General features: G+C 41.8%; 1 protein-coding gene and 1 non-coding gene across 3 annotated transcripts; both read right to left on the bottom strand.

Annotated features, from left to right (window-relative positions):
• Nucleotides 1-22,351: 22,351 nt before the first annotated feature.
• Nucleotides 22,352-125,049, bottom strand: TCF7L1 (transcription factor 7 like 1). 2 transcript variants are annotated; one of them, XM_061592414.1, is made up of 12 exons: nucleotides 124,299-125,049; nucleotides 124,029-124,092; nucleotides 121,671-121,801; nucleotides 43,906-43,989; nucleotides 35,960-36,092; nucleotides 35,595-35,697; nucleotides 31,733-31,816; nucleotides 30,148-30,291; nucleotides 28,884-29,043; nucleotides 27,687-27,794; nucleotides 26,267-26,327; nucleotides 22,352-23,467 (listed from the first exon to the last, which is right to left on the bottom strand). In XM_061592414.1, the coding sequence occupies exons 1-12, from the start codon at nucleotides 124,503-124,505 to the stop codon at nucleotides 23,034-23,036; spliced, it is 1,713 nt and encodes a 570-aa protein (XP_061448398.1). In that variant the 5' UTR covers nucleotides 124,506-125,049; the 3' UTR covers nucleotides 22,352-23,033. The 2 variants fall into 2 exon arrangements, with proteins under 2 accessions (XP_061448398.1, XP_061448399.1); XM_061592415.1 differs by lacking the exons at nucleotides 124,029-124,092; nucleotides 124,299-125,049 and adding an exon at nucleotides 122,952-123,598.
• Nucleotides 74,144-74,262, bottom strand: LOC133368874 (5S ribosomal RNA). The gene has a single exon (XR_009758788.1). It is a non-coding gene; the product is annotated as a 5S ribosomal RNA (ribosomal RNA).
• Nucleotides 125,050-126,067: the final 1,018 nt, after the last annotated feature.

The raw sequence follows: 126,067 nt of genomic DNA, 5'->3' as shown, positions 1-126,067 counted from the left end.
TCAGTGACCTCCAAGAGCATCTGTCATGAACCACCCTGTTCAGATCTTGTAAGTTCAGGTCTGTGGCTTCCTTTATGGAATCAATCCATCTCTTGTTTGGCCTTCCTCTTTTTCTACTCCCTTCTGTTTTTCCCAGCATTATTGTCTTTTCTAATGAATCATGTCTTCTTATATGTCCAAAGTATGATAGCCTCAGTTTCATCATTTTAGCATCTAGTGACAGTACAAATGAGTTAAAAGTGGAAGGTTATTGTTTTTTGCTTTTTGCTTTTTTTTAAATATACAAACTCGTTTTGGTTGGATATTTATCCCTCTTTGGTTATAGTGGAGACTCATAATTTTAAAGCAGAGAACAGAGGAGGGAGAACTAGAGGGAGAGCCATTAAATACTGGTATCATCATATTAAGATGAAACAAAATACTCTTCTCAGCCTTTGACTAATTTAATGCAGGGATGGGGAACATGTACCATCCAGGTGTTGCTGGACTCCTAACTTCCTCCGTCAGCTCCATCGAGTGTGGCCAATGATCAGGGATGACGGGACTTTGAGTCTAAGAACCTAAGTACAGCCTGCTGGATCAGGCCAGTGGCCCATCTAGTCCAGCATCCTGTTCTCACAGTGGCCAACCAGATGCTCATGGGAAGCCCACAAGCAGGACCTGAGTGCAAGGGCACTCTCCCCACTGGGGACTCTGAGCAACTGGCATTCAGAGGCATACTGCCTCCGACAGTGGAGGTAGAACACAGAGAGCTACAGATTCCCCATTTCTGATTTAATGGAATCCATTAATTTAAATCACACTTGGGTACAAGTTCAACCAGTGGTGTAGTGGCAAATTCAGAAGTGCAGGGTCCCTTAATGATAGACATGGCACACCCCTCACAGCCAAGCTCCCATTTCCATTTTTCCTCAGCACCATGCTCTGTGTTGTCTCCAAGCCCACTCCACTACAACAGCCATCCCTAGAAGCCAATCAGCATGGAAGGGGAGGGGGGGTGTTAGCTACTGAGAAGAGTCTTTTTAGTGGCTGACTTATCTCCTTTCACTATGATTGATTCCAATCAGCATGAAAGGAAAAGGACTCTTCTTACTGGCTAACGCATTCCCCTTTCATTCCCCCCAAACGTAAGGGGTCTACGATCCACCACCACCCCACCCTGGAGGACTACACCCCCTGGGCACAACCCTATTTGCTTAAGACTTTCCATTTTAAAAGCAAGTGATTTGTTCTCATTTTAAGACCCGATTGGTGCTGCCAGAAGAATATTGTTCTTGATCAAAAAGACGGGGGTGGGGGCACAGATAGATAGCAGCAGTAGCTCCACCACAGATTCTTCTCCCCACTTCCATAGGCTTTGCTTTGTATATAACATCTTAATTACAAATAACCAAGATCGATCTGGCCATAATATTACTTATATTTAAGACTATTTTATGATTCATTAACTTAGTCCAATGAATTCCAGCTCATGTAGTCTGTCAACATAATAAAAAATAGATATATACACATCTCTCCCCCTCACACACATTTATCTTTTCTTTCAATTTGCCAGATAATGCACTTTTAACACATGTAATTATGGCCCAGCCCTTGGGGTTAGGGTTGCCAGGTCAGAAGCATCCCAAACCCTGAGATTTCAGGGGCGGGCCCTAGTGATGCCATGGGGGGTGGGCCCTAGTGATGTCATTAAGTGTGATACATTAAGCACTTGAATGTCATGGAGGCATGCCCTAGTGATGTCATAGGAGCAGGCCGTAGTGATGTCATTAAGCACGATACATTAAGCAACCACAGTTGCTTGGCATGTACCATTCAAACAAAAAAATTCTCTGCTTGGAAACTAAAATAGAAATCTTAGGTAAATGAGGGTGCCACTGTTTCCAGATCCAGCTGAAGCGACAGGATCATTCCTTCTCACCAGTTTAGACAGCCTGGGTAACGAAATTTAATTTAGCCTACTTGCTTCTGGCAAGAAGGGTTAAATGCCCTCAGGCCAGGCCAGTTACCAGAAGGCCACTGCAGGAAGAAAGCCTAGTGTTGTGGAGATGTTAGATGGGAGCACTCGTGAGTAAAGATGGATGCCCTTGAAGACTGCAGTTTTAAACACACTTACTAAGGGACTAAGCTCCATCAACAGGATTTACTTCTGAGTAGATATTGTTAGGGTTATGCTGTTGGTAAGGCTTGACTACCTTACTTGCCATTTTTGCAAGTAATTAAAAAAACCTGCATGTACACTTTTATTATAACTAAAATTGTTTACTGTGTATGCCTACCATGATCCTGCTGTGATCTTCTGTTGTAGTGCAATCCTCTGCCTGTTTACTCAGAAGCAAGTCCCAATCCTGTACAGAAAAAGTACTCTTTATGCTGCTGAAAGCTATATATTTATTGAATTCTTGATGCGAGACAAACAGGAAAAGGAAACTGTTCTTAGAACTTTAAATGGGGCTTAGCTATTGTCTGGGGGTCAACAAATCGTGTCATTAACAACCCTGACTTCACTTATTGGCTAAAAACCTGAAGGACAGGGATTAGAGTACCCATTACTAACAGAAGCTGGCGGGGGGCAGCTGACATTTTAGTTTATATCTTTTGAACCAGGCCACCTAGAAACTTAAATTTTAAAAATAGTCCTGGGATTAAGGTGACTCGCCCAGAGATCCAGTGAGGACCCTCAAAAACCAGAGTATCTGGGCAAAAACCAGAGACCTGGCAACCCTACTTGGGGTACTTCCAGACATGGACAATTTAGCAGCATTAAATTTTTGCTATTCTGCTTTAAGCTGGAAGCAGAATGGCAACTCTGCTGCCAGACTTATTACAAAGTATAGCCAAGTGAGCCCCAAATGTTGGGAGGGGGCACTTTGCATTGGGGCCATAGTGTGTGAGGAAAGGGTTAAATACTCCCCCTCCCCTCAGTTTACTCTTGATCACGATTACCCCACACTCCAGCTGCAATTTAAATGACTGAGGCACAAAAATATATATAAAGGTAATGGCATTTGGGAAGAGGAACAGGGGGGAGTTGGTTCCCAAAGAGCAGAGTTAGGTCATCAAGAAGGAAACTGATCTAGATCAGGGGTTCCCAAGCTGTGGCATATCTGTAGATTTGTGGGTGAAGGTGGGAGATAGCACATCCATCATATTAAATATTCATACTGATTTTAATTTTATTGCTTCTTTTCTAATATTGTATTACAATCTGAATTCTATGGAGCACAATAAAATACAATATATAAGAAAAACGGTAAGAATACAATTAAAAATCATACAGCATCTAGCACAGTGCATTGCAAGTGCTACAACCGTAGTCCACCAAAACCCTCAGCAATTTTCAAGTGGACTGTGGGAGGAAAGGTTTGGGAACAACCGGGCTAAGCAGCTGATAAATTTATACAAGCCATAACCTGACCAGAATAGCAACAGAATGGGTCACCTTCACCTGGGGAAAGCGCACAGAGGTTTTATTCAGTTTAAAAAATTTCTGATCTATGGGGTGCCACACAGCCAGGATACCTAATGGCCTAATCTTTGGTTTGGCCACTTAAAAAAAAACATGTTTGCCAGGACTAGTTACCAAACCAAGTCATTTCCATGAGTGTGACTGGCATGCTCCTTTTGAAGCCAACTCTTGCTTGAGAATCAGCAGGTTTCTTTTGTGTATGCAGGGAATACTATTTTTCACCTGGAATTAAAATGTAGCAAAGTAGCATTATATTTTACTTTGCAGCTGAACCTAATGAATTCATCCAGAAAAGATGAGGAGCTTGGAATAGTCCCCTCTTTGTAAACACTGCTGAATAAACTCCCACATAGAGGAAAATTGAGCCAGAGCAGGTGAGTTTATATCATAGGAAAGAAATTGGCTAGCCAGAGGGAGCTAATTTGGTGCTGCTGAGTATCAGTTTGTTCGGCTGTTTTGCATGATGATAAAGCCCCAATCTAGGACACTGTAAATGACTCACCTACATGTTTATGCTGAACTACCAGAATAGGCTCTTCCCCCATACTCCTTTTCCTCCCCCAGCCAATTAAAACTACCCAGAGTAATCAACATGCATTTAAAACTGCCAGTGCTGGAATCCTATGCACACTTACCAGGAAGTAAGACCCACTAAGCTCAGTGGACTTACTTCTGCATAAACACTGGCTTACATTGCATGTTGCAATCCTATGCATACTTTGCTAGGAATAAGTCCCATCTGAACAAGGAGGAAGCAGTTTCTGAGTTTACATGCATAGCAGGGGTGGCCAGGCTTTTTGGATCAGTGCACACATTTCAAGTTTTGAGAGAGTGCTGTGGGCAGCCATCACAAAACGCCCGCCATAGGGTGTGTGGGATAACACAACATGCCTGCCATGAGGGGCATGGCATAACACAAAATTAATGACACTTTTCTGATGATTGTAGTTCCACCCTAAAAAGGCTTAACCTGTTAAATTTCTCCCTGCCATACAACTGTTAAAGGCACAAGAATCCTGTTTTCCCCCCACTGCCAACCCTAAACAAATGCCATTCTTTACCCACTTACTTAGGAGCAAGCTCCATTAAACACAAAGATTTACTTCTGAGTAGACATGTACACCATTGTACTATGCAGATACATTCACATTTATTTTTTTCCAATGTTGCACCAACTCTCTTAACTAGCTTCTGCATAAAACTGGAGTTAGGCTTGCATGCATTCCTTACAGAAGTGATTTATTTTCATTTCCTCTCGCTTTTCTCTATAACTACACTGAATGCAAGGAAGCTGTCCTATCTCCTCTTGCAGATTCCTCCCCCCTCCCCTAAAATTGGAAGTTCTTTAAGCTATAATTTCTGCCCAGGGAAGCTGAATTAATTGGTTCCTCCTGCAGATCCCATTCATACAGGCATTCTAGTACCAAAGTACTCTGGGAGACAATTTCGGCAGGAAGTTCATGCAATAGTTTAAATAACTTTGAATAGTCTGGAAGAGAGACAAGAAGCCCAATGTGAATGAGCCAGAGTTAAATATACCTGCATTATTCTCTAAAATAAGAGGAAGAAATCATTGTGCATGGTGTGTGTGCGTGTACATATGTATGTGTGTATAGACATTAGAAAAAGCCAGTGTACAACATCTGATTTTCACCTCTTTCTAAGGCAAAGATAAATAATACCGGGGACAATTAACAATTCCACCATAGCCATTTGAGCTGGAATTCTATTTTACATAGAATCAAAAAAATGCACAGGACTAAAAAAAACTCAACTGAAACTGTCTTCCTGTTATGAGCCTGAACTATCTGCCAGCCTTGTTCTCTCAGTCGCTCTCTCACACCCACACACCCTGGCCCTGATCAGTTTAATTTAATCCAGGCCCCAAAGAGTTATTAAGGCCATATTCACAAGTGAAGTGTTGTAAAGGGCTTGTAAAGCAAATTTAAAATGACCTGTGTAACCAACTTCTGTGCTTCCAGTGTCACTAGCTAATCTGGTTCAGCGGGGGGAAACTTCAAATCTACTTGATCAGCAAGTGGGTAACTAGAATGGAAAGGCTTTGAGGGCACCAGTCAGGAAGCTATATAGTGGTGGTTCTTAACCTTTTTGAGGCCACAGATAGATCCCTTTGAGAATATGATGAAAGCTATTGACCCCTGTAAACAAAAGTCTTTTATTGCATTGGAATTTGATCCCCTGAAGCCCATGGACCACAGATTAAGAATCCCTGCTATATAGGAATGACTAGGCTCTGACCACCCAGATACAGTTAAGTCCAGCGCCATCTAATGGCTAAACTAGTGATTAAACTGAAATGACACCATCTACACAGGGAGCAAACTCCTTTTGGGCTTTACAATGAACAATCAATATATTGGACTGGATTATCCATGGCACTGGTGCTGCTGTTACATTGCAGGCTTCCACAATTAGAGGCAAAAAGTCTTCCTTAGAGGCAAAAAGCCGTCCTTCAGAAAATTGAAGTCTTGTCCGAATGAAGAAAATAAAAAGGAACACAAACTCTGGCAAAAGAAATGCAAGAAGACAATAAGGGATGCTAAAAAAGAATTTGAGGAGCACATTGCTAAGAACATAAAAACCAACAACAAAAAATTCTATAAATACATTCAAAGCAGGAGACCATCTAGGGAGGCAATTGGACCCTTGGATGATAAGGGAGTCAAAGGTGTACTAAAGAACGATAAGGAGATTGCAGAGAAGCTAAATGAATTCTTTGCATCTGTCTTCACAGTGGAAGATATAGAGCAGATCCCTGAACCTGATCTAACATTTGCAGGAAGGGATTCTGAGGAACTGAGACAAATAGTGGTAACAAGAGAGGAAGTTCTAGGCTTAATAGACAATATAAAAACTGACAAATCACTAGGCCCGGATGGCATCCACCCGAGAGTTCTCAAAGAACTCAAATGTGAAATTGCTGATCTGCTAACTAAAATATGTAACTTGTCCCTCAGGTCCTCCTCCGTGCCTGAGGACTGGAAAGTGGCAAATGTAACGCCAATCTTCAAAAAGGGATCCGGGGGGATCCCAGAAATTACAGGCCTGTTAGCTTAACTCTGTCCCTGGAAAACTGGTAGAAAGTATTATTAAAGCTAGATTAACTAAGCACATAGAAGAACAAGCCTTGCTGAAGCAGAGCCAGCATGGCTTCTGCAAGGGAAAGTCCTGTCTCAGTAACCTATTAGAATTCTTTGAGTGTCAACAAGCATATAGATAGAGGTGATCCAGTGGACATAGTGTACTTAGACTTTCAAAAAGCTTTTGACAAGGTACCTCACCAAAGGCTTCTGAGGAAGCTTAGCAGTCATGGAATAAGAGGAGAGGTCCTCTTGTGGATAAGAAATTGGTTAAGAAGCAGAAAGCAGAGAGTAGGAATAAACGGACAGTTCTCCCAATGGAGGGCTGTAGAAAGTGGAGTCCCTCAAGGATCGGTATTGGGACCTGTACTTTTCAACTTGTTCATTAATGACCTAGAATTAGGAGTGAGCAGTCAAGCGGCCAAGTTTGCTGACGACACTAAATTGTTCAGGGTTGTTAAAACAAAAAGGGATTGCGAAGAGCTCCGAAAAGACCTCTCCAAACTGAGTGAATGGGCAGGAAAATGACAAATGCAATTCAATATAAACAAGTGTAAAATTATGCATATTGGAGCAAAAAATCTGAATTTCACATATATGCTCATGGAGTCTGAACTGGCGGTGACTGACCACGAGAGCGACCTCGGGGTTGTAGTGGACAGCACGATGAAAATGTCAACCCAGTGTGCGGCAGCTGTGAAAAAGGCAAATTCCATGCTAGCGATAATTAGGAAAGGTATTGAAAATAAAACAGCCGATATCACAATGCCGTTGTATAAATCTATGGTGCGGCCGCATTTGGAATACTGTGTACAGTTCTGGTCGCCTCATCTCAAAAAGGATATTATAGAGTTGGAAAAGGTTCAGAAGAGGGCAACCAGAATAATCAAGGGGATGGAGCGACTCCCTTACGAGGAAAGGTTGCAGCATTTGGGGCTTTTTAGTTTAGAGAAAAGGCGGGTCAGAGGAGACATGATAGAAGTGTATAAAATTATGCATGGCATTGAGAAAGTGGATAGAGAAAAGTTCTTCTCCCTCTCTCATAATACTAGAACTCGTGGACATTCAAAGAAGCTGAATGTTGGAAGATTCAGGACAGACAAAAGGAAGTACTTCTTTACTCAGCGCATAGTTAAACTATGGAATTTGCTCCCACAAGATGCAGTAATGGCCACCAGCTTGGATGGTTTTAAAAGAAGATTAGACAAATTCATGGAGGACAGGGCTATCAATGGCTACTAGCTGTGATGGCTGTGCTCTGCCACCCTAGTCAGAGGCAGCATGCTTCTGAAAACCAGTTGCCGGAAGCCTCAGGAGGGGAGAGTGTTCTTGCACTCGGGTCCTGCTTGCGGGCTTCCCCCAGGCACCTGGTTGGCCACTGTGAGAACAGGATGCTGGACTAGATGGGCCACTGGCCTGATCCAGCAGGCTCTTCTTATGTTCTTAATCAGAACTTGGGCCAAAATCCACCTAACAGGTCAATCACAAGGAAAATTTAAATGGACCCATCACACACCCCAATACCCATCCCTGGTTTGTGGGCAGTTCCAATGCCCCAAAGGGCCACACATCTTGACTTCTAAGTCCAACCAGAAGACAAGGAAGTGCTGAGGAACAAAGGAGACAGTTTTCATGGTGTAAACCATACATAACACACTAAGGGTTCCTTTATACTGGGAGGAAAGGCAGGATATAAATCTACATAAATAATAATAAATATATACTTCTGTTTAAGTCCCTCTTGTCTCCCACTAATTCTCCCTCTTCCATATGATGTTGCCCTCTAATTATTGCCTTTCCACACTTCCCCCTCCCTTAATCTGCAGTTTCTCATACCAGCTATACCATAAAAAGAAGAGAAAAAAGCAATATAAGGAGGGAATGGGAGTTGCTTTGCCTTGGACTGTCCTGTGTGGGTGGTTTTAACACCTCCTTCCATGCCTCCTGCTTCTGTTGGGTTCCCATTGGCTCTCTCACTATTCTGCCTTCCTGATCTGAGACAATCAGCAACACTCTCTTTGCTGAGGGAGATGGGAGTTTGTAAACATAAAAGGGCAAACCTACAAGTACGGATGAGGACATAGTTTGATTTGGAGTACAAAGCAGTCAGTCTGGACTACCAGCAGATAATTCCAATAAGGAAAACGTGGGTTGAAAAAGGCGGATAAGAGAAAAATCAACTCATTTGAAATGTGGTGTTGGAGGAGAGCTTTGCGCATAACCATGGACTGCAAAAAAGAGAAATAATTGGGTGTTAGAATAAATTAAACCAGAACTGTCACTAGAAGCTAAAATGATGAAACTGAGGTTATCATACTTTTGGACACATAATGAGAAGACGCGATTCACTAGAAAAGACAATAATGCTGGGAAAAACAGCAGGGAGTAGAAAAAGAGGAAAGCCAAACAAGAGATGGATTGATTCCATAAAGGAAGGCACAGACCTGAACTTACAAGATCTGAACAGGGTGGTTCATGACAGATGCTCTTGGAGGTTGCCAATTCATAGGGTCGTCATAAGTCATAATCGACTTGAAGGCACATAACAACAACAAAGGAGCGATCAGGGAACAAAGATCTATTGCACAGCACCCTCTAAGGAAAGCACATTCAAGACATTTTGCTGCCTGAAGTGGCTACCACATCCAATCTGAGAGATGGGCCACAGTCTCCTCTGCAACAGTGCAAGGGATCTGGTGGTCCACCATGGACATTCCCCTCCCCAACTCCCCCACGACTACTTGGCATTTCTCCATAGAGCCAGTCAGCTTAGCCCTCAAGTCTCATTCAGAACAGATAATGAAGTCTTCACCTGGCTGGAAGTATTCTAAAGCACACACATCTCAACCCTTTCCTTCCCCCGAGAGTTAATTTGGTCAGAACAGAAGATCAAAAGGAGAAACAATTAGCAAACTGAAAGAGTTTAATGATGCTAATTAAAATGTATTAAGCGCAACCTCTGCCTCTGCACCAGCTGCTCAGGCAAGCCAGCCGGAGGCTGGGGGAAGCTTCAGCCTCACCCCCGAGGTGTGAGCTGGGATGGAGGACATCTGGTGTTCCTCCCCCATGGTCTGTCACAAGAGGTAGGTTCAAGGAAGCCTCCGCTTCCTCTTGTAGAGCTCCATCGGTTTGTGTCCAAGTCCCTAATTAGGTCTTTCTCTGCAGGATCCCCCTGGGACCTCATTAGGCATCTCAGTTAGTGGAGTTTGGGAGAAGGGGGGGGGAAGACTCTGATCTGAAGAGAGACATAGGAGAGAATAGAGGTAAGTGGGTGCTTCCCCGGCACTGACCACAATTAGATATGCAAGCAAAAGTGGCAGAAGTAAACCTCCGCTCCGAAAAAAATAAATGCATAATGCTACAAGGAGCCGCAGATGCTACCATATTCAAGAAGGCTCATAACAAGTTCTTGAAAAAGCCCTTCACCTGCCTCAGCCTCTTAATGAGATGTCCAGTCGATCCCAAAAGAGAAACAATAATAGTTTTAAGACCTGACTGCATAAGCTCATTATTGCAGAGTTTGGGGTGGCGGAGGCAGGGGGAGATGGACAAAAAAACCTCAAAGGTTTGGTGAGAGTGAACAGAAAGAGAAGAGTAATAAACTGCCACACAGGCCTTTTGACAGCCCAGACTAAAACTACTGATCTCCCACGGGAAGCCCAATGGGTTTATAGGAGAGGCGGCACCGACGGCTGCGGTGGTGGGGGTGGTGGGGGTGTAACATGAGACCTACCTCTTACTTCTGTTATGTCTGCACAGCTGGAGGTAAGCTAGAGATTATGACTATTTCAGTTTCTTATTATCCCCCCACCCCATTGCTTAGCAGCTCATTCATCCACATTGCTGTCATGTTTCCTGCTCTTGTCAGCCCTGATGCTGCTTAGGAGTACCAAAGTAAGGTAAACTACAAAGAGACTGGCAAGAAACAAACCCAAGAACTAAACATCAGCATTGGTGCTACCAATGGCAGGGAAGCACACATTACCTGCCAGGACCTGCATATCTGACTAATGCTTTTACCAGTAGTGTAGTGACAAATTCAGAAGTTCAGGGTCCCTTCATCATGGTCCCAGCAACGCCCCTTCTCAGACAGCTTTCTAAAATTATAGAATGATCTGGCCAGGTGTGAATACTGCTTTCTGCTTCTCTATCCTTGTTAATGCCTTCTCCCACAACAGATATCCATAGGAGCTAATCAGCAAGAAAGGGGAGTGTTAGCTACTGAAAAGAATTTTCTCAGTGGCTGACTCACTTTTCATTCTCATTGACTCCAATCAGTAGGAAAGGTCAAGGAAGCATGTTAGAAGACTCTTTTTAAGTGGCCAACACACTTCCCTTTCATGCTGGTTGGTTCATAAGATGCTGGAGACATAGGAACCCTGCTGGAACTTGGCTCCCCCCCCCAAAAAAAATAAGGGGTCTAATCCCCTGAGACTCTGGACGACTACACCCCTGGCTTTCACAGGGTTATTTGAGGGTTGGGGGGGAGAGAGAAGGGCAGAGAGTTATATGCACATTTCAGATGAAAACAGGAACAGTCTTGTAATCACCCAATTGTCAAACTAAGGGTCACTGGTGACCCCTGCTATAGTTTTAAACACAGTGCTGAAGGCTTTTTCTACATCTGTTGTGTGCTGCATTCATTATCTCTGAAATAGTTTGGCCTGTAACAATCTAAAATGTCCCAAGGATGAGTAGCCAGAAGAACAGTTGTCCTACGATAAGCAATCAGCACTTCAAAACGAGTCTCAGGGCAACTACATGTATGGAATGGCAGGCTGTACACTGCATGATGCAGTAGTGTTCATATGTCTGTCTACATGTACAACTACACGTACAACTCTTATATGTAGTATGTACAACCATCTACAAGCAACAAAGGCAAAATCAGTGATTGGAATGAACTAATTCAGTTTAACAAAGTTCACTGAACACCTGAAAGTAATTCCCATAATTGCCAAGTGAACTGAACAGGAATTAAGTTCATTTTCAGGTAGAACTTGGAACAATTTCTAGTTCATCTTCAAACTCATTCTCTTACATATATACTGTATGCATATATACTTCAGTACAGCAGCTTGTAACATTCTGAATGCTGACTTTTAAAAAAATGATTTGCTGAGGATCATTTGCATGTGCTTGAATTGAACTGTTAACTGAATATGAACTGAACTAATTTGTTTTGTAAAGGAACAAACAAACTGGAATTAGTTTCTTTTTGGACATGTTGAACTAGAACAAGTTCCTTTTAAAAATGAGCTTTCCGAGCTCTGGGTAAAATGCATCCAGCACTGAGAAATTTAACTTCTACGGTCCCTAGGGAAGGAGCTGAACCTTAAAAAGTGACAATACTAGCAACTCACACAATTTGGTTTGGAGGGAGCCCTTAAACTACAATTTTTTGGTTCATAAGAAATGGCAGTTTAAGAAACTAAGCTAGCTTTGCTGACACTTAGCATGAGAGGGGGGAGTGTAGGAGTACAAGGGTTGATCTGAGGCTGATTGAACCATAGTTTTTCAGACCAGGATTGTTGTCTGACCAATCAATGGGATGGATCCAAAGAACAGTTATCAGAAGTTACATAGCTGATTACACTCTATCACAAATGGTAGCATAGTCACAAATTCAGAAGTGGAGGGTCCCTTCATGATAATCACAGCCACCCCTTTTTTGCTACTGGGTTGAGAACAAGATCCTTGTTAATGTCTTCTCGCACAACAGACATGCCTAGAAGCCAATAAACATGGAAGGGGACAGTGCTAGCTCCTGAGAAGAGTCTTCTTAGTGGCTGAGTAACCACCTTCCACTCTGATTGGCTCCAATCAGCAGGAAAGGATAAGGAAGCATATTAGAAAATTCTCCTCAGTGACACACTCCCCTTTCATACTGATTGGCTTGTAGGACACAAAGGGAACCTGCTGTGACCCTGCTCCCAAAATGTAAGGGGTCTAAGACTACACCCCAGGTCACAAACACCTGAGCAAGTTTTCCTAAGAGTCCACTCAATACTGCAATCAGTAAGTTCCATAGCAGTTTTTAATGCATCTACTTGCGCAAGAGTTTGGACAGGCAAAAATTTGTTCTATCAGAGGCACATCCTTGAATCTAGTTCTACTTTTTCTTCAAGGAATGCTTGTCTAGTGCAAAACAGCAGAAGTCACCTTCCACATGTGGAAAGGCCCACCTTTGGATCCATCCCATTCACTACATTTATTGCTTTGCAAAAAGATTTTAAATGACAGGTTCACAAACATTGAGCTAGTAGTTCACACTTCTCAAATGTTATAAAATAATCAGTGCTGATAGAGCCCATTGGGAAGACTCAGCCTACCAGACACATTACTAACCTGCTCTTGATGTTTAGCACGCGTAAGGGGAAGAAACTTCTGTGAGCATTAGGCATCAATCCTGACCACTTCAGTGGGACTTGCTTCTAAATTACCATGCATAAGATTGTGCTGTTAGAGAGTTAATGGACACAAGACTATGAGGCAAGCAGATCACATATTTGACAAATGTTCTAGAAGGGCCAGCCTACATTTTAGGGCCAGATTACAAATGTTGCAAGTCCAAAGCCATTGTGTGACATCTTCCCATCAATGCCATTAAGTAGATTACCAGGAACGTATCCTACACCATCAGTCATAATCAGGGGCATCTCTTCAATGTAATAGCACCTACTTGCTTATGTGGAGATATCACACACAATGGGAAGAACATGGATACTAATGTACACACACACACACACCACTAAGAGCTGAGCTTCTGCACCAACCTTTGCCAACCTGGTGCCTTTGTTAAGTATCAATCAGCTCCAGGCAGTCCTGGCTGGGGCTGATGGAAGTAGTAGTTCCATACTTCTGAAGGGGACCAGGTTGGTGAAGGCTGTTCTACACACAAGTAGAAAATATGTTTACTAAAAACATTTGCGAAAGCATCAAATACTAGTTAAGAAGCAAAGAACCATCAATTCCAAAAGCAAGAACATAGCATGACTGCTATAATCAAAATACAAATGGTATGGCTTTTGGAAGATTCGAGAAACCTTGATGGAGAAGGCCTTGCAAGAGAACATTTTATGTACGGCTGCTACAGCTGCTACTAGTTTTCTGGGGCCCGCAGGCTTCTCTCTCTTGCTGCTGTTGAGACAGGCTCCTTACTGTGTGCTGGGCTCTGACATCAGAGCTCTGGCTGGTTTTTTCCTTCTTCGTGAAAACAATGAAGTATTGTGTTTCTTTGAAACTCACCTGAGAAATAAATTCTATTTGGCTTGGTAACGGGCACAGTCACACAAATGGGGAAAGCGCCTAAAGGACTTCCTATGATAGGTGAAGTGCCCAAGTTAAAAACCAAGTCATTACTAAAATCTTGTTATTCAGCAACAATTGGGATATCAGAAACTGCAGAATAACAGTAATGGATCTAGGTAATCTTAATTTTTTACAATTATTTTTTGGAGCCAAGATTCTCCCTAAGTTTGAAGGTGTGTGGGGAGAGAAAATCTTCAGAACTTGTCAGCAGATGGTACCCAATAAGGGGTTGTGGTTAAACTTTGTTTTGGACAGAGTGTTATCAGGAAAAATCTTGGGACATGTTAACTTACAGGCAAGGCACAGTACTGCTTGGATTGCAATGTCGATTCTAAGCTTTTGAAAAACGACCAGCCTGTCATTTTAAACATTCATTTATATAGGTTTCCAACTAACTAAACCAGGAAAACTGTAGGGCTTGTCTGAGCTGCCTGTTGAAAAATTGGCAGTCATATACAGCACTACACTATGCCAGCATGGTGATCAGTTTACAAAGGACTGCTTAGAACACCCTTCCCCAACCTGTTTCCCTCCAGTTGTTTTGGACTACAACTCCCATCAGCCTCAGCTATCCCACATTTATAATCCAAAACATCTGGAGAGCAACAGGTTGGGGAAGGGTGGATTACAAAATATCAATATGGAATCCTTAGCATGGCCTTTTAAATTCTTACTAGCATGCTATGAAATTTGGCAAAGGGCAATTGGGACTATTTATAATTTTTTTATTTAGAAGTTTTAAGTGCAGATATCTTTTTTAAAAAAAGAAAAAAACAAGCTTCTATATAACTGTGTAAGAGCAAATGCTACAAGGAACAGTTGTAAAATTGCAATACCTTTTCTCCATGAAAGCTTTATAAAAATTAAGTAATGTAAAATGTTCATCTTTGTCATTCTATCAAAGACAATTTCTTAAACATGTAATGGGAGGTAACGAGAGCGGTACTGCAGGGCTCAATCCTGGGCCCAGTGCTCTTCAACATTGCTATTAATGACTTGGATAAGGAGGTGCAGGGAACGCTTATCAGATATGCAGATGATACAAAATTGGGAGGATTAGCTAATACCCCAGAAGACAGAAACAAAATTCAAAGGGATCTTGATAGGCTGCAGCATTGGGTGAAAACAACAGAACGAAATTTAAGAGGGATAAGTGTAACGGTCTACACCTAGGAAAAAGAAACCAAATACACAGTGATACGCTGGGGAATACTTGGCTCAGCAATACAACATGCAAGAAGAATCTTGGAATTGTTGTTGATCACAAGCTGAATATGAGCCAACAGTGTGATGTGGCTGCAAAACAGGCAAATGTTATTTTAGGCTGCATTAGCAGAAGTATAATTTCCAGATTGCATTAAGTATTAATTCCTCTCTATTCAGCAATGGTTAGGCCTCATCTTGAGTATTGCGTCCAGTTCTGGACACCACACTGTAACAAGGATGCAGACAAACTGGAACAGTTTCAGAAGGCAATAAAGATGATCAGGGGATTGGAAACAAAGCTTTATGAGCAGAAACTGAAAGAACTGGACATGCGTAGCTTGAGAACAAAAGACTGAGGGGAGATATAATAGTACTCTTCAAGTACTTCAAAGGTTGCCATAGGAGGAGGGCCAGGATCTCTATCATCCCAGAGTGCAGGACACAGAATAATGGGCTCAGGTTTCAGGAAGCCAGATTTTGCCTCAACATGAGGAAAAACTTCCTGTTAGAGCAGTACGACAATGGAACCAATGACCTAGGGCGGTGGTGGACTCTCCAACACTGGAGGCATTCAAGAGGCAGCTAGACAGCCATCTGTCGGGTATGCTTTAATTTGGATTCCCGCACTGAGCACGGGATTGGACTTGATGGCCTTATAGGCCCCTTCCAACTCTACGATTCTATGATTGTTTAGGAGAATGCTCAAAAACTGTTTGTTACAATGTAGTTGTGGGCATGATGATTGTCTACTGACCTAGTATAATCTATTTGCTGGATATTAAATATATAACATATCAAGTAGCATTAGCTACATAGAGTAGCTACATAGAGAAGCTTCAAAAGCTGTGGGAAATTAGCAAATAAATAACGCACACACGCACTTAAAACGTCTAAAATCTAGGGACTAGTAGTAAACTGTATCATATCAGAGCTTTCAATCCAAGATCATAATCTCTTATATTTAAGCTTGATTTGATATATTTAAGTCAGGCTAGGGAAACCTGTGGCCCTCCAGATGTGTTGCAACAACTCCCATCAACCCCAGGCAGCATGGCCAATGGTCAACGACAATGGACCACAGGTTCCCCACCTCTACCCTAAATATATTTAAGTGATGTATGATGCAAGTGCTTCATTTTATCTGACTAGCAATGAGGGCCTTGTCCAGTGTGATGATGTGGAGTTTTGAAAAACCTCAATTTATAACTAAAATAGTATTTCACAAATGTATCTGGCTATTATTTCTAATCATGCCTATATACTCACAACCAGATATGTAAGCTATTCATAACTCTGCTGCTGTGTGCAGAATTTGAGGGGAAGAGGAGACAAATGGAAGAGAAAAAAGAAATAATATAAACGAACTCTGAAAATGTATCTCTGTAGGAGGATGGCAGGTTATTGAGTCAGAAAGAGAAAACAAAGCCTTAGATAGGAAAAAACTGCAAGGTGTTTGCAAGGCAGCAATGGGGAACCTGTGGTCTTCCCAATGTTGTTGGACTTATTCCCATCAGGCCCAGCCAGCATGGCCATGGGTCAGAGATGGAGCTGTTGTCTTCTCATCATCTGACAGGCCTCAGATTCCCCATCTCTGCACAAAAGTGAACCAGAAGCTCTCAGCTGTCAGGCTCTGCTGCCCTACTTCCTGCACTGCAAACACTCTTTACCAACCATGAGCCTTGCAGCATGTGCTCTGTATTTCAAGGGTGCCACTTAAGCTCCCAATACTGTCCCTGTCACCTTGCTCCATTAGCTGGCCCCAAAAAGGCCAGCTCTTGTCTACCAGGCTCTATAAAGACCTATCTTCAGAAGTTCAGCCTATGCAACTCACCATAACATGCCCCTTGAACCTTAAGTTGCAGCCAGAATGTGACCTCTTGCTCCTCTTTGACTGTTACCTGCTTCTGGCCCTTTAAACTACTTGCTTTGCACTGCACTATTTGCCTGTGCTGTCCCTCCCCCCCCCCAACTGACACCTGGTACCCTGGTCACAGGATATGGTTTGAAGGCACAAACCACCCTGCTGAAGGAAAGCAGGTCTGTTTGGTCAGTGTCTGGATGGGTGACTACTAGGGAACCACATGTACACCACCTTGGATTCCATTATGGAAGAAAGGAGAGATATAAATGTAAGGAAATAAATATCCATGGACCCTAAAATCCTTTGGAACAAGCCAATAGTTCCCATCTCCTACTGTAACTAGGAACAAGTACATGTAACCAAAATAATCACACCTCCTTCCTGTTTATCCTTGCCCCCACATCCTTCCCCTTCCTGTTTCTCCTGTATTTAATTTTTGATTGTAAGCTCCCTGGGGCAGGGATCTATCCTCTTATACTCTGTCTAGTGACATGCAAATTGATCAAACAAGAAATAAAATCTGTTAAAAATCATACAGCATCTAGCATAGCATATTACAACTGCTACAACAGGCAGAAAAATGATTTAAGTGGTCCCTCAAGACCCTCCGCAATTTTCAAGTCATCCACAGGAAAAGTAAATTTGCAACACTGCACTATATAAAGGGGGAGTTGAGCCCTGTTGGGCCCCAACAGACATTGCAAGTTGTAGAACTAAAGTACACTGTGGTTTCTATTTTAGAGCTAAACAACAGAAGTAGAATGTAAATAGCAAAAAGATGAGAGGATATTCACAGATACAAGTCACCACAGTTTGCGCAAGCTATCATCAGTAATGGAGAAAGCACACAAGGCTTGCCTTTAGAATTTTGACAGTGAATTCTTGCACAACACATGACCATGAAAACCAGCTTACATGTAATCAATGTTTCTCAAAATAATACTGTTTTAGAAAACTATCTCATTTGGTTGTTCCTTACTCTGGTATGGTGTTCCACTTGGACGACACAAAATATGGTTGTTTTTCATCTGTACAGCTAAAATGCCCACTACATTGTGAACTCATGGATACCGATTTCCCCCATGATCTATGGCTGATTCAGACATGCATGTTGACCACTTGATTGCAGCACAAATCTGCAGCATTTGCAAACGAGCTTTTATATTAATGCCACATCATAAAGCCCATTCACACATTCAGTTCTGAGTCAATGGCAGAACTGAATGGTTGATGGCAGGAGTCATGAACAGCAAGTCTGCAATGGCAAAATGGCTGAGTGATGGGGGAACATTAAGTCTGTGCAGTTCAAGGCTGTTGGGCCAGGACAATGGTGTTGCGGAAGTCTCATTACCTGTGGTAATCTGGTATCTGGTGGCCTTGAAGGCTCTGATTGCTTGAGACGGCACACCTGGAGTGAGGTTGGGAGTACTTGCAAGTTGTACACAACATGATGCAGGGCTGATTCTCGGTCATTGTGTGATCAAGACACCAACAGGAAACAACAGGAGCACAATCCTGGTTCACAATCTGGTGAACTTGTGCTAGAGTCTGGCAGCCTATCTCCCTCCTTAAAGCCAATTACATTCACAGTGGTAATTAAAAATGTTTCTATTACAGATGTGCTGGAAACCTGATGTGTGCACACACAGAGACAATTGTACTGATGGACTGGAAATTTGATTTCTTCCACTTCACATGAAAAAATACCAGTCCAAAGGTGGAGTACTTGGGCTGCTCTAAGCATGACGTGTAAAGAAAGAATGCAGCAATGCTGTTGACTAAACAGCTTTGCTGAGGGTGTGAAAACAGAGAAGCTTATCAACTAAGTGACTTCATGCCATGCTATCTGTTCCAGTAGTATAGGAAGCAGCCATTGCCCTGGGCACAAAGCAAGCCATGAGGCTATTTTGCCTGTTGCACTCCTTTTAAGCTGCTGGAGAATCCAAACCCAACTGAGCAGAGGAGCTCTGTGCAAAAAGCATCCAAACAGATGTTCTTTTCTGTATGGGAAAATGCAGTGTAAAACAAAGAAATATTCTCCGACTGAAGCTCAACATCTGTTTGAAGCTGTCTGGCCCTGGGTCAGACTTTAATTATTCTGACAGGTCGCTTCATGCCCTTAATTTTCCATGAAATCTGATTGAAGAGGCTGCTTGTCTGCAGGCAGCTCTTGAGGTTCTCAAGAGTGAGGTTGCACATGACCCAGGTGCTCCTTGCCAAATATCCAATGTTTTCTTGAGACAAGACTTTTTTTAAAAAAAAAAATCAACTTCTGCTTCTCAGAAAAAGGCCATTGTTGAGCTGTTAACATGGATCTCTTGAATCCTGTTTTCGGTGGAAAAATATGGACACACAAACACAAAAAATGCTTGCTGGATAATTTTCTTGCCAAGGGTTTGATTCCTTCTTGAAGCTACACCCCGAGACACTGTAAAAAAGTCAGGTTAATTTGTTCCTTTGCCTCTGGACCTGGCTTCTTTTTTCTTTCACTGGAGATTGAATTACTGATACACACAGTTATTCTGCTTCCTTCCCTCCCTTCCAGCTCTTTCTTCAGTCAGTACTCTTCTGATGCAATAAATTACAAGCCCTAACATGCAAACGTGCTCTGCTTTTTTTCCTGGTGTAACAACTGGCAGTGAGTGCCAGTCTTTTTCAACCTTTAAAATCCTGATCTAGGTAAGTCTCATCTTGCTCATAAAGAGCTTTCAGGAGTTACTTTCTTCTGGCTCAGAATGAGTTGCAGAGTTTTGCAGCCATTGCCTTGCACACCAGAATTCTTGGCAGAAGCCACTAAGCTGCAATTTGAAAAACATCCTTACAGAAGTCGCTATAGTATTGTATTTGCCCATTTACAACTCTTCCAAAGCGCTAGGTTAATGAAGTGTTCTGTTATAAGTGGTAGGGCCGATTCATTTTACATGGTAAAGAATGTGATCCTGCTGAATCTTGTAAAATTAAAAGGGGAGAACCATACCTGTAAATATGGAAAGGACTCACGCCAGGGAGCTGTGACCAATCTGGTCACCCTTGTGTACCCAATACATGTCCCCTATCAATATAACTATGTCCACTGGGACACATTCAGCAGACATGTGGCAAACTTACTGTTGTGAAAAGTGTGACTCAATCCACCATTTTTAGAGGGTTAAACTGCCATGACTACAAATCTCCCTGCACAATAGCCAAATTTGAGCAAAGCGGCCACTATGTAACCATAAAAAAAAAATCTGAACTCACTTGTAGCCAGGACTGGCTCCAGAAACATAGAAGAGATCATACCTTACTGTTGGATATCAGTGTCTTAGACTTTCACCTTGCTACAGGCTTCAAAAACTTCATGCATTTTCTATATGGCAAAGTACAAAAAAGCTACAAAAAATGGAAAATGGAAGTAGATCATCACCATACATAACAAACACACATATATCAATACCGCAAGAAGCTTTGTATCTCCCTGGTGGTCCAAGGGTGGATTATTACTGGAGAGACAGACTGGGGGTAGCAAAACATGGCAAGCACTAGGTATGCAAACAGGTAAGCTGAAACACAAGATAAGCTGGCAAGCAGTTTTGAACATTCTGACAGTAGTTTGCTTTAATGTTTAGATTAAAGGAGCTACAACAGAGTCTATGAGGCTAGGTAGAACCCCACTGGCCCTTTTAGTCAATGGACAAATGCTCTCAGTAGCTGCGGGATCTCCTGGCCAATTGTATTAGTGATGCTCAAGTCAAAATGAATAGTTAGTAGCTTCACCTTCTGGTGAGACAGCAAGACACTTGAGTCTATCAAACTCCCCGTTTCAAAGCCATCAGTATCTTACACTATGGCCAATTACACGATGGCTTTCCTGTGTGCAAGAACTCTGCAAAAAATGTGTGCAGTCACCACATGTTGCAATCTGCATCCAGTTTCCATATGCTTTTTCTGAACGGAAGTGCTTTCTGCGAAAGGAAGTTGTAACATTTGATATGGTCCTGTCTTGCAATTGTTCATGGTCCGGCCTACACTTAAAACATTATGCAGACTGAATCCAAGTATCCTTAAGTTTCATTTCCCAAGCATTCTAGCCTTGTTCCAGCCCTCCAGGTAAGCAGATGTGGACCAGATGAGTGTCTGGGTGGAAGGCCACTGGAAGCTTCACATAAAATACTCTTGGTGTTGCTGAAAGAAGAATGAGAAATACAAACAAACAAACAGCTCTAGCCCTATGTCCCTATCTCCCATTCTGCACTAGTTTTATTCCTGACCTACTCAGCCTCCATATATGACATTGGCCCCATTTCACTCCAAGCTGCTGTTTCCTCAACCTCATGCCTATACTCCCTAGCTTGTGCTTTTCCTTCTTTTGAGGGTTAACCTGGATCATAGTCCTTCCTATTGCTGGCTGTAGTGTTGCCAAGAATAGGCCTGTCTTATGTTTCAGTTTCTTACCACCAAGCAACACACAATTAATTAATTACAGAAATTGAGATTCACCCTATTAGAGGCCTACTAAATAGAATAAGTTGTTACAATCTAAAGTAAAAGACACTAGAACACATCTACCAATACACAGTGAGATATGGGAAAACTCATCTTTTATGTTTACTACTCAGTCTGTGTGAACAAAAGTGCATTTAAAGTATTAAGAGGTAACTAATCTGCAACTTGCAAATATGCGTAATATACTGCAAGTTAAAACAGAACAAGGTAAAATCAAATTATGTCCTTATTGTGGCACAAAGGATTTCAGGCAAAGTTATAGTCTACCTACGGGAGACTATTATGGCTGTGCAACAGAAGGCTGCTGTGCTATGCAGACGGTGTTACTGGAGCCTCAATATCTTCCAATAGTCTGTTGAAAGCTCAGGCTCATTTTTATTGTCGTATTAACATAAATAAAACTTAAGTGCTGCTCGTACTGGTTCAAACCGGGCTGTAGTTGTTTTTTATATGGCTAATTAGTGCTCCCTAAAAAACGGCAAGAATCCAAAACACCTGGAGTCAAAATACTCAAAATAACCCGAGAAGGAGTAAACTTAAACTTTTCATAACATGCTTGGCTACTGCACCTATTCTCCACAAATTCTTTCTCCTTTCTTGTAGCCTTTGAAAAAGAGATTCACAGTGTTGCCCCAAACTATATACAAGTAGAGAGATGGATGTAACCTAGTTGAGGTTCTTAAGAGAGGAGGGTGTCTATCTCTTACACTTCTGGAAAAGGATATGACAAATACTCATTGCCTTTCTGAGACACAACCAATGCAGAAGCTGAAGAAAATATTATAACAAATAAGAGGAAGAAAAGTGCCAACAAAGGATAAAAATAATCAAGGTTACACCTAAGATATAAATGGGGTATATGATGGAAACTCTTGTAAGTTCATTTCACTCCCTCATTGAACACTCTCACACAGCAAGTTAAGATGCAGATTTATTTTCCTTCGTTAAAATAACAGGCGATTCCCCAAAGCCTTTCCCCCTACTTCCTGCTACACAAAATAATTCTGTAAGGAAATAGGGTGGATTGTCCTGCCATTTTAATGGATGATCACTCCAGGTTACAGGAGAAATATCTGGGCCTCTCCAAGGCTGGGCAGATCTCAATGTGACAATGAGGTGCTGTATTTCTCTGATATTGTGTCTTCTAGTAAATGCTGGAAGTCTCTTACAAAAAATGATGGAACTGCAGGATGGCTGGAGTAAGTAGATAAAATCAACACTTCGCCTGACCAAGGGAATGGGGAATAATAAAAGCAATATAACAAAACATGCAAACACCATTGAGAGATTATCCATTTGTACAAGTCCACATGCCCAGGGGGCTCTGACAGGAACATAAGACATGGCTTTCTTTCTCTCTTTTTTCATCCAGGGATTTGTAAAAAAAAAAAAAAGTGGGTTTTTTTGTTTTTATTTTTTTTAAAAATAAAAAATGGTCTTTAGACAGACTACTGAAAACAACTCTGAGAGTAGAGCACTTTCTTCCTCAAGAGTCACCTTATGGAAGAGTTCAGAAAGGGTCAAATATTGACCAATAATGGCTTGTCTGCTTGTATTCTCAATTGTGGCTTCAGCAGGAAGGCAGGATGGGAATTCTTCCTCATTCAGCCGGTTTGGTAACCAAGGAGAGTGGTTGGGACTGCAGCATAGCCAAGGCAGCTTGAGGAGACGGAATGGCTGCAAAGGAAGGAGGCGTGGTCAGGAGAGCTGTGGGGGGCATGGAGGTAAATGGGAGGGGCCTGGAGAGGAGTGATGACTGGCTTGTCAAGCTAGAAGAAGAGGAGACAGCCTTGCTTGAAAGGAAAGAAGCTGAGTGCAGTGAGAGCTGCGCCCTGGTTTCAGGCTTGGTGGTTAAGGAGAGGGGCTGAGCCTGTTCAGAATGAGTGGCAGCAGGAGCTGCAGGCGATGCCAAGGCTGTAGAGGGGGTGGCTGGAGAATCCAACATGCTGCCATGAGAGGATGCGGGGCTATCACATGATTTGTCGGCTGGCAGGTACTGTACACAAGGCTTCTTGCTCTTTGACACCACAGAATCTGTTAGTGACAAAAAAGAAAGTTATTTATCAGACAATGATCCACAGGCTCTTAATACACCCCAAATAATCATTAATTCATTTTATCCTTCGAGTAAATCCATGAAGGAACATTCAGCTGAGAGATAGTGAGCTTTAGAGCTGTTCAATTCCACATGCAGCACTATGTTGGCCACATGCAGCAGATAGCTACCACTTCTCTGGCCAGGTAGCAATTCTAGTCAAATGATTAGCTAGGAATAAGTTCATTGGCTATAAAAGCCTATTTCCTGTATTTGAAAGGAGGCATTTCCAGTTGGCATCACAAAAAGAAGTAAACACTGGTTTGCATCAGAGCAGCCTTTCCACAATCCCATGAAGACTATTCTCTCACAGTAGAAGATCCTCCAGAAGGCCATACTAAAATCCCCTTTAATTCAAATTCAAAGTCTTCACAGTGGAACATATAGGGCAGATCCCTGAACCTGAACTAACATTTGCAGGAAGGGATTCTGAGGAACTGAGACAAATAGTGGTAACAAGAGAGGAAGTTCTAGGCTTAATAGACAATATAAAAACTGACAAATCACCGGGCCTGGATGGCATCCACCCAAGAGTTCTCAAAGAACTCAAAGGTGAAATTGTTGATCTGCTAACTAAAATATGTAACTTGTCCCTCAGGTCCTCCTCCGTGCCTGAGGACTGGAAAGTGGCAAATGTAACGCCAATCTTCAAAAAGGGATCCAGAGGGGATCCCGGAAATTACAGGCCAGTTAGCTTAACTTCTGTCCCTGGAAAACTGGTAGAAAGTATTATTAAAGCTAGATTAACTAAGCACATAGAAAAACAAGCCTTGCTGAAGCAGAGCCAGCAGGGCTTCTGCAAGGGAAAGTCCTGTCTCAGTAACCTATTAGAATTCTTTGAGAGTGTCAACAAGCATATAGATAGAGGTGATCCAGTCGACATAGTGTACTTAGACTTTCAAAAAGCGTTTGACAAGGTACCTCACCAAAGACTTCTGAGGAAGCTTAGCAGTCATGGAATAAGAGGAGAGGTCCTCTTGTGGATAAGAAATTGGTTAAGAAGCAGAAAGCAGAGAGTAGGAATAAATGGACAGTTCTCCCAATGGAGGGCTGTAGAAAGTGGAGTCCCTCTAGGATCGGTATTGAGACCTGTACTTTTCAACTTGTTCATTAATGACCTAGAATTAGGAGTGAGCAGTGAAGTGGCCAAGTTTGCTGACGACACTAAATTGTTCAGGGTTGTTAAAACAAAAAGGGATTGCGAAGAGCTCCGAAAAGACCTCTCCAAACTGAGTGAATGGGCAGAAAAATGGCAAATGCAATTCAATATAAACAAGTGTAAAATTATGCATATTGGAGCAAAAAATCTTAATTTCACATATACGCTCATGGGGTCTGAACTGGCGGTGACCGATCAGGAGAGAGACCTCGGGGTTGTAGTGGACAGCACGATGAAAATGTCGACCCAGTGTGCGGCAGCTGTGAAAAAGGCAAATTCCATGCTAGCGATAATTAGGAAAGGTATTGAAAATAAAACAGCCGATATCACAATGTCGTTGTATAAATCTATGGTGCAGTCACATCTGGAATACTGTGTACAGTTCTGGTTCCCTCATCTCAAAAAGGATATTATAGAGTTGGAAAAGGTTCAGAAGAGGGCAACCAGAATGATCAAGGGGATGGAGCGACTCCCTTACAAGGAAAGGTTGCAGCATTTGGGGCTTTTTAGTTTAGAGAAAAGGCGGGTCAGAGGAGACATGATAGAAGTGTATAAAATTATGCATGGCATTGAGAAAGTGAATAGAGAAAAGTTTTTCTCCCTCTCTCATAATACTAGAACTTGTGGACATTCAAAGAAGCTGAATGTTGGAAGATTCAGGACAGACAAAAGGAAGTACTACTTTACTCAGCACATAGTTAAACTATGGAATTTGCTCCCACAAGATGCAGTAATGGCCACCAGCTTGGAAGGCTTTAAAGAAGATTAGACAAATTCATGGAGGACAGGGCTATCAATGGCTACTAGCCGTGATGGCTGTGCTCTGCCTCCCTAGTCAGAGGCAGCATGCTTCTGAAAACCAGTTGCCGGAAGCCTCAGGAGGGGAGAGTGTTCTTGCACTCGGGTCCTGCTTGCGGGCTTCCCCCAGGCACCTGGTTGGCCACTGTGAGAACAGGATGCTGGACTAGATGGGCCACTGGCCTGATCCAGCAGGCTCTTCTTATGTTCTTATGATGAACAGTACTGGGGATTTTGTGAGTTTCCTTAGCTTTGTCCCAGCTCCCACTCTCACAAAAGCTAATACTGATCTACATTTTTAAATGCATAGATCCTGAAAGTTCTTGAAGGAACACTAAGAGGCTTGGAATTGCTGGCTTCAGCACCTTACTCAAACCTGGATTCTCATTTATTTGGAAATTCAGAAAATGAGAATAACTGTTCAGAAGTTAAGATATAGCTTTTGGTTTTAAGTGCATCTTTTGTTCATTATCCAGGACTGTAGGGAGAATGAAACTTGCATACAAGGGATCAGCAACCCACTGGCTGACTCTTTCCTCCCTCATTTCTCCTCTCCATGCCTCTTCCTTTAATAATCCTTGTTGGCATTTTGCTCTGTGTGAAAGGAAGCTACAGTATGGTAGGAGCCATTCACCCTTCATTTCTGATTTTAGAAGGCTGGGAGAGGGGACGGATGGACAGCAAATATGAGGTATTCCTTCAGAGTGAGGAAGAAATAAGAACTGTCACACCCATTGTGGACTGAGTCCAGACTACAATAGGGCAATGCGTTGGTACTTACTCCCTGTTTCTTGGATCTGTTGCTGAGGTTGTTTCTCTCTTTTTCTCTTTTTTTTCTTACCCTGAAAGGGTATCCACAGAAAAAGTTGTTAAAAGAAAGGAAGACAACTAAGAATATAAGAATGCTACAAAGTTTCTCCAATATGAGCTGTAGACTTGAATGGAGAAATCTGTAAGATATAGGAAAGGCACAACAGTTCCACTTTACAATATGTAAGATAGCAGAGAGAAATATCAGGCCATTTAAAAGGTTTACATACTATCATAATGATTTTTAATTTGGTTGTAATTGTGCCTGGAAACCCAACTCGTTTTGCCGGAAATATTAGAACATCAAAAAGACTGCTACAACAAAGAATTGCCATCAAACTAGCAACACACAGCTTGAAGAGAGCTTCTGTTCACAAGCACAAGTGTGTTTCCACCAGATCAACTGAATTCAAACAGCTCAACTATCGTTCAATGTACTTAAAAAAAGAAGCTGTTTTCTGTGTTACATTAAACACATCTGTTTGACATTCTGTGTCAAATTCCAAAATTTAAAAAGTCACAAATGGATCACAACAGGGCATTGTGAAAGTGCTCACAGATCACAGAAACAAAAATATAATGACAGTATCTGCCCTAAAGAGCTTTTGTTTCAAGAGGGAACAGCAAGGTAAGAAAACAACTGGAGCTGTGTGGATGTACCAGCAGAACCAATTGAGTGCTGTCACAGGTGTGCATCTGCAGCCCTGTCCTGGTGAGCTGTAGCAACATCAGCCCACCACACCGGCCACTACTGATCTTAATCTTTATCAATGTCACCATAAGCATGGCGACAGTGCAGTTTCAAGGAAGCATTAAACAAAGGCTTCAAGGATAGTTAGCTAATCTCTCTACAGAGTCAAATAAAATCATTTGGCAAATACCTTAAGTTCTGCCAGTAATAGTGCTTGCAAGGATGCCTTGTTCTACTAAACTGAGAAATATGTGAAGCACAAAACCTGGTATGTGTTGGGGCATGTGCCAACCTTGGGATGAATTTATCAATGGATCCCTTCCTCCTATTCCTTATTTTCTAGCCCGCATGTTTCTAAAGTAAGCCCCGGGAATGTATGTGCAAATGTTTAGCTAATTCTTAGGTGATAACTAAGCAGCTTGCTTATAACCCACATATCCCCCTCTGCTACTATTCCATCCCAAAATTGGCGACCTAATCCCAACCCTCCACATTATTACTATTATTCCTCTGTATTCTCCTGACTCCACTTCTCCCCCTCCCCATTTTTAATTTTTTCCCCCTTGGAATAGCAATACTCATGTAGTAACAAAATACATGAGATGTTACTTAATTTGTCAACATAGGCTTCTCTGAGCCATTTATTTTCCTTTGGGGGAGGGGGAAAATAAAATATACACATCCCTGATTACAAACTTACATAGTTATCTCGTGCAGACCAGGTAGGGTAGAGCTGAGAATGAAGCTGTCGCTCCTTCCGGGCTAGCTCATAGTACTTGGCTTGCTCCTCACGTGACAGCGAATGCCACTAAAATATGGGGTTAGTAAAAACTATATTGTAGAAAGACATCAAATGCAGTTTGGGATGCCACCTTCCTCTCTAAAACATGAGTAAAAAACATTTTTTTCTTTGCTACACTGGCTACAGTTTAAAACTATATCCTCTTTCAACGCAGGATTGAGGGTAGGTATAGATCAAATGCAACCATACCTAACCAGAAGCCTGTAGCCAAAGAAGTGGCCATATAGTTCAAAAAATGTATCAGTCAACCCACACACACACATTGCTCTTTCGCCCCTTTCTTTACAACTGTCAGATCATAACATCACAGCAACAATAGAAAGTACAACTGGCAGAATTACTGCTCTGTGTAACTGTATCCCTCCCTGGAACATAGTACCCAGCCTTCCTACTTTCTCCACATCTTTTCAGATGATAATGCAAAACTCCTCATGCCTCTAGGACCTGTGTGAAATATTGCTTCAGTCATACATTCTCTTTGATCTCTCATTTCTTCAATGTTGTCTCCATTATTACCCATTCTCTTCAGGTTCCTACTTTTAAGCCCCCAGCCTACTTTGTCTCATTTTATGCATCTAACATTTTCCATAACACCCCTATCTCTCCACCCCGAGCCTACAGGACCTCTAGACTTTCCATATTGTCAGGGCTCCTTCTTGCCACAGTTCCCAGCCATTTCCCTTAAAGCTCCTTTTTCCACCACCTAACTTTCCTTCAGATTCTCACTTCAGTCCACTACACCCTTGCTTCAGTCATCTTGCCTTGGATTATCTGCCCCTTCGTTTTCCTGCCTCTTGGGGCCTCTTCGTAGCCTATTCCACAAAGCTATTCCTGTCCCTACAGCTTACGTCAAGTTTTAATCTCAGCCAAACTGACAGTGGTGACAGTTTCTCACAAGAAACTGGACTCCAAATGTTCTAACAGCTTTGCTCCCTGGGATGTACCCGAACATCCTAAGCTGAGACATGAGTTCAGCAAATGAGTGCAAGAGAATTCATAGCCACAGGAACAATACAATATGCATTAAACTCTACATGCAGCCCACTAGCCTAGAATCTAGGGATGGGGTGGAGAAGCCAATAATTTGTTTTGTACCCTTCTTCCTAGGATCTGGTTGATAGCTGCACTCTCCTTCAGTGTACACTCTGCCACCACCTTGGCCCGCATCTCCTTCATGTACAACATGAATGCATTCAACGGTTTTTTTATATGAGGTTTCTTCTCTTCCTCCTTCTTCACAATAACAGGCGTTTTTCTGGAATAGTCATATCTTTCATTACAGTCCCATAGTCCTGATCATAACCATAGGCTCTCTCCTACCAACAATATGCAGGCAACAGACAACAAGATGCTCAGAGCATTCTTTTTTTTAAAAGACCTCTTTTAAAAACAGTGAGATAGTTAGACCTTATACATATTGCAGCAATATTTCACTTTACACCATCTCTGTGAGTACAGAATAGCATGAGGATGCCATTGAAAATGCCATCCTTGTGGTGAGTTGTCTGTCCCACAACTGTAACATTTAGGAGCTCTCATTGTGCAAAATGTAGCCATCGTGCTTTGAAAATACTTGTTCTGTGTCCTTGACAGCTGTTGGATGGGAAAATACACACTGCATGCATAATGACTGTACTCATGTGTAAGTGTTACAACTGGAGTGAGGAGAGGGTTTGCAGGTACGTAGAACTTGTCACAAGGATGCAGTTTTCCACATGGGAAGAGGAACTTGTGATCCAGTTCATACACTGCTTCCTGTAACATATACAGGCAAAAAACCTGTGCTATGTAACAGAAGCCTGAGTGAATAAAAATGTCTTCACCTGGTGCCAAAAAGCACACAGACAAGGCAAGCCTGTCTGGGGAGGCTATTCCATAACCAAGGTGCCACCACCAAAAGGCTGTCTCCTTAGAAGCCACCCACCTCACTTCACTTGACAGTTAATTTGAAACAGGACCTCCAAAGAGGATCTGCACTATGGAATTCCCTCTGCCAAATGATGCTTCACATACTTTAGTTGCTTCTGAGATGTTGTAAAGACATATCTTTTTTGCCCGGGCTTTTCCTGACTCATAAGACTGGATCCTGTTATTACTGAATTATTACAGTTTGTTAATTTTCCTGAGACAAACCCCCCAGTAGCTAAAAATTCCAATTATACCAGCCTGTTCAATTTCACAGCACACATTACATTTCATAGCTAAACTAGGCTGTAATGACTACATGGGGCAAAATTTCAAATAAATAAAAAAATACACTGAGAACAATAATTACACTACCGTGATGACAGCCCCTTTCCCATTACATCTCCCCACAAAATAAAGCATCCAGGCAGCACCTGACTAGTCTATTACTTACGAGCTCCCTTCAGGACTCAGGCTGGTCTGCGTGGGCTCTTGTTTTACAATGGGTGATACAATGGTGGGGTGTGGAATTCCTGAGGGATGAAGACCATGACCAGGAGGAGGAACCATATGAGGCGAAAACCTGCTAGACATCAAGCTGAAACACAATTACGGGTGAGATACTGAAAACAAATACTCTCTCAGTTTAACCATTTAAGATGCCAGACATCATCTTCATCATGTTCTCATTTCCTCATGCCCTACTTTCCAAAAATACTAGAATGTCATTAAACATTCCCTATCCCCATTTTTCATGGCACCTTGCCAACACCTCCAGAGAACAGCGAACAGGATTATTCAGAAGGTCAATGGCAGAGATAGGAAACAGAGAAACAAGCAATTTATTGCTGCCTCTACTGAATCAAATAACTTTCATTAGAAGGAAGACCCAAACTACCATTTTAAAAAGGAGTATCTTGCTGTATGTCCTTTTTTTGCCTTTGTTCTGAACCAGCTCCTACATTTCTCATAATGCATATGTTTTAATGTTAATTTATTTCTGCTCAATATTAGAAATATGTATTCATTTTCCTTTCTGGGCCTCGCTCACTGATAGTCATATCTATAAATGCATGCAACACCCAGCATGCCATGAGTACAAAATTGCCATTTTGAGTATAAACAAGGAATCATTGGCTAATAACTGTTTCGGTTTATCTATCCCTGGTCACTTTATTCCCCATTCAGTATGCGGTCCTTTTACTGGTATGTCGACCCGTATACAGTCTAGCAGACAGTAGCATCCACTGAAGAAAATGGATTATTTACAAACTCCCAACATGGACCACAGAATAAAAGCCCTTCCCTGAAGGACTAGAGGCTGATCACTTCCATGGACACCTAGAGCAATTCCTGCCTCCCCCATCTCTCTACCCAATGTTTTTTGTTCTTAAAGAAAACTCTCAACAATTTGTTACTGTAAAACAGTTGTATCTATATCTACACATCAGAAGACAATCATTACACCAGTTTAAATAAAGTCTACCTGCATTTTGTTCAATCAGGAGACAGCCAAATGCTACAAGACATACTTATGAGTAGATTGGCTTCTCTGGCTGAGAAAGTCATTTAGAAAGGCAAGGGGAAAAGACCACTGCCAATTAATCACAGCCAATCGACTAACAATTTTGGGTAACACATTACCATTTTCTTCCTTGAATTATTCACAGCTACAGTAGTGCTATATTTCATTTTAATAAAACAGATGTGTAAAACAGCAATTCCAATTCCACTTTTGCCTGGTGCCCCTTTGGGCCTAGTTCTTACCAAGGAGGTAAACCAGTGTTGGGGCAATACCAATTTAGTCTGTAGGTGGGGACTCACATGACTGAATGCTCCTTCACAAAAAAATCCCTCCATGTAGAAAACTGGACATCAGGCAAAAGGGAACTAGCCTAGTCTTTTCTCTGACACATCATTTTTCTGTGCTGCAGTCTTTTTCTATGAGGGTAAGCCCTTCCCTGTAGTCTGAAATGGTACAACCCAGACACAAGTTTACCACCTCAGTGAGAACTAGACATTCTTCCACTTGAACCCACCTGGACATTGAGGCATTCATAGCCAAGGCAGGATATGGATGTCTGAACCCACCTGGAGGAATGGAATACACTGGCTGGCCTTGCCTAAAATAGTCAAGAAAAAAAAGGAGACAAGAGCAGGTTGTCCAATACGATCGTCAGCCACAGATCCATAAATTACATTAATTATTACTGCCTATAAATTTAAGAATCCAGAAAATGTTCATGTTTTAATAAAGATTGTCTGTCCAGATTTACTCATCCATGGGATCACTAAATATGTGTGGAATTTACTATCAAATACAATTTGCCTTTCTTAAAATCAAAGTTTTAATTTTAAAAAAATAACAAGGAAAGTCTGCAAATATTGTGGACAGTGTTTTAGCTTGGAAAATACAGTTTTAATAGCCAAGGAAATGTAACTCTCCATATTATCTATAGTTAGTATTGCTGTCCCTATTTGTCATCAGATTCCAAGTAACATATATTGCCCCCCACCTCATTCCCCTCTATGGCCACATTCCTTAGCCAAAATTCCAATAATAATAATAATAATAAAATTTTATTTGTTAGTCGCCTATCTGTCTGAATTCACGGACACTCACTCTAGGCGACTTACAACAACATAATGAAATACAATAACAATCCAAAACATAATTTCAATTAATCCAACATCAAGAAACATCAATTAATACATCAGCAAGCTAATCCACCCCTAGATTCCCATAGGCCTGCCTGAATAGCCAGGTCTTAAGAGCTTGGCGAAAACCCATCAGGGAGGAGGCATGTCGAATATCATAAGGGAGAGAATTCCAGAGGGTGGGGGCCACAACCAAGAACACCCTCTCCCTGATCCGCACCAGCCTAGCTGTTTTGACCGGTGGGACCGCGAGGAGGTCCTGTGTGGCTGATCTTGTAAAGCTGCATAATTGGTGATACTGGAGGCGGTCCTTCAGATAAACTGGGCCGAAACTGTATAGGGTTTTAAAGGTCAACACCAACACCTTGAATTGGGCCCGGTACACCACTGGCAGCCAGTGTAGGTCTACCAACACCGGGGTGATGTGATCCCGGCGACGGCTATGCTTTATCAAGCGTGCCGCCGCATTCTGCACCAGTTGCAATTTCCGGACCGTTTTCAAGCGTAACCCCACGTAGAGCGCATTACAGTAGTCTAAGCGAGAAGAGACCACGGCATGTATCACTCGTGGGAGCAGATGCATAGGAAGGTAGGGCCGCAGCCTCTGTATCAGATGTAATTGATACCAAGCTGCCCGGCTCACTGCCGAAACCTGAGCCTCCATGGACAGCTGGGAGTCAAGAATGACCCCTAGGCTGCGGACCTGGTCCTTAAGGGGTAATCTCACCCCATTCAGCACCAAGTCGATGTCTCCCAACCTTCTCTTGTCACCCACGAGTAATACCTCGGTCTTGTCGGGGTTTAGTTTCAGCCTGTTCTCGCCCATCCATCCACTTACGGACTCCAGGCACTTGGACATGGTCTGCACCGCCAACTCTGGTGAGGACTTAAATGAGAGATAGAGCCGAGTGTCATCCGCATATTGGTGACACTGCAGCCCAAAACTCCTGATGATGGCTCCCAGCGGCTTCACATAGATGTTAAATAGCATGAGGGAGAGGATAGAACCCTGTGGTACTCCACAGTTAAGAGGCCAAGGGTCTGAAACCTCAACCCCCAATGCCACCCGTTGGTACCTGCCTAAGAGATAGGATTGGAACCACCGTAAAACAGTGCCCCCCATTCCCAATCCCTCTAGGCGATTTAACAAGATACCGTGGTCAACGGTATCAAAAGCCGCTGAGAGATCCAGGAGGACGAGGAAGGTATATTCTCCCCTATCCAACGCCCTCCTCATATCATCCACCAGAGCGACCAAGGCTGTTTCAGTTCCATGACCAGTCCTGAAGCCCGATTGGAATGGATCTAAATAATCTGCTTCATCCAAGTGTGTCTGTAGCTGTTTGGCCACCACTCGCTCTATCACCTTGCCCAAGAATGGTAAATTAGAGACTGGGCGAAAGTTATCCAACTCTTGGGGATCCAAGGAGGGCTTTTTTTAAGATGGGCTTTATCACTGCCTCCTTGAGGGCTAATGGTATTGCACCCTCTTCCAAGGATGCATATACCACTGCCTTGATCCCTTCGCCCAGTCTCTCTTTGCAGCTCATAATGAGCCACGAAGGGCAAGGATCAAGCAGACAGGTGGTTGGCTTCACAGTAGAGAGCATGTTGTCCACTTCCTCAGCGAGGAGAGGCTGAAAACGATCCCACTGGACCGGGATGCAACTGGCCGACTCTGGCCCACTTCCTGTATCCACGGCGTACGGAATCATGCTCTTCAGGCGCTCGATTTTATCGGCAAAGTGTTTAGCAAATATGTCACAGGAGGCTTTAGAATGTTCCATGGGTTCCTGAGCAACTGGACCGACCAGGCTTCGGACCACTTGGAACAGCCTCCTGGGACAGCACTCTGCCGACGCAATAGAGGCAGCAAAAAATTCCCTCTTCGCTGCCTTTGTTGCCACCTGGTAGGCCGCTATTGCTGCTCTAACCAGTGTCTGATCGTCTTCGGTGCAAGATTTCCACCACCAGCGCTCTAGTCGTCTCACCTCCTGTCTCAGACCCCGCAACCGTGGTGTGTACCAGGGTGCTGTCTGAGTTCTATTCAGGGAGAGAGGACGTTTCGGAGCCACCCGGTCTACCGCCCTAGTGATCTCCCTATTCCACTCCGCCACCAGGGTTTCGACTGGGTGTCCTTCAGTCAGCTCCAAATCCCCCAGCGCATTCAGGAATCCCTTAGATTCCATCAGGCATCTGGGGCGGGCCATCCTAATAGGTCCTTGTCCCCTGCGGAGGGTGTGCAGCATTGAGAGGTCCACATTCACCAGATAGTGATCTGACCATGACACGGGGTTAGAAAAAGCCACCTCACAACTAACTGACAACCTGAATTTTGGAAGCAAAACTTATTAAGCAAAGTGAACACATACAAAGATATTCACTTGTGTAATTTATTCAAAACAAATCACACTGCCCTGCTCAAAATGACCAATTAAATACTTGTTAAGCCTTAAATACATGAGAAGCCCTATATGCATACAGATGTCCCATAGACACATACCCCATTCACTTTAGTGGAGGGGGTCACTCCACATGTGCAAGGGAATAAATGCATAGAATACTCATGGAGCTCTGAATCAGCGCACTGTTTTTCCACTTTACGTAATAGAAGTGGGGTCCCACAACAAAATGTTACAGGATGGAACATCTATGTGCTTCTGTACAGGATTCTAGCCACTCCATTCTATTCCCCCTTCCCCACAACAGTCAGAGAGAATTCCATTCCCACTGATTCTGCTCAGATCTCACTGGGTTTTTTCTCCATTTTGAGGTTGCTGGGAGGTGTGGTAGAGCAACATGCCCAATCACATATTTCATTTCTCCATTGATTTCTATGGGCAGATATAATATCCTTCCTTGGGGAAATTTAAACATTGTTTCTCACTGTGAACCAGGAAATATCCAGACAACGAGATGGTTATTCTACCCTTTTAATACCTGTATGTCTCTCTCCCTCCTCCCTTTCCAGCCACTCAACTCCATTTCCCTCCCCACCCAGTTTTCCCCCCCTTTTTGCCAGTTAGCACACCAAGTCCCTCCCTTGGTTATTTTTTCTCCCGTGAAGACTTTTTTACTCCTGAAAACCTCAGAGCTATCCCAAGTCAGCTGATACCTCCCTCTTGTGCATGGGTAGTGCCATTTTGCTTTGGAAATTTGAAGAGGAAATCTCCGTATGAACAGAGAGGAACAGCTCCTAAGGGAGAGTAAGAAAGGAGGAGATTTGAAATCCATAGTTCTTACTGTGGTACGAGCCACCCCAAAGGATGAGGAATTTGCCCAATGGCACCAGGAGATAATGGATAATATGGAGACAGCTCTGAAGGGTGAGGTGGTCGTGGAATTCCTGGTGAAGGGAAAAAACAAACAGATGTTAAAACCATTGTGGTGCCCCTAGCCCAGGTTTCAGTTCCTAACCTTCCCTGGATTTACATTTTCCCCCAGAATTTCACAAGGTACCTTTTGGTAACCTCACTTCCATACCCCTTTTGACTTTTTTCTTCCTCAATTCACATATCTAACTAGTTATATTTTTCTTGCAATTCACCACATGCTGGGTGCTTATTTTTTGGGGGGGGGGGCAGGGTTCACAAGTTCTAAAAACTCACCTGTCTTTGGGTCAATTTCAGGGGAGAGATGGGAAGGTGGTGAGCCTGGTGAGAAGTGGTCATTACTGTAGGTGATGAGTGGCGTCAGCGGGTGCATGTGATGTGGATGTTGCACCACAGGAACTTTGTTTGACTACAAGAAAAAAGCAGGGTTTTATTTGCATTTTAAAATCCTCTATTACCTTACAAAAAGAAAGGGCAATGGGGAAGAGGAATAAATCATTTGCAAGTTATTCATACCAGACTTCCTGTAATTATCCAAGAACTTTTCTCAGGTGGAATGCCCATTATCAACTTGGGCAGAAATGTGTGAGCTATTAAAATGGTCTATATCAGCCTTTTCCAACCTTTGGGTCCCCAGATGTTGCTGAACTGTAGCTGCCATCAGCCCCAGCCAGCATGGCCAATGGTCAGGAATGATCAGAACTGTAGTCCAGCAACATGTGGGGACTCAAAGGTTGGGAAAGGGTGGTATATATTACTTCACAGTAAAAGTATATATTTTTATTTTGTCATATACTATATATACATTAAATGTTAAGTTTTAAACAACTATGAGTTGGTTTTACAGCTAATAACAGTAATACGGTACCTTTTCAAGAGACAAAATTACCCAGTTTAGAGAAATCCTTCTGGAGCTCTTGCAGTTCACTTGGGTTTTCATGATCCAGAGTAAAAGTCTTACTCCCAACTCCAGATAATCTATAAACAAGTAAACTAGCACCACTCCCAACATTGATGGTTGGAGAACTCTACTGCTTATTTCCCTCCACCGTGAGAGCTGTCCATTTACTCCTATCCTCTGCTTCCTATTTAGCCAATTACAAATTCATTATCCAATGAGTGCTAGGTTTACTCAGGAGCTTTGGCAAGGGACCCAGTTAAAACTTTCTTGGAAGTTAAAGTATATGTCTACCAGATCCCAGATCACCCCTACCTATATGCTTGATATTCTCCAAGAATAGGTCTTCATAAAAGTCATGCCAATTCCTCCACGGCAAAATTTGTTCTCCTGTGTGCTTAATAATCTAGTTTTAATGCTTTCCAACAATTTACCTGGAACTGACATCATGCTCACTGGCCTGTAATATCCTGGCTTCCCCCATTCCCTTTTCAAAATGGTTGTTATGTTGGCTACTCTCCAGTCCTCTGGTAAGGAGACTGATTTTAGTGGTGAATTGCATCCTTTTATCTGTAGAGCAGCAAAAAAGTAGTTCAGGCCTGCTACATCTTCTGCAGTGAAAAAAGATGCAAAGAACTCATTTGGTTTCTCTGCATCTGCCTATCCTCTTTTGGCAATCATTTCATTCCCTTGTTATCTAGTGCTCCAACTTCCTCCAAGCCCGATTTCATGCTACAGATTATAAGAAATTTTGTTCTTCATGTTTTTAGAAATATGCTTCTTACTCCACTTTGCTTATCAACTTACATTTCTTTTGCCACAGTTTGTGGTGCTGTTTGTTCTTCTTGCTTGGACAAGACTTCCACTTTTTAATGGAAACCTTCTTGCCTTTTATAGTCTCCTTGACTTTGCTTATTAACCTGGCTGGCATTTTCTTGGACTTGTCCATGCCTTTCCTAAACTGTCCAGGCCTGCTCTAGAGAATGCCCTCTCATTCTCCTGCACAATCTAGAAAAGGATCCAAAATGTGACCCTGAAATCACTTCATGAGAAAATCATGAAAACCAGGCACATAAAATTGGAAAGAATCCTACTCTGCATCTTTAAATAGGTTCCTTACAACTGGAGATAAACAGAAAGTATAATGCTTAAAATGTTCCATCTATATAATGAATCAGGATCACAACCTGCAATAATTCTCCCTAACCCAACCATTCCTGGCACAGTTCCAGTCATTAAATCAAAACTAGATTTCAGAATATGAAGGTTGCTTTCTAGTTACTAGCACACCATAAGGCCAGTTGCCAGAGGCCACAGGAGAGTGCTCTTGCACTCAGGTCCTGCTTGCAGGTTTTCCATGGGCATCTGGTTGACCACTGTGAGAACAGGAAGCTGGATTAAATGGGCCACTGGCTTGATCCAGCAGGCTCTTCTTACATTTGAATAGAACATAACTTGTCAGATTTGGAACAACTTTGCTGACTACAGGTCCGTTTCTGAGCACAATTCAGTGCTGTTTTTTACAGTCCAAAACTGCTTGGTACTTTCAATGCCACTTTACTACTACTACTACTACTACTACTACTACTACTACTACTACTACTACTACTACTACTACTACTACTACTACTACTACTACTGCTGCATGAACCTGCCTAAGCTTTGAGATCATTCTTGCAGGTCCTGCACTAGATTTGCCTGCTTTTGGAGAAGAGGAAGGTGGTGACTAGATATGGGGCTTTTTCACTGGTAGCACCCAGACTTGGAACATTCTGTCCAGGGAGCTCCTGGTGCAATGTTTAAGTCGGTAAAGCCCTTTTTATTTGCCAAGGCCTTTTGATCTTTAATTTTACTCTGCTTTTATGGAGAGGGTTTTTTTGGTTTTAATGATTTCAACCATTTTACTGATGTTATTTGTTTATTGTCATTTTAATTTTGCACATTATTTATAAAGTTGTTGAAGTGAAGAGAGTGTTATCAAAGTAACTGTAAAAAAATGAAAATAACATTTCTTAGGTCATCTCTTACAGGGATGGGCAGGCTTCAGGCTTGTGGAGTCTGGAATCAGGTACTGAACATACTCTCAGAATAAAGGTATAGGTTGTCTGAGTAAATGCTTATCCCAGAGATTTGTTTTTAGTATCAGAACTGAGCTCACAAAAATTAATTCCTCCCCTCCTCAGCTTTCTTCATTTTCAGCAACTTAATTTGGGGGTGGGGGGAGGAAGCTGCTATTAAACAGTTGGGAGTCAAAATCACCCAGAGAACTAACAGTAATACCTGATCTACTTTCTGCCCACCCTTGGCAGAAAATACTGCCCAAAAACTCTGCTTAACAACCTGTATAAAAATATCGGTGCTACACAGAAATGTGACCGAAAGTACAGGTCATTATCCTAGCAGCATACGTAGTGAGTGAGTGAAAGAAAAAGAGAAAGTCAGCAAGAGACAAGAGAGAATGCAAAATTACTAAATGAATCCACACACTCTACAGAAGTACAGACAGATCGCTTTTGGGACACAAGTGACCCACAGTCCACCATGAGCACTCCATCGAGGGAAAACTGAAGGCGTAGCTCATTGAAATGAACATGTGCAAATTTTAAGTATGTTTTCCTTACCCAAGCTTGCAAAGTGCCATAGCAGGACAGTGAGTTATAACACAGATAGGAAAGTCATTTGTGAAATAGCAGGCTCCCTAAGAAGATTCAGGAAGATTGGATGGAAACCAGTGGAAGGGGCAGGATGGGGCCTAAGAGCATTTATCACAATGGGAAAATGCTGTGCACAATTTGTTACTATGTCTACAACGTAAGTGACTGGAACAAGTGGAGTGAGAATATGCAGGAAGAGCACAAACCTGACAGGTAACATGAGGGCAGGAGTGGAAAGAACCATTACTACTTCAGCTCAGGAGGAGGACCACTGAACATTGAAAAAGGAAGGTACAATCAGCCATAACACCCTAAAAATGTGTAATATGTCCTACCAATCAGCTGATCACTGGAATACTACCAACCTCCTTTAAAAAGCTACCAGAAGTCTACCTAGCCTCTCATTTGGAGAGGTTAGAGAGGAAAGTTTTATTTACTAAATTACAGTATACGGCCCAATGGGAACTAGTCTCTCTTGAAAGCCATTAAGAGAGACTGGGTAGCTTCTAGCAACCTTAATGAGGTCCCATAGACACTTGCCAATTGGAAGGGCTTCTTTCTCCCAACTTCTTTCTTCAATTCTTAGGTTGGGGGGGGGGGATCAGTTTGTTTCTCTTTATTACTACCTAATGATTAACGCAAGAGAACCAAGGGATCTTCTGTACCCCAGTTACCTGACACAACTATGGCAGTGTATTCATACTCTGAAGTTAGTGAATGAAAAATAGAATATATTCTGCCACAGGAGTGTAAAAGTGAACCTCTACTGAGCTGAAACTTGGACAAAAGGACTTATCTTGCATAGGTCTATCCCAGTGACCCTATCTTACATGGATCAATGCAAAATTGAAATTCACAGAAGTTGGCCTGCAGGTTTTGCATGGTTCATATAGGGTTGATTTGAAAGGGGGCCAACGTGTCAATCTACCACTATACTGAAGTATGTAGAACAGAAATCCCAGGTTCTAAGCTAGTACCCTCCTCATTTTGCCTTTGGAAATCCCATTGATTTCAGTAGGTTTTAAGAATACTACATACTGAGCCTGTTGTCTTGTCCACTTTTTCTTCCTGGTTGTTACTTGTACACTAGTGCAAATCTGCAGCATGAATCTGTGCAATTTCAGTTTCAATAAAGTGAAATTGATCATCGTGCTTTCTCTAGGTAATTAAATAAATTAACAAGATAATCTAGGAGACCTGCAGACAAGCAAACAGTATATGGCACATTGGTAGGAAAGCCAGTGAAAATACTGCTCTCATATATATGCTATACAGCATATATCATGGGTGTGGTTTTCTTCCTACAATGCCCCAATGGGTATAGGGTGAGGGATTTTCCTTCAAATTCAACAGGAGTTAAAGCAGCAAACTAACAGCTGAATCTATACAATGCTACACAGTGGAAAAGCCCTCTTCTGTGCTCATTCTTCCTCTGGACAATCAGTAACTTCATGACAGAAGACTCAATATCCATTCAGACCATACCAGTCAAGAAAACAAACCACCTTAGCTACAAACTGCAGGCGATATACTCATCATGATCAAGGAATTGACCACCTGAAAACATTTTCTGCTGTATACATGCCCATATTTCATTTTCATATGTGCATACGTTTTTCCCCCTTTCATAGACATGCTCCTATTCCTCCACTCCCACTCATCCAGCCAACATGGTTCCATGTTCTTCAAGATTCACCTAATTTAGTTTATCATCGATCTTTTGATATCTATACATATATGAAAAATATAAGCCATCACACAGCATGAAGTCAGCATTCCATGGAGGCAGGGTGGAGTGGTGCAGTGGGCTTGAGGCACAGGACAAGTGTGGCAAGGGTGTGAGGCGAGCAAGCAAGCAAGCCAGGTTGGACAGCAAAGCAGCCCATGAGAGCCACAGAGGAAGTCAGGACAGCCCGGGGTAACTCCTCATCAACTGTCCTGCTCTGCTGTTGCTTCCCACCCCAACCAACAGCCTCAGCAGTGGAAGGCAAGGAGGAAGGAAGCAGCAGGAAAGCAGGACAGTTCCTGAGGCGCTGCTCCAGCCACACCCCTGTTGCTCATTCAGCTGCCTTCCTCCTCCTTGCAGAAGGTCTAAATGGGAGGAAAAGAGGATGCTTGGGGACCCATTTCGGGGTATGAGAAGGAGAACACTCAGCAATCCATTTGGGAGGGCAACCTATTTGGGAGTCTCTGTGTGTGTGTACACGTGTGTATGTTTGGGGGAGGGGGAGGGGGTTGGGAGTCCCGGGTGTGTGTGTTTGAGTGTTCCTGGGTGTGTGTGAAGGTTAGTAAAAGATAAAATTGTACATTCAGATTTAGCTAATGACAGGATTACACCCCCTATTACAAGTGGTAATTTTAGGTGTGGAAAGTGTTCCTGCTGTGCGCAATCTTTGTAGCTAAAACAATTGATCAACCCTAAATCTGGAAAGGTCTTTACACTTAGAAACTTCACCTTGTGCCAATCCATTAGTGTAATATATGTGATTCTGTGCCCTTGTTTCTTGGTATATGTAGGACAAACAACTAGAGTCCTGAGATTACAAATCAGTGACCGCAAGAGTAAACTTAGAACAGGAACACTGGAAGGTCCATTAACATCTCCCTTCCTGGAATGTAGCCACACACGAGGATTTTAAAGTTCATAGCTATTGAACAGTTCCAAGTATCTTCCTATATAATAAAAAAGTAAGCCATCATGCCACTATGACATCATGCAGCGTGATGTTGGGGGCACAGCGCAGAAACAATGACATGGCGCCTTACCTGGTAAGTGAGTGGGTTATGCAGAGGGAGAGGCCCATGGCCACAGGAGAAGCCAATGGGCAGTGGTTGCCGCCTAGGTGTGACACTGATGGCGACGGTGGTGGTGGTAGCAGCTTGGCCACACCAGTTTACCAAGCAAGCTGGTGGGCGACCCATGGGAGGGTGGAAGGCAGAGGACTCTGGCAATGTGGGGAGGTGCGTGGAGCTTTGGTGAAGGTAGGCGACATTGGCAAGCTAAGTGAGCAGGGGTAGCAGCCCTAACTCTCCTCATAAAGGGCAAGATCCTCACAATGTAGTCAGCAAAACACCTACTGGATCTACACCTTACAAAGAGTAAATTCTAATGGTTCGAATGAAATATTTGATCTATCAGCATATTTATAAGGAAATTATTTATACTGTAATAAAATTCATGGTCTTTTTTGCCACCAACCTGCTATGGTCATCTTGCTCACGATTGCCACTACTTGCCACTAAAAAGGAGTGGTCAGTGACCTAGGTAAGCCTGGCTTCATTGCCACTGCTTCCAATGGTCACTACAAGTACAGACGCCCTTTCAAGTTTTGCACACATGGGCAGCAATAGCCCACTACACACCAGCTCCTTCTGCTGCAGGCTTGGTAGGTATGCAAGCATGAAACAAATAAAACATTTTCAAATGAATAAGTAGTGAAAGTGCTTCAATCCCACTTTCCTCCATTTTTCATCCCCCTCTCTTTAAAGGCAGAATTCTTAGGTTTCATACACATCACCTCTCTCAATAGTAAGATATAAATGGTATTAATTCTCTCAAAAGGTTTTGCTTAATTTTTTAACCTTTTTTGCATTAATTGGCAATAGACTACAGCTGGAAAGCTTCTCTTGACATGAATGCTTGAACTGCATGACAACATACAGACTAAATTGCAAACAGATTTGCAACTGTAGTGGATACAATCAATGCAAGCAAGCAGATGATGTCTATGGAGATTGGAGGAAGGGGGATGGGGGAGAGTTAAAAGGTCCTTTTTCAGTTATAACAAGAATAGAGGGATGTCTCACTGTTCATTCAAATGAAAGTTTCCAATGATATGGTTTTGTCTCATGGATTCATGAAGCCCTAAGTAGAAACTGAAAGCCTGAGGCACATATGTTTTAAGACTCGGCTGCAAGATATCATGGCTTGGGAATTATGTGCAACAGTTTTCATTGGATTAGTTCCCCTCTCCCAATCCCAAAGCAAACTCTTTTTGAACACTTGTGCTAACTTTAAAAGTGCACGTGAAACAACTACAGCTGAGAAATGCTCACCAGTTATTTTCAAATAGGAAACTCAGGTTCTGTCTATCCTAGCTTACTGTGTTGGGCAAGAGTGGGAAAAAAACAGCCAAAGACTGCAATAAAAATCTTGAAAATTTACCCAAATGAATAGTTTAACAATGTCACTTTTCAGTTCCTTCAGAATTTTTGAATTATTATTATTTGGTTGTACTAGTTAACAGTTTACTTTTAAGATTGCGTTTTTATAGACACACATTTGTAACAGTTATTCTCCTTTATCCCTAAGGAATCAGGATTTAGGCAGTCGCTCCACAAAAAGTGTATGGTAAATACCAAAAGTGTTTTTAGCTTTTCTGCAGTATCTGTATCATTGTACATGCTCCTTTCGCACTGTTGAGAACCAACAACTGTAGTGCCTCTGGCAAACCTGATTTTCAACAATCTTGTTTTTCACTTCTTTAGCCAGGGACTCCTCCAAGATTTTTAGTCTACGTATGCCCATCCTTAACATAATGCACTCAGTAACTCTCAAGTGGGCTGTAAACTAGGATTAAAAACAAATTATCTAGAAGAGTATTCATAGAGACACCTTTAAATAACATGGATCTGGAAGGTTAACACAAAACCAAGCCATAGACACTTACTAAGTGTGCAGGAGAGGGCGACCTTGCATCCTTTAGAGTAGCTCCAGCTGGTACATCAAGTAGTGGCCACTTTACCTGCAGATACTGAAAGAAATGGAGATAAAGATGAAATGAAACCACAAAAACGGAAATGGTCAACAGATTTCACAAGAGATTCACAGCCCAAGGAACTAGACAAATACAACTATCAGCACAGTTCAGATACAAAAAGGCTTGAAATCCAGGATTCTATTTTTCAAATCGAAAAACTCCTCAATGGTTATGATGCACCTTTAGTTCAACTTGTAGGTCACCAGATAGCATGGTTAATGACTGGAAATTAGTCTGTCATGGTTGGCTTCCTGATCATCTTGGTAACATATGGAAGGTCAGATCATATGGTTTCTTCCCACACAAACTACTGGCACTGGAATGGTAAGGTAAACAGTGATTGGGCCAACTTCACATATTAAAAGGTAAAGGTAAAGGTGTCCCCGCACTTATAGAGCGAGTCGTTTCCGATTCTTAGGGTGACATCTTGCAACGTTTACTAGGCAGACCGTATATATGGGGTGGGATTGCCAGTTCCTTCCCCGGCCTTTCTTTACCCCCAGCGTATGCCAGGTACTAATTTTCCAGACCACGGATGGATGGAAGGCTGAGTGGACCTCAACCCCTTTTACCAGAGATTCGACTTCCTCCTTTCATTGGAATCGAACTCCGGCCGTGAGCACCGCTTCGGCTGCGTTACCACCACTTACCACTCTGCGCCACAGAGAACTTCCAAAATGTTACTGATACACTGTATGAGCCAACCACAGAGAATCAGTAACATATTAACATTCAGTTTAAAATATGCAATCTGCATACCAAATGATAGTAAGGGAATTTCACAATTAAAACACTGCTGCTAATCCTCCCCCACCCACCCTCGGCCGAAATATCTGTTCCATCTGTGCCTTCTTGCTCATCTGTGAATTCTTGCTTAGCTATGCTGACGCTAGTTTCAGAATAATACCAGTAAGTAGCACAGACACACTGAGGCTACAATACACACTTGCCTGGGAATAAGTCCCATTGAACTCAATGGGGGGTTACTTCTGACTAGACACATAAGGATTGTGAATGTGTTATCAAACTGGAAGTTAAACACAATGATCCAGCAAGTTCTGGTGTGTGTTGGAGTTCCCACAGAACATTAGATGAGGGAACTCCATATGTTGAAAACAATAAATGCAATATTTGTTTTGTTTTAATGTATTTTAAGGTCTCTTTTTATGATGTTTTAAAGTGTTTTTAGCGCTTCTGTTTGCTGCCCTGGGCTCCTGCTGGGAGGAAGGGTGGGATATAAATCAAATAATAAATTAAATAAAAATAAATAAATATTCAGGAAAGCATTTAGTTGATTCCATTTTTTGTCCAACGCTATTTAAAACAGTCTGCCAGTTTGATTTTAAAAAGCTCTGACATTTAATACAGTGTGAAACAAAATTAAATTTAGACCAGTTTTTATGCAGATTTAATAACATGTAATTAAAACTTTATTTTCCTGACAGTTTGCTAGCATCAATACTATAGGAATTTAAATTGACTTGCATTGTTGGATATCTCTTACAATTAAAGTCCCCAAAATATAGGCATTCTGTTTTTAAGCCGAGGAATAAAATAATTCCATGCTATATAACTAAATGCAATGTACCCTGTGAAATGCTAGAGGTTTGGGAATGTGGACTGGATGAGTTGCAGCTGTGCACTGGAATTTCCCTAACACACAAATTTTCATGATGTAAAACAGCTGGAAGGAAATCCCAGCATGCTCTATTTAGAGGCAGAACAACCAATAATTTAAATGGAAGATTAACCCTTCAACTTAAAACAAACCTTCACATTTCCTCCAACATATATTCCCACTATCTACTGCAGGTAGAAAATGCTGCAGAAGTGCTGATCTGTTCCAAAAGGTAATTTGAATAGATTTAATTCTGACAAGGCCAGTGTCTTCTGAAAAACTCGAAAGTGGCAATCACAAACCCATACAAGAAAAGCAACAGCAGTTTTTGCTTCATCAGATGGGCTGAATTTCTCCTGCCACCTACCCCATTCAAACTACATAATATATCACTTTTTCATCCTGTTCATTTCTATATGGACACAATTTTGGCAGCGATTACATGCGAGTTGTCGCAATCCAGCTTGGTTTTCCATGTCTGTTTTAGAGATCATGTACTCTTGGGTGAGCAGAAAATAGCTTTTAGCTAGATAGTATGAACTATTATATTTCTACACGAGTTTGAGAAAAGTCTGTTTTTTTTCCTAATGCATGGAAAGAGGAGCTGAGCCAATCTCACATGAGGAGGAAGAGCTCTTGTGAAGAGAGCTCTTCCTCTGAGCCCATTTAAGGTGTTCAAGCACAAAGAAATGTCATCCTTTCAGCCATTGCAAGTTATTCTCTTTACCACAAGGGCAGGTTTTTATTTATAAAAATATTTGTATACCGCAATTTCACAAAAAATCAAAGCAGTGTCCAACAATAATAATAAAAACACAAAGTTACAAATGCTGTATTACAATAAAACCAAATAAAACTTAAAACAGATCACTAGTTGACTATTAAGGAAAATGTTTTTTAATTGTCTGCATAAGCCTGGAGGCAAAAAGAAAAAAAGAAAAAGCTATGGGGTATTTTGGGAATAATGAGGAAACAGACATGATAGCAAAGTCACTTCACTCATACAGAAGCCAAGCTTGCTCTTATCTATTTCTAACACATACTCATGCAAGGCAAGCTGGGGAGGAAAGACAGCAACTCCTTAATAAAGTATCTTGTCAGTTGACAGCATGGAAAAATTGTAAACTCCACACACCTGGGCAAATTACCTTGAACATAACTGGAGGGTCCAGAAGGTCAAAGTTTGTGATATCTTTTTAAAGGATACATGTAATATCAGCCTGCCCACTCTTTAGTTTGGAATGTTAATTTATCTGTGCACCGTATTTATTTATTTTATTATTACATTTATACCCCACTTTTCCTCCAAGGAGCTCAAGTTGGTATATATGGTTATCCTCCCTCTCCATTTTATCTTCACAACAATCCTGGGAGGTAGGTTATGCTGACAGACTGTGATTGGCCCAAGGTCACCCAGTGAGCTTCATGGCTGAGTGGGGATTTGAACCCTGGTCTCCCGGGTCCCAGTCCAATACTCTATCCATTATGGCACACTGGCTCTTCATATTTATGGAAGCACATCGAGCCAAACATTTTAGGATAAGAACAAATCCTTTCTAAAAGCAGTTTCTCAAGAATCTCAGGCCAGAAATCTGGGTGCATGTTGTTATTGAGGCGTTGTTCTTTCTACATGTCATGCATCTTCCTAGTAATATCAAATCTCAAGTGCGTTCATAACACAGCATTTTCATTCGCTTCATGCAAACCCTCATCTATCCACCCCTAAGATTAAGCACATCCAGATGTGTCCAGTCAAATAATGATACTGATGCATCTGTTTAAGACCAAGTATTTTTCAGACAAGTGTGTGCCTTTTGGAACATTCAAATCAAACACTTAGATGGGTAAAAGACTTAACATTTTAATTGAAAAGGGTTGTTTCATGTGAATGACCCATATAAGTCCAGAAACAGGCAACTTAGTCCAAAAGTCTTGCTTTTCTGTCTTTCAAGAAAATACACTACAGAGTTCCTCATTCTGACTTTTGTACTGTCATAGGCACTATGCCTCTCAATACTAGTTGCTGGGAATCACAGCGTTGAAAGTGTTGTTGTACTCATGTCCTTCTTGCAGGCTTCCCATAGGTATCTGTTTGGCCACTGTGAGAACAGGATGCTGGACAAGATAAACCAAGGGTGGGAAACTGGATCAGGCTGGTGGGCTGATCAGATTCCTCCAAACAAAGCATTTCCCTCATCTGCAGATATCTGATCAGCCGATCAGCATGGACAGGGAGCCCTGCTTACAAAGGAACAACTGGGAACTCACTGTAAGCTCCTGGCTGTTCCGTTGTAGCCGCATCTGTACCTGTTCCACACTCGACATCATATATGGCATCAGCTGTGGGGCAGGTAGGTGTGGTTTGTGGGGAATGTTCTGGTGGGCCAAACTGGGGCCTGTGCCAGCCTTAATTAGGCCTGCGGGCCCCTGGGGGTCCCTCACCACTGAGATAGGCCTTTGGTCTGATCCAGCAGGGCTCTTCTCATGTCTCATGTAGTATACCTTAACCCTTGAAGCACCAACAGCTACATTCATACTAACAGTTTGCTGCAAGTTTATGCGTAAAGAGTAAAAATGTGGTAGGATTCACATTTCTGAGGCAGTTAATCAAGTCTATTAGTTATTGCTTTTAATGAATCTCACAAAATTTTGTGAATACAAAAAGGGGGTTCTTTGAAATCCTTGACACATTAGATAAAAAATGAAATAAATGACAAGTTGAATTAATAACAGCAACATTATACAATTTATCCTATTTTGGTTGTGGGGATACATTTTTGCTCAAAAAGCAATAGAAATAATTGCTGTTGTGAGATGCTATTGCTCACCACCCCTACAGCTCACCTCACACTATTCTTAATTTGTTTTATTTGCTTCTATATGTTTTTGTGTGTTGTTTTTATTGGTTTTAGGTTGCATTTTTGTTTTAATTACATATTGAATGGTACCGTCTGTGCTAATCCTACTCAGAGTAGATCCATTTGAAGTTAATAGGCATGACTAACTTAGGTTCATTAATTTCAATGGGTCTACTGTGAGTAGGACTTAGTTGAATACAACCCATTCATTGTTTTTCAGACTACACCCCACTCAGATATTTTTGAAATATTAAGCAATTTATAAATGCTTTAAAAATAAATAAATAAATAAAATACTCAGGCCTTTCTAAAGTCACTCGCTTCTTGGGGGAAGACAATGACATAACATGAATGTCTGATGTAGCCCTAACTTTTGTAACTCCTTCTTCTTTCCTAACACTACCCACTTTCATACAAGAAACCATGGAGAAAATAGGAGAGGACTGAAAAAAACTGTGCGCATACGCACGTACGGACACGGATACACACACACACACACACAATGTTTTAGGGGGCATATAGGACTCTACAAAGTGTAGCTATCATCCCACTAACTAAAATGGTCACAAAGGTTAACTATTAATCACACAGAAATAGTTTCACCCTCATGCAAGAAGCCCCATGTGCCAGGGAAGGCATAAAAAGTTCAGAGGCCAAGCTAATGATTCATCTGGTTTTACTCTGTATATTGGGACAAAAGCAGGAAAGTTTCAATGATGTAACAAGCCTAAAAGAGAAGCTTACGGAAAGGGTGAACACACATCCTATGGGCCAACCTATGAGAAGGTCCACAAAACCAGGTGGCAGGAGATAATTTGAGGGTCAACTCAAGGTCTTCCTATCTTGAATCAGCACAGGGCACAGGTGGAGAAGGCTGTAACAAAAACTCAGCTTCCCAGAATCTGATCTACAGGGAAGTTTTAACTGCAGCATAGGTGTGTTTTTATTTCTTAATGTTTTGTTCCATATACCCTTACTTCACTTACCTTAACCCAAAAATAAATAAATAAAATAAAATAAAAATTTCCAATGAAGAATAAAGGACTGAAGAGCTTTAAACTAAGGTTAGGGACTAATGTGACTTCCCAGGGAGCGAAAGTCAGGAGCTTCAAACTTTTGATCCTAACTGCTCTGGTGCCCAGAGGAGGGCAAGTGTCAAACATGTCAAACTGGGGAGCAGCAGGGATCACTCACACTAAACGGCCATATAATTAAAAGCCATGTGACAATGATTATTTGGCAAATGCTGTAAAATAAAAGGCATCCCTTTATCCCCTTACCTTGCTCTTTTTAGTGTCACCAGGGAAGTGGTGGTGCACCCTCCATTTGCTTTGTACATCACTCAGTATTCTGTGATGACTCTCACTTGGAAAAAGGGGGGATATGGGAAAAATCTGTAGAGTGAAATGGTTATCCATGCACCCTGTTTTTCTCATCGAAATTTGGAAGGATATTCACAAGTATTCAATTCTCCTTTGCAAAACTGAAGTGTGTCCATAGCCAAATATGCATAGATGTGAAATACTCCCACGACTAAAACAATTACATGTGCCATGGAGTTTGACAAAAACATCATGTTGTGGTCATTATACTTCAAGAGACGCAGGAATGCTCCCAACATAACATCACATTGCAAGCTTCCCAGCCCCCTTCATGCAATGATGTGTCTATGACATAACATCAGAGAGGGCAACTCAACACAGGGATTTTATTGATGTCAGCAAGTCTGCGGCCTGCACAACATGCAAATCCAGTCCAAAACAGAATTATACAACCAATAATACTCCACAAATGTTTTTGTGTGCATTCTGAGAGGCTCCAGTGATTATTGCAATGCTTGAACGTTATAAGAATCTTGTAGCATTGCTGCCGGTACAACTATTTTTAAAATTGTTGTAACCCACCCTGGGACCTTTGGGTGAAGGGTGGGTAATAAATGATGGTGTTATGATAACTACTACTACTATTCTAGCTGATTAAAAGGAGGCATAATGTGTTGGAACTTCCTGTTTTTCTGATTTAATGTAACCTACCAAAAAGGTGCACGTTGGGCCTTTCTAAGGTTTGTAGTGGACAAAGACCACTCTATATTTCTGAGACTTAGTAGAGATGTAGTTAACACCTCCACAGCAAAGCTGTGTTCTTATGGAAAGCTATTTTATTTGCTAACATCCAGCACCATATCCAGGCCAGATTCACATTCCTCCTCAGGAGCAGAACAAACATTTTAAAATCAAGAGCTATTGCCAAAGGTTTTGAATATGGAAGATTCTGGACCCCCCCCCCCCTTTGGAGACTGAGAACAAAAAATTGGAAGGCAACCAATATGCCAAGCACCTTTGGACAAAGGAAGCAGGATTTGTGAACATTTGACATGGAACAGGAAGAGAGCTTATCTCATTCCTATAAAACATACAAACAGTCCACTGTGACAGACCAGCCTTGCCCACAATGCAGAACTGTTTCCCTTCAACCTTTTACATTTTAACTGTAAAACTGAGCCTCCAAACTCAAAGCAGAATATAGCCAAAACTAACAACTCCAAAAGCAAAAATGAATGAAACATACAAGCAAGGTCCCTCGCCCCAAGAGAAGGAAAAGACAACTGTAACAGCAGCCGCTGCCACCTGTCAGCCAAGAGGAACATTTCCTGAGACAGAAAACTCTGGAAAATATTTAAAGAGCAAAATTCATTTTCAAAAAGTTCTAGTCATCCCTTGGGAAAAATACAATGCAAGGCATTGCATTAATATTCCTTGTTCATACAAAATTGGCACCAACAGCATTAATAAAGATCTGAGTACAAAAGCTCAAGCAGTTAAGTCTCCACAACTGTACGTGTGCTCACCTAATTCATTCATTGTAATTTACAGAAGCTAGAAGTTTGCTGCACAATCATAAACCTGGACAGCCTCTAATACCATCCCCCAATCATTCATCATCTTATCTGCTAAGTGCTACTTACCACTCATTTGCCTTAAGAAGGTGTCCTGTCAATATTCCAATGAAGGGTATGGAAACTCAATATGGGTGCAAATACTACCTGTATCTCTTATGCCTCTGGCCTAGTTGCTCCTGTATTGGTTTTTTGAAAATTCTGCACACAGAAGTGCAAGCTTTGGAATCCATCCATATAACAGAACCTCCACATCAAGATGTGTATAGGCAAAAAAAAGGTTCTCAACACATTGTGTCTCAAACCCTGTGCAACATCCGCAGCAGCCCACCATCACACACACTATTACGTTAGCCCTACAGAGTATATTTTCCCATATTCCCTCCTTCTACCAATAATTTGACATTTTTTAAAAGGTTCTTTAAAGTTTATAACTTTGATATCTGTGCTTTTATTGCATTTTTGTTAAATCATTTAATTCTCAAAGGTGTTATACAAATACATACAAAGAATACAGTCCATGTTGGTTAGGCAGAATGAAAGGAACAAGTAATTGAGGCCATTACTGCAGGACAGGTATGGGGAACCTGTGGCCCCTCCAGAGGTTGTTGGACTACAACACCCATCATCCTTGATCATAGCCATGTTGGCTGGGGCTGATAGGAGTTGAGAATTCAACAGCATATAGAAGGCCAAGTTTCCCCATGCCTGCACTAGGGAGGACAATGAAGTGAGAGGAGGAAACAATGCACTGGCACACTGAAAAACTGCAATGATTAAAGGTTGCTAATGAGATTCATACAGCTAGTGCTGAATCCTTGCTCTTTATGTAAAACTGGGTTGAAGATCTGTAATCAGATCTTAGTCTTCAAGGCTCCTACAACAGCCAATTGTGGAAAAGGCAGAGAGCCAGGGCTGTCATCTGTAGAAGGAGTATGTTTGGTATGCAGCTGGCCCCATGACCCCCAACTAGCTAGCGCAATGACCTACAGTACACTCTGAGCTCCTAGTACAGTAGAAGTAGTTTCCTAAATGACTGCCTTTGATCTGCTCTCCAAGCCCTAAGATCAAAGCATCTGGTTAGATTGGGGAAGTCCCTGGATCTGGCTGCTGTACAGCTCCAATCTGTTTCCAAACACTGAGTGGTGATGTGAGCTCACTTGCCGTTTACTGCAGAGTCATTTTAAAAGACATTCACAACACCCATAACCACTAGGACAGCAAGCGCTACCCCATTTGGTGAGTCAGCTTTCTAAGAAGCACTGGCAAGAGCTGAGAAGCCATGAAACCCAAAATAACCACAGAAGACGTGCAGAAAGTTCTACCCAATTAAAAGCCTTGTGTTGTCATTTTCCAGCTGGTTTATTTTATGCTCCACCCTTCTTTTCTACTCAACAGTCTTGGTCACAAAGGGGGCTTTCTAATCCATTTTGTAAGCAGTGAAGCTGCTGGCATGGGTGAAGCTGCCTCTATGAAGGTTGTATAAAGGCTCCTTCTCATTTTAAACAATTTAGAGGGCAGTATGTGGGGGTGGGGAAACCCAGCTAATGCTACATGGGCAGCGTGGAAAACTGCGTGCGCACACACCCCGAGTGCAAGACGGTGCCTCTCACACAGACGCTCACTGTACAGCCCATGTGTGTTAAAAAAAAGAGAGTTAATGGCACATTGAAGCTATGAAAGTTTCAAAATGGTTACATTCCAGAGAGATTAGAACAAGCCCTGGTTGCTTGTTACCTTCCCTCCTCCTCTGCAAGTGGGGGAATGAAAAGGATTTTAACCATTTCTCTCCCACATGCTGTTGTGCCACACACACAGTACAATGCTCCCTGCTGTCTGCACATTAACCTGCCATTTGCCAAATAGCTTCCCCTCAGCTGGGGATTAACATCCACCAATTCAAACAACAATCCAGTGGCCCTGCAATCCTAGGCAGGAACAATGGTGTGCAGACAACAGGCCTTGGCTTGCCCAGGACTGCTATAGTCTGCATGTCAGCAGTCTCCTCTCTGGGAGAAGCCTGCAGCAAACCAGGAGGAGGAGGAGGAGGAAGGAAAAACAAAAGAGTTGCTATAACCAATTAGGAACTTTAATGACCAGATTTCCTGCCCTTGTTACATACACATGGTGAAGATGTTATCCTGACATGAGCAAGATTTATTCTAGTTTTGAACCACCCTTACCCAGAATATTCAGAACTGATCATACATGTGTCTTCTCTTTATAGATCAGGCTCTCACATGAACCTTTCTGCACATCTCATAATGTATTATCATTTTTTTGCAAACAATTTTTATATTCCTCTCTCACACAGTTGGGCAATACTATGGATTCTGGAGGGTTTTTTCCCCTTATGGTCCAAGACAGTTATCTTTGCTTTTCATGTATTTTTATACATAGAAATAAGGAGGAGCCAATGCCATGTTATCAGTTATCCATCTTACACCAGCCTATGTCACTGTAAAAAAATGCTTAAAATGTCATCTGAAAAATTTCACATCATACAATTTTCCCCAAATGGTCACCTGAAAACTCCACAAAATCTTTCCCTGAAACTGCCCAGCCAATTCCATTTCACACCCTGAAAAAAAAAGTCTGTATAAAAGACAGTCCTCAACATCCGTTCCATATTCCAATATTCTTTCACATTTTATTGCACCCATGAAGCAGAACCTAGGAAGGTGTTATATAAATAGTGACAGGCTTGATTCTCAATACCTGAATCACTGTGGCAGAGAGTTCCCACCCCACCCCATCTCCACATGCACCCCACCTATGCACCTTTTTACTTTTTCATAGTTAAGTGAAAGGTTACTATACATTTCTATGTGGAAAAGAAATGTGCTTCACTTAACGACAACATTGCCGTGGTGGGGGTGGGGAACCCACACTGGAGGCCTGGACAGGGCACCACCAGCAGAAACCCCATGAAGGGAGCAATGTTCCTCCTCAGGGCAACTCCAGGGTTACAGAGAAGGGGCAAAACACTTCAGATAGTTTCTCACTGTTTTCCTCCACCCCAAACACAGCTTCTGTATTGAGCATGAGTGATCCTTACAGACTCCTCAGGGCCTAGAGACAGTGTTCTGTTTGGAAGAAGAGGGAACATGAACATGTTTATAAAAGGTGACTGTAGGAACAGATGAAAAATGAAATGGACTGCCTTCAAATCGATTCCAATTTATGGGCAACGCTATGAATAGGGTTTTCATGGTAAGCGGTATTCAGAGATGGTTTTACTATTGCCTTCTTCTGAGGCTGAGAGGCAAGGACTGGCCCAAGGTCACCCAGTGAGCTTCATGGTTATGTGGGGATTCAAATTCTGGTCTCTCAGGTCATAGTCCAACACCTTACCCAATACACCACACTCGTAGGAACATATAATACAAAACCAAACTCTCCCCATGGCACTGACCAAGAAGAGATAGGGCTGGGTTGCTCCCTTATCTTCCAGTCCAATCAAAGAGACACAAAATAAGGTGGATCAAGGAGGTGCTAAAGCCAGTGTGGTGTAGTGGTTAAGGTGCTGGACTACGACCTGGGAGACCAGGGTTCGAATCCCCACATAGCCATGAAGCTCACTGGGTGACCTTGGGCCAGTCCCTGCCTCTCAGCCTCAGAGGAAGGCAATAGTAAAACCATCCTATTCATAGGGTCACCATAAGTCAGGATTGACTTGAAGGCAGTCCATTTCCATTTCAATGCCTCATTGGCAACTCACAGGGCTCCTGGTTCATATTGGATTGCTGTACCTTGCCCCAGGGAATCAATGGTTCTCTGCTAAAAGAAAAGAGAATGCACAGCCCTTCTCTCACTTAAACAGCAAATTCACAGGTAACAGTGCGCTTTAAGGGTGATCCCATGTACCCTAGCAATTACTACCACTACTGGTGAAGAACAGAGGTGCATATAATGGTTAAAAAAACGTTGCCAATGGTTGCTGACAACCAACACAGCACAGAATTCACAAACAGCTGTATAAGTGTATCCAAACAATGTTCAAGGATGTTATTTACTTGTTTAATTTCTGAAGTTGCTACATATGGATACTTACTGCTCTTAGCATAAGCTGCCAGGGCGGGCAGTATACAATTAAATAATAATACACAATAAAATTCCACAAAGTAATATCAGCAATAATCAACAAAAGTTAACTTAACTAGAGGGGCACTGCTAGCCATTCAAAAAAAACATCCAGGGCCCAGACCCAAAAGACAGAAACAGCATACGATTTGTACATGATAATTTATATACAGATATGCAAATCTAGAAATAAATATTAGAATTTAAATTTCACAAACACGAGTCAACTAATTTCCCATCCAAATCACCCCAAATATCTTCTCTGTGAGTTATAACCACTGGGAGCCCCTTTTCCTACGAAACAGTAAAAGGTGTGTTCACTAAGAAGAAACTAATCCATTAGGATAACCTGATGTGAGGTTGTCAAAGGAAAAAAAAGTACAGGATACAAGAGCCCTTTTTGGGGTGGCTGTCAAATTGGCACCTCAACTCTCAGCAGGGCTCCTCTTTCAGTAGGCTTGATTGGTTCACACACTTACTACAACTCTTTCTGGAAAACCTGGTTCCTTCCTTCCTTTTCAGGGTGTTTATTTTTATTTAAATAAACACAAGAAAGGGGTAACTTTTAAAAAAATTGCCAAAGAAGAAAGAGCACAATTCGTTAAAAATCAAATTAATCCCCTCTTCCATTTGCAATACACTTGAAATCAAAAGGAAAAGAGACAGAAAGTTACTCTGTACTCTGAAAGCCTCCTTAGGCTCACTCCTGGGGAGTGCTAAGTGTTTTAAATATAGCCAGAACAGCATTTCAGTGGTAATTAAGGTAAGTAACTTTATATATAAATGTGATAATAAAATGGCACCAACAGGAAAGATAATTCTTTCTATGAACTAGTAAGGGAGTCTGATTTTTCCTCCTCCTTCCCAATCTCTTTTCCTTTCTTGTCAAGTCCTTTAGATTCTTGTCCTTTAGCCAAATGGCAGAGATTGTTTTATTACTGATAAGCCATTCAAGGAGTGTTTTTTGGCAGGAAAGGGGGGTATAATAATAGTAAGGAGGCACCGAATGGCAATAGGTTCATTTGTCTACAAGTGTCAAATATATATGTTGAAATTCCAACCCTTTAAAATGAAAAAAAAATCCCACTAAGGCTATTGACACCTGCAGAGATTGTGCCATCTTCTGTTCTAAAAAAGAAGTCAGACTTCCTACAGTCTAAGAAGGGACAGAAGCGCCTCAAGGAAAAACGCAAGAGGACAATGATTGGATGATGGTGTTGTGTGGATGCCTCATAAAAAGAGTGAACAAAGCATGGCAATTCCACACTAAATGTATTGTACAGTAGAGTAGCGTATCCTACAACTTTGCCTGCAGCTTTTTCCTGATCCTTGATTCGGAAAACATGATGCTTGCTACTATAGAGATGGGGGCGAATTTAGGCATTTTCAGATTTGTTGCCGAATTGTCAAATCCATAAATCCTGTGTATCTTCTGATCGGGTTTGACTAATGCTTGCGACTGTCAGTGACACCGTTTAAAAAAAAACAAAAAAAAAATCCATGGGTAATTTGACATCATTATTAACGTAAACAGCTTTGCTCTGAAGTGCTGCAATGTGTACTCTTTTGAAGTTCTGTCTCATTGAGGTGATAACAATCACCATTAACATCTTTGGTCAGCACCACACTAACCTGAGGCAAGAGACAGAATTGACAGGCAATGATCTGCCTAATTTAAATTTAAATAGAAAACCCAAGAGACCATTGGTAGAAAGATTGCCAACCGCATTTTGCTAGCTATTACAAGCAGATCGGAAATAACAAAAGAAAAATGGGGGGGAGAGATGTTGTGGATGGGCACCACAAGCCAGTTGTGAAAACCAAAACATAGACCAGAACCCCATCCCCCCCCTCTCTCTCTCTCTCTCACTCACTGAGAGAGAGAGAGAGAGAGAGAGAGAGAGAGAGAGAGAGAGAGAGAGAGAGAGAGAGAGAAAGAGAGAGAGAGAGAGAGAGAGTTACATTACCATAGTGAGTTTTACCTAAAATCATCCTGTTGCAAGATAGGGAAATTTCACTACAAATAGAAACCTAGGTCTAGCTTAAGCTGTTTCTGAAACATTTTTCAAAGCTATTTTTAATTTGCATTTTTTCCATTTCATTCTATCCCAAGCAGTTTCTTACCAATGTTTTTTATCTGTTGTAAACCGCCCAGAGAGCTTCGGCTATGGGGCGGTATATAAATTGAATTAATAAATATAAATAAATAAATAAACCCATTTATAAAAAAACCCATAAAATAGTAAAACTTTAATGAGTCAACAGGGCAAATAGTGGGGATAAAATAACACTATTTGGAATGAAGTTTATAACCAGCACTTTCCTTTCCAAACATGTAAAACAAAAAATAATCTAGTCAATTAAAATACAAAAAACCCACCAATGCTAAAAACAGTATAAAACTAAAGCAAGGAACCAGAACAAAATACATACATAATTGCAATTAGACAGCAATAAACTCAAAAAAAAATCTTCAAATGCCAAGAGAAAGAGAAAGGTCAGGGTGTTCCACATATGGGGTGCAGCCACACAGAAAGCCCTCTTGTGTGATGTCACCAATTGTGCCTGTGAAAGGCAGTAACAAGCACAAGATGTCCTCATAGATCTTAAGATGGTGGGCATATTCACATGGAAGGAGGTAGTCCTTCAATAGCCTGGTAGTAGGCTGTTAAGAGCTTTAAAAGGTTGCTAACCGGAACCTTGGATTGCATTCAGAAATGAACTGGTAGCCAGTGCTGTGATATAATAAATGGGTCACAGAATCCCAACACTTGGCACCGGTCAAGATTTTCACAGCAGCATTATGCACTAATAGAACTTTCTGAGTAAGCAACATAGAATGGCCCAACTGAGACATAACTAACATGTTTCATCATGACTGAGACTACATTCCAATAACATAGTAGATTTAAAAACAACAACAGATATACAGTACATAATAAATGAGAGGCAGCAATCACAAAAACAAGACAATATAAATATGCTAATTGTTCTTTAAATTGTCATCAACAGTATATATGGCTGAATATTTTCTTGCATCTTACTGCATCAGTATATAATGAAACCGCTTCATTTCTCAATAAACAAATGATCAAGTTGTCTGACCTCCCTCATTCTTGCAATGAAGAAATTTTTACCATATGTGCCAGTTCCCATAACGTTACTATCCAATGTCCTAATACAGGTATTTAAAATATTACACTTCCCTGGAATTGGTTCCAGGATGATTTACACAATAAAAAGTATCAAAATAAAAACACATGATAAAAATCAAACCAAAGAGCTTTGGCTCGTTCAAGGAACTTCCCTTTCAGAGAGCATTATAAAATACTGAAACATGTCAATCTAATTTCTGACAAAGAAGGCAACACACATAAGGGAACCATCTAAAAATCTACTTTATATGGAGATGTTCTCTAAGATGCCCTGGTCTTGGACCACTTGCAGCCTTAAAAATCTTTCTGTGCAATGGTTTCAAGTTAAAAACATTATCCTTTCTAACACCAAAAACAAAGGGCAAATGCAACTCTAGCGCACTGTCAAGACATGGCAAAAGATACTGGGTGGTATTCAACACTAACCATACTTGGAGTAGCGCCAATGAAATTAGTAAGACATGTCTAACTTAGGTTCATTAATAGGCTTACTCTAAGTAGAAGTTAGTTGGATACAGCCAACAGTTTATACAAACGGTTTCATAAGAATAAAGTGCAAAATCAGTCATACTATTTTCCAAAATGCAGCCATCATTTTGCAACCAACTTCCCATAAATTCCACTGCACTGGTAGGGACAAAGAAGGGATTAAAAATGTAAAAGCTTTACAAATAAAGCTACTTTGTTTCTAAACAGCTAATCTAAAATGTGTCCTCAATGCATTTGCACTACCCAATCCACCCCCACATCCACAAGCGGCGCTTCCTTTGCCTGTTTACATAGCTACAGTATTAACTGCTGGATCACCAAGTTTTTACCCCCACCCTTAACAATTAAATAAAGTATTTAGAAAGGGTGGTGTAAAGACAGGACCATTTCCTTCCAAACATAATTCATCAGAACATATTTGCTCCTTGAGGGATGCATGCTAAACTTTAAACTGCAGTTTGTTTGTTGATGTAATGTGACAGATCACAAGTCTGCATCCTAACAGCTACAAGAGTTCTAGCAGGACACTTTGTCTCAGGACTATTTAACCATAGGAATGAAAATGTTTTAAATCTGCAAATTCCAAAAGCATAACTACAAAAGAAAAACTTTTCCAAATTGGGTTATGTGTAAGGGAATGCAAAATTCCAGATTATAAAACCACAGTGTCGCTTACATTCCTTAACAAGGGCAAACGGATGGAACCCTTGGGCCTCTGTGGCTGTTCATCTTTAGACTCTCAAGAAAATACGTGTGCACTCCTATCCCTCAGCTTTCAGTTATGAAGACTGTAGGCCCTTGTTATTGGATTTTCCTCGCTGCCTCAAGCTTTTGTCTGTCTGCTGGTACTCACACGAGACAGTGTAGTATCTGTACTTGGCACTTGCTTCAAATGGGGGAAAGTGCTTGCCCTCCCCCTAAATTACTGTACCTTCTGAAGCAAAACAAAGAGTGAACAAAAATCCTTCTATGCTTTCCAAGCATCCATCTAGCCCTGTTACAGGTCAAAATCTGAGTCAAATATAAAATGTACATCTTGTTCAACATCAGTTCTGGGTGAAGTTTGAAACATATCCTCCATAAACACTAAATGGCTGGAGAAAGTACTCTGGGAGAGGTTGGGGGTCAGGTTGAGAACTGTCAGAGAACCTATGTGGAGAAAAGCTCAAAGAGATACAAGTTGGGGAAAGGAAAGAGCAAACTGATGTTATGGCCATACTCAGGGCAGAGCTGCAGGAAGTCTCTGAAAGGCAACAGGGCCTCTCACCCCATGGGAAAAGGGAAGAGGCAGAACACTAGAGCTGCAAATCCAGGCATACCAAGGTTGAACAGGATGGTGGCAACAAGTGGGTCAAAGGTCAACCAGCCAGCCTGCTCTGGTTTCCATGGATATGTGGCCTATTCATACAGTGCACAGAGGGCTCTTCACAGCCACTTACACACAATTGAGCTACTACTCAAAGCTCTGCAGGCCTGTCTTGGGTGCACAGCACATTAGATGGGAAAGTTTAGGGGAGTCAATTAAAACAAAGAATTAGGCTGAACAGAACTAGTCCTACAGAATGTAAGAGACACTGTCACAGTTGCCTCCTCAAAGGAGATGGGTAGATGCCAGTGCAGTGTGAAGGAAATAGCCTGCAAATTTTACTCTGGTACGATGTTACCTGCATGTCATTAATGCTGTCAGCCTAAAACCATACCAAGTACCACCAATGGTGAAAAATGCTCACAGGAGTTATTGAACAGCAAAGAATAATGGAAGAAAGCTTCCCCCCGCCCCCCAGAAGCTAGGGCTTTTTTTTATTCATTTAGATTTAGATTTTTCAGCCATAAGGGCCTCTAAAGCAGCTTACAATGAAAATATGGAAAACCTTGACATTAATTTCTGTCACGCAATACCTAAACACTAGTAGCATTTCAATTCATATTCAGATAAATACCACCTTAGTTCTAAGACATTTTGACAGAATAAAAAGTGTCTTCACAGACTTCTGAAATACTGCAAAAGCACAAACTCAGGAAATTTCCCTGGGGAGGGTATTCCACAATGCAGATGCATTATATTAAAAGATGTTCATCATATCCTCCAAGACCAGAGATTCCCAATCTTTTTATGCCCAGGGGCTTATTTGATAATCAAAGAAATGCTTGTGGGACCTACAAAATACTCACTTCACAGAAGAAATACTGTTGGTGCTTGGAAAAATCTACTTCCTTGACAGGCAAAATCTACACCTACACATGAAAACAAGTAAAACAGACAAAAAAGGCAACCCCCATCAAGCAACCCATCAAAAGCTCACACTCAATTTTTGGTAAAAAAATAAATAAATAAATAAACGTGTGCTTCAACAGGTGCCGTGGGGAGTGTTTGAGAGTGCTGTGATGCCCACTGTTGCCACATTGGAAACCTCAGCTCCAGATAATGACTGCCCCCAAAACAACGTATCTGCTGCTTAGATACGTTGAGAGAAGTAGGGGAATCACATATGAGAGAATATATTTCTTTCAGTATCCTGGGCCCAGACCATTAGGGTTGGGGAAATAGTGGCTATCTAACTGCCATCACCCTCAGACATCATGGACAACAACCAGGGATAATGGGAGTTGTAGTCCAGCAACATCTGGAGGGCTCCAAGTTTCCTACTCCTGATTTAAGATGTTAAAGCTAGCACTCTGAATTTGGCCCAAAAATAAAACTTGCAATGTATAATTGCAGTGAGCACTATAACTAAAAATGTGTTGCCACATTATGAAGTAGCTTAAGTATCTGGACTGCCTTCAGGGGCAACACCACGTAAAGCACATTACAGTAGCAAAGGTTACCAATTAGAATGTCCTTGTGTCCCACTTTACGGAAGACAGTCCTCTATTTAAACTGGATGGTTTAAAGATGAACCATGACTAGAAGGGAGAGCATGGCTTTAAAGTTGCCCATCAACAGGCGACACCTAGACTGCAGATCAGCAGCCACACAGATCATTTTGTCATTCTTCATCACTACAGTGAGATTATTACATTTTTATTTAAAATGTTAAATTTGTATACATACATATACATCAACATAGACAAATCTGTGCATTCTTTTTTGGCAAAGCTTCAGTGCTCAGTGTTGTATAGTGGTTAAGGTGTTGGACTATGACCTGGGAGACCAGGGTTTGAATCCCCACATAGCCATGAAGCGCACTGGGTGACCTTGGGCCAGTCACTGCCTCTCAGCCTCATGAAAATCCTATTCATAGGGTCGCCATAAGTTGGAATCTCTACATCTCAGTGCTTACCCTAGACTTTCACAAAGTTAACATTTTCCCCATTAATCAGGAAACAGTTTTTAAATTGCAATTAAAATTTACCTTCTCCCTTCATTTCCTAAACTTATCCTTTCCCCACTCTTATTTATTTCAGCGCATACATACATCCACATACATTTTCCCCTTCCAAAGCCCATATTAATCCTTAAGAGGACAGCTTGTAGTTGTCTGTGAAAGTCACAATTTCACAGACAGCCCAGGGAAGAAACTTATTTCCTTTCACAGGATTTTGAAGAGAAACATTCATGCCAGTATCATAGACCCAGTAAGACTTCATGATCCTATGACTGTTAAGATCTCTGCAACCTCTCTTCCTTGAGAAGCAAAAGCTTTTCACTACCAGTGAAACAGGAGCAACAGAAATAGTATCCCTCCACTTCATCCCAGCTGAGAGAAAGTGCAAAACTGTTGGCAGCCTCAATAAACCATGCTATTTTCAATCCTGCAGTGTAATAGGCAGCAGGATTCTTGCCATTCCAGCCATAAGATCCTCTTGAGATAAGGGAACAATGACAGCATACCCCTCCCACCCAAGAGATAGATTGCCCCACCCCTTTTCTTATTCAAAGCCAGGGAAAATGTCTTTCAGAGAGAAGGAAAGTGAATGTGTTTCACACACTTCCCTTTTGTTTCATGAAGAAAGAAAAGGCCACATGGTATACAAGCAGAAAATAAAATACATGCTGGATTTTTAGTTGATTTTAGACAGCAGCTGAGAGCCAAGAATCAGACACAGTAGCTACTATTTCACACAGGTAAAGATCCAGGCTCTTTTGGAAGTCTTTGTGGCTCTTCCAGGTCAGGAAAGAGTCACCACAGAGCCTTTAGAATAGGGGTGGTTAACCTGTGGCCCTTCAAGTTGTTGCTGAACTACAAATCCCATCATCCGTGACCATTGGCCATGCTGGCTGGGGCTGATGACAGCTGTAGTTCAGCATCATCTAGAAGGCCTCAGCTATAGAGCCACTTCATCTGACTGGGAACCCTTCAACTTATGTAGTACAGGCACCTCCAAACAGCTTGCCATATTCTTGAAATGTTGCTGATTCTAAGATCCAAGACACTATTCACATTTGGAACCTGTGTGTGGTATTCAATGCTACTCCTATTCAGATTAGACCCACTGAAATTAATAGACATGACTAACTTAAGGTTCATTAGTTTCAGTGGGTGTACTCTGAGTATATAGAACTTAGTTGAAGTTTTGAAAGCAACCATCAAGATACTAGCACAGGATTGTATTCAACTAAAAAGAACACCAATCAACATTTTGTTTATGGCAGCACTAACACCACAATCCTGCTATTCTCACTCACTTTCTGCATCTGTTGATGATGTCTCTTGAAGGGTAACATTATTTAATTTGAGTAAGAGTTCTACATGAAGTTTTTTTTCAGCCAGATCATAGAATTGTTCATATGGAGTTGGAGGGGAACCTGTAGGCCACTGAGCCTAACCTTCTGCTTAAAATCCAGAGCTAGAACATCTCCAAGTGATAGTTTTCCTCTGCTTTCTGCTTCAAGACCTCCAGAGAGGGAGAGTCCTTCATCCCCCTCCAGCTACCCAATTTCATTGCTTAAACTGCCCTTACTATGAAGACATTTCTCCCACTTCATCACCTAAAATCCACTCTTCTGTAACGTAAGCCCATTAGATCTAGTCCTGCACTTTGGAGCAGCAAAGAAGAAGTCCTTAGCTTCTTTTAAGTGGCAGCCCTTCAAATATCTGAAGAATGCCATCATTCCCCCCCCCCGTTTTCACCTTCCGGCTAAACATCTATACCCAGTTTAACCATTTTTTATAAGATTTATTTTCCATACTGCTGACCATCTTTGTTTTCCCTACCTAAACCCTTTCCAGTTTTACATTCTTAGTGCAGCACCCAGAACTAAACACAATATTCCAGTTTACACCTAGTAAAGAACAAAATGGAATGGTTATTTCTCATGACATGGAAACTATGGTTCTATTAAGGAGGCCTTTTGCCTAAAATCACATTAGCCTTTTTTCCAGCCACATCACACTACTGAATCATTCTCAGTGTGTGATAAACTGGAATCCCAAGAGGCCTTTTCACATGCACTGCTGCCATACCAGGTATTCTCCATCCTATACCATTGCTTCCCTCCCACTCTCCAAAATGCAGACTTTTTCATTTGTCTCTGCTAAATTCCATTTCATTAGCTTCAGCTCAGTTTTCCACTCTATTAAGGTCATTTTGAACATTATTAGTAGCTTCTGAGGTGCTAGTTACCCCTCCTAATTTTATGTCATTTGAAATTTTGTAAAGAATTTCCTCCACCCTTTAACCTAAATCAGGGGCAGGGAAGTGCAGGCCCAATGACCAAATCTAACTGACCCTTGGGACTCTCCCTAGGCCACACCCCATCACTAGGTCACATCCCTCACTAGCCCTGCTCTACACCCACCTTGAATGCTCTTGCTTGCCTGAAATGGGTCCTAGAATTGTGATAATGACTTTTCTTGCCTGGGTGGAGGATGGAGATCTGTGTGTAGAAACCACTGACTTTTGCATGCCTGGAACCCTGCCTACTGTACAAAGGTAAGAGTCACATAAATTGCTCTACCCACTTCTGCTGCCCCCCCCACTGGTATGAGGAAATGTGGCCCCCATCTTTGATCTAAACTACTGATAAAAGTACCAGGCCCAGGAGAGGGTCCTGAATTCAAAACTTCTCTCCTGTCTGATGAGAAATCACTGATAAGCACTCTTTGATCATGGTTTTCCAACAAGCTGTAAATCTATCTCAACATATTTTCAGTTTGCTAACAAAAATATCATAGGAAACTCTGTAAAATGTTTTGCTAAAAGCAAGATACTCTACAGTATACCTACAATCCATTGAGTTAATAACCCAATTTAAAAAGAACTATTATTCCAGCAGAATTTATTCTTGACAAATCTATGATGGCCTCTACTAATGACTACATTGTTATTCTTATCAAGATGCCAACAAAACTGATTCCTTCATAGTCTGTTCTAAGAACATACGCCCTGCTGGATCAGACAAAAGGCCCATCTACCAGGACACTATATATTAAGACGTATCTGGAAGCATTTGCACCTCAGCAGAGTCTGGTTAAGATAGCCCCATATCTCTACGGGTCAGGTTGAATGGCCTAGAGTGATCCAATGCTCCCAGGGGGTGGGACATCAGTTAGAAAGAAGAGACGGGGGTGTGTGAGAAGAAAGAGAAACTGAGAAAGTGAAGCACCGCTTTGTAGGAGAAGGTAGATTCTTTTTCTGCCCAACCTCTCCCACGTGGTATCCAAATCCCCTTCGTGAGTGGCTTCCCTGCATACAGAAAAGTAGCAGCACCCTGCAGCATGGAATCCTCTTGCTTATCAGCTGTTGGCAGGAGGATTCATCCTATGTGGTGCCAGTTACTGCTCATTCACGGGCAGCTTCCCTGCATGCAAAGAAGCTGCTCACAAAGGAAGAGTGACTGGAACCATGCAGGACGGAATCTACCTGCTTAAACAGGAAGAGTCCATCCTGCACAGTGCTGGTTGCCACCTGCCTGCTCTCAGTCAGGGTAGAGGATGAAGGAGACGCTCCCTCCCAACCTTATTTTTAATTTTTAAAAAGCCCTTAACCTCTCCCCAAGTTGGGGCGTGTGGTCCCCTCTATGGGACAGAGTAGATCGCCCTCCCTAAGGCCTACAGAATGTGGCCACGGGGCAGTTAGGGAGGGGTGCTCAGCCCTATCATCTAGTTCCACATTCTATTCTCACACCAGCCAACTAAATGTCAATGGGAAGCCTGCAAGCAAGTCTTGAGGCACAACAGCACTCTCTCCACTCATGCACTTCAGCAACTGTGTCAAACATCAGAGATACCATACAGCAATAATGACTAATGGCCACTGAAAGCCTTATCCACAATCAATTTGTCTAAGCCCCTGTTAAAGCCATCCAAGTTTGCATCCATCATGACCTCGTGTGAAGTACTTCCTTTTGTCTGTTCTGAATCTTCTATATTCCCCTTCATTGGACAACTCCAAGAGGAAGAAAAACTTATCTCTATCCACTTTTTCCATGCCATGCATAATTCTATACACCTCTGTTATGTCTCCCCTCCTTACTCACTTTTTGCCTAAACTAAAAAGAGCCAACTGTTGTAAACTTTCCTCACAGGGCTGTTGTTCCAATCCCTTGATCGTTGTGGTAGCTCTTTTCTGAATCTTTTCGAGCTGTACAATATCTTTTTTATTTATTATTTACTGAATTTATATCCTGCCCTTTCTCCCAGTAGGAGCCCAGGGTGGCAATTTTTGTGGTGTGGTGACTTAAACCGTACACGGTATTCCAAGTGTGGTCACAACATAGACCTATATAATTATTTTCAGTCCTTTTTCTAATGAATCCCAACATGGAATTCACATTTTTCACAGCTGCTACACACTGGGTTAACATATTCGTTGGGCTATCCACCATAACCCCAAGAGCTTATTCCTAGTCAGTCACCACCAATTCAGATCCTGTAAGTGTACAGCTACACCCCAGCCAGGGGTGGGGAAGTCTTCCTTGCTGGCAAGTTAGATTGTTATCTCCCCATCCCTGATGGACCAAATTTGGCCGTTGGGTGTGGTCACCAACCTGTTAATCATTTGTCAGGTAATCCTACACTTTGAAGCCTGGATTGTCTGCTTGCAGAGGGTTTTCACACAGCCATGCCCTGCCCCTTTAAACCTTCATAATATGTATAGCAGGTGGCTGTGGCTTCTCCAAGACAGCCTGGTGGGCCAAATTTTGGTTGATCCCATTGCCTATCAGTTTGGAAGCAAAATGGTGGCATCCAAAAAACAGATAGCTGCTTTTTAATACTCTGGGGCCTCCCTAGATAAGCATATATTCATTTATACATGAAAAGAAAATGGTTTGCCATTGCTGGAGATTCAAGTAAAGGATGGATGGCCCTCTGCCTGGGATGCTTAGTTGTATCCTGCATTCCAGATCCTGCACTGAGCAGAGGGTTGGACAAGATGACCTCCAAGTTCCCTTCCAACTCCATCATTTTTGGGGTGTTTTTTTTAAACTCTGAATGTTCTAAGGGCTTCCAAGTTTCCAGGAGCTACATGCTGAGAAAGTCAGTTGCGGGGAGGGAGATGGAAGGGGAAAGAGAAAGAGTTGGCTTGTCCGTACCTCTAAGAGTTTCTACTATGTACCCTAGAAGTGGGAATTAGGATCAAGGAAACATATGCCATAAGTCATAAGATTAAAAAAAACCCTCCCCTAAATTATCTATAATAAATATATATAATACATGGAGGTTTTAGAAAGGGGTAGGAGGGAGGTGCCCAGAATGACAAAACAATATGATAAAAAGTCACAATTTTATTCTGTTTTTATGAATAAAAATTATATAAAAAGCCCAACGCGTTTCGGCTAATCACATATAGCCTTCATCAGGGGATGCTTGTTTAAATTCTTCCTTTAAAGTGATGGTATTGTTGATGTTATTCAACAATCATGAATGCTGGCCAAAGTGCAGTTGGGATTCAAGTAGGTCCCCATTACAGCTTTCCCAAATCCTCTGAAACGAGTTATTTAGGGTCAGGGGCAGTAAATAGCTCTGTGGTAGATAAATAAATAAATAAATAAATAAAAATAGAGCGTGCACAATGTCTTTGGAAGCTCCTAGGTTCAATCCCAGAAGTCTCCAGGTAAGGGAAAGTCTCCTGTCTAAACCACTGGAAAGCTGCAAGGATTGCAGTGCAGACGGCAGAGGTAGACGGACCAGTGGTCCAACTTGGTAGAAATGCCCCTTCCCTGGATATATTCCGCCAGGCCCTAAAAACTTGGCTGTTCAGACAGGCCTTTGAGATCCCTGGGGTGGGTTAAACAGTGTACTGTTAATGTCTTGTTGACTGCTGTTATTATATTATGATTTTATTGTGATTATTGTATTTTACTGTATTTTAATTGTAAGTCGTCTAGAGTGGCCATCGGATAGATAGGCGACACAAGAATTAAATTTATCTTATCTTTTATCTAAAAGATTACAAATTGCGAACGTGTTACTGACAATTTGTAATCTTTTGAATAACATCAACAATACCATCACTTTGAAGGAAGAATTTAAACAAGCATCCCCTGATGAAGGCTATATGTGATTAGCCGAAACGCATTGGGCTTTTAATATAATTTTTATTCATAAAAACGGAATAAAATTGTGACTTTTTATCACATTGTTTTGTCATTCTGGGCACCTCCCTCCTACCACTTGTTATATTGAATGATATCCAGTTTTTTTCTACCTCCGGTTTTAGAAAGGGAACAGATTTTTTTTTTCCGCACACAACTTTCCAGAACCTTCCCCCACTCATCCCAACCCAAGCCCTTTAGTGTTATATAGTATAGCAGGTAAAGAATATAGGAAACTGCTACTCTCCTGAAACGTCCCTTGCTCCACAAGTCCCAACAGCACTAGAAGACTTCTGGTGTAGGCCACCTGACTCCAGGAACAGGAACACTCCTTAAGGGTCTGTGGATGCACAGCAACATTTCGTTGTGGGTCCCATTTGTTCTACTCTTAATTTTAAAGGCCATAAACCTAGCACACACTAATCTAAAATTAGAAAAATTACTGCTTGTTATCTATTTTAAGGTTTGCCTCTTTGAATCAAGATTATGACTGAACCATACATAATTTTTGCACTAAGAGAAACAGCTCTTGTAAACCAGAATTTTCAAGTATTTTTAGTACAACTTCAGCATTTGAAGGCATCAGTGCAGAAGGACTCCTCTTGATGTTCCACCCTTTTTTATACAGACAGACAGACTTTCTCTCCTAGTAAGAAAAGGCTTTATTATAGCCCCCAAAGCAGGCCACTCACTGAAAGTTAGCTGAATCCTTCCAAGGGCAGAACAAAAATGTCAGGGTTGCCAAATCTTTTTGCAGAGTTTCACAATAACCGAGACACCATCACAATGTATGGATGCCTCTTTGCTGATATGTACAACACATAATCACAATTACCTACCTCAAATCTTTCATCCTTTTCTAGGCCTCAAACCACAACCTGCCCACAAAAACCTGGCCTCTGGTGTTTCTGAATATCAGATTCCTTCAACTGCACTTGGCGGTTTACTGCCTGAACAAATTACATTAACAATGCAGAGAAATGTATACACGGCCTTAAATACACGATTGAGCTGGGACCAAAACAAAAGGCAACAGTAACCTAGCAACAAGCCTGAGCCTGCTCCCCACCGGCTGGGTTTCTGGACCCTGCTATGAATTGGGAACCACTGAGCTTCACTCTTTGCTGCAAACAATTAAGGACCGAGAAGTCCCAATTACAGCTGGGATTTACAGCCAAAGAAACATTCTATAAATCACTGCCCAGTCCCCCTACTCCTTCCCAAACCAAATAATCTCATCCAGATGTTTAGCTACAGCTGTCTAAATGTGTGGTATATTGTTAATCAGTAAGACTGATTTTCTCTGTAAAATGTCAAGAGCTGAAGCACAAGAGCTTCAAATAAGGAGACAAGGCTTTCTAAGCCTGAAGTCATCAACTACAACATGTGGTGATGATCGAAAACTTATCAAGAGGGCAGAAAGGAAATTTGGTTATGTTTTCCATTCTGAAGTAACATGTGTAACTAGTCTCTGCTGTAAAGAACATTCCTACTCTAGCCCCTTCAAAAAACCATTCTCCCTAAAAAATCGTACTGCTCCTTCCATCAATGGCTACAACCAGGGCTCTAAATATTTAATACCTACACATACAAAAATAAATCAAAATTCTGAATCTAGGCATCCAATTTCTGCATCAAGAAATCAGAATTTTGCAACAATATATGAAAGCAAGCAAAATTTCCATAATTTGTAATGATTTCTTGATTGATTTGAATATTTTAATCTGAGTTTGCCAGTCATAAATATGAAAGATCTATGTAGTATGCTGAAGCTCCATTCTCAGACACTAGCAATCTTACTCAGCAACTCCTTATTCAGCTTCTGAGATTTCATCAGGCATCACCAACACATTTTCAAGTATATTTTCACAATGGTAACAGCTAGTTAGAGATTTGTTCTTTCAATTATTATTATTAATTAAATTTCTATCCCATCCTTCCTCGCAAATGAGCCAAAAAATAAAAACGTACTGAAACATTTAAAAACAATATTTAAAAACCAACTAAAAATATTTCAAAACAATTCAGAACAAAAGAACTATGATAGCAGAGATCCCCAGTAAGGTCAATTTTAAACCCAATTATCACATTCTGCATTTTTCCTGTTCCTGTGGAATCACAGCATACACGAAGTTCTGCCATAGTCAAGCCTTTTATTGCTCATGTTAGTACATCAATACAAAGATCCTAAATACCACCTAACTCCCAGTGAACTTCAGCCTTTAGTCATTCAAATAGTTAACACTGAGTCAGCATGTTCTGTCAGTCTCACCATTTCTATAACCGACTAAAAAGCTGCCCTTCCAAAGAAAGGAAAGAGTTCCCAGGTAGTGAAGTATTCCCAAAGCAATTAGTACTTCATATGAGCTCCATTAACTACAAATCCTAAAATATGGTTTTCTCTCCAAAACTTATGCCAAAGTCAACCCCCTCATACCCCCCTGAAGCACATATTGACAGTCCACCAGCCTCCTTTTGTCCTGGCACCTGCAAGTCCCTATGGTGTGTACGGATCATACGGAAGGCCAGACAGACATAGGAGAAACAGAAAGTACAAGATGAGAAGATGGCTGGAGAGAGTCAGCAGTTTATCTGCTGCTGCCATTTGTCTATGAACCCGTTCTTCTGAAGAGAGAACATTAGAACGGCCCAGCATTGAAAAGCAACTGTGTGGCTGGCTTATGGGCTTTTTTCTTGGTTTGAAGGTGCATAATAGCCACTTCAACCCAAGGGGGAGGAGAAGGCAACTGATGTGCCAACTAGGCCTACCTGTGCTCCTACACAGCCACTAATCACTCACCTCACAACTAAATTTCTGCAGGAACAGGGTGAGAAGGAAGGGAAGTGGTGAAGCAGGAAGCAGAGTGAATAGCAATTCTTCTCCAGTCCAGACAGGTTTTGTCAGTCATTTGCAATGGCTTGCTGCAGAGATGAAGTGGAAGCATTTACTCCCCTTTTCTAAAGACTCCCGTATCTCTCAAGACTGCCTGTTTAAGATGGGCATTTGCCAGGGTGGTGCAGCGGGTAGAGAGTTGGACTAGGACTGTGGTCTGAAAAACATGTTGCTCACTGGGTGATCCTGGGCCAGTCAGTATTTCTTAGTCTAGCCTACCTTAGAGGTTCATTGTGAAGATAAAATGGGGAAAGAAAAACTATGTACACATGTTTGAGTTTCTTGGAAGAATGGTACAATATAAATCTTGAATCTCTCTCCTCTCGTGGCAAAGAAAACCCACATGAACCAGCAAGGAAAAACCAAGGTTAAGTTTATGGTGGCATTGCAACAGGTTAAATCAGGGGTGGGGAACCTCAGGCCTAGGGGCCGGATGTAGCCCTCCAAGCATCTCTATCTGGCTCTTGGGATTCTCGCCAGACCACACCCTCCTTGAATGTTTTTGCCTGGCTGGAATGCGTTCTTGAACTCTGATAATTCCTCTTGCTTTCCTGGATGAAGGAAAGAGAGAGGTGTGTGAAGAAACTAACCTACTCTACAAAGGTAGCATTTACATTCATTGCTCTGGCCACTTTTGCCTTTGGCTCCACCACCACTGGCATGCAGCCCTTGGAAGGTTGCCCAGAAAGGAATGCTGTCCTTGGACTGAAAAGGGTTCCCCACTGCTGGGTTAAATGAACAATAATAAAGTCATTCATTTTCTGTATGCAACCTAGTTCATGTTCATGTTAGAATTTTGCATTATTAAGTCCACAAAGGACAGTGAGGTTTAGGGGCTGAAGTGGTGGACTTTGATCAGGGAGACTTGCCTGGGTTCATATTCATACTCTTGCTCATCCACAAAACTTATTAGGCTCAGTAACCCAAATCTCTCTATGAGGAGGGATAAAAGCAGGGACATGTATCCCTACCCTGGGCTCCTTTGAGGAAGGATGAGATAAAAATGAAATGGTCTCAAGCCTAAAACCTTTTTAGGAGCTAGCACTATCTCAGGAAATTGATCTTTGGGATTCTGAAAGCACAGCAATTTTTAGTTTTCATATCATTCAGATTATATAAATCTACAGTTGTAAAAGTAACAATTTCAGTTAACATCCTGGATGTGTTATAAATTTTATCATCAATGCAAGACTCTGAATAAATTATTAGCAAATTACAAAGTATGGTAAAATCAAGTCTCCTGGAAGCTGATGTTAACTTGAATATTATATTTTATCTAAGACAACCAGGTAAAAATGTTTTCAGCTGAGTAGACTTAATATTTCAATGGGTCAAATTCAGAAGGATACAAGTAGCTTCATTCTTGTCTTGGATGTTTTCTACATGCTATAAGCCAGCAGGTAGCCAATTATTTCTTTGCTTTTTTGAATTCTTGCTTTCTTGTTGCTCAAGTAATTGTATTCTTCCTAGATGTCACCTGGCAACGTGCCACATAATGTCGTATGCTATTCTTGTGTATAGATTTGCCACCCAAGACATCAACAGCTCCACAAGGAAAGTAAGTCACTATCAATATTGACCTGGGTTGGTATCTTTCCAATCTCCACAACATGCTAAAGCAAATTCCTGTAGTTTGGCTGGATGACCTCTATACACAGATGGCCATGACTGTAGTACTGGTTCTCACATTTGATCACCATACAAAACTATGAGCAATATTTCCTTTGTAGAGAAATATAGCAAAATGCCAAGGGACTTAAGAGTGAAACAATTTTTACTGAAGCCTTAAAAAATCAATGAAAGTGGTAGACCTTTTCCCCTGATATGGGAACTGATATGTCATGGAGAAGCCAAGGAAGGGGTTAAAAAGTGTTTTATTGTCAATAGAGACTTCCATGATATTTTGGTTACAGCAACGGTGGACATATTTCAGGCTTGGGGGATCTTCTTCATTTTTTTACTAGAACCTCAAGAGCCACCAAGCAGAGCCAAATGCAAATAAAGGCTGGCTTCTGTACACTCAATGTGACCAGGATGCCTCTGAGCAAATGTTCATCCCAGGAACTTTCAGTTTCAGAACTGGAACTCACCTCACATTCCTTTCACACAAAAATTCACTCCTGGTTTCCCCCCCCCCCAATTTTTTTTTATTTTAGCAACCTAATTTATGTTGGAAAGCCTTTTTGTTCCATCTCTCTGTGCTAGACCTCCCTCAATCCAGGACATTCCAGCAGACAACACCAGCACCCAAGATCGCTTCAGTTTTTCCTTTCCTTTCAAAGGATTTCCCCTATCCAGGTCATGGTAAGAATGAATCTTTGAAGAAAAGGCAAAGTTCCTTCCACATAATCCAACTCTAAAATAATTACTTTACACTCAGAGTGAACCCAGGGGGCATATATAGCAAAGATGACCTTACCCTAGTCCAAATCCTGACAAGTTTATTGAAGAAGAGGACAATCCATTGAGAGAAAAATGCCAGCCCAAAATGTGACCCAGAAGGGCAAGGAAAAAATAATACTTCCAAGAAAAAAGTTATCCAACTCTTATTTTTGTTGTTGTTATATGCCTTCAAGTAGATTACAACTTAAGGCAACCCTATGAAATTTTTTTGGATATATTCATAGGGTTTTCATGGTAAGAGGTATTCAGAGGTGGTTTACCAATGCCTTCCTCTAAGTCTATGGCACCCGGTATTCCCAGGCGGTCCCCCATCCAAGTACTAACCAAGCCCAACCCTGCTTAGCTTCCAAGATCAGATGAGACTGGGCATGTTCAGGGTAGTATGGCCGTAGTCAACTCTTATTTTTTAGCAACCATGACAATGTATGTGGTACTTATTCAGGAAGACCTTTGAAATAGGTTTCTGCTTGCTACGAGCTATAGCCTCCCAGGGCCTTGCTGGGAAGCCAGACAACATTTAGTTTACTGGGTACCTGGTTCTTGTGTGGATCAATCTGAAACATAGACTAAAGGATAGGTATGCAAGACTCCACACTGTTGGTGGAAGAATCCCTGATACTGCAAATACTTGAATTTCAGAAGCAGCTGAAAGGATGTGTCAATGTTTACTTTGGGGTGTTTGTAAAGCTAGTCCACAATGCTTTGTTGCCTTAGAACTTCGGTAGAGCATCAATGCACCCCCTCCCCCGGTATTCCAAGGCTGGTCAATTCATTTTGATACTTTGGGGGAGGGATTATTTATTTCTTAAATTTATATCCCGCCCTTCCTCCCAAAAGGAGTCCAGGGCGGCAAATAAAAACACTAAAAACCACACTAAAACATATTGAAACAGAACATCTTTAAAAACATATTTAAAAAAAAAATCTAAGAAAGTAATTCCAACACAGACGCTAAGTGGGATAAGGTCTCTACTTAAAAGGCTTGTTGAAAGAGGAAGGTCTTCAGCTGGTGTGAAAAAGATACCAGAGATGGTGCCTGTTTAATATTTAAGGGGATGGCATTCCAAAGGGTAGGTGCCATAACTCTAAAGGTTCACTTCCTATGTTGTGCAGAACAGACCTCCTGATAAAATGGTATCTGCAGGAAGCCCTCACCTGCACAGCACAGTGATCCACTGGGTATATAAGAGGTAAGACAATATTTCAGGTATCCTTGTCTGAAGCTTTTTGTACACCAAAACTAGAACCTTCAACTTGGCTGGTAGCTAATGGACAGCCAGTGCAATTCTTTCAGCAGCAGGGTAACATTTTGGTGATACCCTGTCCCAGTGAGCACTCGTGTCGCCGCATTTTGCACCAGTTGCAGCTTCTGGACCAACCTCAAGGGCAGGCCCACATAGAGCACATTACAGTAATCTAGCCTGGAGGTTACCAGTGCATGGACAACAGTGGTCAGCTATCTCGGTCCAGAAACTACCACAGCTGTCTTACCAGCCCAAGCTGGTAAAAGGCACTCCTAGCCACTAAAATCACCTGGGCCTTTAGGGACAGAGATGGATCCAGGAGAACCCCCAGACAACGAACCTGCTCTTTCAGAGGGAGTACAACCCCATCCAAAGCAGGCAATTGACCAATTATCTGAACTCAGGAATCACCCATCCACAGTGGCTCCATCTTGCTAGGATTCAGACTCAGTTTACTGGCCTTCATCCAGTCCACCACCAAGTCCAGACAATGGCCCAGGGTTTGCATGGCCTCTCCTGATTCACACGTTACAGAGAAATAGAGCTCTGTATCATCAGCATACTGCTGACACCTTGCCCCAAATTTCCTGATGACAGCTCCTAAAGGCTTCATATAGATGTTAAACAGCACTGGAGACAAGATGGTACCCTGTGGCATCCCACAGCACAACTGCCAGGGGGCCGAAAGACAATCACCCAATACTATTCTCGGAAAACAACCTGGAGTTAGGATTGGAACCACTGTAAACAGTGCCTCTGTAATGAAATCAGTTTTAAACATATAAATAACTTTGTTTTAAAATTGTGATCAGGTAAGGAAGTGTTAATAGAATGTTAGGTGCAATAGAGGTATGACTGACAGATGGGAGGGGGGGTGTGACTGAGAATTTCAAGGGGAGTTTTGAAGAGAAAAACTGTTGGGGTTTGACAGAGTTAGAGAGGATTAGGGGTCAAGAAGAGAACATCTAGTTACAAGGGCTGGGGTTTGGGGGGAGGATAGGAACAATAAGACCACACCAGCGATCACCTTTTGAAGAAAAGGTTGTGGGGCTGAAGGCTGTGATTCAGAGGGCATATCTGACCCAAGCTGGGACAGACTTCCTGAGGATTTCCTGATCCAGGTGTTTGGGAATCAGAAGATGGTAATCCCAGACAGGAACCTCACAGCCTCCGATGCCCATCTCACCACATCAGCTCAGAAAGATACCATGGTCAATGTTATCAAAAGGCGCTAAAAGAACAAGTAAGAATAATAGGGTTACACTCCCCCTGTCTTTCTCCCGATAATAGTCATCCAAGGCTCATTCAGTCTCATAACCAGGCCTGAACCCAGATTGGAAAGGGTCAAGATAATCTGTTTCATCCACGAGTACTTGCAATTGCGGTGCCACAACCCTCTCAATCACCTTCCCTAAAAAGAGGGCATTTGTGACTGAGCGGTAGATGTCACAAAACAATGGGTCCAGGGTGGGCTTTTTCAGGAGCAGTTGGATCGCTGCATCTTTTAGGGCAGCTGAAACCACTCCCTCCCGCAAAGACTTGTTGACTACCCCTGGATCCACTCGGTCATACCCCCTTGACAAGCTTTAATAAACAAAGAACGGCAAAGGTCAAGAGGACATGTTGCTGGCCACATTGTTGCAAGCACCCTGTGTCCAAGTCATCAGGCCGCAGCAACTGAAACAGATCCCAAGAAGTTGTAATCAGAAGTTACACTGGACACCTCACTGGGGACTATAGTAGATGTGGATGGGTCATCAACATTGCTACAGAGGAAACCAACTTCACCTTCAAAGTACCTTACAAACAATTCACAGTAGGCCTCAAAAGGGTCTAAAACTCCATTTCCTGGAGTTGATGTCAACAGACCCAACAATACAAAAAAAAAAGCTCCAGTGGACGGCTAATTGAGGATGCAATGGAGGCAGAGAAGTGGGCCTTCTTCGCCACCCTCACCGCCACACAGTAGGCATGGTTATGATGTTTTATTTATGCCCGATCAGCCTCTTTCGCCACTTGTACTCTAGCTGGCATCCAGCTCGTTTCCTTGCCCTTAGTTCACAGGTGCACTAAGGTACTAAACGGGCTCCACAATGCCAGAGAGGGTGCTCAGGGCAACCATGTTAAGAGCCTGATGCATCTCATTCCACAGCGTGACAAGGGCTTCAAAAGGGTCACCTGCTCTATCTACTGGAAATTCCTCCAGGGCATTCAGGAATCCAGTGGATACTATTAGTTTCTAGGGGTGGACCATCTTAATCTGTCCACCACCCCTGCAGGGGAGGATTGGAGCCGTAAGTCTAAACTTCACCAGGAAGTGGTGTGACCATGACAATGGGGTGACATCCACCATCACTCATTTCCAGACCACCCCTTCCTCCATCTGGAGCAAAAACCAAGTCGAGGATGTGCCTTGCCCTATGAGTTGGACCAGTGACAACTGGAGACAGCCCCATGGTTGTCATGGATGCCATGAAGTCCCAAGTCCCAAACCAGAACACTAGAGGCAGCCTCAGCATGGACATCGAAATCACCCAAGACTATCATTCTGGGCTCCTCCAATATCAGTTCAGTCAAGAAGCTGCTGGGCAGCGGGGTGAATGGTACACCAGCAACAATCAAGTTTACTGTCTCCTTGGTCCAACATCAGGTGCAGTCCCTCATAGCCAGCTCCAAGACAGAGTGGTTTCCTAGTGACAGAGATGTAAGTTCTGTAGACAACAGCAACTCCTCTCAGGTGTCCTTGCAGCCTGTGCTGGTGTTGCACCAAGTATGCAGGTGGAAAAAGCTGGGACAGATCAACTCCCCCAGCTCACCAACCCAGATCCTGGTAATACACACCAAACTGGCACCTTCATCCATGATCAAGTCATGGATGGTTTTATTCTGTACCAACCTGGCATTAAGCAACAGTACACACAGGCCAGTGGGCACAGCAGATGAGCAACCAGCAGATGAGTAACATGGGAAAAGTGAGAGCCAGGAACAAAGTACAGATAGTCTCACCCTCATTTTTCATGGTAGCTCATCACCTCCCCATAGCTATACCCATGATCAGTGCAATTGGGGTGGCATCACCCATGTGCCTTCTTTCCAAAACTGCTCCCAAGCACACACGTGCACACACACATATGCCTTCAAGTCAAATATGACTTATGGCAAACCTATGAATCAGCCACCTCCAACAGCATCTGTTATAAACTACTCTGTTCAGATCTTGTAAGTTCAGGTCTGTGGCTTCCTTTATGGAATCAATCCATCTCCTGTTTGGTCTTCCTTTTCTGCTCCCTTCTGATTTTCCCAGTATTGTCTTTTCTAGTGAATCATGTCTTCTCATTATGTGTCCAATTATGATAACGTCAGTTTCATCATTTTAGCTTCTAGTGATAGTTCTGGTTTAATTTGTTCTAACACCCAATTATTTGTCTTTTTCGCAGTCCATGGTATGCACAAAACTCTCCTCCAACACCACATTTCAAATGAGTTGATTTTTCTCTTATCCACTTTTTTCACTGTCCAACTTTCACATCCATACATAGAGATTGGGAATACCATGGTCTGAATGAACGTGATTTTAGTGTTCAGTGATACAGCTTTGCATTTGAGGACCTTTTATAGTTCTCTCATAGCTGCCCTCCTCAGTCCTAGCCTTCTTCTGATTTCTTGACTATTGTCTCCATTTTGGTTAATGACTGTGCCAAGGTATTGATAATCCTTGACAAGTTCAATGTCCTCATTGTCAACTTTAAAGTTGCATAAATCTTCTGTTGTCATTACTTTAGTCTTCTTGACATTCAGCTGTAGTCCTGCTTTTGTGCTTTCCTCTTTAACTTTCATCAGAATTCATTTCAAATGGTTACTGGTTTATGTTAGTAGTATGGTATTGTCTGCTATCTTAAATTATCCATATTTCTCCCTCCAATTTTCACACCTCCTTCATCTTGGTCCAATCCCACTTTCCGTATGATATGTTCTGCGTATAGATTAAATAAATAGGGTGATAAAATACACCTATCTCACACCCTTTCCAATTGGGAATCAATTGGTTTCTTCATATTCTGTCCTTATAGTAGCCTCTTGTCCAGAGTATAGGTTGTGGATCAGGACAATCAGATGCTGTGGCACCCCCATTTCTTTTAAAGCATTCCATAGTTCTTCATGATCTACACAATCAAAGGCTTTGCTGTAATCTATAAAGCACAGGGTGATTTTCTTTTGAAATTCCTTGGTCCGTTCCATTATCCAACGTATGTTTGTGATATGATCTCTGGTGCCTCTTCCCCTTCTAAATCCAGCATGGACATCTGGCATGTCTCACTGGTAAGTGCCTGTGTTGTACAATCTTGAGCATTACTTTATTTGCATGGGGTACTGAGGCAATAGTCGATAATTACTGCATTCCCTGGGATTCCCTTTCTTTGGAATTGGGATATATATTGAATGCTTCCTGTCTGTTTTCTTTTCCATATTTGTTTACAATTTTTTGTCAAAATTTGTACAGATTCAGTCTCAGTAACTTGTAGCAACTCTTGCTACGCCAACTGTTTCTGGTGATTTGTTTCTTCCAAGTATTTTAAGAGCAGCTTTTACCTCACATTCTGAAAATTCTGCTTCTTCATCATACGGTTCCTCTGTGAATGAATCTGTCATCCTTGCATCTCTTTTATATAGTTCTTCAGTGTATTGCTTCCATGTTCCTTTTATTTCATCTTCGTCAGGTCAGTCACTATGTTCCCCTGTTGATTATTCAACATCCCCACTCTTGGTTTAAATTTCCCTTTAATTTCTCTAATATTTTGGAATAGGACTCTTGGTCTACCTTTTTTGTTGTCCTATTTCTATGCAATAACTATTGTGATAGTTCTCTTTGTCCCTACGTACTATTCACTATATTATTGCATTTAGGGCTCTAACCATGTTTCTATTTCCTTTTGCTTTCCTTCTCTCTTTAACCATTTTAAAAGTTTCTTCAGTCATCCATTGAGGTCTTTCTCTTTTTAACTAGAGGTATTGTGTTTTTACATTCTTCCCTGATAATGTCTCTGACTTCAATCCACAGTTCTTCCGGTTCTCTGTCAACTAAAGCCTCCAATCTGTTCCTTATTTGATCTTTATATTCTTCTGGGATGTAATTTAAATTGTATTTTGGCATTATGATTGCTTTGTTCTTCTTCTTTAGCTTTACTCTGATTTTCAATATGACCAGTTCATGATCTGTACCGCAGTCTGCTCCTGGTCTTGTTTTCGCAGAAAGTATGGAACTTCTCCATCTTCTGCTACCAATTATATAATCAATTTGATTCCTATACTGATCATTTGGTGATGTCCACGTGTACAATCGTCTTTTCGGTTGCTCAAAAAATGTGTTTGCAAGGAACAAATTATTGGCTTCACAGAACTCAGTAAGTCTTTCTCCTGCTTCATTTCTGTCTCCTAAGCCCCATTTTGCCACAATTCCTAGTTCTTCTCTGTTCCCTACTTTTGCATTCCAGTCTCCCATGATTATCAGCACATCTTGTTTTGGTGTGTGATCAATTTCTTCGTGTACGTCTGTGTAAAATCTCTTCAATTCCTCTTCTTCTGCACTTGCCATTGGAGCGGAGACTTGGATGATGGTTATATTAATAGGTTTCTCGTTAAACCTCATTGATATAACTTGCTCAGACCTGCATAAAGTATTTTGTAGTTGTCTGATTGAAAATGTCCCATTTTCTACTGGACTCAGTAGATTTGATGAGTTGGATTAATTGACATGTTTATTTAGAAAAAAAATTGATTGATATATATCTCAAGGATTGGAAACTTCTCTTTTACTTTTTGTGGAATATTAAAATGATATGTTAATGAGATTTGAAACCAACTAAGATAACCGCTGGAGGAAGGTGATTTTATAATCTATTAAGAGATAGGTTTGTTATATATTATAGATTTATAGTTGAATTATAGTGTTTTGAAATTACTGGATTTAGTAGATTTGATGAGCTGGATTAATTGGCATGTTTATTTAGAAAAAAAATTGATTGATATATATCTCAAGGATTGGAAACTTCTCTTTGACTTTTTGTGGAATATTAAAATGATATGATGTTAATGAGATTTGAAACCAACTAAGATAACCGCTGGAGGAAGGTGATTTTATAATCTATTAAGAGATAGGTTTGTTATATATTATAGATTTATAGTTGAATTATAGTGTTTTGAAATTACTGGATTTAGTAGATTTGATGAGCTGGATTAATTGGCATGTTTATTTAGAAAAAAAATTGATTGATATATATCTCAAGGATTGGAAACTTCTCTTTGACTTTTTGTGGAATATTAAAATGATATGATGTTAATGAGATTTGAAACCAACTAAGATAACCGCTGGAGGAAGGTGATTTTATAATCTATTAAGAGATAGGTTTGTTATATACTATAGATTTATAGCTGAACTATGACAAATCGGAAGTCAATATTTTTATATATATGTATTTTTTTTGTACTGTATTATTGATTTGTGTTGTTTTCTTTTTGTATTATTTTGGTTTTGAAAATTAGAATAAAAATTAATTGAAAAAAAAAAAAGAAAATGTCCCATTCCCATCCATTTTAATTCACTCACGCCAAGTATTGTAATGTTGATACATTCCATTTCTTGCTTGACAGCTCCGGACTCTCCTTTTGCATCAGCCTCTGGGCTTCCTTTCGGCTTTGACCCAGCTGCCACCCACACACACACACTCTAATGGTAAACCACCTCTGAATACCACTTACCATGAAAACCCTATTCATAGGGTCGCTGTAAGTCGGGATCAACTTGAAGGCAGTCCATTCCATTCAAAAATATCTTAAAATAAAGCATCTTTAAAAACATCTAAAAAAGTAATTCGAACACAGACACAAACTAGGATATAAATACAAGAGACCACATCTACTTTCCACAGCTCCCCATCTTGCACCCAGGGAGGGCTAGCTTTCTGCCAGTTGCAGGCTCTCACTCTGAAGGCATTTGGCAACTTTCTTCTGTCACACAGATTACTGCACAGGCTCTCACCATGCACAGGAACCACATGAGCCTTACACTCTCTCCACTATCAATTTCCTCTAATTTGGTTTAAAAATAAAATAAAAATAGAAGGGGGTAGTGCCCTTGCCCTAGGGTCTTCCTAAGGGACTCTCCCCTTTGGTGTTGCCCCTTTGGTGGCAACCCCCCTGGCGGCAGACGTGCTACCCAAGGGCTGCTGGGCTTTTTTGCCCCCTGACCCAGCCAGGAGCTGATACAAGAGGCTGCAAGATTGACTGCAGCCTCTCCCTGGATTCAGGGTCAGGCAGGATCCCAGTCCTCACAGCACTTACCAGTGCTCAAGAGCTCAAGAGACAGCAACCTGGGGAGCAAGCAAGCACCCAGAAGATCAAGTACACACTCCCAGGTCATGTCTTCTCCAGTCCCCCACTGCTGCAGCTGTTCCACAAACATTTTTCCTCCTCCAACAAAGTAAAAGTAATAACAATAATGTAAAAGCTAACAAGTCACAGGTCCTATTTTTCATTTAACCTGTTGCAATACCACCACATAACTAATATTTGTGGCACAAGACAGCATGAAACTCTGCCAAAGGTTTGGCAGAGATAAGTTTCTGTTTTGTTTGTTGGTTGGTTTTTGTATTCTCTTGGAAGCACCATGGAGTATGCCTGTTGCACAGCTGTGGGTGGTGTCAGAAACCCGGGGGCTGGGAAGCAAGGGACATTAACTACAAATCGTGATTTGATCTGTCAATATACACTTGTCTGTGGTAACAAAAAGCCAGAGATTTGCAGCAGAAAAACCAGCACAAAACTTTGGCATAGCTGTTGGAGGAAAACCAGATATAGGGGTTCATAGTTAATACAGCTCTTTAAATGACTTGATGAAGACCTCCTTGTATATTATAAGGGATAAGGGGAGCTTCTCATAGTGACTGGTTGATCAATGCTGATGTTATAGCATGAACAAAGTGAGAAGCTAGAGGATGGGGAGACTTTAACATCCCATTCATTCATGACACACATGAAGCAATTTGAAAACTGTTTTTGTGTGGGCTTATCTTCAGCAATGCCAAGGGCAGAGTATGTGCACGCAAGGGGGGGGGAGAGAGAGAGAGATGGCAACCATGTGGGCAGTGTAAATGAAGTGGGTCTTTCCCACTGAAATGTGCGGCTTTGCACATATGGTTGCTTTATATGGTCGCACATCTTACTCACATTTACCTACCAAAACAGGAAGTGAGTGCATGTGACTGGGATCCCTTGACAAAAATGAGGCCAGAGGAAGGGAGTCTAAGGGGGCCTATGAAAGGGACAACGAAGTGGAGTATATGAATGAGAAAAAGAGCAGAATGCCAGAAGAGAGTTATTACAATCAGCCATATTGTGGCCCCTGTTCTCTAGTATCAGATGTAATGGCAGATGTAGATATTAGTCCTTTCCTTAGACATTAGAATGTTCCTTTCCTGTCATGCATAAGCAGTAAATTCCTCCCTGATCCCAGACCAGACCATTTTTTCCAGTGTGTTTTGAGAAAGCCAGATGATGGAGGCTGATTGTCTATCAGTTTGAATTTCTTATGCACCTAATGTAAGAGATAGCTAAAGAAAAAGAAGATATAAAGCACCAACTGCAGGGAAAGGAAGGGAAGAAACCTCCAGGTGCATAGAAAAAAAGGTTTATTTATTAAAAGTCCAATGTGTTTCGAACAGTTGCTCTTCCTCTGGGCATTATAAATACAACAATATAAAACTAATACAAATATTTGGACAAGCTTTGCTCATAAAAAGCCTATATACACACTCGTGATTTTTGTCAAGAAAACAATGGAAAAGGACAGTCAATGTAGTTATCATTTTAATATACCAATAAGATGTTCAAATAATTATATAGACAGATATTTGCTTAACCAATAGAAATGGCAAGAAAATTACCTATAAAATGAAGTATGAAGAAAACAAAAAGGCTCAAAAACATAAATGGTTTATTTTAAAAATCCTCAATTATATATCAATCTTAAATCAAAATATAGAAATCTTAATCATTTAAAAATGTATGCATTTTTAATAAAAACCCTCCTGAAGCTAATATACATATTGAAAGAAAATTGGTCCCATTGTGTAGTTAGGCTGGCAGGTCAGCAAAAACTTGCACAAAGAAGGTATGTCTCACAGAAGGGAACAAAAGGGTTAAATTCCCTTTCTAAGTCTGCTTTTCCTCACCATGCCTGTTCTGATACAGTTAATTATCAGCTGATGCACTTTGCATTAAAAACACCACCCATACCTTAAAGGCAAAGACCAAGCCCTGGCTGCGTGCTTTTTAAGACCAAATACATTGTCACTTCACGGAGCTGCCATTCTCCAACAATAAAACTTATCACATGCAAATGAAATCTGTATTTTATACAGTTAGCAAAGTCTATATAAAAATAGTCACAGATTTAAAATAACCAAATATCTCAAAGAATCATGGAGTTGAAAGGTACTGGGGGATCATCTTGTCCAAGTGCCTTCTCAATGCAGGATGCATCTACAGCATCTCTCACAGATGGTTGTCCAACCTGTTTAAATACTTCCAATGAAGGAAAGTACATCACCTTGTCAAACAGCTCTTGCTACTGTAGCACCCTTTTTAAAAAATACTAGCCAATGACTACTTTACAACATCAAGAGTGTAACTGCTACACCAAATGCAACGAGGAAAATATGGTGAGGCAGAATGTAACTTGTAGAGTTAGCAGATTGCCCAGATATTAAAGTTATCAACAATAGCATTATAGATACATTCCATGGAATGTTTTAATTGCCTCAAATTATCAGAGTCCTCATTCATCAGGATTTCAGTTTTTGGCACTTAAAACAGTTCCTCAACCTCAGACTACTAAGTATGTTCCAAACATAACTTTTTACACCAATATAACCAAGTTATTGAAGAGCTGACATATTTATATAATAGGCGTACAAAGAAAAAACTGCTTTAGGGCTACTATAGTGTAGCTTATTTATCTATTTTTTAAAAGAATGAACAGTACAAATGTCTGACAACTGAATCCATTTCCTTACTAGAACAGTTATAGCAATAAAGATTGTACATAAACTCCTAACCATGAAGAAAAAAAATCACCGACCACACTCAAGATATCACACATGGTCCCCAAAAATCTGTGTAGTTCCAAACTTCAATTGAACTAATTGTGCTGTTAGGTGTTTATGTGCCAACTGTATTGTAATAATAAACTTCACTGAAAGATTTAAACAGCAAAAGGTGTTCATCAACTAGAAAGAAGAAAACTACACAAGAAAGAAAACTGTACACTATCATGCTGACAAGTAAAACAGTGGTTTAAATCTGCTGAAATTGATGGTCCCACTAAAGGTCTTTATTCTGCTGCTATTTTACTATTGTTATTTGATTATTACATTGTTACTGTTCTTCATTTTAACATGTAGCAATTAATATGTCACCCTGGGATTTTTTTACTGAAGGTGTTGGATACAAATAATAATATAAAACAAAAAGGCTTGGATCCAAGTGCCACTAGCAAAAGCTCTTCCACTCATAGGACAGCTGATCCCAAACTAGTGGAAGAGCACTGTGTCAGGAAAGTGACTCCAAATTCAGAGGAGCTACTCCATTTGCACAGGTTCTTTCACAAGCTCTCTCAGAAACTGTTTAGAGCTCACTAAAGCTTATATGCTACAGCCTATTTCCTCTGTATTCACCATGTATCCAATAGGCAGAGTTTGTACATTAAACCATGTTTAGGCATTATGAGGATGAGGAACAAGCTAGGGCTCGCATGTTCTCTCACTTCCCCTCTCTGGCATGGCCATAAGGAGACTAGGTTTTCACTTCCATTCTAGATTGTCTTCATTTTAGCATTTCATCCAAACCTTAAGATTACGTTAGTTTTACAAATAAGCATCGTAACCCATGATTTGAAGTCAAAGCCAGTAAGAGGTATTTCTGGCCACAGATGGCACCTGTACATGCAGGGATGGAGCAGATCCAGGAGAATTGCATACTGTTCCATACACTGTCCCTACTGGCAACTTTTCAAAAACTGTGTTTGCATATGCAGTCAGAGAAGGCTATAAGATCTTGTATAATATTAGTTATACTGTCCATTGTATGAGCGTCCTGGAACCAGGGTGCATTAATTTAAACCAAAAAGGGGGGGAAAGGAAGCTAGATTTACCTTCTGAGATACAACTACAATACAACAAAGATTCACTATCATAAATGTTTGAGTTTGCAGAGTCACTAATTCTAGATTCCTCTATGCCAAATAAAGACAAAGCTGTAATACAGTTTTTACCAATGGATCATGACATGATCGTACCAAGGGACTGAAGAAAACGCTACATAGTTTTCCACCACAATACTCCCATCAGTATAAGGAAATTAAAAGGGTACCTGCTCCCTGGCAATCCAGGAGAACACCCCATAATTTCCTCTAATGCTGAAATCAGGCTGGCCATCACCAAAAAAGTCCCACCCATAAACAACAGGGAGACATCTGCAAACTCAAGGGAGCTTCAAAGTAAGCAGACATTAAATACACCTTGAAAAACCCACACACATCATTCTGTGCACCAGTGATCTCCAGTGGGGGGGATATGAAAGCACATGCAATCTAGCATGGCATTAGCAGAGCCACAGCCACTATGCTGCATAGCAGTTTCTGAACTGCCAGGGCTGGGCATGCCTGGAGGTCTGAATGTGGAGGGCACCTCTGAAGCCATGGGGATTACTGAACACAAGGCCTTTTTCAACCTTCCCTCCTCCTCCAAGCAGGAAAGGGCAGCCAGCAGCAACTGAAAGGAGGCTGCAAAAGCTAGTCTCTGGAGTTCACTATGGCCTGATTTGCGGCTTACTGAGAATATGGATCTTGCAGCTATTTTACTCCTCTTCAGTCCTTTTTACTCCCATATTACACTGTGTTAAGCCAAATGTGTTCTCCAGGTTCATGGTTAACCTTTTCTCCCACTAACCATGAGATATAGCCAAGATTTGACCAACTCCCTGGTCTCTCCACTTTTACATATGGCCCTCAGAGGGTTGACCACAGGTCAATATGGCTCTTGGCTCCAGAAAGGTTAGCCATCCCTGGGCTAACCTATACCCCATAGCTCATCCAGGGTTTGCAAGAATCTTTGGTAAAAGTTGTGCAACTCCCAGGAAAAATAACATGCCATGTTATTTAATCTTAAAATTTGAGCAAAATTAAATGTTGGGAGACCCAGACTACATTAAGACAGACTGCTCAGCAAAAAGCTTGCATTAAGCAGGCAAGTCTCATTGGTCTTTCACCATCAGATGCATAAGAGAGTGAGTGTGGTGTAGAGTGTCTGACTGGGACCTAGGAGACCAGGGTTCAAATTCCACTCAGCCATGAAGCTCACTGGGTAACCTTGGGCCAGTCACCATATCTCAGTCTAACCTACCTGACAGGATTGTTGGGAGGATAAAATCATGAGAGAGAGAACCATGTTTGTATGCCACCTTGAGCAGCTTGGAGGAAAGGTCAGATATAAATGTAATAATAAGAATAAGAAATTCATAGCCATTCACTCTCCATCGTCTGGCTTTGTCAAAACACACTGGAAAAAATGGGCAAAGCTCAGCTAGGATCAGGAAGGAAATCACTGCTTGTGCATGATGGGAAAAGGAAGTTCCTAACTGGTAAGTAAGCAAGTCTGAGCCCAGGGTCAATCTATGCTCCACTGTTCTCTTTCTTGTACTTGCTACTTTCCTAGGCTCAAAGTCTCCTATCCCCCCCTTAGATTTCTCTCTCTTTCTGCGGACGGCAAACAGAACAGGCAAGAATGCAAGAAATACTTGTTCAAGATCTCCCAACAAGTCTCAGCCTTGAGATTAGGGTCTCAGCTGTTAACCTATGAAATACCTGCTAAAATGTCTCTTCTCTGGTGACTAGGAAGCTGACCATGGTTTCTTGTCATATAGCAAAATAAACTCTTGTTCCTGCTTCCTCAAGCATTTACATCAACAATTCCCTGATGGGTATTATTGGTGACTTAGAGGTGGGGAACCTTTTTAACACTGAGGGCCATCTCTTTATCTGGTTCCACCCTGCAGGCCAACACTGACAAGTGGGTGGGGCAACCCACCTGTCAATCACATGACATCAATGTAACAACACATGACTGGTAGGTGGCTTGTACTTCCCACCTGTCAAAATTCCTTGCTCAGAGTTTCCAAGCTTGGGAACCACAGTGGAAGGGAGGTTGCCAGCCTATGCTTTGCAAACCTCCTTCTGCTGCTTCTTTTCACCCCTGATGCCAGAGGTGCAAAGGAGAAGCATGAGGAGGCTCACATAGGGCTTGGAAGCTTACAAAGGGCTTCAAGGAGCAGCACTGGAAGTGAGAAGAGGTTTCCCTTGAATGTAAACCCCTTCCCCCTCCAGAGCAAGGTGCGCTCCTACCACCCATCGACTGATGGGCAGTTGGGAGTACACTTTGTTCAAGCAAAGGAATAATCAGGAGCCAATTTAAGCTTCTGATTGTTCCTTTGAAGCCCTGACCTTCTCTGCCCCCACAGCAGCCTGATGGGCCAAATGGGGAGGCCTGGTGCGCCAAGTTTGGTCTGTGGGCTGGACGTTCCCACCCCTAATTTAGACAATCTCTATAAAACCTGCTTACATATTGGAAAGCTAAAACCTGAAAAGAATTTACAGGGGTGCAGCAGACATAAAGCAGTTAATTTATGATATACTTCCTATATATGTATAAATTGTGAATGGCTGTGCTTCCCTACATAGAGGGATGTAACAATGAGAAAATAACCAAGATTCAGTTACTGTGTTTCAGGGAAACCCAAACATTTAAATACATGCTTAAGAAATAATTTTTGTATTACAGTACAAAAAGAAGTGTGAATTGGCTCTCAATTAGGATGAAACCTACATTTTTTCCAGTCCCCACCTGCATCTCCTATTTCATGTTTCTTTCAGGAAAAGCCTTGCATTTCATCAGCATGGGCAGAAAAACAGGTTTTAAGGACTTCTTGTTAAATGACCCCCTCAATTGCCATCATCCACCAACAGGTTCCAGCCCAAGTAATTAGAGGTGGACTAGGAAAGGCATTCTGCTGCACAGCCAGCAAAGATTGCACCTTGGCCAGTATTTAGCTAATCCATCTCTTCCAAAGAGATGTAACCTTCTTAGTTCAAGGCAGGTAAGAGAACTATATATAATTCTTTGTGGAGGAAGAGGGAGCAAAGAGGAATAGAAGAGGCAAACAAAAAAGAATGAGAGTATAAATAAAATATGGCAGCCACCACTTCATTCTCACTTTAGTTCGTGGCCAGAATCCCAAGAGGTACTTTAGGCACTGTCAATGGTGTGACTGAACCCGGTAAGACGTTTTAATCTTAACAGAGGACTTCCTTGACATATTCAAAATTGTTTTTGAAACTTGCTTTTGTTTTTTAAAGCAGATTCACGTGCGGCAAGAGACACTACAGTCTGAGATACACACGCCCTCTTGGGTATACCAAACAAATTTCTTTTGTCCCTATGGTGCCTCTCCAATGCATGAAGAAGCATCATAGGGACAACAGGTGAGGCTCATAGACTCCAATGTGTCATAATCACATTAAGCAGACCAGGAGTGGAGCATGCTGCTGAATCATCAGAGACCATCAGTGTTTTAGAACTTAGGCATGCACATGTAGAAGTGTTTAACTCAAGATAATGCACAGGAAGTTTGTCCAATAAGACAAATGGCAAAATTCAAACATTTACTCACAGCATTAAATTTCAAATGTGAATTTTCTACTAACTGGAAACAAGGAACTTCTATGTTAACTTGGCAGCATCTCCTTCAAACACTCACCTCAGTTAATAACTATGTCCCAAGTTTGTACATCACAGTAACCCACAGTTAATGTTTGTCATGAACATCAGGCCCAGCACTAGCAGGGTTACCAGGTCGTGCAGTGGCCGAGGGCTCCGTGGCTGAGAGGGTGGAGGTACCACAACTGGACAGCTGCACAAACTGCGGAACAGAAACTCTGCTCTCTCAGCTGACATCACCCCCGCATGTGTGCAGGCGGCATTGCTTAAATACGCCCGGTTGCACCACCTCGCACATTAGCATGCATGCACACTGACGAACAAGGTGGCACGATTGGGAGGATTTAAAGGGGAGGTGGGGGTCCACAGTGGGCTAGGGCTGGCCCTGATGAACATAGAGATCCCTCCCACTTTGCTCCTCCCTAACATGAACAGGAGCAGCAAGCCACAAGCCATGGCTCAGCAATGTGTTCAAACCAGGAATTGTGGTTTGTTACTCTCTCCTCCTCAGGGGAGGAACAAAGCAGGTGCACATTCATGGCAACTATGGCAGGAGTGGGAAACATTAGGTCCAGGGGGCTAAATGCAGCCCTCCAGGCATCTCTATCTGGATCTTCCCCAGACCACACATCTTACCAGCATTGCTCCACATCCTTCTTGAGCGCCTTCTCCCGGTTGGAATGCATCCTTGAATTGTGTTAATGCTTCTTGCTTACCTGGATGGATGCATATATGCATGTACTTGTGGAAACATCTGTCAGTCCCCCCATTTTTGCCTCTAGCCACACCTACCACTGTCATGTGGCCCCTGGAAAGTTGCCCATGGGGAAGTGCAGCCCTCGGGCTTGAAAAGGTTCACCAACCCTAAGTTATGGTTTTCTCCCCATCCACACATTGAATGGCAAATCAGTAGGATTCAACTACAGATATAACAAGAATAACGAAGGAATGACACAAATGCCTGATTCAGATGTAACAATTTTGGCCTGATAAGATATGAGTTTATCAGACCAGGAACAAGCTATGTGCTTTCTTGTTCTCCATCTGCCCCACCTCTTCTCTTCACCTGTGTGACTGGCTTTGGCAAAGATATCCTGGTTTCTTAAATTGCAGTGTTCAATGACATCCAAATAATCAAATCCTGATTTGGAGGGAACCTTTAAGCCACAATTTCCCAGTTTGGATGCTACGGGAAGTTTAAGAAATCTGTACAAAAGTTGGGCATACAAGCAGAAAAGGGGAGGAGTGAGAACACAGGAGTATCCAGACACATGAATTGTTCTTATGTATGAACTGGCAACTGTCTCAATTTTGTATGTCCAATGAAGAGTTTTGTTCTCTTCTGTAGTAACATGCTCAGCAAGTAGGAACAAGAGATCTTCTATCTTGAATAAATTGTTACAGCACAATTATGTTCTGAAAACTCAGTAAAAACCTCATAAAAAACCTCAACAACACCTTTTCCATAGTGAGACATATTATAAATAGTTCCATTCCTGCAAAACTACAGAAGACAGATTAGGGAATGTCAGATAGTGTGATGGCCATAGACAGTAAAACAAGCAACTATACTCTATCATACTTGAACTATGTACCCTTGTGACAGGGTACAAATTTTAGAGTTAGTTGTATACTTGGCAAGTCTACATCTTAGGCATTCAGATTTGTGAAAATAATCTCTCTATTCTCTTTGAAACTCAAGGCTATGCCAATCCCTTTTGCATCACAGTTTTAAAGTAACATATGAAATAAAACATATGATCAGTATTAGTCATTGAATGCTACTGGCTACTTTTATCAAGTATTATCAGTCACTTTACAGGATGTCAATCTTCCCCACTCTACACCCGCACATACACTTCATCTTCTGTACCCACAACTGATTACATCATCAGCTACCTGCCATGTTCATTGCCTTTTCTGGGTGTGAGGAAATGAAATGGCATCCACTCAAAGCTTCAGTAAAGCTTGTTTGCTGTTGTTTGTCATTTATCATTCGCGCCTTGCTGAGGGCAAATGCTGAAGCTGCTAGTTCTACTTACTGCCCAGTGGCTTTTGTGTGCAGCTTTCAGCTCTTGTCCATCAACCTGAATGGCTCCATTCATGCCTATTCAGACATTGTCACTATCCAAGCCAACTAGATACAATCAGTTGGAAGAACCTTGCCCAGCAAATGGAAATCCCACCAGCCAAAAATGCCTTCAGAAGTCCTTGATTGTTCCTCTGAGTTCAGTCTCTGTTAGATAAACCAAAAGGATGTGACAGGGAATGAACATGCAGAAGCAGAAGCAGTTTACAAATCATGTAATGGTTCTTTAAGAATGTTGTATCAAAGAAACTAAAAAAAAATAAGAAAAACACCTCCTTCGCTCTAAAGAAAGCAATAAGGTGTGTGCTTGATATAGGCCTACCTTCATCAACTTGGCAACTGAGTAAAACCACCTCTAGTAGAGCACTACAATTTCTCCTAGTAAACACTGAATTGGTGTTTAAATGTTATCTTTCCCACACACCCAAGCCTACCCTATTAATATTCAGGTACAAATTACAGTATACATCCAATTTTAACTGGGTCATTTGTAAGACACAAAATTATGGTACTAGGCTTCAGGAATTCTCATTTTTCTTGACTTCCGGGAAGGGTGACTTCGCTTGTGCCTGCTTTTGGGACGGGCTCCCGCCTCAAAAGAAGCTTATTCAGATATAAATCAGTCAGAACATTTTTTTTTGACTGATGAAATTTCTCCCGGGCAGGGAGAAACGTAGAGATCAACCTCAAAAGACTGTTTTTGTTGGGAGGACTGGATTTCATTAATTTATGAGATAAGGTCCAGCCAACAATGCCGGACGGACTTTCGAACAAGCTCTATCTGTTTAAGCGATACGTTTATCTTTTCTTTAAAGAGAGAACGGACTAACAGGCAAGCACCCTTCTTTCTATTATTTTTTTTACTTGGTTTAAATTGTTGCAGCAAAAGGAGATTTGTCAGATTGATCGGCTTTGGACAACTTCTGGGTGAGCTATAACTCTTCTCTGTTATTCACGAAATTAACAGCTTATCTCTGTTTCTGTCGCAAAAAGCTGTCCTGGAAGTGCATTCTAAAGATATAAACAGAAGAGGGATTTCTATTCCTGATTTCTATTCCGAGGAATATTATATTGTCTGGGACTATTCTCTTTTTGGTCTATTTTATTTTGACGAATCTGCTTCTTCACGACGCCACTAACTGTTTTGATGCTGGGAACTAAATTTGTTTTGCGTTCTTGAACATAGAGAGATAAGGCAGGCTGCTCTGTTTATACTGTGATGTCATCAAGCCTGGAATATTAACCCAATTGTTGCTGAAATAAGAAGTGGTTCTTCTTTATTTTTGTTTTGCTTTGTTTTCGTGGTTTTAAAAATGGCAATCAAGAAAGTGGCTGAGAATCTGGAAGTAACTATGTTTCAGAAAATAATGGATGAGATTGAGATAACGAAACAAACCCTGCGACAGGGTAGTAAGGAGCTGAAAACTGAACTGAGCAAAATGACGCAGGAGCTTAAAGAAATAGGGGATCCTGTGAGAGAGGAGAATGAGATCAGAGATGAGAAAAGAAAAAATAAAGGGAAGATACAAGCCCTGGAGATTGGAACAAATGTGGAATTGGAAAAAGATCTGGAGTTTATGGATTTTAGAAATAAAATCTACTGTTTGGAATTTAACGTTATCTCTGAAGAAATTAATGAAGATATTAGAGATAAAGTTATCAATGGCTTGGATAATCTTCTGGACTGGAATGACGTGATGGAGTTTGATATAGAGAAAATCTATGGAATTAACTGCAGCCATGTGACAATGGAAAAACTCTCAAGAGATGAGCCAGTGCATTTTGTAAAAAAGAAGAACAGAGATATGACTTTACAACAGTATTTCAGCAACTTATTCAGAATGGATGGCAAGAAAATATTTGGGATAGAGGAAATTCCCATCAGACTCTTATTATATGACTATGGCTATGACAGCAAGATTATTATGGAATACTGATAATGGAAGATTGGACACTGAAATTACTGGACTTAACAGGACTATTGAAGATGGAAGATGGAACTAATAGGGATAATGGAATAATGGCTATTGAAATTATTGAACCTAACAGATTTTGATGAGATGGATTAATCGAAATGTTTATTTGGACTATGGTTATGACAATAAGATTATTATAATTATTAACGAGATGGATTAATCGACATGTTTATTTGGAGAAAAATTGATAGATATATTTCTTAAAGAATTGAAACCTCTCTTTGACTTTTTGTGGAAAGAATAAAGTAATGTTTATGAGATTTGATGATTAATTAAGATAACTACTGGAGGAAAGTGATTTTATAATATGATTTAAGAGACAGGATTGTTATATATTGTAGACCTATAACTGATTTGATCTGTGACAAATGGGAAGTCAATATTTTATTTTTTTTTGTTTAATTATTTTTGTTTTGTTTTGTTTTTTGTTTTTGAATGTTTTATGATTTTGTTTTGTATGTTTTATGAAAATTTGAATAAAAATTATTGTAAAAAAAAAAAGGAATTCTCATTTTTCTTCACAGAATGGTAAAAGGCTTTCAATTAAGGAAAAAGAAAGGAAAAAGAAAGGGAAGATTGTACTAAGGAAATATTTATTTATGATTATGTGTTACAATTTTTTTAATTGTGTTTTTAAATTGTTTTTTGTGTTTTAAAATTTGTATATTTGTTTTTAATGTTTTTAATTGCTGTAAACTGCCCAGAGAGCTTCAGCTATGGGACGGTATATAAATATAATAAATAAATTACTATAAACAAACATTTCTTAGATCGGTATTTTCCTGCAAACTAGTCCACTGGCATGTTTTGATTTCATAGGGCTGCTCTCAACTCTGATTACCCTTCTTCAACCTACCCAGTACCTGCAGGAAGAGAAGAACACCGCTGCCCAGGGAAGGAGAGCCTGCTGCTGCTGCTGCTGCTGCTGGATCACCATCTCCACCATCCTTCCCTGTGGACTTCTGCCTGGCAGACGTACATCTGCAGGACCAGGCCCCAGGTACCCAGCCAGCTGTGAATGATTCCCATCACCTGTCCCTCTTTGGAGGGATACATAAGCCGGCTGGCTGAGGTGGCCTCGGTTTTTTGTGTGTGCTGTGTCTGTTTTTTGTTTGTTTGTTTTTCTTTTTCTTTTCTTTTCTTTTGGGGGGGTTGTTTTAAGGTTCGGTGCCTGCCTGAGTGGTGGAAGCTTACATCGGGGCATGTGTCAATCACAGGGGAGTGATGGGGGAAGGGTGGGAGGCCACTGTATACCGAGGCTGGGCAGCAGATGCTGGGGGAAAGCTAGGGGCAGGTCACGTCAGGTAAGAGGAACTAGGGAGAGATGCATAATATCTGTCCCCTGTTCCGGGCCTGTCCAGAGCCAACAGACAGCTGGGGGATGCTTGACTCCACACTCTGGCCTTTGACTGCTGCTGTGCAATGCCAGGTCTGTTGCCCAAAAAACATCCCTCATCCATGATATGATATTGGATGAGGGTGCCGACCTGGCATGTATTACAGAAACCTGGCTGGATGAGGCTGCTGCTCCTATTCTTGCGGCCATGTGTCCGGCTGGGTTCTCGTATGCACAGCAGCCGAGGGTCGGTAGTTGGGGAGGGGGAGTGGCGGTTATTTACCGAAGGTCCCTGGTTCTCACCAGACCTCCTCTCTGTGAGACCAAAGTGGCAGATTGCATGTACTGGAGGTTGGGCCCAAAGGGCAGTCTAGGGATTCTGCTCGTGTACCGCCCACCCCGCTGCACGACGGACTCCCTGGCCGAGGTGCTGGAGGTGGTCTCGGCTGTGCGTGTACAGTCCCCAAACCTGCTGGTATTGGGGGACTTCAATGTACATTCAGAGGCCATCCTTACTGGGGCGCCTCGGGACTTCATGGAAACCATGGCTTCCTGGGAGCTGCACCTTATTACAATGGGGCCCACCCATGTAGCCAGTCATGCACTCGACCTTGTGTTTGTCTCGGGAGAGGAGGGGAGTGATCTGAAAATTGGGGGTACATCCATCACCCCCTTGTCATGGTCAGACCACTACTTGGTGAGGTTGGACCTTTCGGTGCCACAAACCCTCCGTTGGGGTGGAGGACCTATTAAAATGATCCGCCCCAGGCGTTTGATGGATCCTGATGGATTCCTGAATGCGCTTGGGGATTCTCTGGAGCATGCACACAGCCACTCGGATGAGACCCTGGTGGAGGGGTGGAATGCCGCAATCGCCAGGGCATTAGACCGGGTGGCTCCGAAACGCCCTCTCCCCCTGAATAGAACTCAGACGGCACCGTGGTTCACCCCACGGTTGCGAACTCTGAGGCGGGAGGTGAGACGGCTAGAGCGCCGGTGGCGGAAATCTCGCTCTGACGACGATCGGACACATGTTAGAGCGGCTGCGGCAGCCTATCATGTGGCAATAAGGGCAGCAAATAAAGATTTTTATGCTGCCTCTATTGCATCTGCAGAGTGCTGTCCAGGTGACTGTTCCAAGTGGTCCGGAGCCTGGTCGGTCCAGTTGCTCCGGAACCAATGGAACTTGCTAAGGCCTCCTGTGACGAGTTTGCTAAACACTTTGCGGAGAAAATTGATCGTATTAAGAGTGCTATTCCGTGCGCTGTGGACACAGTGAGCGAGTCAGAGGTGACCAGTGGTGCTCTGGTGGTGTGGGATCGTTTCCAGCTTCTTCCATCTGATGAAGTGGACAAGGTGCTTTCAACCTTAAAGCCAACCACTTGCTTACTCGATCCTTGCCCATCGTGGCTCATTATGAGCTGCAAAGATAGACTGGGTGAGGGGATCAAGATGGTGGTAAATACATCTCTCGAAGAGGGAGTAATGCCATCATCGCTGAAGGAGGCAGTAATAAAACCAATCTTAAAGAAGCCCTCCTTGGATCCCGAAGATCTGAACAACTTTCGCCCAGTCTCAAATTTGCCATTAGGCAAGGCAATTGAGCGGGTGGTGGCAAAACAGTTGCAAGCGCACTTGGAGGAAGCGGATTATCTGGATCCATTTCAATCGGGCTTCAGGCCTGGACATGGGACTGAAACAGCCTTGGTCGCCTTGGTAGATGATATGAGGAGGGCGTGGGATAGGGGCGAATGCACCTTCCTTGTCCTCCTTGATCTCTCAGCGGCTTTCAATACTGTTGACCACGTTATCCTCCTGGACCGCCTGAAGAGGTTAGGCATGGGGGGCACTGTATTGCAGTGGTTCCATTCCTTCCTGTCTGGTAGGTACCAAAGAGTGGCATTGGAGGATGAGGTTTCGGATCCTTGGCCTCTCACTTGTGGGGTGCCACAGGGTTCCATCCTCTCCCCGATGCTGTTCAACATCTATATAAAGCCGCTGGGGGCAATCATCAGGAGATTTGGGCTGCAATGTCATCAGTATGCGGATGACACGCAGCTCTATCTCTCATTTAAATCTTCACCGAGGTTGGCTGTAGAAACCCTGTCCAAGTGCCTGGAGTCGGTGAGTGGCTGGATGGGAAGGAATAAGCTGAAGCTGAACCCTGAAAAAACCGAGGTACTGTTTGTGGGAGACAAGGGAAGGCTGGGGGATGTGGACCTGGTGCTCAATGGGGTACGTTTGCCCCTGAAAGACCAGGTCCGCAGCCTGGGGGTCATTCTTGACTCCCAGCTGACCATGGAGGCTCAAGTCTCGGCTGTGAGTCGGGCGGCGCTGTATCAACTCCATCTGATACGGAGGCTGCGCCCCTACCTTCCCAACCTTCTGCTCCCACCGGTAGTACATGCCCTGGTCACCTCTCGCCTAGACTACTGTAATGCACTCTACGTGGGGTTACCCTTGAAAACGGTCCGGAAGCTGCATCTGGTACAGAATGCGGCGGCTCGTCTGATTAAAGGCAGCCGCCGGCAAGATCACATCACTCCAGTGCTGAAGGAGTTGCACTGGCTACCGGTTGTTTACCGGGCCCAATTCAAGGTGTTGGTTTTGACCTTTAAAACCTTATACGGTTTTAGCCCAGTCTATCTGAAGGAGCGCCTCCAGCATCGTCAGGGATGCCACTCAACAAGATCAGCCTCAGAAGACCTTCTCTCGATCCCACCGGTTAAAACAGCTAGACTGGTGAGGACTGGAGAGAGGGCTTTTTCAATAGTGGCCCCCACCCTGTGGAACTCTCTCCCAAATGATCTCCGCCATGCCCCTTCTATGATAAGCTTCCGCTGGGCCTTGAAGACCTGGCTCTTCAGGCAGGCTTTTGGGGTGGGTTAGGTTTCTTACTGTTATGGTTTTAAATTTTAATGTTTTAATGTATTGTTTTATCTTGTACGTCGCCCAGAGTGGCTGGACAACCAGCCAGATGGGCGACTAATAAATTAAATAAATAATAATAAATAATAAATAATAATTCTTCTGAGCAAAGCCATATCAACATGGTTTAACAAAGTACTGGGCAAGCAGCTGGAAAATGAAGATTCCTATTCAGATCACAATTCTCTGGGTGGTCTTAAAATAATAGGAATACATTTCTTAAAATCCCTATACTTTCCACACTGAAAAACGAGACAGAAGTAGTATGGGACTTTTTTCCCTTGGCTTTCAGTTATAAGAACAAATGGTTCAGAAGTTCTCTTGGCCTAACTTTTCAAGCACTGGTGTGGATTTTCAGATATGAATGGATACGTTTTGGTTCTTAGTAGAAAATGTCTCTATCATTTTAAAGGAAGAACACTGGAACTTGCTGCTCTACTTTCCAAGCCCAGAGTCCATGGAACTCTGTTGATGCTGAACTAATGGGATTCAGCTAGGAAACTTAAAGTAAAGCCATCAGCCAGTCAGCACAGCATTCTGGCCAATTCACTCGATCAACTGGCATGTTCAAAATGTGGTTTGAGTGGGACCAAGATGTGTTTGACATGTGGTGAAGAAGTCACATAACTGCCTCGTTGTGCACCCAGCTTACAACTCCAATTTTCATTTAAAAGACTCTCAGACTTTTGTAAAAGCTGTACTGTTCTAATACCTGAAAAGATATTTTACTACTTCCAGTTAGACTGTAGCCAGTAATGCAAGGGAGCCAAGAGTGTTAGAAGAAATGGCTTTGGAAAAGGCAAGCACCACTCAAATAGTACACAGTATCACAGTACTATGTCGGCAAGCTGCAGTCACTTCACCAAGATGTGAACAGCAGCCTCTTTCCATATCACCATAATTTCTTAATCTTTTAAGATTAAAAGACTAGTCCACAGCAGTGATCCCAAACAATTTACTCAGAGGTTTCACAAATATAATTCTGTCTTTATCCATCACTCCCTTATGAGCTCCATTAACTGACTTGAAAGTTACACCGAGAGTGTGGGATCTACTACAACGTCATTTCTTCTCTTGCCACCAGCATAATATGAGAAGCCCAGAAGATGGCTGCGAACTGCTTTTGTACCCCCAATGGAATTCCTCTTTTAGACAAGAAGACTGATAGATTCTCATTTCTGGAAGGCTAGAATAATTAGCACTTTTTATAACCTGGCTTCAGGATACTTCAAAAACATTAAATGCCTCTTCTGAATCCCAAAATGAATAATTGTACTCTCCAGTTCCTCTTTCCTTGCTACCAACATCAGGCCAGGGAAGAAACAATAGTTGAGTGAAATAATCAAAACCAGCTGCACAGAACACCACACGTACACATCACCCCTCTAATGAGGCCCCTTAAAATGAGGTACAATGAAGGGCAGCCTGGAGCATTTTGTTGCTGTAAGTTGAAATGCAACTGGGAAGAAACATCTTGTATGTCTTGTTTAGCCAAAAGTTCAAAGTAAATTATTAGACTAACATAAAGGAACAGCAAGCAAAACTAATATATGAAATAGCAAGAAGCATGTAAATAGTATCAATACACACTTCACCAAGGACTCATAAGAAGTTAGGTGACAAATGGGACAGCAGAAGGTCATAGGAGTTGGGAAGATTGAACTAGTCTCCCCTTGCAGGCCACTGCAGGTCTCTCCAAAACATTAACAACTCCAAACTCAGTTTAAAATGCATGGGTATATGCTAAACTCAGTTTAAAATGCATGGGTATATGCTAAATTATCTATCTCCATAACCATGTGATTTAGGAACTTGATATAAATAAAAATGAACAAAAACTGAGACAACGTATTTTCAGATATATTTATTTGTGAGTAGCCTTCCTAATATATGTCCCCAGGTGATTTACAGACATAAATCACTGGCTACAGCTATATAAAAGTCACATTCTATGATTCACAAGGCTGAAAGAGAAATTCCTAGGCTCCATCATCAAATCACAAGATGCCCAAGCAACCAGAGCTGTGGGATTTTTCCAGCTCTGAAAAATACAGTAAAGCACTGGTATTGTTTGAAAATTGGTAAATATAGACAGATGAACCATAAACACAGTTTTTTAAAAACAGTAAGGATTCAAAAGCTACTGGGCTAAGTTCAAGGTTCTAGATTTGGTGTACAAAGCCCTATACAGCTTAGGACCAGGATACACGAAAGGCCGTCTTATCCCTTATATACCCAGTCAATCACTGCGCTCTGCAGGTAAGGGCCTCCTGCAGATACCATCTTATCAGGAGGTCCATTCTGCACAACATAGGAAATGGACCTTTAGTGTAGTGGCACCTACTCTTTGGAATTCCCTCCCCTTAAATATTAGACAGGTGCTATCTCAGTTATCTTTTCAGCGCCTACTGAAGACCTTCCTCTTTGAACAAGCCTTGTAAGCAGAGACCTTAACCCAGTCTGCGTCTGTGTTGGAATTGCTTTTTAATATTTTTTTAACTGTTTTTAAAAATGTTTTGTTTTATTATGTTTTTAGGGTTGTCTTGTTTTAATATATTTTAAAAGTCTGTTTTTGAGATGTTTTAAAGTGTTTTTGTTGCTTGCGTTTGCTGCCCTGGGCTCCTACTGAAAGGAAGGGCATCATATTAAAGTAATAAATAAATAATAGCAAATAAAATCCTGTTCTATGCACAGCTATCACTTCCACGTAGAAGAAAGTATGCACTTTGTAGGTTTATCATAATTTGTGACAAATGAACATTTCTTTCATCACATAAGATTTGTCACACATTATGGTGTATTCATGCTATTTCCTAAATGAAAGAAAAATTGTCTTGTATAGAGAAGCTCTAAGAGCTTAAAACCTGAAAGACATTTTTGGTATGCATCATGTGAAACACCACTGAAATAATTATTGATCAGATGGGGACCAACTGTAAACGTAACATTTTAAACTGCTAACCCCAAATTCAATATAGAGTTTTCATGGCCTTATTTTACATAAGCTTCTTTTTTGTTCAAAGACTTACCTAGCCGCTTGTCAGTTTCGTGAGGTGTTTTAAGAACTGACTGTGTTCTACTAAAACTGAGAGTTAAGGCACTGACTTTAGTTACTTACATTACATATTCAGCTTACTCAAATTTTCCGTGACAAATATAAGAATTCTGTCTGCAAGGATACCAGGAAGGAGAAGAAAGCAGGCAGAGAAAGCACTAGGAGCCTGCTGCTGCTTCAGTTGGACTGCTTTTTGTTTGTGTTTTGTTTAATTGCACGGCTTTTAATGTATTTCATTTTATAAATGTTGTGAGTCACTCTGAGGACTCCACTCAAAAGGTGGGATATAAAACAAAATTGTGTTTCCCCTCAAAACATATTTCTGAACATCAATATCCTGAAGTTCTCTTAAACAGAAAAAGATCAGTCAGGAAAAAAAAAATGTATGAACCACTAACAATGCATACTTTGGGCTAGTTACCCCAACAGCTACTCTGTCTAGTCTCAACCTGTTCTGAGAGCTAGATCTATATTGTTCTCTACTTAAGATAATCACAGGTGATGCCCACGTTATTCATCATTTGGCAGAGCCATGTTCATTCTCAAACAGAGATTGTTCTGTTAACCTTATTGCTGCAAGATAAGCAAGCTAATCTACTATAGTTGCAAGAGAACAAGAGAAAATACCTGAACAATGGAGAGAGATTTGGAGAGAATATTACCTAGAGGTATGTGAGTAACACAATATTTTCATACTGCCAAACACCTGGGCTCCCAAGCACCACACACTAACTTCCATCAGCAACAAATGCTACTTTCAGACAGAATCCCCAAAGAAGAATTTTTCTACTCAGCTCTTCAGTCTATAAAGGCACCATGGCACACTTACCAGACACTGGTCTGGTTCACAAATAGCAGCAAGATAAACCATGGCTTACTGTGAAGAAGCAGTGCACTAGTGCATGCTCCTTTACTGTACCTACCCATCTCCTCCCTGTTCCATGATGAAACAACCATTAAATGCAAAACCCACACCCATGATTTCTCTCCAAACAAACCACAAGTGGTAAGGCAAGAATAAACCTTGACTACTACTTGTGGTTTGTTTGGAGATAAACAAAACAATAAGCACAGCTTTGAACATAATGGCAATGCACTGGTCTGGTTTGTTTCATCCCAGTGTGGTACAGGAAAGACGGGCAGACACAGTAAAGGAGCAAGCACCAGCATATTGCTTATTCAAGGTAAGCCTTGGCTTGTTTTAGACTATGGCTAAAGCATATGTGATAACTGAGCTGGTGATGTCAGACTTTGTGGAAATCCAAAAAGAACCATAATATTCTTTCCAAAAACTATACAAGTTACAAACTGGTTTTTATACCAGGCTTGTAAATCACCATTTGTCAGATCACCTCTGGCAAGTGAAATATCATGTCCAGGTGTCCAAGTAGGGAAATGTTTTAAGCTATACTATGTTTGTTCTTTCACAAATCATTAATGTAAGTATGTATGAATAGGCAGTCTGAAATCCTGGAAGGCCACTGCCACTCAATGTAGACAATACAGAGCAAGATGGACCAACAGTCTGACTTGGTATAAGGCAGCCTTTCCCAACTAGTGGGCCACCAGATGTTGTTGGACCGCAATTCCCATCTTTCCTGACCATTGGCAATGATGGCTGAGGCTAACATAAGAACATAAGAAGAGCCTGCTGGATCAGGCCAGTGGCCCATCTAGTCCAGCATCCTGTTCTCACAATGGCCAACCAGGTGCCTGAGGGAAGCCCGCAAGCAGGACCCGAGTGCAAGAACACTCTCCCCTCCTGAGGCTTCCGGCAACTGGTTTTCAGAAGCATGCTGCCTCTGACTAGGGTGGCAGAGCACAGCCATCATGGCTAGTAGCCATTGATAGCCCTGTCCTCCATGAATTTGTCTAAACTTCTTTTAAAGCCATCCAAGCTGGTGGCCATTACTGCATCTTGTGGGAGCAAATTCCATAGTTTAACTATGCACTGAGTAAAGAAGTACTTCCTTTTGTCTGTCCTGAATCTTCCAACATTCAGCTTCTTTGAATGTCCACGAGTTCTAGTATTATGAGAGAGGGAGAAGAACTTTTCTCTATCCACTTTCTCAATGCCATGCATAATTTTATACACTTCTATCATGTCTCCTCTGACCCGCCTTTTCTCTGAACTAAAAAGCCCCAAATGCTGCAACTTTTCCTCGTAAGGGAGTCGCTCCATCCCCTTGATCATTCTGGTTGCCCTCTTCTGAACCTTTTCCAACTCTAGAATATCCTTTTTGAGATGAGGCGACCAGAACTGTACACAGCATTCCAAATGCGGCCGCACCATAGATTTATACAACGGCATGATGATATCGGCTGTTTTATTTTCAATACCTTTCCTAATTATCGCTAGCATGGAATTTGCCTTTTTCACAGCTGCCGCACACTGGGTCGACATTTTCATCGTGCTGTCCACTACAACCCCGAGGTTCAGTTCAGACCCCATGAGCGTATATGTGAAATTCAGATTTTTTGCTCCAATACGCATAATTTGACACTTGTTTATATTGAATTGCATTTGCCATTTTTCCGCCCATTCACTCAGTTTGGAGAGGTCTTTTTGGAGCTCTTCGCAATCCCTTTTTGTTTTAACAACCCTGAACAATTTAGTGTCGTCAGCAAACTTGGCCACTTCACTGCTCACTCCTAATTCTAGGTCATTAATGAACAAGTTGAAAAGTACAGGTCCCAATACCGATCCTTGAGGGACTCCACTTTCTACAGCCCTCCATTGGGAGAACTGTCCGTTTATTCCTACTCTCTGCTTTCTGCTTCTTAACCAATTCCTTATCCACAAGAGGACCTCTCCTCTTATTCCATGACTGCTAAGCTTCCTCAGAAGTCTTTGGTGAGGTACCTTGTCAAACGCTTTTTGAAAGTCTAAGTACACTATGTCCACTGGATCACCTCTATCTATATGCTTGTTGACACTCTCAAAGAATTCTAATAGGTTACTGAGACAGGACTTTCCCTTGCAGAAGCCATGCTGGCTCTGCTTCAGCAAGGCTTGTTCTTCTATGTGCTTAGTTAATCTAGCTTTAATAATACTTTCTACCAGTTTTCCAGGGACAGAAGTTAAGCTAACGGGCCTGTAATTTCCAGGATCCCCTCTGGATCCCTTTCTGAAGATTGGCGTTACATTTGCCACTTTCCAGTCCTCAGGCACGGAGGAGGACCCGAGGGACAAGTTACATATTTGAGTTAGCAGATCAGCAATTTCACCTTTGAGTTCTTTGAGAACTCTCGGGTGGATGCCATCTGGGCCCGGTGATTTGTCAGTTTTTATATTGTCCATTAAGCTTAGAACTTCCTCTCTCGTTACCACTATTTGTCTCAGTTCCTCAGAATCCCTTCCTGCAAATGTTAGTTCAGGTTCAGGGATCTGCCCTATATCTTCCACTGTGAAGACAGATGCAAAGAATTCATTTAGCTTCTCTGCAATCTCCTTATCGTTCTTTAGTACACCTTTGACTCCCTTATCATCCAAGGGTCCAATTGTCTCCCTAGATGGTCTCCTGCTTTGAATGTATTTATAGAATTTTTTGTTGTTGGTTTTTATGTTCTTAGCAATGTGCTCCTCAAATTCTGATGGGAGTTGTGGTCCAACAACATCTGGTGGCCCACTAGTTGGGAAAGGCTGGTATAAGGCAGCTTCTTATGTTCCTATGGCCACATTCACATCATACATTTATTCCACTATATTCTGGAATCAGGCCTGCAGGTAGGTCATTTGGGGAGGGTGCTGAGTGTTGTTAGGAGGTCTGCATCCCCCTTATAATCTACAATTCTCAGAATTGTCTGGGAAGAGAGACTGGCTATTAAACCACTTGGCGAACTGTAGCTCTGTGAGAATAGGAGTCTCCTAATTTTATTTATTTATTTATTGCATTTGTATACTGCCCCATAGCTGAAGCTCTCTGGGCGGTTTACAACAATTAAAAACATTAAAAACAAATATACAAATTTAAAAACACATTCTTAAAAAGCAATTTAAAAACGCATGCTAAAGTGCCTGGGAGAAGAGGAGAGTCTTGACCTGGTGCCGAACAGATAACAGTGTTGGCACCAGGCGCACCTTGTCATAAACACCATTCCATAATTTGGGGGCTACCACTGAGAAGGCCCTCTCCCTTGTTGTCAGCCTCCCAGCTTCCCTTGGAGTAGGCACCCAGAGGAGGGCCTTGGATGTGGAGCGTAGTGTATGGGTGGGTTCGTATCAGGAGAGGCGTTCCATCAGGTATGGTGGTCCCAAGCCGTGTAAGGCTTTATAGGTTAAAAAGCAGCACCTTAAATCAAGCTCAGAAACATACAGGCAGCCAAGCCGGCCAGAATCAGTTTTATATGTTCAAACTGTCTGGTTCCTGTTATCAATCTGGCCACTGCATTTTGCACAAGCTGCAGTTTCCAAACAGTCTTCAAAGGCAGCCCCACGTAGAGCACATTGCAGTAATCTAACTTGGAGGTTACCAGAGCATGAACAACTGAAGCCAGGTTATCCCTGTCCAGATAGGGATGTAGCTGGGCGACCAACCAAAGTAGGTAGAAGTCACTCCATGCCACCGAGGCTACCTGAGTCTCAAGTGACAGAGATAGTTCTAGGAGAACCCCCAAGCTACGAACCTGCTCCTTCAGGGGGAGTGCAATCCCATCCAGGACAGGTTGGACATCCGCCATCCGGTCAGAAGAACCACCCACTAACAGAATCTCAGTCTTGTCTGGACTGAGCCTCACATGATTAGCCCTCATCTAGTCCACTGTCGCAGCCAGGCACTGGTTCAGCACATTGACAGCCTCACCTGAAGAAGATGAAAAGGAGAAATAGAGCTGCGTGTCATCAGCATACTGATGGCAATGCACTCCAAAGCTCTGGGTGACCGCACCCAACGGTTTCATGTAGATGTTGAACAGCATGGGGGACAGAACTGACCCCTGCGGAACCCCATACTGGCGAGTCCAGGGTGCCGAGCAATGCTCCCCAAGCACCACCTTCTGGAGCCGACCCACGAAGTAGGAGCGGAACCACCACCATGCAGTCCCTCCCACTCCTAACTCAGCCAGTCTTCCCAGATGGATACAATGGCCGATGGTATTGAAAGCCACTGAGAGATCAAGGAGAATCAACAGAGTCACACTCCCTCTGTCTCTCTCCCGACAGAGGTCATCATACAGGGCAACCAAGGCTGTTTCCGTGCCAAAACCAGGCCTGAAACCTGACTAAAATGGATCCAGATAATTGATCTCATCCAAGAGTGTCTGGAGCTGGCCTGCCACCACTCTTTCAAGGACCTTGCCCAGGAATGGAACATTTGCTACCGGCCTAGTTATTAAGATTTTCTGGGTCCAGGGAGGATCTCTTCAGGAGTGGTCTCACTACCGCCTCTTTCAGGCAGCCAGGGACCACCCCCTCTCGCAGATAACTCTCAGCACTCTTCATAAGCTACACTTCCCAAGATTCTTTGGAGGAAGCCATGACTGTTTAAAGTGGTATATAATAGTGGAATAAATGCATTGTGTGGATGTGGCCTACGTACAACAGTACACAAAAGGATTACAAATAAGACTTGAACAATATGCAACTCCCCATGCCCTTTTGGGCTATATTAGTCACGATCCTTTATCACTAAACTTTATAGAAGCAGAGAAGCAGTTGTAGAAAACAATAAAATCAATAGTAGCATATTACTAACATTGCATATCCACTTCCACCACCCAATTTATGCTGTAATATTGAATTACAGAACAGATATACTGAACTCCCTTGACAACTCTGCATGTGAACTAAGGTTTCAGAAGATGGAGTGTTACTAGTGCATAGTATCACTGGGCATCACCTATGTAGTTTTAGTAAACAGTTAATAAAATAAACTGGGGGCAGGGACAGCAGTTAATATAGGTTTAGTTGGTCAAACGACAAATTATTGGATAACAGTGGCTTGGATAATCAAATCTAATTAGATGTATGAGCTGTTAACTTTAAGATGTCTCTCTAGACCAGCCTTTCCCAACCAGTGTGCCTCCAGATGTTCAAATCAAATCAAATTTAATTTATGTGTTGCCTATCTGGCCAACTGGCCACTCTAGGCGACGTACATGTAAACAGTTAAAACACAATACAATAAAATACAATAATACAATGTGAAACAATGCAGCAGCGAGAACAATACTGGTACAGGGTTAGAGGCATTTCAGTCATAACAGTTAACCCTCCCCGGAAATCCCAAAGGCCTGTTGAAAGAGCCAGGTCTTTAAGGCTTTACGGAATACGTTTAGGGAAGAGGCGTGCCGTAGATCTTGTGGGAGGGAGTTCCATAAGGTGGGGGCCGACCACAACTCCCATCAGCCTCAGCCAGCATTGCCAATGGTCAGGAAGATGGGAGTTGTGGTCCAACAACATCTGGAGGCACACTGGTTGGGAAAGGCTGCTCTAGACAATAATGGAAGCACAAGAACAGTCTGAACACATACAATATCTTCTACTGCTGAAGCAAATCATTCTTGGCCCTATAGTCATAGTTATATAACAGCCACTCTAAAAACTCTTCCGAAGTAGAATAAGGTGCAAGTAAAATAAAGTGATATTGCATTTATGTTGAGGGAGGATGTTGAAAGAGCTAATATAGCATGTTAACCTGCTGTATCTGACCCTCAAACCTTTATTAAGGATGGTTGACTAGTGACGTACTGGCCAGATCTCACAAGCTATTTTATGTTGTTCCTGCCTGTGCTATGAAATTGTAATAGATGTAGGGCAATGTATTTACCCATATTCCCACTCATGAAGAAAATGTTTTCAAAACTGGAAGAGAAACGCACATAACAGAAATGTAATATGTTGTACCTTACTTTATGTGCTCCAACTGTGAAACCCTTATAGCATGTGTAGGAACCTGTGGCCCTCCAAATGATGTTGGACAACTTTTATCATCTCTGACTACTGGCCACACCAGCAGTGACTAGCATCTGGAGGACCATGAGCTCCTCAACTATGTTGTACAGACAAAGGCAACTTTACTATGGAGCCTTACTACTCTTGAGAAAATGGTCAAAAGAAGCAAGCTTTCAGGCCCCTGACCACTACTTGGAGAATAAAGGGGCAGCAGTTCTCAAGGGAAACCCATGTAAAGTACATAACAGTCTAAATTGGAGATTACAATAGCAAATGGGCTACTGTGGCCATACTGTTACTTTCCAAGAACAGCTGTAGCTGGGAAACCAGGAAAAGCTAGAAAAAGGCATTCCATGTCACTGAAGCCACATGGGCCTCCAGTGATAATGCTGGATTAAGGAGTTTCCCCAAACAATGTACTTGTTTTTCAGGGGGAGCACAATCCCAGCCACAACATGCTGTCTACCCTCTTCATGGACCCAAAAATGACACATCCACAGGGCTTCTGCTTTGTCAAGATCCAGCCTCAGTTTATTCACTCTCATGCAATTTACTGCATCCAAGCACTAGTCTAGCACCTGCATTGACTCACCTGATTCTTTTAACAACGAAAAGGTGATCAGCATACTGTTGATATGTTGCACCTAATCCCCGATTACCTCCCCTAGCAACATTATACAGATGTTAAAGGGAATATGGGACAAGATGGAACCTTGCAGGACCCCACACAACTGCCATGAAGCTGAGTAGAAGTTCCCCAATGCTATATTCTGGAATCAGTCCTACAGGTAGGAGCAAAACCACCAAATCTCGTGCCTCCAATTTCAACCCACACAGCTGATCCAGCAAAATATCATGAAAACCACCAAGAGATCGAGGAGGATCAACAGGGATGCACTCCCCCTGTTCCTTTCCCAACAGAAGTCATCCATCACAGTGACCAAGGCCATTTTGGTCCAAAACCAGGCCTGAACCCAGATTGAAAAGAGGTTACACTTCTGGTTTCCCCTTCTTTTATTGCAACATACTCTGCTGTGAGCCTATGACACATAGGGACCATATGTCTATCTATGCACACATTTGCTATTAGTTTGCCTTACCCAAAAACTCCAAGAACAGAGAGAGAAACGGATAGACAGAAGTATTGCACAATCAGTTCCTAAAGTCAGTTTCTAGCCATTACATAGTGATTTAAAGCAGATATACAAGAAAACAGTTCACATTGTTAATACAGGGGCCATAGCTCAGTGATAAGAGCATCTGCTTTCCATGCAGAAGTCTCAGGTTCAATCCCCAGCAGGTAGGAACGGGAGAGAACCCTGTCTGAAATCCTGGAGAGCCACTGCTAGTCAGTGTAGACAACACTGAGCTAAATGGACTGGTCTGGCTCAGCATAAGGCAGCTTCATATCCCTCATTCTAGGCTATTGACATAGTTTTCCAAATGGATGCCAGTTATGGATCCTTTTCCAAAATAAAGGGAAAACCTTGGCTTAAGCACCTTAGTTGGCAGAAGCAAGCATTCCAGGATAACAACTACTACATAGAAATTTTGGAATTAGTCCCTGCTAATTTCCATAGCCTGCTTAGGAGCAGCCTGACAACAGAAACAGATCAGCTTACACTGAAAACTAAAAGAGGAAAGTCAACCACAATGGGGGAGGGGGATATATGTTTAAGATGAAGAAGGGTGTTTTCTGTTTGAGAAACAAGAGCCCAGAAGAAGCCTTAAAATTAATGACAAGTAGTCCTAGAATAACATTTTTATTTATTTTAAATATCCCCAGAATGCTATTCAAAGTTTATAGTAATTTGCAACACTAAAACAAAGCAATACAGTATAACCTGAAAAAACACAGGCACAGCAAAAAGCACCAGTGCAGCAAAAAAAAATTAAAAACAAGAGCAGGTCAAACTGCCATTATTTCCCAAAAGCCAAATGAAACAACAGGTTTCCACTTTCCAGAGTGGAGGAAGCAATTTGAACTTCCCCTGGAGTTCCAGAACAGAAAGGGCCCTGCTCCTGATGGAGACTAATATAATATAGAACCTCTGTTTACAGAAATATGGATCAGTCTTGTCAGGTTTTAAATGTTGTGAGGAGGGGTCATATGAGATTTCCTTAGGTAGCCAGGACCCAAACTATTTACAATTTGCACTATTTAGAACCAGCACTTTGAATTGGGCCCAGAAATTAACCTGGCAGCCTACACAGACGCTGTTAACAGGTGGATCACCTCATTCCGAACCAGTGAAAGTTTTCCAATCATCTTCAAAGGCTGTCCCACATACAGTGTATTACAACAGTCAAATCTAGAGGTCACCAAGGTAAGAATCACCATAGCCAGGACTTTCTCTTCCAGCAGCAAGTATAGCCAGCCCATCAACCAGAACAAATAAAAGGCACTGTGGGGCACAGCTGCCACCTAGGAATACAGAATCAATTTTGGTTGAGCAGTATCCCCAGCCTATAAACTGGAAGGGTCACCTAATCCAGAACAGGCATACCTGCAGCTAGTCAATGCAATGGCACCCCCACCCCCATCATCATCAATTCCTTCTTTTCTAGATTGAAATTAAGTTGATTAATAACCCTCAACTGGTCCACCACTGATTGCAGCACTATTCAAAAATTGCACTGCATCGCCTGGATTTGCTGAAAAGCAGAAATAGTGTCTTCAGCATGTTGGTGACAGCAAACTCAATACCTGCCCCTCCCAACAACTTCTCCCAGCAGTTTCACAGAGATGTTTAACAAGTTGAAAGACAATACAGAACCCTTCAGAACTCTACAGGATAATTGCCATGGGGAAGAACAAGTCTTCTAGCAGCACCTTCTGGAACCTGCCCTCTAGGAAGGTGCAGAACCACTGCAAAGCAGTACCTTGAACTCCCAATCTTGAAAAATGGCTGATAAGGATACCATTCCCAATAGGATCGAAAGCTACTCAGAAACCCAGAAGAATCAAGAGTCATAATCCTCCTGTCTCTCCCAATGAAATTGTTCACCAAGACACTCAAGAGTTTTGATTCCAAAGCCAAGTCTGAAACCAGAATAAAATAATTAAGTTAATCCAACAATGTCTGGAGTGGGCTGCCACTAGCCACTCAAGCACTTGTTCAAAAGAGGCACTGTTGGTCTGTACTACATGTCCTCTGCTACTCAGGGAGACATAATTTTAACTACCAGCTTGTTTCCTTTTTAGGGCAATTCAAGAAAACACTACTCCAGCAATGTTCTGTTCTGATATACAAAAAGACCTATGTAGTCAAGAAAGAGGTAACAGACAGATTCATCTGTTGGTTATGACAACTTTGACTGATGTCAAAAACATCAAATAATGATCTGAAAGCCAAAAAGAAAGCTTGTAAGACAATGGATGACTAAGCATAAGCATATGAAAAGAGATGCTTTAGCTCAGATACCCAGACTCGTGGCAGGAAAATGAACAAGATAATGCACTGAAACCATTGCAATACTTACTAAAAGATTAGGAAGTATAACATTCCAATACATTCACTTCTTATTTCTGCAAGTCCCAGAGCATTTGTTGTTCTGATGTGGCAGGGTTCAGCCTCTTCCCTTGATCCCATTTCTATTCCCCTACAACAGGGATGGGGAACCTTTTCAACCCAGCAAATCTTGAGCATCTCCATACCCAGCAAGCCACTCTGACGGGTAGATGGAGCTGTATACCTGTCAACCACTTGATGTCATGGGAACCATTTTCCCTTTACAAGCTACACTGCCAAGTAAAATCTCAGCTGATCCAAGCGGTGCTTGCAGTCAGCACCAGACTTCAAGCCCTGCTTTCAGCAGGGATCAGCTCCACTTGGGAGCTCTGGTTGGCAGCTTCTGAGTGGAACCAATCTCAGCTTGCATTTGGCACCAAATTTAAAAGGAACAACCAGGAACATATTTGCTAAGGAACAATCAGGAGCACATTTTAAGGCTCCTAATTATTCCTCCGCAGTTGTATCCTTAATTTCCACAAGTGTTGACATATATGATTATACCAGGTGTGAGGTGGCTGGGCATGGATTGGGGAAAACTGCCTCACAGAGCAAATTAGGGCCCCTGCCACACATAATTAAGCCTGTGGACTAAAAAGTTCCCCACTGCTGCCCTACCATGTTGGGTACAGACTTTTTCCACGTATATCCACATTTATTTTATTGTCCTCTCTAGATACCTGGCCCTTTATCAATGGAAGATAGCCCACTCTACAGTTTATTGTTTGCCTCCTGTTACTCCCAGGCTAGACTTGCCTCCTCATTGCCCTATTGAGACAACATCCCTTACCAACTCCACATCCAATATAGTGAAGTAATTGGCTCCTTCAGGGAGGATTCGGTGTCTTGAATCCCAGCTGGCAGGAAGCAAGTACATGGTCTGTATGATATTCAGGAAGCCTAATATAGTGCATCCCTGTTTGTTCACAGTGACTATTTCAGTTATTGGACCTGTGGAAAGAGTAGATTAGCACCATGCTTGACTAGTGAGAGAAGTGCTGACTCCATGAGCATGCATCTCCACAAAGAAGTGTACCTCACAATCTGAGAGCCTTGTTTATTAGTTTAAAGGGAACCAGAACACTAAAGCACCAAAATCCCAATGTTATTATGGAAACTGAGAAATGAAAACTACCATTTCACAACTGGATTTGCATTAATATGCTGCAAGAATATATTTACCTAGAAAAGAGTAGTAAGCCATCTCTGTTTTATCAATACCTAGCCATTCTAGAAAGTGGATAGTTTAACATTGTTTCTGTTTATCCTGCTGCTAGTAGAGGTGACCCATTCCTTCTACACACACTGACATCTATGCGTCCAAACAACAGTCTTCAGTTACAATGGAAGAACTTTCCCAGAGCACCCTCATTCTGCATTTATTAGGTAAGAGAACAGCTGCAACTCATCCCAGAAAACATTTTTTCAATGCTACACAGAACTTGGGGTTTATCTCATGCCTGAAGCAGTTACAGCAAGGATAAGAATGTAACAAAACAATAACTCTAAATAAGAAACAGACTTTTTACAGGGAAAAAAAAGAGAAGGCTTCCCTAGAGACAAAGCACTCAGCCTTCTATCTAACCTTCCAAACTCCTCCCCAATACAAGGCACTCAAAAGAGCTGAATATATTAAAATAAAGCAGCCAGCACAACCAGCTTCTCAAAACACAGCAAGGGACGTAAAACACAGATCAATTCCAAGTTCTTCTATTACAGTTGCTCAAAAAACGTTTGTCATTTGCAGATGACATTCTGGTTGGCTCTGGCTACACCTACGCTACACCTCACAATATCAAACTGTCACTACACCCCATCCTAAACATTTTTCTTTGAAGGTAAAATGATCCCGTATCTCTTCCAAATCTTCCCCCATTCTTGAAAGCCCTCAGTCAATTCTTAGCAGGATAAATTGATAGGTCAGTGAATGTGCAGCATGAGCCCATTACAGCTGTAAAGATGTATACATTATGTTATTCTTATATGCTTGGCAGTGATCCTTCGTAGGAAGGACACAAGTGTGTAGTGAATGTATGTGGGCTGTAATTTTGTGAGTGTGGCTGGTTCGGGTATGAATGATTGGTTGGCAGAAATATTGTACGAGGTAATGAACGTTATAGCAGTAAGGTGAATGAATGGTGATAGTAACACTGTGTAAGTGATGATGATGATTAGACCTCTTCGTCTCTAGTTAGAGGTCTCCAAGCACTTACAAAATACTTAAAAACAAGCATAAATACATTGTATTTACACATTCATACAAAAGCACATGTAATTCATTTTTTAAAATATGCAAAACAATCCCCCGTAACAGTCACAGGAAGCTCTGGCTGCACGCTAATAGCAAAATCATTACAGTCCACCAAAAGCCTGGGGGGGGAAGGTATGTTTTTACCTGGCACCAAAAAGATGTCAGCAAAGCTGCCAATCAGTTTGTGTGAATAGTAGGTTCACAGTTGTGTGAATAGTAGGTTTTATGACAGCTGGGAGTTTGTATCATGCTGCCTAGTCACTTGCCCCTATCTTATTTGTATATATACGGTTATTATGGATATTGTGTATTTATATACTTCGTTTTTCTTAATGTAAAACATTTGAAATTGTACTTATTGTAAATGTATTTATTTTTATTTTCAAAAGTCACAGGGTGGTTCTGCAGGACCTCCAGTGGCCAGAGAGGTAAAGCACTTCCATATTTAGTATAATTTTATCTTCTAGTCCAAAATAAGGGACATATCATATTCAAATAACCATGGAATCTCCCAGTTTAAGAGCAAGATCAAAGCACTCCTCAAAGGAATGCATTCTACAGGAATTCTACTAATTTATAATTCATTTTTTCTAAATCAATTCAACCTTTTAACCTTCAACAATGTACTTTAAAAAGGGCTCTAATTCACAGATTAGGGCTGCAATCCTACACACACTCATTTACATCAAAGCCCATTTGAACTCAATGGTGCTAATTTCTGAAGATATATCCACAGGATTGGACTGCAAATCATCTAAAGCATTAATCAATCAGTTAAAGGAAAGTGACCAACTAATAATAAGTTGATACCCCAAGTATAATGCAATAAAAATGTTAAAAGTGCTTATACTGAAAGCTGTTAATTGCTAGCAAGTCATATTTACATTTATTTATAGTAAATATGTTCACTCATGTTTTTAGCCTCAGCCCTCCATTTGCAATATGGGGATAACTGTACTAGCCAATCTGACAGGATGTAAGGATAATATGTGAAGCAACTTTGTATAACAATTTTTCCTTAAGTGTTCAAAGTATCTTACCCATTAGAATAATTTTTTTTTAAATAAACATTTTCATCATAAAAGTCTGTACTTTTGCCACTGGGTGACTTTGGGCCAGTCACTGCCTCTCAGCCTCATGAAAACCCTATTCATAGGTCCGCCATAAGTCGGAATCAACTTGAAGGCAGTACATTTTATTTTATAGGAAAAACCATGTTCCAGATTTTTTCAGCTGGATACCTTAATCTAAATTTTCATAGCCAAGTAGGAAGGTTATATTTTGGCTTTGTGGATGATTAAATGTTTGTTGTAATGAACAATTAAATAAAACAGGGTTATAGAACATGATAAAAAGAAGAGAACTCGGTGAATTTGCATCCAAATAAGTATGTTTAGGTTAAGGTTGTAAGAGTTTGTAACTTCCATACCTATTGAAAGGATACAAATGGGCAGAGCAATTCAACTCAGGGGAAGCCTTGTAAGTGGTGCCGGCTGGCAAAAAGTTCCACCACTTCCAACTGCTGTTCACGAGCCTCTGGGTTGGCTGAATGCCAGGTCAGCCAGGAGCCGTGCACAGGGACCAGAAAGTAAAAGCCTGCTCTCCCAAATATGCCTACCAGGGAATAAGCCCTCTCCACTGACTTCTACTGAATTTATTTTCTTACTGACCTTTTTCTCGGCATAACTTTTGCTTGAATTGGAACCTGCAGGAGCACGGAGCTGGATGTGGCCTAACTCCCCTCACCTGACATGCCCCCAACATGCCCTTTTTACAGGCGGGACTTACACGGGCTTCATTTACACCGGGCTTGGCTGAGCTGGGCTGAAGGATTCACACTGGCATAACCTGACTGAGCTGGGACTGAGCTGGAGATCCTCCGCATCCAACTCCTCTCAGCCCAGCTTAAATACCAGTTGGATTGCACCCTAAGCTTCCTCTGGCAAAGTAAAAGGGTAGATGAAAGAAATTTGGGTAAAGGATTGTACTGATGTATTTCTATTTCCTGCATATTTTCCCTCATCTTTTTAGATGGTTCCTCGACTTGAAGCATCATAATTTGTCCTGAGCATTCAGCAAATAAATTAATATTTGGGGTTTTTAAAGTTGTTTTTTCTTAAGTTTTTAAAGAAATATATTTAGGGGGGAAATTAGGCAGACAACACACCTATTTCTCGACATGCTTTCAGCATGGCAAGAAGTAGGGAATTGCTTCTTCCTTTGGATCTCTCTTCCTATGTATGTCCTTGGTTAGCAAAAGACCCCTGTACATTAGGTAGGAAATTCAACTGAGGATCACGTTACACAATAGGTTTTCACCCACTCTTACTAGACCTTACTAGAGCAGGGCATAAACATATCTAATTAATTTAAAAAATTAAATAACTGATTTTAATCAAATGTCCAACTTTCTAATTAATATATTTTCTCAACAAGCAAGCATTCAAATTGATTGCTATATCAATTAAACTTCTCTTTCCATCTTAGAGCTTTTATACTACCCAGGACCATAATCCAAAACCTCTGGTCATGAAACCCACACATGCCACTTATTTCTGCTTCAGGAACAACTATGAAATAAATGTTTTTGTTTATTTGTTTGGCTTTTCAGTATACATGTAAGAACACTAGGCATAATCACTTACTTGAAGAAAAAGTCAACCTTGGAATTTCATCACTTGCCTGGTAATCAATGGCAATTAGGAATTGCAGACAGGTGGCTGAGCAGACAAGTGCTCCAGAATAGAAACCAAGTGGGCTGCTGGACAAGGGAAGCTCCCTCCTCCATGCCCAGATACCAGTGGCCTGCAGGAGGGATACTCTCTGTTCCTCTTTTGACAGCCCACTGCAGGCCAGGATTTTTGGAGGGGTGGGGCTAGCAACTTTAGTGGTCTTGTTTACATGATTGGATTAAGTGTTCAGAACCTTCACAACAAGAGCAGTTCATAATTCCTGGACAGAATATTTGGTCTCCATTGCGTAAGTAAATGTTCTGGCCCTTTGGTTCACAAGAGTCTAACAGCACAATCCTATATATGCCTTCTCAGAAGTAAGTCTGACTGAGTTAAGTTATATTTTCTGCCAGGTAAGTGGATTCAGAATTGCAAACAATATTCATAATTTATACAACAGCTATAGTTGCTTGTTTTGTCCACAAGCCATAACAAAAGTCTCAGATGTTCGCAGACAAAAAGACTAAATGCCAACAGACAGTATTACAACAAATCTGGTGAAACTGCTCTAATGCTAGGTTCATTATTTCAGACAGATTTATCACCAATGTGAATGCCCAACAGCTTGCTTGGTTTCATTCTCTTCATAATCCACGTAAGCATTGAAGTGCTCTTGCCCATATTTCCTGTCCTAGGTAATACCAGCATTGCAGGCTTCAGCTTGCATGTCTTCTGAATTTCTTTAATGCAGGAAATATAATGATTGTGTTGGTTCTTGCTCGTACCAGGACATTCATGAGGCAGCAGGTTCACTTATTCTAGTCACAGTAAAAGCTGCCCCCATCATCAATAAGGCCAATCAGACATTCTCCTTTATAGCAATCAAGGCAGCCAGACCTCCCCACTCCCATTTTCAACAAAGAAAAAAGATATGTAGATAATTTAGAGACTTTAACAATACAGCAGTAACTAATCCTTATTGCACTAAACAGTGGTTTCTTTGAAATGTGGCCAACAAAACAGATGCCTCTTTCCGACTTAACCTACCAAAATTGTAGGGAATGGCCTGCCGCTAGAAATTTTGCAGTGCTGATTACTAAGGAGTGGGGAATCATTACAGCTGGAACAATTAGACATATTAGACTACCTGTATTTAAGTGATTTAAACTGCAATCCTAACCCCACTTTCCTGAGAGTAAGCCTCACTGAACTCAATAGGAGTAGACATAATCAGGATTGTAGTACAGATTGCATTACTTCCTTGTGAGCAGTTGGATAATATTGCCTGAATGTTTTCACTTATTATCTCTATTAAGTAGAAGGTATTAAGAGACTTGATTTATTAACAAAAACGGAAGATCCAGGCAAAGGAGGCTGAAATATCCCCCCATCCAGCTAAGACTCTTCTTATCTCAGTTAATGATCCCTGATGTCTCAGCTTCTGTCACATGTATTATATATTTATTATATTTTTATCCCATCTTACTACCTGGAGATGTATCTCTAAGGAGGCTAACGTATTTCCATTAAAACAATTATACATATAAAATAAGACCCAACCATCAGCATACAAAAGGAAGAGAGTAGTAACATTTGATGCATGAAACTAGGAAAGAAATCTAAAGTATAGGTTTCATATCACCACAGAAAAGACCCAAATCCCTCTGGCTACCAACCTTATCTCTGAAAGGCAGGAATAAACTAAGCAGGGGCTAAGTCCAAGCTCTTAATATATGGGCAGGTTCGTATGGGAGTGGGCCTGCTCTCAAGCCATTAACAATTATGCAACCACAATACCTAACACACTGCTACACAGTGTTTTCCACTATCTCTCTATACTTTAGATTGAACTATTATTCCACCTTCCTATGGGTTTCTAGCATCTATTAATCATTAGGGCTGCAAAGTTCAATTAATTAGATATTTTAATAAATAGATCAGCTAAGAATGCCTAGATAAATTGGGCATATTTTATAAAAAGTTATTTTTAATACAAGCACTTCAACTCTGCAGATAGCAGGCACTTTCTTAAAAGCATTCCCCCTCTTCTCACAAACAAGGGACTGGTTCTTCTAGGATTATGCTTACTACAACATGTCTACATCATCCAAAACAAAGTATACTTTTTGCTCCAGAATTATTGCTTCTTAAGTAATTTATGCAAGTATAATTAATTGATTGATTCAACTAAAGCTCATGATTAAACTAGTGAGATTTCTTTAATTGGGTGAGAGCCTTATTGTCATTTTAAAACCTTTATGACACTTGCAACATTTCAGCCTTATGGACTAGCCCAAAGGGTCTTTCTTACTCTCCAGAATAAAATAATAAGACTGGTGATCCTCAATGAGGGAACTGATAAGGTGTTCATGACATAATCCAGAAAGAGAATAGATTTATGCTTAAGCATGATGAGGACACAGGCAGGGAATCCCTAACGGCCAGAAAACACAATGAGCTCCTGAGGGTTATGGCATTTACAGAGTTTGGAATTGGAGTTGGGACATTCGCGTTTGTGCTCAAGGGGATTCAATTTGCTGTCTAGCGCTTGGTCAATTTGCTTAATCACTTCTTCAAATGTAGGTGGGAATACACAATGTCAGCCCATTAACAGCTTTTAAGAGTCTTAACTCTCTGCTTAAATAAGAAAGGCAGTGCAAACAAGAAAAGAAAGGTCGTAGCTAGATTTGCCTCTGTGTCCTCATTCTTTTGTTCATTTGTTTCCCAATCAAAATTTACAGTCAAGTGTTAAGTCATTGCAAAACTGACTTCCCCACCCCTCAAAGGCAAGGGGTGGGGGTAGGACACAATACAAGAAAAGGCTGATATTTTCTCCTTGAAAAACTCACTGAAGAAGTCTTAAGTATGTTTCAGCAAAAACAAAGCATCTTGTGGCACTTTAAAGACTAACAAAATTATAATAAATACTTTATGAAATTATAATAATTACCTTTTTTAAAGCTACCTCTAGATTCTTTCTTATTTTTGTCAAAGAATTTTTTTTGGTCTTTTCTTAAGTAAGTTTTGCAGGACATGGTTTCAATAGTAACTGCATGAAGTGAAAGAAAATATGTTGGTTTGCTATATCACTCAGCTTCAGCAGAACACTGTACAGGTGTAACTGCATGCAACACAACATATAACAATAGGAACTTTCTTTATATAATGAAAGCCTTAATGATGAGTTTACTACCCATAAAGCACTTCACCCATACAATCCATTCTATTTCTATATCTGATATAGTGATATTGATTCATATCAAGTTGTGTAACAGATGCATGATAAAAAAAACCTGCTACAACTAAAATAAGGACTTCAGAAAATCAATTACATGCATCTTTATCTTTGATAAAGGAAACCAACACAGTATTTCACTTTTGCTCTTACTCTTCAGGAAATATCCTAGATGCTAAAAAGTCATTCATCAATTTTAGTTAGTCAAACTTTAGAACACTGGCTGTCATTCTGTGCGTGAAATATGTTGTTTTTCAAGCACCTACATTTTCCTGTTTCCATTGTTCATTTTAAATTACTAGTACTAAACTGAGATAAGAAAGTTTTTAGTTTCTTGTTTTGATCTGACAGTTGTTCACTTTAACCAGTCTTCCACACCTTGGTACCCTCCAGATGTTTGGGCTACGATTTCTATCATCCCTGACCCACTTGCCATGCTGTGTGCTAATGGGAGTTTTATCCAGGATACCAGATTGAGGGAGGCTGATGCTGTGTTTAAAGCCAGGGCTGGCACAACACTGCAAATCTCTTAACCATGGTCCAAGGCTGGGAGATCATGCAATCTCACCTTCTTTCTTGCACTCAGATTCCTTTTCCCTTCTCCCGTCAGAACTTACCAGGACACAACCTCCCCCTCATCCCACCAAGTTATAATAAAGGCCAAATCAGCAGATTCTTATGGCTTCCTGTGGAACTTCTGTTGTGACCATCTTCTGAGAGAATGGGCAGGATATGTGATACCAACAACAAGTCCAGGTACTCATGTCCAGACATTGCTTGGATAGATCATATTCACTGAGCATCTCTGGACACTTGTCATATACTAGTATGAAGATAAACCTCCATGCATCCACTATGCAAATCCTGCATACACTTGCAGGGGATTCTGGGGTTTTGTTCCAAGAACTGTACCCCTTTTACAGATGCCTGTTCAGCATCACTGTCACAATGTATAACACAATGCATAAACTCAGAGTGCATCCTAAAACACACCCAATGCTCTTCTGTTGATGTACAATGTGTGTAATGAACACTAATAGGCATGCCAACTTGGGAACTCATGAGAAACTTCCAATGAACACAAGATTTCTTTGGAATGCAATTTGAAAATTACTGGTATAGAATAATGCATATTTGTTAACTGTTTTGGTGGCAGATAAAATTAGTCTAGTGTTTCTTTTCTTTTCTGCAATCCAACAGATGAGCAGTATCTAAGTGGACATTAAATGTCATTCACAGATATTATTTACTTACACAATGGAAAGGTAACTTCTCTTAGATGTAATCCTTTCACTTGGAGCCTAACTGGATGCACGCCTTCCCCACCCCAGAAATCTGCTCATAAATAGATGAGCACAGAACATTTGAGGAAAGATGATGAAATTCACACATTTCCTGAGCCTATCACCTCTCAGTAGAAGTAGCCTACACACTAGTTTGAACAGTAAAATTGGGTAGTGTGGAGACAGAAAGGATAAAACCTGTTAAACATGCAACAATTACATTTCTTCAGTGTTGTAAATCATTCAGTTGGAAACTGAACAAAGACATTATACAGGAGATTGCCTTATCTTCAAACTCCCTCTCTGGAAGAGAGATATCTCTAACATTTCATGTAGAAAAAGTTTCCCTCAAATGATGCTTATTATAGTGGGACATCACCAATAAAACAAACTTTCAGTGGGACAAAATGGCATAAAGGAGTTCCATTTATCACAAATCTCCTTCATAGAAGAGGAAGGAAAACTTTAATCATACCATATTTCAAACCAAAACAAAGAACTTACTGTCCGAGCACCACTTGGGGACAAGGCTCCACTGGGCAGGTAGGGGCTTCCCAGTTCTGGGATCATCAAGAAGGGATAACTTGGATAGGGAGTCCCTTTAAAGAAGCCTCCATCTTGCTGTCTTCTGATTACTAGGGAAGAATAAGACAGTAAGTTAGAGGCAGAGGGTAAAAACTGCAGTCACACACAAATTTCAAAATGCAAGGAAGTTTGAGGAATTAAAGAAGTCAAAAAAATTCTTCAAGGTTCTTAAGAGAATAGCTAGAATTACAGAGAAGAAATTAGATGTGAGATTTACAAAACACCTAAGGCATATGAGATGTATTATCCCATTTGCAGACAATATGGCACTTAGGTTACCTGAACTGAAGTTATGCCCAAGCAACTGATGTTTACTTAAATATTATGTCCCACTAAGTTTAGCGGGACTTACACCCAGGTAAGAACATAAGTGTACATATAGCTTAAGATGCAATTTTAAGCACCAAGATCATGCTTGGTAACAACAGCTGGTCTTCTCTGTTAAGTAAACATGACCTCCAGATAATCAAGCAAGGAAACTTTACAAAAAGCAATGGAGGTGGGGTGGTTTTAATTTTGGTTTTAATCTCCATAAATTACCAATATGGAGATGCAAGCTACTCTAGTAATTTTTGGACACACTTGCAAAGCTGACTTACATTAGTAATTCATGTCCATGTAAATATTTTTAGAAATCTGAACCAACAGGTAGATAAAATCACACCACTACATTATATATTAATATATCAAGGACAGGTGCTACTCCAGATTCAAGCAAACACTAATGTAGATTTTCAACTATTATATTCAAAAGCACGGATTTAAACTGAAAGGGGGGGAGGGGGAGAGATGATATCCCAAAAGGATAAAGCTGAAGCAAAATAAGACAAAATCCAAATGCTTTTAGGCAAATATCAATTTACTATTTCCACTGAACTTCTCCCCTACTTCATCCTGGCTCTTTAAACAAATTAAAAACCCACTCTATGCATCCTTATTCAGAGGTAAGCCTTACTGCTTTCAATGGAATTTACTTCCAAGAAAGCATACTTTGGATTTTAGTCTTAAGTCATTTGTGAGTCATGACTATATTTTAAAGAAGTGTCTAACCAAAACGTTAAGCGTAAATATTAGTGAGCAGGTTCCTACTCCCCTGCTCCAAGATCTTCAATCTCTTTTCCTTTCATAAAACCAGAGTTTATGTATTTACTGGGAATGTCACTAAACCCAACATGCAAACCTGCAATCCCCTATGCTTACTTGAACTCAGCGGGATTTGCTTCTGCATCAAGATGCATAAGGCTGTGCTATACCTATCACTAATCCTAAATCTGTTTAATCCAAAATAAAGTGGCAGACTTGGTCATCTCTTACAGGAAGCACAAAGACTGACTCTGCAATGAGAGACTTACAGGGCAATCCTATGTGTTCCCGTGGAAATAAGCAAACTTTACTCAATAGAGCCTATTCCTGGTAAGTGTTCATATGACTGGAATCCTACAGTGGTATACATATGCAACAATAATCTTAAATACCACCACAAAGCTTTTTGCTTGTGCTCACCCAAAAAGGTAAAGACCACTAATTCAACAGGGCTAACTCAAGGTAAACATGCATAGCACCACCACCCACTTCAGGTTGTTGGTAACAGTGGCCCCACACCTAGATCCGGATGCCAAACCCATTTTAACACCACAATCCTATTTAGAGTCAAGAGCACATAAACCTACTGCTTTAAACAGGTTTGGCCTACAATCTTATCCTTACTTCCTTGGAATTAATGTTAACCCTACTTCCTTGGGATTAATCCCTCAAATGGGGCTTTCTTTGGGTTTCACGGCACCTAAATCTACCTACGATCCCGCTAATTAGAATTTAGCCCCCTAGGCTGATTGCTGCTGTATCGTCAGATGATAATGCATGTTTGCTCAAACACCAATCCCACCAAGAGCGTCTCACTCGTGTAACAAATTTAACTTCCCAGCAAGCGAATTTTAGGGCGGCGTCAAAGCGAGTCGCTCTGATTGCAAATCTCAATTAACACACAAAAACGAGGCGGCCTGTTGAAGCGTCGCCAGGATCAGGGCCAAAAGGGGGCAGCAACGAAAGCCAACGAGGAGACGGGACGGCACGGCAAATAGAAGCTCCTCCTCATTCCAGAAAAGTGAAGGGAAGAAAACGAGGAGTCGCAGGCCGGGAAGAAGTAGTAGCCGTCCTGAAACGAGAGCGCCATCTCTCCTCTTCCCCTCCGACCCCCCCAAAAAACACATTTGCCTTTTCCCTTCATTTCAGGGTGAGGGAGAGAGACCGGGGGGGGAGAGAAAGAGGTTTCGCTACCTTCGGCTAGAGAATCCCGCGGCTTCTGGAAACTTTCCCGGGGTTGCTGAGACGGTCTCTCCGCCTGTATTAAAAAAAGAAAGTGGGAAAGACACAAATAGTAAATTCTGAATAAAGAACAGTGCCCTCCCTCCGGGCAAATAGCAACTAGACTCTGCTCCTATTTCCCCGTCACCCGTTTCTTCGCAGCCCCCCCCATAGAGCAGCTTCTCGGTCACCCTCGCCCCCTTTTGTGGCTCCCCTTCCCTCTCCCTGCGCCATAAACTTTACCTCAGACTCGGAACCCGAGGCGCTGCCGCTGCGGTTCTCCGACTCGTTGACCAGCGACGACTTGAGCTCATCCAAGTCGCCGTGAGCCGAGCCGCGCCCCCCGGCGCCCTTGTCCTGCTCGTCGCCTTCGTCTTGGAAAGGGATGAGCTCGTCCGGAGCGCCCAGGTCGTCGCCGCCGCCGCCACTGGCCGGCTGCAGCTGAGGCATGGTGCGGCGGGGTCCCGGTGCGGCGGGGGGCCGCTCCCCGCACCCCGCCTGCCTCAGCCCGGCCTCCCGCCTCAGCCCCGTCCCGGCGCCGCTGCCGCCGCCGCCCAAACAAAGTTTTGACACTCGCGAGAAGGGGAGGAGGGGGATGAAGAAGTAAAAGAAGGCGCCACGGAGCTTTTTTTTTTTTAATCTTCTTTCGGTGTTGAAGGAACGGGATAGGCGGGAAAGGAAGAGATCGAGGGGAGGCGGCACCCCAGAGGGGGGTTGGGTGGGGGGGTTAGGCGAGCGAGGCAAAATCCCCGAGTTGCTCCGGCAGCGGCTGGCGGGGACCCCTGCCTAGCCCACCCGGGGAGGGTCGAAAATGCGAGCGAGGGGCCGGGATGGAAGAGGAGGAGCTCCCGCTGCAAACTGACACCCTGAGCCAGTACTGGGGGATGGACGGGAGGGGATGGAAACGCCCCCCCTCCACCTTCGCGGCCACAAACAGGGACGGCCACCGCTACCACCCCTACGTGCGCGCACACACACCCCGATCGGGGACTCTCCCCGGCTGCTTTACTCTGCTGTTAACTACCCTTTTCTCCACCACCACCCGTAAATACATATTTTCCCCATACAATACATTTATACTCCATTTTTATTTTAATTATTGAACAAACAACGTTCCAACTGAGGGGAAAGGGGGGGGGAACTCGTGAGGGGAAAATGATATTTTGTACAAAATAAAGAGTCAATCAAAAAAGCAGGAAATTGGACCCTCTTGTGTATTGGTAAACGCCCCTCTTTTCACAGTAAAAGGGATGTTTCAACCTCCACCACCACCCCAAAAAAAGCGTTACTGAAGGTTCTCCTCTTGACTGCTCTGCCTTTAAATGGGCCATAACCCGCTGACTTGTGTAAAAATGATTTTTGCAGCCCCATCCTGTGCTTTCAGCAATAAGGCTACAATCTTAAAACACACTTCCTAGAGAGTAAACCCCATTCAATTTTAGACTTACAGCAAAATCCTGACCAGATCTTCTCAGAAGGAAGTCCTATTGAATTCAATGGGGCTTACTCTCTAGTAAGTGGAGTTAGGCTTGCAGCCTTACTTCTGAGGAAACATGGTTAGGCTTGTTCTGCGTGTCCCACTATGGCTTTCGTGGGACTTATTCCTAGCTAAGTGTGTATAGGTAGGTTCTTGGCTGCCTGATTATGTGCATGTTTATACAAGAGTAAGTCTCAAGGTGGGGCTTCTTTGCCAAGTACATGTGCTCAGAATTGCAACCATAATCCCACAATGGATCTGGCTGTATTTATGATGGAATAGCTGAAACTCTCAAAACACATTCCACATTGTGTTACTACCTTTACAAAGGAAGATGGTAGGGGCATTTGTGTATGCATGTGTATTTGAGTCAAAAAGATGCATCCACCCTTTTACTTCGACTTGCAGGAGTGGGCTGAAACTAACCTCAAGAATTCTGCTGCAGGTGGTCTGTTTGAAACCAGATTTTTAAAAGACATCCCCAAAGGCAATATTAGGACAGAGTTTTACCAGAACAAAGAGATTGTCTCCAGTG

This window comes from Rhineura floridana, chromosome 12 (genome assembly GCF_030035675.1).
Source record: "Rhineura floridana isolate rRhiFlo1 chromosome 12, rRhiFlo1.hap2, whole genome shotgun sequence".
Taxonomy (NCBI): domain Eukaryota; kingdom Metazoa; phylum Chordata; class Lepidosauria; order Squamata; family Rhineuridae; genus Rhineura; species Rhineura floridana.
Note: the sequence above shows the minus strand (reverse complement) of the source record. Positions and strands in the feature narration are given on the sequence as shown.

What these genes read in the sequence shown, in the direction of transcription:
- TCF7L1 (XM_061592414.1), bottom strand. Translation starts at nt 124,505, where the DNA reads ATGCCTCAGCTGCAGCCGGCCAGTGGCGGCGGCGGCGACGACCTGGGC. An exon ending in GCGGGATTCTCTAGCCGAAG is followed by an intron (nt 121,802 to 124,028) that starts GTAGCGAAACCT and finishes ATTCTTCCCTAG; the next exon opens with TAATCAGAAGACAGCAAGAT. An exon ending in ACAGATCCAAGAAACAGGGA is followed by an intron (nt 23,468 to 26,266) that starts GTAAGTACCAAC and finishes TGTCACTAACAG; the next exon opens with ATTCTGTGGTGTCAAAGAGC.